General features: G+C 45.1%; 2 protein-coding genes across 3 annotated transcripts; one reads left to right on the forward strand and one right to left on the reverse strand.

Moving 5' to 3' along the window:
* Positions 1 to 7,628: 7,628 nt before the first annotated feature.
* POLR3A (RNA polymerase III subunit A) lies at positions 7,629 to 57,995 on the reverse strand (the record flags this gene model as incomplete). Its single annotated transcript, XM_079717352.1, has 31 exons — positions 7,629 to 7,777; positions 9,652 to 9,784; positions 11,659 to 11,790; positions 11,967 to 12,131; positions 12,635 to 12,799; positions 13,448 to 13,540; positions 13,736 to 13,829; positions 14,942 to 15,112; positions 16,038 to 16,120; positions 16,208 to 16,294; positions 20,944 to 21,057; positions 22,407 to 22,577; positions 24,392 to 24,529; positions 26,076 to 26,194; positions 27,188 to 27,299; positions 35,018 to 35,190; positions 37,898 to 38,062; positions 39,845 to 39,983; positions 40,198 to 40,325; positions 40,725 to 40,794; positions 41,632 to 41,772; positions 44,242 to 44,383; positions 45,206 to 45,309; positions 46,646 to 46,782; positions 46,959 to 47,121; positions 47,216 to 47,455; positions 52,128 to 52,282; positions 52,417 to 52,588; positions 54,525 to 54,662; positions 54,930 to 55,065; positions 57,952 to 57,995. 31 exons carry the CDS (start codon positions 57,993 to 57,995, stop codon positions 7,629 to 7,631), a joined length of 4,173 nt encoding a protein of 1,390 aa, XP_079573478.1.
* A 2,406-nt stretch (positions 57,996 to 60,401) lies between these two features.
* Positions 60,402 to 66,692, forward strand: RPS24 (ribosomal protein S24). 2 transcript variants are annotated; one of them, XM_079717363.1, is made up of 5 exons: positions 60,402 to 60,465; positions 62,007 to 62,072; positions 62,162 to 62,371; positions 63,694 to 63,804; positions 66,606 to 66,692. In XM_079717363.1, the coding sequence occupies exons 1-5, from the start codon at positions 60,463 to 60,465 to the stop codon at positions 66,612 to 66,614; spliced, it is 399 nt and encodes a 132-aa protein (XP_079573489.1). In that variant the 5' UTR covers positions 60,402 to 60,462; the 3' UTR covers positions 66,615 to 66,692. The 2 variants fall into 2 exon arrangements, with proteins under 2 accessions (XP_079573489.1, XP_079573490.1); XM_079717364.1 differs by lacking the exon at positions 66,606 to 66,692 and adding an exon at positions 66,229 to 66,250.
* The last annotated feature ends 77,487 nt before the right edge of the window (positions 66,693 to 144,179 follow it).

A 144,179-nucleotide genomic window follows, 5' to 3' on the forward strand; every position in this document is an offset into this window, starting at 1 on the left:
CAACAGAAGATGATTTCAGGCCAGTTTAAGCCTCAAGAGGTATTGACTGGAAGTTCCTCGGACAGTGAGTAGAGGAGCCGAGTGGGCAGCTTCAGGAGGGACAGGAGGCCGTGGGCACTCTCTGGGGCCTGGCCTCGGCTCAGACCCCAGGTCTGAGCTCCTGGAGATGATGTGGCTGGTCTCCCACTGGCAGCCCTTGGGGGGCCAGGCTCCCTCCTTCCACAGGCCTTCCTGCGCACTGGCCCCTCTGCCTGGAAACGCTCATACCCTTGCTCTGCTCATCCTTCAGGAATCCGCTTTGTCACTGCTCACAGAGGCCTCCTCTTCCTTCTCCATCACTGCAGCTGTCTCCTCGATTCTTAGTGCGGTTTGTAATTGTCCATTTGTTTACTGTCTCGTCCAGACTGCTTTTCAATCTGAATACAGTATCCCTTAACCACATATGGGCTTTGAGAACTTGAAACTTGAGATGTGCTGTTAAGAGTAAAACATACACTGGATTTTGAAAACTCAGTGTGAAGAGTGTAAAATACCTCATTCATAATTTTTTATATCGATTGCATGTTGAAATATTGTGGATATGTTGAATTATGTAGATTATTAAAATTAAGTTCACAATTTAAAAAATGTGGATACTAGAAAATTTTAACTTACATATGTGGCTTCTATTATATTTCTGCTGGATAGTGATGTGACTACATTAATTCCGTAAGGAAAGGAGCCATGGAAGGGTTCACCACTCAATACCCTGCACCTGGTACTGGGGCCAGGACATAGTAGGTGAGCAATAAACAGTGTTAGTTATTGAATGAACACTTGACCGTTACATTTTCCATCAGTCTAGAGACATTTTGAACAGTCTGCTAAGGAATGTGATCTAATTTAAATGTCAGATTTTTTTTTTTTTAATATTTATTTATTTGGTTGCCCCGGTTCTTAGTTGCAGCACACGGGATCTTTGCTGCCGCGTGCAGGATCTTTAGTTGCGGCATGTGAACTCTTAGCTGCGGCATGTGGGATTAGTTCCCTGACCAAGGATCAAACCTAGGCCCCCTGCATTGGAAGTGCAGAGTCTTAGCTACTGGACCACCAGGGAAGTCCCTTAAATGTCAGATTATTAAACAACAAAAACTCAGGCATAAAATTTGCAAGAAAGGGAAAAGAAAGGGGAGAGTGAAGGGCCGGCATGGGGGGGCGGGGGGTGTCTCAGTCCCTTTTGAAGAGGAAGAGTTTCCATGGTTGCACCCCCCAGCAACATTCCAGTTCTGAGGGGTTTAGGGAAATTTCCCAACTTTTGTCAAGCAAAAAAAAAAAAACCCAAAAAGTCCTGATACTCCACAGGCAGACACAATTGTTGCCCACTTCTGCTCCTCTCCATGCTTTTTGCTAACAGAAGCCCCTACATGGCCACCCAGAACCCAAAGACCATCTTCCAGCCTCCTTGGGAACTCAGTTTGGCTAGTTCCAGCTGAGGGGATGTAAACAGAAATGCCAAGTTAACTTCTGGGAACTTTCCTTCAAGGGAAGTGCTACGCTTCTTTCCCCTTTTCTTCTGGCTCTAATGCCTGGTGCTCAAGCAGTCACCTTGGACCATGAGGAATGAGGGCTGGGCCGTATCCTAGGGCTGGTGGAAGGGGAGGTTGGGAGGGGCCTGGGTTCCCCACAGCTTTGTGAAACTGCTATCCTGGAATGCCCTCTCTGGTCTTTTTATGTCAGAAAAGAAAAACCTAGGTATTTAAGGCAGTGTTAACTTTTTTTTTTTTTGGCCGCGCCTCACGGCATGTGGGATCTCAGTTCCCTGACCAGGGATGGAACCCGCACCCCCTGCAGTGGAAATGCAGAGTCTTAACCACCGGACCACCAGAGAAGTCCCAAGGCTGTGTTAACTTAGGTTTTTTGTCAACTTATCCTGATAATGATGTCCTCCTCCCTGAATATCTGGTGCCTACTTGATTTATGTTTATATAACTGGAAGGGATCACTCAGCTATTTTCAGGACAGGACACTCATCACTTTCCAGAACAAAGTCTGCTCCGAGATGACTTGATTCCTTTACCATTAGATATTGATTAAAAAAAAAAAAGGCAATACCTAAGTACTTAAGTACCTAAGTACAACGTTAGAAAGGAGTGGAAAGTAAGTAGCTCATGCCTCTACCCTTCAGTCTTCCAGTTTCTATCCCCAGAGGCGGCCATTATTATAAATTTCTTAATATATTCTTTGCTGATGGTTTTTCAATGGCAACCTCTCTTTTAAAGAGAGGGACACCCTGTTATACAATACACCTATGTAAATAAATATGTTAATATCCACATCTCTGTATAAAAAGTCTGAGTTATTTTGGTCTTGCTACCCACAACCCTTCAAATGAGATCACATTTACTTCATGGCCTAAATGCAAATGTTCAAGCCCTCAGCCACATGACTGCCAAATGTCTGTTCCCTTCCCTAGCCTTCTTTGTCCCTAGTGTGAAATACTTCCCGGGATCTGACTGAGCAGAGAGTGAGGCAGGGGTTATGTCTAGGGAGACCCTATTTCCAAGGCCACAAAAGACAGCTCCATCTGAGTGAATTAAAAAGGGTCAGAGGACTGGGTTTTACTTGTGAATTCGCAAATCATATTTTTCGGTAAACATAGTGATAGTCACCATAATTGCAAACATACTTAATGAGCATGTACTGTGTGCCAGGCACTGTACTAAGACCTTATATGCATAATCATGTTGAAACTCACAATGACCCTATGAGTTAGGTACCAATAAATGGCATTCCTATCTTATAAATGAGTGAGGCAAAGAGGTTAAGTCATTAGCTCAGGGCCACCAGAAAAAAAGGGGAAATTTTGATTTGAATTCCAACAGTCTGAACCCAGGCTCTTAACCACAAGACAACCCTGACAACCTGATCAGATGATAAACCCCATGTATGCAGGGACTTTCTCTGAGGGCTCAGGACACCACTTGGCACAGAACAAAAGCGTAATATCCACTTATTAACTCTACATTGGTGGTGGGATAAGGATAGCTGCATCCTTTCCCAGTAACTACAGTCTCACGTCCTCTGCTCAGGGCACACCCTCCAAAATCCAGGCCCAAGGGAAGGCCAAATGGGGCATGGAGGGCCTATATGAAAGGGTTGGAACCTGAGGGCTGTGCTGGCTCAGAGGGACCATTCTCTGCCCTGGTGAGGCCTGATGTACTGAGCCCGCCCAAAGGAGCCAGGCCCTCAATTCTGCATTATTTAAAAATTATTTTTTAAATTGGAGTATAGTTGCTTTACACTGTTGTGTCAGTTTCTGCTGTATAGCAAAGTGAATCAGCAATATATATATATATATATATATATATATATATATATATATATCCTCTTTTTTGGATTTCCTTCCCATTTAGGTCACCACAGAGCACCGAGTAGAGTTCCCTGTTATACAGTAGATTCTCATTAGTTATCTATTTTATACGTAGTATCAATATGTTATATATGTCAATCCCAATCTCCCAATTCATCCCACACCCCCTTCTCTACATCTGTTTCTGCTTTGCAAATAAGATCTTTACCATTTTTCTAGATTCCGCATATATGCATTAATATACGATATTTTTCTCTTACTTCACTCTGTATGACAGTCTCTAGGTCCATCCACGTCTCTGCAAATTGCACAATTTCGTTCATTTTTATGGCTGAGTAATATTCGATTGTGTATAGGCACCCCATTTTCTTTATCCATTCATCTGTTGATGGACATTTAGGTTGCTTCCATGTCCTGGCTATTGTAAATAGTGCTGCAATGGACATTGGGGAGCATATATCATTTTGAACTATGGTTTTCCCTAGATATATGCCCAGTAGTGGAGTTGCTAGGTCATATGGAATTTTGCAGCTTTAACCCTACCCTGTGCTGGACACATTTTTATCAAGTTTGCTCCACCCCCTTCTGCTGAAGAATTCTTTTTAGATGTGTTAGTATCAGATTTACCTGTTTTGTCTACTGCTGTACCTATGACAAGACTCTGGACATAGCAGGCCTTTACTAGTCAAATGAATGAAAGAACCGTTAAGCTAGACACCTGATCCTGGCCAGGTGGCATCTTCAGGGCACGGGTGTGGGGGACATTTTGCTGCGTCCCACTGGGTTTGAATTAGCTACACTGGGGGCGGGGGGCGCTGGGTGCTCACTGCTTACCTCTAGAGGCTGGCTTGTGGCGGGAACATTAATTATCTTGGGAGTTACAGCTCCCATGTGTCCCAATCACCTTGTTTCACAACCCACAGGGATGAACTGCTACACTTTTTTGTATAACAAGTTTTCTTCTTTTGAGTTTTGGTAGAAAAAGAGAGTTCTGCCAAGAGACAACAAAAATTCAAGGAAAATAATCATTCCATAGTGTCAGATTCAATCAGACATGCATCAATGTGAATACAAATGGATAAACCCTGAAATAGAAACACAGCACTGTAATTTATTTAACTCTGACACAGACTCTGAAAGACTCCGGAATGTCTCTTCTGCCCCCAAAGTCTTGAACAAAGCGGGGAGAATGGGGGGATAGGGGGTGGGGACTGTAACTGAGTCAATCGCTATTTCGATCCCCTGGTACGTAGGATGGAAAAACGGTCAAGAACTGGACAGATCACCAGTCAGAAACATGTCTGTTAATGGATGAGACGGAATTTAAATGTGTTTTTCTTATTTCTTCCAAACAGGCCAGAATAAAATCCTAACCTTCTACTGAGCTCACTCCTGAGAACACATTGCTATCTGGTGTTTGAGTTCGGGCGCTTGCACAAAGCCCGAGGCCAGGGCAGGGCAGATGGTCACATTAGGGACAATTTTAACTCCCACCCCTGGGACGCACGGTGGAGGGCCTGGAGTAGGGTTTACTGGCCAGCGCTCCCTATGGGCCCAGCAGGGCTGGCAGCACCACGAGGATATCTCACTCCTCACTGGGGATGTGCCCCTTCCCGGAACCAGTGCTGGCCTGAACCCGACCCCGGGCCTGCAGCCACTGCAATTACAGGTCTCACGCAGGGAGTCAGGGAGTGCTCGCGGAGCCAGGAGGAGGCTCCTGGCGGTGCTGCCTTTATTTAAAAAAATTTTTTTTGGCCACCAACAATGGGTGGCATGTGGGATCTTAGTTGCCTGACCAGGGATGGAACCCGTGCCCCCTGCAAGGGAAAGCGCAGTCCTAACCACTGGACGGCCAGGGAAGTCCCAGTGCCGCCTTTATTACTCACAGCAGCACATGGATGCCACGGTCCCTCCCCCCACCACTTCTCGTATATGTCAAACAGAGCAAGGTGGGCGTCGGTGTTCCCTCCCGCCACCCAATTCCACCCTCCCTGGCCCTTGCGTGGATTCCAGCAGTCCTGGATCTGATCAGGCCTGCGGCTTACTTCCCAGGTGAGTTTTCAGGAAGCCAGCCGTGTGGCTCTGTGGCTCTTGGCAGGTAGGGTGAGAGAAGCGAGTCCGTGGTGAGGCTTCATGGGGCAACCCTGAGTAAGTGTGTTAATGGACTCAACACTTCGTTTTCAACCAGGCCACCTTAGTTCAGAGGTGTGTGTGTGGGGCTGAAGGTGAAAAATGGCCTTTTTTCACATCACTGGCACCCTAAGAGAAGTCTGTAGGTTAACCTCATGGGCGTGGGAATCAAACTAATTTTAACAGAATTTAAGCCTGAGCATTGCTGAAAAGTCACTCAGGTCAGGAATTCCTAACTCAAAATCACGTCACTATGGGAGGGGAAGCACTCATCCCAAACACAGACCCAAGAACCAAGGGTTACGCTAACTGCCTTAGTGGCATTAACTCAGAACCTGGGGAGTCAACTAGGGAATGACCAAAGAAGGTAGGTACATTATACTGCTTGAATTCTTTGACTCTCCCCTACTTTTTCTTTTACCACATCCATCTCTTTAATCATCCATTTTCTTGCTCAACAGATGCCCACCTCTTTGGTTTGTGCTGTTGTTTCTTTCAGTGGCTTGATACACTGAGATGAACAGGCTGTCATTTCAGAAGTAGACCTTCCTTCTCAAGTGCACGGAGCCAGAAAGCAGGGTCAAAGCCCCACTTTTCACTATCGTCTCACTTCCAACCAAGCAGCCTTGGTTTTCCAAGGCCTCATGGGAGGGAAGGAAGAGCCAGAGTGATAAACTTGGCTCTGGGCAGGGAAGGAAGGAGGACAGGATCCATGGAGCGTTCTCCAGAGGGAGTAGCTCTGCAGCTGCCGCAGTTCCTTCTCCGTGGCCCTGGGCCAATCCCCAGGAGCAAATTCAGCAAACAACCACCGTCTCCAGAAGCAACCCCCTGTGCTCTCTGAAGACAAGCTACACACATTTCTTTCCTATGTTGCACAAAACCCCTTCATAAGCCTTGAAAAACCCACCAGTGATGGTGCAGTCACTGGCAGAAGCCCAAGCAGGCAGTTAAACATAGGTTTTCCCAGGATGCCCTGTTGGTTCTCTCCTCATAGCCCGACGTGTGCTTTCTATTGTCACAGATGTCCTCTTTGAGGAGCCTGATGTGCCACCTGGGGCGCATCCCCAACCCTAGCTGGCACCCACCCCTGTGCAGGCCTTCGCCCTTCCTGTCTGGGTGACCACTTCAGCCCCGAGAGCTGGTGTCTGCTTGCACCCTCTGGGAGGACCCTCTCCCGCCACTCCCCTGGGACACTTTCTAGGCCCCCAGCTCTGCAATTGCCCCGCGTGCTCTTCGGCCGCAGGTAGCAGGGCACACATGCAGATTCCGCAGGAGGGTGTGGATGCCGCCCAGGTGGTGTGTGGGCCTGGACCAGCCTCACTCCTCATCTCTGTGTACACGACAGTCCCCACCTCAGCAGGCCCCACGCTCCAGCGAGGCGTCTCCAGGCCATGAAGGATGGGTTTGCCTCGTCATGAGGTTGAGCCCCAACTATGGGGGTCGGAAGTCGACAAAAAGAGGGTAGCTGGGAGGTCTGCAAAAGATGTTTCAGAGCAGCGTGGCCTCACGACAGTTTCAGCTCAGTTACAAATCCTACACGATCCCATTTGCTTAACCAGTTTTTCCAGTGACGCTTCAAAGCTGGCTTTCTTGGTTTCTATAGCTTCTTGGTTTCAAAAGGAAAACCAAAATAATAATAAAAACTCCAGATTCTTCAAAGTGGACAAATAAATAATAGTAACAATATTTACATTAGTATGTCACACTTGGAGATTGCAGCATGACTGGGGAACGGAAGAACTGAGAATGTGCCCTGGCCCTGGGGCTTAGACCTGGCTCCCGGTCAGGGTGGGACACCTCTCTGAGTGGACAGAGGGACAGGTGAGGTGGGAACGAGCAAAGATTCTGGGCTGGGGGCTCCTCAAGTCCAGGGAGGTGGAGTGGGCAGGAGGTGCTGAGCTGTCCCTAGATTAATTAGGTTTCAAACAAACAGACAAATCCTGGTTCTCCCCAGCAAGCACTATGCTGTGGTCTGGGTCGCTGGCTGAGTTGCTCCTAGGATGCTGGGGGCCTTCTCTGACTGCCAGCATGGTGGGGATGGCAGGGCCTCGGTCCTGGGGAGCACAAAGCTCACGAGTTAGCTGCTGGCCTCCAGCCCCTTTCCAGACAACAAGGAGCCGAGGTCAGGAACGGTCCCCTCTTCCCTGGACTATGTGACAAGGGGGATGTGGAATTCGTTTGTGTCGAAGATCAGGGGCCTCCTGGGAGGGCTTGGGTCCCTGTCAGCCTTGTGGAGCAGCTTGAAGAGCCCGGTTCCAATGTTCATGGGGATCCCCATGATGATGCATTCAGACACCCCTGAAACCAACCAGAAAGGATGTTAGAGGGCTTCTCGACACACGGGTAGGTTTTCATGACAGAGAGACTACTGACTTGGGAGTCAGAAACTGGGCTTGGAGTCCCAGCCCCACTACACATCGATGGATTGAATCCGGGCTGTTCGCTTCACGCCTCATCTATAGATGCCGAAGGCATGGCACGGCGCTCCTGGATGGGTTGGGGGAAGTCCAGCGAAGGGCAGTGCCCGCTCACAGCACCGCTGCTGGCTCAGAGGTCTCTCCATCTGAGCCAAAGGCACCGTGTGGGCCTCACCTTCATGAGCACTATACTCAGACAGCAGGGATATACTGAATGACACTCAGGAAACCCCAAGTTTGCCACCCAGCACTTCCTTAACTTAGGGCCCAGGAGACAAGCAAATGGGATCATAGTAAGCAGATGCCAATCCCCCTGGAGACAGCAGCAGAGACTTGTTCCCTGCGCCCAGGGGTCAGGGCGGCTTAACAGAACCCCAACCTCGGAGTCCACAGACTGAAAAAGAGACACTCAGAAGGCAGGGCCCTCGTAGAGTGACAGGAGTAAGGCGACAGCGCAGATTCTCCAAGCTCCTTTTCAGATTTTTAAGATCTAAATGTTGGGCTCTGCGTCAGGCTTCTGGTTTTACAACAAGCAAGTGTGTACCTGCTATGTTCTGGGCTTTGTGCTATCAGGGCACCAGAGAGGCAAACAACCAAACTAAAAACCAACACGTAGTAAGGGCTGACACTGAGTTACAACATTTAAACGACCAGGAGATTTCAAAGTTGGGGTAGGGTGACCACACTAGGTGCCCAGAGGGGTCAGTGGTGGAGAAGGGGCGGTGGGTGGGGCCGCAGCAGGGCAGCAGCAAAGACCAGGCTCAGCGTCCTGGTGGTAGAGCTGGGGAGCTGGGTCTCAGCCCTGCTGTCAAGCAGACTCGCTCTTATTTTTGCCTTGGCCTTGCCCTTCTCCTGCCCCAATCTCTGCTCCCTTTTCTTTCCTTTTACCTTTCATTATCTTAAAGAATTATGTAATTTCTCTTTCCCTCTATTTGCAACCTGTGACCCTTGGGAAAGAAAGAGTTAATCTCAGGAGCAAAAAATAGGCATATACTGACTGGGGCCCCACCTGACCGTCGTCTTGGGTGGCCAATCCACACAAGGAGGTGAGAGGGGGAAATGGCCACTAGGAAGCAGAGCTCTGGTGGCGGGGATGAAGGCCAGGCCTGGCGTCGCTGCTGGAGCCCCAGGCCCTCACAAACTCCCACCTCAGGACACAGGGTCTTGCTGCGGCACGAGAAAGGCTAGAGCAAAGTGGGCACTCCGGGTGGGTAGGGATGTGCTGTGACAGCCGCCCCTTGGGCTCCCTCTCCCCCAGGCCCGTCAGAGAGGCGCTGTGTGGTGGGAGAGGAGGCTAGCGCAGGGCAAGACACTCACTACAAGCGAGTCAGTTCCCTCGTTCTTCTCACCGAGAAAGGGTTCGATACCTGCGCCTCACTGATGTGCTGAGACACCATACGAGGTGCCCGGCACAGGCGTGCTGGCTGCCTTGCTCAGGAAGTCAGGACAGTGGGTGCCTGGCGCAGGATCGGAGTGGCCGACTGTAATTCTGAGGACTAGAAAATCCCTACATGCCCAGCAGCGATCTTTTCTCTGTACTGACAGAGAAGCCTTCTACAAATGTGTGGGATGCAGGCTGCCACAGTCAGGCTTTGGAGATAAAAGATAGGTCAGTTCCAATTCCATGATCTGTGACTTTATTCTTAAGTAAAAGCTCTGCCTGCTCAGTTTCTCCACCTCCTGAGAAGCCCCGGCCATGGTCTAAGCTGCATCAACAAAGGCCTCTGGGGAGGCTGCTACGAACACCAAACCTACCACACACGGAGTCCTTCTGCCCAAAGTAGGCGGCGTCAAAGAGGTGGTCGGCTGTCTTCTCAAAGGAGGCCAGCATCAGCACGCTCTCCTTCATCTTGGCCAGGCCAAACCTAGTAATGCCCAGGACTTCACCCTGCGCCACGGGAGAGAGAGCCAGAGTGGTACTCATGCCACTTACAAAACGCATGCCCCGCCTTCCCTTAACAGAAGCAGCAAAAATCAGCAGAGCCGCAAGTCAGAATCTCAGGTTTAAACAGAATCCTAACAGCTATCTGTCCCACCTGTGTCCCTCTGAGGCCATCAGCCACTGACAACACAGATCCTTACACTCACAGCTGGGTGCCATTGGAACAAAGAATTAAGAACTGAGAAGTAAAGAGTGGATATATGTATATGTATAACTGACTCACTTTGCTGTACAGCAGAAACTAACAAACATTGTAAATCAACTATACTCCAATAAAAATTAATTTAAAAAAGAACTGAAAAGTAGGGAATTCCCTGGAGGTCCAGTGGTTAGGACTCTGCGCTTTCACTGCTGAGGGTCTGGGTTCAATCCCTGGTTGGGGAACTAAGATCCTGCAAGCTGCACAGCATGGTCAAAAAAAAAAAATCCCTGAAAAGTAGAATTAAGAATCTAACTTTTAAAAGTTAGAGTACTTCTGGGCTTCCCTGGTGGCGCAGTGGTTGAGAGTCCGCCTGCCGATGCAGGGGACACGGGTTCATGCCCCGGTCCAGGAAGATCCCATATGCCGCGGAGCGGCTGGGCCCGTGAGCCATGGCCACTGAGCCTGCGTGTCTGGAGCCTGTGCTCCGCAACGGCAGAGGCCACAACAGTGAGAGGCCCGCGTATAGCCAAAAGAAAAAAAAAAAAAGAAAAGTTAGGTACTTCTGAAGATGTTTCTTATGGTTCAAAGAACTCAAAACTCAAATAATTTAAAAGCCTCAAGGTAGAAAAAGAGTTATGTAAATTTAGGTGCTTTCATCTAAAGGTATGTTGTGCCATCATTAAAAAAGTGTATTTATAAAACTATGTAACAACATGGAAAACATTTATAATGTTAGAAAAAAGTCAGAATAAAAATGACATGCTCGGGACCTCCCTGGTGGTGCAGTGGTTAAGAATCCGCTTGCCAATGCAGGGGACATGGGTTCAAGCCCTGGTCCGGGAAGATCCCATATGCCGCGGAGCAACTACGCCCGTGCGCCACAACTACTGAGCCTGTGCTCTAGAGCCCGTGAGCCACAACTACTGAGCCTGCGTGCCACAACTACTGAAGCCCGCAAGCCTAGAGCCCGTGCTCCCCAACAAGAGAAGCCACCGCAATGAGAAGCTCGCATACCACAATGAAGAGTAGCCCGCCCTCCCTGGTGGCGCAGTGGTTGGGAGTCCGCCTGCCGATGCAGGGGATACGGGTTCGTGCCCCGGTCTGGGAGGATCCCATATGCCGCGGAGCGGCTGGGCCCGTGAGCCATGGCTGCTGAGCCTGCGCATCCGGAGCCTGTGCTCCGCAACGGGAGAGGCCACAACAGTGAGAGGCCCGCGTACCACAAAAAAAAAAAAAAAAAAAAAGAGTAGCCCGCACTTGCCACAACTAGAGAAAGACGCGTGTAGCAACGAAGACCCAGCACGGCCAGAAATACCAACCTCAGTTCCCCCCTCAGGTTATGTTAACTTGTTCTTTAACCTGGAAATGGCTACAGAATAAGTGTGATGAATGGGTTTAACAGGGAATAAAACTCAGTTTGCCATGGAATCCTTGGGCTTTTGGCAATGGCTAGTTTTCTTTTAGGATAAAATTTCTAAAAAGGACAAAAACCATGTTCTGCCTCCTGCCACGAGGTTGAAATTTTCACACTGGAATTTTAACAGTATGCCCAATCCTGACCACTGTACTTCGGTCTTGGGGTAACGGTGGTCATCACAGTTGGGCACGCTACGTGTCCTACAAGCTTTGTGCTCCCGAAACTGGGTTTGCAACGACTGGCTGCCAGGCCCCCACGAACCTTGTAGGTCATGAGGTCAGAGAGCAGCATCACATGCCGCCGGTCGATGCTCATGCCGTGGTTGACCATCGTGTACTGGATTTCGTTGATGATAGTCGTCCGGGCAGCTTCGATGCCCAGGGTTTTCTCCACCTGTGGAGAGCCAGGATGAGCAAAGGCAGCCATGTCCTCCTCTACCCTGCAGCTCCCGGCACCCTGTGCCCTTCCCCAGAGATGGGAGTGCAGACCAAGAGCAAACGGCAGGGTCGGAGGAGCGTGCCAGGAGGGAGACGGGATGACTGCAAGGTGCCCCTGGCCATAAGCAGTACCTCATACGTGTTGTTAGAGGTAGTTCGGGTGCCCTTCACACCGTGGGTGGCCATGACTGCCCGCAGGTTATCACCCTCCACCAGGAGCTTGAACTTCTCCTTTCCGCTCTGCTCGTCGATGTGGATGACAGCTCGGGACACCTCCGGGATGCCCTGCACCACCACCTGGACTCACAGACAGATAAGGCTCCAGACCCCGCAGTGCCTGCGGCCCCCACCCACCCAGGAGCCTGGGAAACCACAGTGGCTGTGAGAACTGGGAACGTCATGGCCTGGGTTTGTGACCTTGATCACCCCATTTTCAGAGGTGATTGTCAGCAACATGCCAAACTTGGGAGTGCCTGTGTGCTGCTCTAGTGGTTGGGGGGAAGCAGAAGCTCAGGGGACCATGCCCCCTTCCACCACCAGTTTTATGAAAGAACAAAGAGAAACCGAACAGGCAGAGTTGGTGAGGCAGTGCTTAGAAGGAAACCGGAACCTGCCTGACTCCTTAGGGGTGTAGCGAAGAAACGAAGAAACAGGGCGCCACCCTCGGTCTCAGCAGTGACAACGCCCTTGTGGCTTCCTGACACCCGACTCTTCAGGTTAGAGGTAAGCGCGGTCCCTCCCTTTATGCATCTCCAGGTATTAGGCCAGACGCGGTCCTGGAGAGGTGACCTGTGTCTCACCTTGGGGAGATCCTCTTTCAGAAACTGCAGCACATAGTACATGGAGCTCTTGCTGTTCTCTCGGGGGGTGACACACACCACAGCCTCACCATGCACGGCCACGTCGCCAGGCTTCACACGGAGCTTGGACATGCAGATGGAATACCTCACCGTCTCAGCGTTCACCTGTGAGGGGCCGCACACCCAGGACATTACTAGCAGAGTTTGGAGGCTGCAGTTCCAGTGTTTCTTGGTCTTTTTGCATCGTTGCCCCTCTAAGAAGCCTTTTCAGTCACTTTTCCCCCGATCTCTCTCCACACCACGATATTTTAATACCGGAGAGATACTGTGTATTTATGTGCCGTAATGTATACCTCTGCCTTATTCATTAAAGAGTAGATCCCCACCCCCCAACCCTTTTTTTGCCATTGCTACCTGCACATAAACACCAATGATAATTAAGCCAGGTCAATCCACTCATCCAAAAACATCTCCTGAGCCAGCCAGGTGCTGTGCTGGGGGCCCACAGGTGAGTAAGACACAGCCGGCACTACGGTCCTTCCAGATGCTGTAATGCTGTTATCACAGCAAATGGGTATTATGGCCTGCACAAAACCTCCACTAATTTCCTGTGTGTCCCTGAGTGGCAATCTCTGTGCTGGGGTCAGGCGTAGAGAGAAAATGTGAAGGTACAACAGACTCACAGAACAGACACTGAGTGAAAGCCTCTGCAGGGTTTCCTGTGCCTTGCATAGCTCTTGACCTAGTTTATCAGCGCTTATCTTGGGGCTAAAAGAGGATGACTTCCTCCACGCATTTAATTACGTGACTCACTTCCAGCCTCAGAAGTCTGATCCGTTCCAGGGAGAGCTTGACGAGAATAAAGCAATCGTCCGGAAGAAACACTTCTTCAATATACTCTGAAATCTGTGGTGTCAAAAGATCAGAATGTTCATCAGTCACTTTCCCTTCCCTCAGAGCATCCAAGGCTCACTCTATTTTTTTTAAGGATACAGAGCAGTGTGGACACACTGACTAGTAAATCCACTACAAGTGGTTCTTACGCTTACTGGCAACGCTGCGGGTTTAGTTTTCTTATTGTTAAGAGGGATTTCTTCTTACCTCTCCCAAGAGGGTTTTCTCAATTCTCCCTTTCACGAGGCGAGCGTAATCTGCATCGTCGTCCTTGTCCAGCTGTGCTGTGATGATTGGAGTGCTATGGGAAGTAAGGGCAAATGATGACAGCACAAGGAATGAGGCTGTTTGAAGAACACCGCTTTGTTAAGCCCGGGTACCACTTGCAGTTGTAATGTTAACAGCAACCGCAATGTACTGAGCGTTTACTGGAGTCGGGCACGCCACTGAGGGCTTCACATACACGTGCTCATGAGGCAGCCCACTCGATCAGTCACTGAGTGACTTTCAGAACATTCTTCCTGGCCAAGCGAACCTACCTTTTCCTCTTTGGGCCTAATGAGTAGTTATTTCGGTTCTGTTCCCTGAGTAAACGGACCCTTCGTGTACTGCAGCTTCCTCCACTTCCACTGCCACCCCTACAATCTCCTCTTCAGGACACCTCCAGCTCCTCCAACCACCAGCTAGGAGCTTCCATCCTCGCTGTCCTGGACAGCATCCCCCGAACGCACATTCCTGGGAGATCTGACCAACCTAGAGGAGGCAGGCAGAACTCCTGCCACCCTGGACGTCTACAGGTGCTGTTCTAGAACCAAGTACAGCTTTCTTTCATTTAATGTTATGCTGTCATTTCGTTAGACTCGGATCAGAGGTGAAACATGATTTTGTCACTGAATGCACTATAAGGTATTTCTATCTTTCCTAGTCTCACATCACCCACAAATCCTATCATGAAATCACCGGGGCGGGGGTGTGGGCGGACAGGGAGTGTGTCACAGAATATGACCATAGCTCAAGTGGTAGACACGTTAGTCAGGCCTAGTGAGGCTGGGAATAATGACATCAAAAGGATGAAATCTACACTGACACATGGTTCCAAGTTTTCCAGGCATTTTTTTTAGGTTTCTCTCTTTCATGTGACTTGTGGCCATAAATTACCATTGCATCAATTTTGACTATCCAGTTTGGACTTATTTTTTTCCAGTTTGGGTTTTGTAAAAGGCAAGATATGATTAACACAAGCATGCGTCACTCCGGAGTTTGAGAAACTGCCTGCTAGCATCTCTCTCTCTCTCTCTCTCTCTCTCTCACACACACACACACACACACACACGCACACACCCAAGAGAAACACTGTTTCTCAAGGATCATGACAGGTGAGTGTGAGAACAAGAGGGACACGGATGCGGGTACCTGATGGCCTTGGAAGCGTTGATGATCTCTTTGATGCGGGGCACACCCAGGGTGATGTTCATGGAGGCCACCCCCGCGAAGTGGAAAGTCTTCAGGGTCATCTGGGTGCCCGGCTCGCCAATGCTCTGGGCACAGAGTGCACCCACGGCAGAACCTGGCTCCATCTGTGCCCTGAAAGGACAAGGTAGGGATGAAAAATCCAGTAAAATTGCTAAGGAGACGGGGATGAAATGTACAGCATGGGAAATACAGACAATAATGATGTAATATCTTTGTATGGTGGCAGATGGTAACGAGGCTTATCGTGGTGATCCTTTTGCAATATACAGAAATATCGAATCGCTATGTTGTGCACCTGGAACTTGCACAGTGTTGTAGATCAACTATACGTCAATTAAAAAGAAAAAACCAGGGAATTCCCTGGCAGTCCAGTGGTTAGGACTCCAAACTTTCACTGCCAGGGCTCGGGTGGGCCCAGGTTCAATCCCTGGTTGGGGAACTGGAAGTAAGATCCTGCAAGCCTCACGATGCAAGGGGGGAAGAAAAGGGGGGCCAAAAAAGACAAAACCAAAAACTGCTGGGGAGGCTTCTGATTATCTCCTTTCAACAGAAAAAATACAGATGCCATCAGGGCCAGGAAGGAATTGGCAAGGACCCAGGCTAGGCTTGTGATAGAGGAAGAACCTGGCACAAATCAGTTACAGGTGCAGATGAGGGGACGTGGTGCTCAGAGGGGTCCGATGATGACAGTGAATACTGAGGGGCTACCGGTGGTCAGCGTGGGATGACTGGAGAAGATCTAAGAGCTCTGCTAACAAATGGTACTGAAGGTGGACAGAGCAGCTGGCAATTGCCAAATATATCGGTAGTTTCTCTGTGGGGAGAGGGCAGTCGGACATTTCTTTGCAATTTTTTCACATCTTGGAGCACCCAGCCTGTCTACCCACTGGAGTCCCTAGGGAAGTGGTGACAGAACCTGCTCAATGCTGGCAGTCAGTAAACGGTGTGGGTGCAGGATTTTGTTTCCTGGGGAAACAGGAAGCATACAAGAGACCCACGTGACTGCCTGGCAGTCTAAGACAGTTAGCATCCTTACCTCATGTACTTGTCCCTACACGTCTCCAGAAACTTTTCTATTTGGGTGGGGGTGATCCGGTCCAACTGGTACAGCACCCGGGGCTGGAAGGAAAAAAGCCAAGTATGAGTCAGGGGCTGGCAGCAACGGAAAATACCTCCATGTCCTGACACATCTGGGAGGGCCGTTACCTCTGTTGTGCCGTTATCGTTGATGCCATATTTATCTCGGGTTTTCTTGATCTTCTCAGACACCTCCTTAACGAATTTTTTTATCTCCTGAAAGATTACACAACAAACATCAGATACATATTTCTCAGCAATTTGGATGACATGATTCGTTTTGTAAACTTCACTAACGTGACGAGTCCGTCCTATTTTAGTGGCAGCTAAATATGACACTGTAAAGGGTACGAAATGGATACAGGTTCTATTACAAAATGTTTTTCCAAGGAACACGACACACCATCCACACCCTGGACACATCGTTCATTGGTTTAGTGTTTCTAAGGCCTTTTTACTCTGATGATGCTTCATATGTATAGAGTGAAGGCAGGATAGCCTTTCCCACTTGCCGCCTTCTCTTCTCTCCCCTGGCACACCCTGCTGCCCACATTCACGCAGTCCAGAGTAAGTACAATTGAACCACTTGTACTTTTAGTCTCTAGATTGATAACTTTTTGAAGTTTCTTCTGCAGTTGTTCTGGTCAATTTAAATACTACAAAGTATGGTTTTGTAGACACTGTACATTTCAAACACTTGCCTTCATTTCCAAGGAAACACTCCCAAGTCCCAGCTTTGTCTCTGACACCCAGCTCTGCATTGGTCCCCCATCATGCTCCCTTCCCCCACATAGTCAGAACTTTGTAAGGTCTCCAGGAAACCACTCTCAAAGCTGGAAATGAAACATTGGCAAATCTGCTGTTCCCATTGTATTTAAGAACAGCACTCTACACCCCCGGACGATGACAAAATGGAGCAAGAAAAAGGTGAAAAGTACATCGCGTGGAGGATCCATAGGGCACGGCTAGAGATGACAGGCCTAAGTTTTCTGGAAACTGCTCTAAGGTGAAGACCCATCTGCTTTAAAATTTATAGTGTGTCTGTGAAATGAACCCAGCCTCAAGGTCACTCCTAGAACCACGATCAGCTAGCATCTCCTCTCGGGGAGTTCTCACAGAGGTTATGGTACGCTTTGATGAACCACACCCATCCGTCCTGCTGCCAGGGGGTCAGCACCGTGGGACTGACTCTTAGGGCACTTCTCAGGTGAGCTAATGGCACACCCCGTGCAGCGGCAGTGTCCTTCAGAGGCTGCTCACCAGCTGCTCTGGTTTGATCCAGGGGAGTTTTTGAGAATATGGGAAAGGGTGGATAGACTGCAATTCCCCTCAGCAGCCCTCAAGGGAATATAATTCCCCTCAGTGGTTTTGGACAAATTGTGAGGGCACTCTGGCCAACTACAGGCATCCAGCTGCTCCGCGCGGTAGGCTGAGGGCAGATCCACACACCCGGACGGACCAGTGGGCGGGCCCGAGGACTGGATGCATGCTGTAGTGGCTGCAAAGCCTCACGAGGTCTTGATTCTTGATTCTTGATTCCGAGGCCGGCTGAGGGGAAGTGCAGTCTATCCACCCTTCCTTGTCTCCCAGGAAGACCAGCATGGCTTCCCAGAGTCTGCTCAATCTATATCACATAGTTGAAAACATCACGGGGCATTTCAGTTTGTCTCCTAGGAGCCCAGGTGATCAGGGGGCTACGTGGGTGGTTTCAAAAAGCAGACTGAACAGAAGCCCACTTTTGCAAAAACAAAATCCTTTAATGCAGGGGTCCCCGACCCTTGGGCCACGGACCGCTACCAGTCCGCGGCCTGTTAGGAACGGGGCTGCACAGCAGGAGGTGAGTGGCAGGCGGGCAGGCGAGCGAGCGAAGCTTCATCTGCCGCTCCCCATCGCTCGCATTACTGCCTGAACCTCCCCACCCCCGTCCACGGAAAAACTGTCTTCCACGAAACTGCTCCCTGGTGCTGAAAAAGTTGGGGACTGCTGCCATAAGGCACCTACAGAGAGCTTAACACTTAACTAGCCAGGTTTTATCCTAACACTGCAAAAATAAATCTCTTTAGCCTCCCCTAGACTAACGAGCAATTTCTAGTTACTATCTTTTCTGAAAGCAAACCACTAAAACTTCTGAGGCCCACATGGTCCATGTCCACAAGCTCTTCTTAGTCGGCTGCCGCCCAGCCTGGCAAGCTCTCCCTGTGGGGCGGCAGGGCACTGGCCCCATTGCTCCAGAGCAGAGGCCACTCGGGCTGAATAAGGTCAGGGGCTTGGCCAAGACAAGAGGCCCCTCTACAAAGTCAAATGCCTTCTCCACAGTCTGCTCTCAGGGCAGGGGTTTTCTGCAATGTCATCTTTGCCCACGGGGCATTTCAGTTTGTCTCCTAGGAGCCCAGGTGATCAGGGGGCTACGTGGGTGGAATCCACCACACCTTGGCCGCCCCCTGCTCATGAACACAGGTTTCCCATGACTGTCCTTGTTGGTCAACTCTCTTCATTGACAAAGCGTGGAAATACGTGGAGGGTTACCATGCCGCTCAGCCATCATTCTAGGCAGAAAAGACTTTTATTTAAGAAAGGACTTTTACTAATTTACAAGAACTTGAAAATTCTCAAGAGACTCTTTAAAGAGAAACTCTCCAGGCTTACTGATTAATTACAGGTTTGAGGCCACGTTTTCAGATACAGTTAGTTATTACAAACCACGGGTGGAAATTAGAACTGGAGAGGGCAGTGGGACAATCTCTCCTGGTGTGGCTCTGCCTAAAACTGTGAATCTTCAGAAGCGATAATACCCACTTCCACTTAATTTTTCCCCTGTATTATTCAGTTTTAAGAGCCTCCTTTACATGGGTGACGTCCTCCCTGAGCCTACTTGTCTAGCTGTGGTTGTGTCCTCTAGGGTGAACTTCCGAAAGCCTTCTTGAACCAGATGTTGCCATTCGATTGCCAGGTGTTCAAGGCACAGGCTAACCAGATGTTGCTGTTCGATTGCCAGACCCCAAGGCCAAGCAGACCAGGGCGTTTTCATCTGAGAAACTCCACACACATGAGCAGTCAAGAGCACACACCTCAAACCATTCCCCAGCTCAGGTGCTGGAAAGGACAGTTTTCAGCTGCCACCCACGTGGACATGCTTCTGGTGGCTTTGCTGAAAGGAATGACTTCCCTTACACAAGAGTTAGGGCAGATATTCTGGAAGTTAGGTTAAAAGGAAAAAAGCTCACTTTTTTTGGAAATGAAAACTGAAATAAGCTACTAAGAATTCAGCTGGACCAACCCATGCATACTAAGGGAACTCAGAACACGGCAGCTGGCAGGCAGTTAATCACACAACTGACCAGCAGCTAACTCTCACACTCAGTCCACAGTGCGTCTGTGAGCACAGCTGTCGGCCTCTGGCAGGGCCAGGGCTCAGCACCACCCAGGAGCTGCCTCTGTCTCCTCGGCTCTGACACGGGCCATGGCTGGACAACATTTCAGCAGCTCAGAAAAATCTGCTCTGGCCAGTGGATTTTGGACCCTCTTGGCAAATCTGAGCCCAGATTGTGAGCCACGGGAGGGCGAGGACATGTTCAGTCACCTCTGTGTCCCTGTGATCTGTGGGGCGTACAGCACGAGGGGATGGCTGAACAAGTGCTCACTGAACCCACAAATGCTGCTGGTCAGGGGGTTACCATCAAACCGCGTCTAAGACAAGAAAAGACCAGTCCAAAGTGATGAACAGGGAAGCCCTGTTTGCCAGAACCGGGACAGAAATCTGTGGTCCCCGGGCCTGGCAGACAGCTGGGGTGCAGCAGAACTACTCCTCCACGCTCGGCAGCCACAGCACGTAAGCACATTACCTCGTTATATTTCTCATAGCCTGTCTCAGTTAAGGTCTTCAAGGAGAAACAGAAACATAAAAAAGTAAATATAATCGCGAAGAAAAATCAAATCACACTTCTCATTTGTTACTTAAGAAAAAAAAAAAAGAAAAAGAAAAGCGGTGAAAAAACAAAACCAAAACAAAGGCACTCAGCCTAGCCAGACTCTTAATTTTAAATATCTTAAGATCTGGAAGAGTCTCTTTTTCACCTTTCACATCTTGTCATGGGGAAGAACGGAGTGAAGCGCTTTTAACTGAAACATTCTTATTTATGTTTTTTACTATTTTTATTTTTGATATACTTCAAGGGATACATTTGTGCTATATTTGAATCACCAATCAGTACACAAAGGGAACCAGGTACTGATTCCTGTATCCTTTTGATTTTTGTTTTGGCCACACTGCTTTTGATCATAACCATGATTATAAACAGGAAGGAGCAGGTCAGTGAAATAAAAATGAACCAAAAAAACCTTATGAGGATATCAAGGTAACAGGTCCCTGGAAGAAAATGGAAGGCTGACTCTGTGCATTTCTAACCCATGTTACAGTAAGAAAAAAAACAATTTAAAATGATAATGGTATTAAGTAAATGCTATGACATCATTTATTGTATAAGACACAATAAATGGCATTAAAACAATGCTACTACTATTACAAATGATTGGGATTCAGAACAACCAAGGAAGGAGATGGCCCACAGGATGAAAAAGTGGGTTGTAGGGGGTTGACAGGGACAGGGTTAAAAAAAAAATCAGTTCTCTAACTAAAGCATTTTCCTTCTACCAGGGAAACACTTGCGCAAAAGACAAACTAAGAAAGACATGAGATAAATTCTTTATGTTGACTGCTGAGACGCTGCCTGGGCCAGTCTTAAATTTTTTAACAAGAAACACTCTTACATAAACACCCCCCCCAGCTTATAAAGTGCACTGCTGGCACATGGTGAACAATTCCTTGGTGACAGCAGAGCCGGGTGCATGGCCCCCACGGAGCTCACCTGCAGGAAGCTGTCCTGGCAGCAGAGAAACTCATTCTTCTTCGTGATGGACTCAGCGGCCAGGAGCAGCTCATTCTTACTGAGAGCAGGCTCGCTCTGGCACGGGAAGACGGCCTTGGGTATCAAAAGGAAACAGAGTGATGTGGGGGGCAGTACTGGAGGAAGGGATTTACAAGAGACAAAACAACCTCACTCAGAGTGAGCTTTTAGCAACCTGTGATGTTTTTTTCTTTCGAAACAAATTGTAGACTCTATCTTTTTTTTTTTTTTGTGGTACGTGGGCCTCTCACTGTTGTGGCCTCTCCCGTTGCGGAGCACAGGCTCGGGACGCGCAGGCTCAGCGGCCATGGCTCACGGACCCAGCCGCTCCGCGGCATGTGGGATCCTCCCGGACCGGGGCACGAACCCGCGTTCTCTGCATCGGCAGGCGGACTCCCAACCACTGCACCACCAGGGAAGCCCTAGACTCTATCTTTAATATGAAGGTGAAAACGGGATAAACTGATACTCCATCTTACACAAAGGCTTGTGGGCTATTCAGTGGGTATCATGCCATTTCTCCCCAACCTTCACCCCACCCCAGATTTGCACTAAAATCACAAATTGTTGTTTTTTAAAAAGAGCCCAGGGCTTCCCTGGTGGCGCAGTGGTTGAGTCCGCCTGCTGATGCAGGGGACACGGGATTGTGCCCCTGTCCGGGAGGATCCCACATGCCGCGGGGCGGCTGGGCCCGTGAGCCATGGCCGCTGAGCCTGCGCGTCCGGAGCCTGTGCTCCGCAACGGGAGAGGCCACAACAGTGAGAGGCCCGCGTACCGCAAAAAAAAAAAAAAAAAAAAAAAAAGAGCCCAAAATTTCAAGGGTGAAAATATTCCCCCACCTCCAAGCTCATGGGGTTTCTCCTAAAGTTTTAATGGTTGCACATCACCCTCATGGACGGACCAGTCTGTATCTGACCTGTCCTCCACTGATAGTCTGTGTCTGCTATAAACAATTCTGGAAGAACATTCTTGGCACATTTAGATCATTTTTGTAGGGCAAATTCCTATAAGTGGAATTTAAATGTTGGTCAAAGGCACCCACATTTAAATTCAGATCAGTGTTGTCCAGCTATCTCTCAAAAAGATTGTTCTAAATTATACCCCCAGTTAAAGTGTGTGAAATGTGCCTGCTTCTCCATACCCATGGCTTTAACACCGTCCCTATTACACTTTACTAGATACAGACAAGAAGACAAAGCCCTCTTCTATTGGCATTTGATTACTACCAATAATTAGACTTTGAAATTGAGAAACTATTTTTCCTTTAATACTTGGGGGAAATTATGCAAAGGAACACAAAAAGAAAAATATTAACTCAGTGGTTGGGTAGATATGACAGCATTAACTGTGTGCTATGCCAAAGGGCACCTCCATTCTAAAGAACTGGCCTTGAAAACACTGACAGATATAATGCTAAATCTTACTTTGATGTTGTCCAGAACTCTTTTAAACTCCAAGGGTTCATCTTTTCCCTCCATGGCTGCAGGATCTAAGCCATCTCCCCCGTAAATGAACTGGATGATATCGCCTGTAGAGCTTCGGACTGTCAAATCATACTGTGAGCAAAGATCTTCAAGGGACTTTACGAGCCTCCTCTAAAGTAAAAGGAGGAGAGGAGACAAAAGCTCAGCTGCTCTGAGAAGACTAGTCACACATACAGAGGTTGAGATTTGCAACTCTGAGTTTCAAGGTTACCAGCGCTTTAATCACATAAAAACATTTTATTAGAAATCCCTTAAAAAGAGTCCCCTGACTGCAAGAACAGGCCCACAAGGGCCTCACTAGCCTGTGCAGTGGGATTTAGAATATGCTCCAGCCTCCAGGACTTCAGTGTTTTAGAATACATGCAATTTAAACCCCATCACCCCCGAAGGACTCTGAAAACACTGTTTTCCTAGGCTGCTTTGCCTTCCCTCTCTGTCTCCCTAAGGTATAAATTAATGCAATTGCTTTGCATTTCTAAACACAACTTAATCCAGGACCCCCGTGGACTTCAATATGAATTACAGAGGATCAGGTGCAGGCCACCTTCTGGGACAGAGGGGGAAGAGAGAACAGGAATGGCACTGCTTTTGAACCAGCAGGCAGCAGCGATTTCTCAAGTCTGCTTAGGGAGAACCTCCCACCAGCAGAACACTCCAGCCAGCAATGTGATGGGGGCTCAGGGAGTTAAAAAGAAAGAAATCTTCCTCCAGGCAACTTCAAAACAAAAATCCCTCATGCCACAACTAATTTGTTCTAGGCTAACACATTGCTCTGGGAAAGCCATACTCTCCACTTCAAAAAAGGTAAAGACAAAAAATAAAGTCAACAGACATTTGGGCAAGAGTGGTAAAAGCATTTCACAGGCTGTTAGGTTTCTGACAAAAGCAGCACACTCCAAAGCTAAAGGGCAATTTCCCATCAAAAGATGATTAAAAGGGAAGCAGTTATCAGTAATGCTACAGGAGGTCCAGACGAGGTTATGGAAATAGGTGTGTACTGACTCAGGTCCATTTCGCCCTCATCAGTCTTGTGTGCTCTAGCTCACTCATTCGCATCTCTGGTTTATCAGTCCTGGTTTCCCAGTATGCAAAGGGCCGTGCTTCTCAGTCCACGGTTGGGGAGAAAAGGGACATAAAGCCACAGCAGTTCATGGCCTAGCAACTTGGATTGTTAACTTCATCATGTGTTGTAAGTAGATAAATACATCAAAAAATTAAAAACAAACAAACATAGATTATGGAGTACAGAGTAGAAATGAGATTAGACACTGGTGAGAAATCCTTTCCTTGTGGTCTTATGGAAGAACAAGGTAGGATGTGTTTTCACTCCTCTGACATCAGGGGTCCTTCTGCGGCAGTCTGAGAAGCACAGGCATAGAGGAGTGTCTAGCTCAGCCCTGTCCCCGGAGACTACTATCTTACACCTGTACATACAATGGAGAAAAAGCCAGCCCTCCAAGTGTGTCCAAGCCCTCCTGTGGGCACTGGAATAGGTTCTTGGAGTTCCTTGGAGTGATAATGATAATGGGTTATATGAATAGTTGCACAGTGAGAAGCAGAGCCCTCTCAATTTGTAATCACGAGGTAGGTACTGTCACCCCACCTCCGTGTATTAGGAATCAGAGGCTCAGTGCGGTTCGATGACGTGCCCTGGGATGCACTTGGGTCCATGCTCTCCTCCAGCAATGCTTTGGTACATGTGGTTCTGGCCTGGTCTTCATCATTTGAAGGACACTTTTGATTTGGAACATACTACCTTTGTATGTTGTTTATTTCTAGGGTACCCTATATCTCTCAATTTTTCCTTTTAAATACCAAGACTGGATAAATTAGAGCTCAGGTACAAAATAAGCAAACACTCAGCAGTCAAGATCTGCAGACCCTATCCTGCTTCATTGCTAATGGCCTACATTTCTTCAGGTTACCTGCATGTATCCTGTTTCAGCTGTCTTCACAGCTGTGTCAACCAGACCTTCCCGGCCAGCCATCGTGTGGAAGAAAAACTCGGTTGGTGTCAAACCTGAATAAAAGCTGTTAGCCACAAAGCCTTTGGCAGCTGGGAGCTAAAGAGAGGTAGGAAAAAAAGAAAAATCTAACAAAAAAGTTCAAGATCCACAATTCCAAAGCCCATTCAAATCAGAAAATGCCTCAACTTTAGACTATAAATACCCACCCAATGCACTCTCATGTTTTATGCCCTTTCCTAAAGGAGAAACAATTTAGCCCAGACCATCCTTACTAGAGACAAGGAGGGTGAGGCCCCAGCCAGGGTTGGTGCTGGTGCCACTGGCAGCCAGGTGGCTCGTGAGAGAGAAACCAAAGCTTGGGCTGCTACCCCTAGACCAGGGAGGCAGCTACCAACCTCGGTTCAGAGGGCACCCTGCTGATTGTGACAGCTTGCCCCTCACCTGGAAAACGACTCCTCCCAGGACACCCTTCCTGTGGGCCAGACCTGTCCACCTCCAAAACATAACCGTGTGCTGCTAATGTTTATGGGGATTCAATTTTGGGCTGTTGAAAATATTCTAAAATTAGACTGTGATGATGATCATACAACTCTGTGAACATAATAAGCTGCTGAACTCTACACTTTAAATGGGTGAATATTGTGATAAATGAAATGTATCTCAAAAAAAAAAAACCTGTAAAAGAAACAAACATATATAAAACACCATATGAAATTCCAAATGGCCTTTGATCTGGATAGGTCTGTGTTCCTTGGAGGACAACTCAGATGAACAGGCTAACCTCCTGCTTCCCTATTTCATTTAAGGGGCAGCTGGCATTTCTAGGCAGGCACCATCTACTCCGAAGTCTAGCACTGGATATCCCTGGTATCTCTTCTAAATTGGTCAGGCTTTGACTCTGAGCCAGATAAGCATAGTCAGGTACCACTCCAGTGACCAGCTGGCTGCCTGACCTCTAGTGATTTCTGGTCTTGGGCAGAGAACCTGAGTTGTTCCTGAGGCCGCCTGATACAGAGAATATCTGTCCATTCTCAGTACAGTAGTCCTATCTCCCCAGGAGGGGCTGGACAGAAATCCTACAGTTCCACTGGGCAGGTACAGCTGGGGCATCTCTGCTTCAGTGCAAATAACAGCTGACTCCATCCAGAATTTACTAAGTGACCAAATCTGCTCTAAGTTGTGCTCTGCTGACACTAGTGTCCAGACCACGAGGGCCAATGGAAACCAGAAGTCATTTACAAGCAGAGTTTAAGAATTCCAGAGAGGAAAACTTGGAATTTCCTGGTCGTTTTACATGTTCACTGTTTAAAAATCCTTACACTTTTATGTAAGTGCCCCCCAAGTAAGCATACAGATTGAATGCACATGTATGATAACTACACATTTTGAACACTTAAGGTAAGTTGGATGGGAATCTGAAATCCACCCTCTTGGTCCAAACTCAAGTTATACAGCTCGAGTTTAACAAGGCTCCTTCTACAGGACTCAAGTTTGGGTTGCAGAGGGAATAACCCCGAGCGGCTGCCACCCTTACACACCAGCTCCAGGAGCCCCTTGGTTGGCAGCCCCAGAGCTTCCGTGACTCTCTTCTGCACTGCTGAAAGTTGTCCTTCAAAGTTCTGCCTCATCTGCTACTGCTTACCTTTGAGTGTTTTTCAAAGTGAGGCAAGGACCTGTTTTCAAAGCCATCTGGCACTCGAGAGCCACTGATGGCTTGCTGTCCCACACAGGCAATCATCTGTGATATGTTAATGAAGGAACCTGGGGAAGCAGGTCAGGAATGTAACATTCATTTACCAAAATGACATTAAATGAAGCGCAAGCAGATCTGTGGGATAAAACAGGAATACGTGGCACAGCCCCCTATCCTCAACAAGTTCATAGTCTAGGGACAGTAAAAGTCAGAACTAGAGCAACACAGGGTAGAGCTGTCAGTAACACAAGAAAAGCTGAGCAGGGCTAGAGCTGCTCAGGGGTGAACGAGCACTTTGGGGTTGTAGGAAAGACTTCCAGGGGAGTCTTCCAGAAGGCAGCGGCAACCAGCTGGACATCTGGAGGACATTATGACTTAGACATAGAAGACGTGGGGGAGGAATTCCAAAGTGGGTGGGAGAGTGGGAACCGAAGACACAGGATAGGAGTGTGGGGTATGTACCAGGAGCAGGGAGTAGGAGAATATGGGGTGAAAGGCAGCAAGATTAAAGAGACTGGACTTTATTCTGTCAAAAATTTACAGAAACAGGAAAAGCAGGAGGTTCTGAATTTGAGTGCAGTATCATGAAACCTAATGCTTTTAGGTTATGGCTAACTATGACATTTAAGTGTTTTTAATTATCATCCAACACATTATTTTAAAAATCCACAGGTTTTCTTTCTTTTCTTTAAAAAAGAACATCAAGTTTACTCAAAGCACCCTCAAACTCAGAAACCCACACACATGACCAATGTTTCTCCAAAGGAGTTAGACTTCTAAAAATGCAAATAATTAAGTCTCTTTCTCTATGTATTATTTAAAAAACTTCAGGCCTTTATGAACAAAAGGCCTGAAGTTTGTTTTTTTTGAAGCGCAGCTTGTGGGATCTTAGTTCCCTGACCAGGGATTGAACCCGGGCCCTGGCAGTGAAAGACTAGAGTTCTAACCACTGGACTGCCAGGGAACTGCCAGGCCTGAAGTTCTGACTCGCATTTCCTAGAACACAACCAGCCAGCCCACATGCAGCGCAGTGACAGCAGCAGCTGGAGGGGGGCACTCACCTTTAGAGCCGCACAGAGCCATGGTGAGGGGGCTGTTGCTCTTATCCAGCTCCCGGAGGCAGGCGCTGCCCGCGTGGTCACGGATCACAGACAGCTCCTTCAGGATCAAAGCCTGACAGGAGAAAGGGAGATGCGTGGTGGCTCTGTGATAACCGAAGTTCAATAAGACGTTTAAGGAAATGTGAAGAATTTCAGCAAGATGTCAGATTCCCAGCAGATAAAAGGTTTCAGAGCCTTAGAAGACCAAGATGCCCTGTCTCTGCAGACTGACATCTTCCACAGGCTGCCATAATTGGTGTGTAAGGAAAAAACGATCAGTAACAAAACCTTGGGAAATTCTTTAAACAGCCAATAAAGTACAATGTGCTTGCTTGGCTTTGTGTACAGTACCCTATATGGCAATGTATCCATATATATGTTACTGTACATACTCATGCATGTGTATACTGTGTCTAACAAGTATAATATCTTATACTTTATAACAAATTATGTAATATGTAGTAAAAGAGAGTTGCTTGTGCTATTTGTAAAATTTGTCTCTCTGCTAAGAACACATTTGAATTACCACCATTTAAGCATGTTGTGGGGTGACTCTATAGGAATATTCTAGTCCATGAGCTCATCCAGATTGTCATCTCTCAACTCACAACTTACAATGCTGAAGCAGTTAGGAGTCATGTTTCCATTAAAAATGAGTGCAGCTGAGGCCTCAAGTAATTTTCTATGTGAGAAACACTCATTTCTCTCTCTCTCTGTTTTTCTTTAAGAGTTAGTGAGATTAAGAATGAGCTAAATGCCATCCACCAGAGGGCAGACAGCAGAAGCAAGAAGAACTACAATCCTGCAGCCTGTGGAACAAAAAGCACATTCACAGAAAGATAGACAAAATGAAAAGGCAGAGGACTATGTACCAGATGAAGGAACAAGATAAAACCCCAGAAAAACAACTAAATGAAGTGGAGATAGGCAACCTATCAGAAAAAGAATTCAGAATAATGATAGTGAAGACGATCCAGGACCTCAGAAAAAGAATGGAGGCAAAGATCGAGAAGATGCAAGAAATGTTTAACAAAGACCTAGAAGAATTAAAGAAGAAACACCTGGAAGAATTAAAGAGCAAACAAACAGAGGTGAATAATACAATAACCAAAATGAGAAATACACTAGAAGAAATCAATAGCAGAATAACTGAGGCAGAAGAATGAATAAATGAACTGAAAGACAAAATGGTGGAAATAATTGCCGAGGAGCAGAATAAAGATTGAAAAGAAATGAAGACAGCCTAGGAGACCTCTGGGACAACATTAAATGCACCAACATTCACATGATAGGGGTCCCAGAAGGAGAAGAGAGAAAGAAAGGACCTGAGAAAATATTTGGAGAGATTACAGTTGAAAAATTCCCTAACATGGGAAAGGAAATAGCCATCCAAGTCCAGGAAGCACAGAGAGTCCCAGGCAGGATAAACCCAAGGAGAAACACGCTGAGACACATAGGAATCAAACTGACAAAAATTAAAGACAAAGAAAAATTATTGAAAGCAACAAGGGAAAAATGACAAATATACAAGGGAACTCCCATAAGGTTAACAGCTGATTTCTCAGCAGAAACTCTACAAGCCAGAAGGGAGTGGCATGATATACTTAAAGTGATGAAAGGAAGAACCTACAACCAAGATTACTCTACCCGGCAAGGATCTCATTCAGATTCAACTGAGAAGTCAAAAGCTTTACAGGGGCTTCCCTGGTGGCGCAGTGGTAGAGAGTCCGCCTGCCGATGCAGAGGACACAGGTTCGTGCCCCGGTCTGGGAAGATCCCACATGCCGCGGAGTGGCTGGGCCCATGAGCCATGGCCGCTGAGCCTGTGTGTCCGGAGCCTGTGCTCCATAGAGGGAGAGGCCACAGCAGTGAGAGGCCCGCGTACCACAAAAAAAAAAAAAAAAAAAAAAAGCTTTACAGACAAGCAAAAGCTAAGAGAATTCAGCACCACCAACCAGTTCTACAACAAATGCTAAAGGAACTTCTCTAAGTGGGAAACACAAGAGAAGAAAAGGACCTACAAAAACAAACCCAAAACAATTAAGAAAACAGTAATAGGAACATACATATTGATAATTACCTTAAATGTGAATGGATTAAATGCTCCAACCAAAAGACACAGGCTCGCTGAATGGACACAAAAACTCGCTGAAAGTGAGGGGATGGAAAAAGATATTCCATGCAAATGGAAATCAAAAGAAAGCTGGAGTAGCAATACTCATATCAGATAAAATAGACTTTAAAATAAAGAATGTTACAAGAGACAAGGAAGGACACTACATAATGATCAAGGGATCAATCCAAAAAGATATAACAATTATAAATATATACACACCCAACAGAGGAGCACCTCAACACATAAGGCAAATGCTAACAGCTATAAAAGAGGAAGTTGACAGTAACACAATAATAGTGGGGGACTTTAACACCTCACTTACACCAATGGACAGAAAATTAATAAGGAAACACAAGCTTTAAATGATACAAGAGACCAGACAGATTTAATTGATATTTATAGGAAATTCCATCTGAAAACAGCAGATTACAATTTCTTCTCAAGTGCACAAAGAACATTCTCCAGGATAGATCACATCTTGGGTCACAAATCAAGCCTCGGCAAGATTAAGAAAATTGAAATCATATCAAGCATCTTTTCCGACCACAACGCTATGAGATTAGAAATAAATTACAGGGGAAAAAAACAGAAAAAACACAAACAGATGGAGGCTAAACAATATGCTACTAAATGACCAAGAGATCACTGAAAAAATCAAAGAGGAATTCAGAAAACATCTAGAGACAAATGACAGGGAAAACACGACAACCCAAAACCTATGGGATGCAGCAAAAGCAGTTCTAAGAGTGAAGTTTATAGCAATACAATCTTACCTCAAGAAACAAGAATCTCAAACAAACAATCTAACTTTACACCTAAAGGAAACAGAGAAAGAAGAACAAACAAAACCCAAAGTTAGCAGAAGGAAAAGAATCATAAAGATCAGAGCAGAAATAAATGAAATAGAAACAAAGAAAACAATAGCAAAGATCAGTAAAACTAAAAGCTTGTTCTTTGAGAAGATAAAATTGATAAACCTTTAGCCAGACTCATCAAGAAAAAGAGGGAGAGGACTCTAATCAATAACATTTGAAATGAAAAAGGAGAAGTTACAACAGACACCGCAGAAATACAAAGCATCCTAAGAGACTACTACAAGCAACTCTACGCCAATAAAATGGACAACCTGGAAGAAATGGACAAATTCTAAGAAAGGTATAACCTTCCAAGACCGAGCCAGGAAGAATAGAAAATATGAACAGACCAATCACAAGTAATGAAATTGAAACTGTGATTAAAAATCTTCCAAGAAACAAAGTCCAGGACCAGATGGCTTCACAGGTGAATTCTATCAAACATTTAGAGAAGAGCTAACACCCATCCTTCTCAAACTCTTCCAAAAAATTGCAGAGGAAGGAACACTCCCAAACTCATTCTATGAGGCCACTATCACCCTGATACCAAAACCAGACAAAGATGGTACAAAAAAAAAAAATTACAGACTAATATCACTGATGAATATAGATGCAAAAATCCTCAACAAAATACTAGCAAACAGAATCCAACAACACATTAAAAGGATCATACACCATGATCGAGTGGGATTTACCCCAGGGATGCAAGGATTCTTCAATATATGCAAATCAATCAATGTGATACACCATATTAACAAATTGAAGGATAAAAACCATATAATCATCTCAATAGATGCAGAAAAAGCTTTTGACAAAATTTAACACCCATTTATGATAAAAACTCTCCAGGGCATAGAGGGAACCTACCTTAACATAATAAAGGCCATGTGTGACAAACCCACAGCAGACATCATTCTCAATGGCGAAAAACTGACAGCATTTCCTCTAAGATCAGGAACAAGACAACGATGTCCACTCTCGCCACTATTAGTCAACATAGTTTTGGAAGTCCTAGCCACAGCAATCAGAGTAGAAAAAGAAATAAAAGGAATACAAATTGGAAAAGAAAAAATAAAACTGTCACTGTTTGCAGATGACATGATACTATACATACAGAATCCTAAAGATGCCAAGCAGAAAACTACTAAGAGCTAATCAATGAATTTGGTAAAGTTGCAGGATACAAAATTAATGCACAGAAATCTCTTGCATTCCTATACACTAACAACAAAAGATCAGAAAGAGAAATTAAGGAAACAATCCCATTCACCATTGCAACAAAAAGAATAAAATACCTAGGAATAAACCTATCTAAGGAGGTAAAAGACCTGTACTCAGAAAACTATAAGACACTGATGAAAGAAATCAAAGATGACACAAACAGATGGAGAGATATACCATGTTCTTGGATTGGAAGAATCAATATTGTGAAAATGACTATACTACCCAAAGCAATCCACAGAGTCAATGCAATCCCTATCAAATTACCAATGGCATTTTTTACAGAACTAGAACAAAAAATCTTAAAATTTGCATGGAGATACAAAAGATCCTGAAGAGCCAAGGCAATCTTGAGGGAAAAAAACAGAGCTGGAGGAATCCGACTCTCTGGCTTCAGACTATACTACAAAGTTACAGTAATCAAGACGATATGGTACTGGCACAAAAACAGAAATATAGATCAATGGAACAGGATAGAAAGCCTAGAGATAAACCCACGCACCTATGGTCAACTAATCTATGGCAAAGGAGGCAAGGATATACAATGGAGAAAAGACAGTCTCTTCAATAAGTGGTGCTGGGAAAACTGGACAGCTACATGTAAAAGAATGAAATTAGAACACTCCCTAGGACTTCTCTGGCGGCACAGTGGTTAAGAATCTGCCTGCCAATGCAGGGGACACGGGGTTAATATCTGATCCGGGAAGATCCCACATGCCGCGGAGCAACTAAGTCCATGTGCCACAACTACCGAGCCTGTGCTCTAGAGCCCGCGAGCCACAACTACTTTGCCACAACTACTGAAGCCTGTGTGCCTAGAGCCCGTGCTCCACAACAAGAGAAGCCACTGCAATGAGAAGCTCATGCACCGCAACGAAGAGTAGCCCCTGCTCGATGCAACTCAAGAAAGCGTGCGTGCAGAAACAAGGACCCAATGCAGACAAAAATACATAAATAAAATATATAAATTAAAAAAAAATAAAGGAACACTCCCTACACCATATACAAAAATAAACTCAGAATGGATTAAAGACCTAAATGTAAGAGTGGACACTATAAAACTCTTAGAGGAACACATAGGAAGAACACTCTATGACATAAATCACAGCAAGATCTTTTGTGACCCACCCCTAGAGTAATGGAAATAAAAACAAAAACAAACAAATGGGACCTAATGAAACTTAAAAGCTTGTGCACAGAGAAGGAAACCATAAACAAGACTAAAAGACAACCCTCAGAATGGGAGAAAATATTTGCAAACAAAGCAGCTGACAAAGAATTAATCTCCAAAATATATAAGCAGCTCATGCAGCTCAATATTAAAAAAACAAACAACCCAATCAAAAAATGGGCAGAAGACCTAAATAGACATTTCTCCAAAGAAGACATACAGATGGCCAAGAGGCACATGAAAAGCTGCTCAACACCACTAATTATTAGAGAAATGCAAATCAAAACTACAATGAGGTATTACCTCATACAGGTTAGAATGGGCATCATCAGAAAATCTACAAACAACAAATGCTGGAGAGGGTGTGGAGAAAAGGGAACCCTCTTGCACTGTTGGTGGGAATGTAAATTGATACAGCCACTATGGAGAACAGTATAGAGGTTCCTCAAAAAACTAAAAATAGAATTACCATATGACCCAGCAATCCCACTACTGGGCATATACCCTGAGAAAACCATAATTCAAAAAGACACACGCACCCCAATGTTCATTGCAGCACTACTTAGCCAGGTCATGGAAGCAACCTAAACGTCCACTGACAGATGAATGGATAAAGAAGATATGGTACGTATATAGAATGGAATATTACTCAGCCATAACAAGGAAAGAAATTTGGTCATTTGTAGAGACGTGGATGGACCTAGAGACTATCATACAGAGTGAAGTAAGTCAGAAAGAGAAAAACAAATATCGTATGCTAATACATATATATGGAATCTAAAAAAAAAAATGGTCATGAAGAACCTAGGGGCAGGACGGGAATAAAGACGCAGACCTACTCGAGAATGGACTTGAGGACATGGGGAGGGGGAAGGGTAAGCTGGGACAAAGTGAGAGAGTGGCATGTATATATATATACACTATGAAATGTAAAACCGATAGCTAGTGGAAAGCAGCCGCATAGCACAGGGAGATCAGCTTGGGGCTTTGTGACCACCTAGAGGGGTGGGACAGGGAGGGTGGGAGAGAGATGCAAGAGGGAAGGGATATGGGGATATATGTATACATATAGCTGATTCACTTTGTTATAAAGCAGAAACTAACACGCCATTGTAAAGCAATTATACTCTAATAAAGACGTTAAAAAAATGTGGTATATATATACAATGGAATATTATTCAGCCATAAAAAGGAAAGAAATTGGGTCATTTGTAGAGACGTGGATGGAGCTAGAGACTGTAATACAGTGTGAAGTAAGTCAGAAAGAGAAAAATATCGTATGTTAATGCATATATGTGGAATCTAGAAAGATGGTACAGATGAACCAGTTTGCAAGACAGAAATAGAGACACAGATGTAGAGAACAAACATATGGACACCAAGGGGGGAAAGCAGTGTGGGGAGCGGTGGAGGTGGGATGAATTGGGAGATTGGGATTGACATGTATACACTAATTTGTATAAAACAGTTAACTAATAAAACAAATTTAAAAGGAAAAAAAAAGAATGAGCTAAATGTATGTATAAAATAGATAACTAATAAGGATCTACTGTATAGCACAGGGAACTACTCAATACTCTGTAGTGGCCTATATGGGAGAATAATCTAAAGAAGAGTGGAGATATATATATACATATATAACTGATTCACTTTGCTGTACACCTGAAACTGATACAACATTGTAAATCAACTATACTCTAATAAAAATTAAAAAAAAAACAAAAAGAATGAGTTAACTGTGAACACCTCACACAACACTGATTTCTGTCTGCTTTAAAAAGTTAATTTCATCAGAAAATTTCTTACTGTTCAAAAAACCTTTCTTCTCTGCTTAGGTGAATTAAAGCTCTGAGCCCCAGGCTACTGGGGAGGCAGAAGAGAGCCAGGCAAAACCCTGGTGCAGGCAGACTGCTGAGCCAGGCTGCTTCAGAGAATATGCAGGACTCTCAGGCAACTCTGACTCTGACATGTGCTGCTCCAGTTCTCAGCTAACCTAGCTCCAAATGTGAGAGGGCAGCAGACTGGTATGTGACTCTCAGACAGGAATTATCCATGTCTCTTTCAAAGACCACCCATTCAAAGAGCTGTGGTGTCAGTCTCTAGCCACAGGATGCTGGAAATAGGAAGGGCAGAGGCACTGAAGTACCAGGTACAGAAGGGGCCCAAGCGCGATGCTGGAACAAGAGCAGCCCCATGTGGCCAAATGAACAGATGCCCGTGTTTTCACCACCTAGAACGTGAAAGCTGGAAGAGATCTAACGGATCTAACGGGAGGCCCTCCCCGCTTTAGAACACACACAAGCTGCACAGCACGGAGATGGGCTAAAGCCACTGCCTTTCCTTCCCATTCACCTCTGCTCCTTCTCTTCAGGACCTACAGCGCCACCCAGTGATGAAGTGGCTAAACTGACCCGAACAGCCAGACTCACCTCCAGGGTCTCCTCAGCAGTGCAGCCAGGCTGCTGCTGCAGCTTGCCTGTGTTCAGGGCTTCAATGTACTCATCACATTTTTTGTAGCCAGCATTCAGCAACTCATACTTGGCCTTCAGCAGTCCTTGGCCAGGTGTGACGTCACCAATCCCAATTGAGAATCCACGGTTAGCTGCAGAATAGTTGCCCGGGAGAGCAGGAAGAGAGAGCCATGGATGTTAGTCAACCTGCTGCACAGAAACAAGTTTATACCTTCAGAGAACTTGTTACAACCCAATTAAACAAAATGTTCCTGTATCAGCCTCTAGGTAGTTATGCAACAACGACTAAGACTCACTAACTCCTCTGAGACCTCACAACCTACAGTGATGTCCCAACTAACTACACTATAAAGCAGACAGCCACTAAATAGTAAAGAGCGCCTGAGAAAGCCAGCTATGGAAAGTGGGCCATCTGACTGCTGGTTCTCAGCATTGCAGAGACCTCTCTGCCCCGACTCCCTTTATCAGAAATTATTATTCCGAAATACAGAGACTAAGAAACAAATGTAAACTCCACCTTTGATGGAACTATACAGTAATCCTAACCCTAATACCTGCCTACGAGAGGCTACTGGCTTAGTAGGGTGGGGAAGGGGATGTGTGAAAGTGGCTGCAGAAAGGAGGGCCACGAGTCTGGAAAGTCTCAGAAAGAAAATCCTCAGGTTCTGTGGGAGGTAATATAGGTGCTGGAAACAGGGAAACCCAGTGGAAAGTTTGTACAGGCATATCTTGTTTTATTGTGCTTCACAGATATTGTGGTTTTTAAAAAATTGAAGGTTTGTGGCAACCTTGTGTTGAACAAGTCTAAAAGCACAATTTTTCCAACAGCATCTGCTTACTTTGTGTCTCTGTGTCAAATTTCGGTAATGCTCATAATATTTCAAACTTTTTCATTATTATATTTTTTATGGTGATCTGTACTGTGACTACTATGACTCATTGAAGGCTCAAATGATTAGCATTTTTTAGCAATAAAGTATCTGTAATTAAGGTATGTACATTGTTTTTTAAGACACAGTACTATTGCACACTTAACAGACTATAGTATAGTGTAAACAACTTTTGTAACTACTGGGAAACCAAACAGTTCATGTGACTTGCTTCATTGTGGTATATGCTTTATCGTGGTGGTCTCGAACTGAACCTGCAATGTCTCTGAGGTCTGCCTACAAGAAATAGGCCCCAGATCCTTACGCCTGTGGGAGACAGAGTGATAGAGAAGGTGTATTTGGGGATCAAGAATAGGAAGCCTTAAAAAAAAAAAATTAAAAGAAGGAAAGAAAAAGAAAAGAACTACCAGCAAGGGACTTCCCTGGTGGCGCAGTGGTTAAGAATCTGTCTGCCAATGCAGGGGACACAGGTCCAAGCCCTGGTCCGGAAGATCCCACATGCTGCAGAGCAACTAAGCCTGTGTGCCAAAACTACTGAGCCTGTGCTCTGGAGCCTGTGAGCCACAACTACTGAGCCCCCGTGCCACAACTACTGAAGCCCATGAGCCTAGAGCCCGTGCTCCACTACAAGAGAAGCCACTGCAATGAGAAGCCCATTCACCGCAATGAAGAGTAGCCCCTGCTTGCCACAACTAGAGAAAGTCCATGTGCAGCAATGAAGACCCAATGCAGCCAAAAAAAAACACCAAAAAAAACCCAAAGAACTACTGGCAAATAAGAACAATGGTTGGGTTGGAAATTAAATATATGATAGTGAAAAAACTTTTAAAAATCAACAGTTGTTACAATAAAATTGAATCCAGAAACAAAGAAATGGACAACAGGGAAAATCAGAGAATCAGTCCAAGAACTCTACTAGACAATGAACAGAAATTCAAAAAGAAAGAACAGAGAAAGTAAAAGGGAGAAAATGATCAGAAAAAGTACAAGAAAATATCCAGAACTGAAGGACACAAGTTGCAGATTAAGAGAGCTTATACAGTGCTCAGTGCAATGAGTGATAACAGACCCATCGCAAGGTTGTGTCATTGTGAACTTTCAGAATGCCAGAAACAAAGAGGAGTCTCAAAGCTTCCAGAATAAAAAGACAATTCAGGATAAACAACAAGGTCCTAATGTGTCTAGCACAGGGAACTATATTTAATATCCTGTGATAAATCATAATGAAAAAGAATGTTAACAAAATAGATGTATGTGTAGAACTGAGTCACTGTGTTGTACAGCAGAGACTGGCACAACGTTGTAAATCCACTATTGCTTCAATTAAAAAAAAAAACACAATTCGAATACAAAAATTTGGGAATAAGAACGGAAATACACTTTACAGCAACCCTTAAAGCTAGAACAGAGTAGAGCAATCCCGTCAAAATTCTCAGGGAAAATAATCTTCAGTCTAGAATTCTAAACCCAGCCAAAGAGTCAAGTATAAGAGTAGACTAAAGATGTTTTTGGGCATACAAAAAATCTCCTGGCCTGTGGTATGTTCAAAGCATCAGCAAGCAAAGGTAATAGAATAGTGCAAGGATGGTAGAGAAATACTGAGTAACCCTGTAGGGCTGAACCGTGGAAGACCCAGAGGGTGATAGTCTTGCACAGGTACCTTGGAAGCAGCCCGTGAAGGGCCATTTAGGTAACAATCCTATCTGTTGGGCATTAGGGAGCTACCATAGCTTTTGAGAAGAGAACTGAAAAGCAAATTCAAATCTGTAGCCAAACTAGTCAGTATCAAGTTAATTTCATTAAGAAAAGCATAAACAGTTTAGCCTGGAGTAAGTATCCTTCTCTTTGTGTGTGTTTATGTGTGTGGGGCAGGGGGATGAAACAATAAAAGAAACCCCTGAAACACCAATAACTTCTAGCAATAAAACGAGGATGCTGAGATACTCACACAGGTAGACAGGGGCCAGCCTGGCGAGCCGTGACATCGCATCGGCAGCTTCGTTCTGCCCCCAGTCTCGCAGCAAAATGTAAAAAATATTGTTCTTGGATCCTGATCCCAGCGTTCCTTTGTCCATGCTGCCAGTCATCAGCTCGCTGTTCTGGATAGTGACGTCTGGAAGGAAACAATGATTATGGACTTATACAGACAATTATTACTTTGCCTCATTCCAAAATGAATTTGAGGCAGTTGAGAAAATTTGTTCTCGTATTAAAAGTTAAAGCAGAACAGATATGCTCTTAAAAAATTTTGTTTTGAGGGGGAAAAAAAGAGAAATCTAGGAACTTCTGAAAAGCATGAAAGGTCTAGTTAGTTACCCTATAGTCCTAACTCTGAAAGGTACTAGTTGACACTCATTGTCTTTATCCGTGAACTGTGGATGACAGTATCAAGCTCTTGCCATCTTGATGTCGTGGGGATGTTCTGAGCATCAATTCAATCATGTACAACGAAGTGTTGTTTATAAAGCACTTTGTTATTTACCTAAGACACTGAAGACTAACAGTGGCACCATCATGAAAAGCCTAAACAACAAAATGAAATTTGTATCTAGAAACAAACAAAACACAATCTAAAACAAGAAGCCAAAATACGTTAAAGACCAGAGAGGATATTTTCAAAAGAACGGTTATAAACCTGGGGAAAAAAAATCAGTGCTCTTCAAAACATTTATTCTTCATCATGAGACAGCAGAAAACCCTTGACCTTCAGAGAGACTCTGCGGTTCAGTTCTTTAGTACAGAGCTCTGCAGATCCACTTCTCATCACTAGGCCTTGCTAGCAAAACCCATTCTAAATCAGTGCTACTCAATGAAGCCTGCTGGGGAACTGCCTGTTAGCAGCCTGGGACCCAGAAAGTAAATGCTGCCTGAACAGCATTGGTGTGTGGACCACACTTTGGGCTGAATCAGTCTAGGGGACTCAGATGGCTCGCATTTAAATCCTCTCACTGTGAGAGTAGCACTGACATATATACACTACCAAATGTGAAATGGATAGCTAGTCGGAAGCAGCCGCATAGCACAGGGAGATCAGCTCGGTGCTTTGTGACCACCTAGAGGGGTGGGGTAGGGAGGGTGGGAGGGAGGCTCAAGAGGGAGGGGATATGGGGATATATGTATACATTCAGCTGATTCACTTTGTTGTACAGTAGAAACTAACACATTGTAAAGCAATTATACTCCAATAAAGATATTAAAAAATAAATAAGTAAATAAATAAATCCTCTCACTGTTACACCTGATCTTCACGTTATCAAAACATCCATTGACCAGGTGAGGCAGGTTAAAAAAATTAGCTTCGGGGGCTTCCCTGGTGGCGCAGTGGTTGACAGTCCGCCTGCCAATGCAGGGGACGCGGGTTCGTGCCCCGGTCTGGGAAGATCCCACATGCCACGGAGCGGCTGGGCCCGTGAGCCATGGCCGCTGGGCCTGCGCGTCCGGAGCCTGTGCTCCGCAACAGGAGAGGCCACAACAGTGAGAGGCCCGCGTACCACAAAAAAAAAAAAAAAAAAAAAAATTAGCCTCTTCAGTTATACTTTTTAGTCACACTTTTAGACAATGAACATGTTTTTGGATATAAAATAGTAAATTAAATGCCTTAAATAACGAGACCTTTGTACAGCAAAAAAAAAAAAAAAGGAAGAAAAAAGAATTTGCATTAATTGGTAGAAAAGAGTCTCAACCGAGACAAAATACAAGAAGAACATTCTAATCATTGGGTTGGTCATGTGTCTACACGATCTCTACCTTTTAGAGAAACACCGCCTGCATTTCCCTGAAGAACAAACTTCCTGCCTAAGGCTATAGAGAAACTTGTGATTTGCTGGCTAAGCGAAGGTAACTGTTGGCCACTTGCTTTCCTGACCCCCAGCCCCACCCCATTGCTTTAACTCACAGGAATCATTGACACAGAGGTCTTCTCCTTTGCCACAGTACTGCTTGCCCTTGGTTCGGAGGTTGGCCCTCACTGGATTGTCATCGCTGGGTCTGAGGATGACACTGAAGATCTGCTTTCCCGTCCACAGGGTGACAGGCTGAAGGAGGAAAGAAGGCCAGAGCATCGGAGGGCTGAGCTTGGTCTCAACCACCCTTCATGCAAATGAGGCAAGATGGTACCGTGGTCACACACCAACCGGGCAGCAGCATGCGTACACTAAGGCCACTGGTGCGTACACACACACACACACACACACACACACACACACACACACACCCCTGTGTGTGTACACACACAGCTCCTGCACAAACCTTTAATATTGTAGGGGGTGGGAGGCGAACTTTAATTTTCTCATCCTTGCCCACCAATATTGAAGCAATGATCTGGCAAGCCTTGGCTCGGTCAAAGAAAGTGTCCTTAAGAGTGAGGAGATAGGCACCTGAGGAAAGAAAAGCAATGAAATTGTGAGAAAAATCATAAGGTTTCAATTTTAAAATAAACGTGGACTATTACTAAAAGAGTGAGGTAAAAGTAAAACCCAGCTGCTTCTTGGCTTTATCCTCCAACTAGAATCCAACCTCCAGAGGGAAAGCGACTTTGTTTTACTCGCCGCCATGGCCCCAGCACTTAGAAGATAAAAATGCCTTGTGTATGGCAGGAGTTCACTGAATAACCAACCAATGCAAAATATCTCAAGTAGGTTCACAATCACACTTAGTAAACAAACAACAGAATTAAACACAGGCAATTAAACAGCTTTTCAAGTGGACACATGAACACGGTGAATGAGAATCCTCATGTTCCAAAGTCTCCTTTCAAGTGAATTCCACAAACCCACCTGTCAGAAAATCCTGAATAGCAGCAATTAGTGGTTCTCCATTCCTTGGGGTTACAAGATTTGCTTTAGTCTGAAGGAAAAAGGAACACAGTAAGTAAGCCATCCTTGGATGCATGATACAGCCCCAAATACCTGCACCACAAAGACTCTGAATTGTTATGAATAAATGAAGAGTAGCAGGAAGATGAGGCTGAGCACTGCAAGCTAGGGTCCTTAACTGCAGCTTTGTCACTAACTTCCATCCCTTAATCTGTCAAGGGGAGAGAAAAATTACCAGCGAGACTGACCTCAGAGGTTCTTGCACTCAAATACTGCATGAAGTAGTTTTAAGTTTCTATAAAGAACATTTTGGGTATAAGATGTTATTGTAATTAACAAATGCTCTCCTCCAAAGAAAATTTACTTCCGTGAATGAACTATGAGTAGCGCTGTGTTATGTCTGAAGTCAGTCAATTCCACACTCTACAATGATGGCAGAATTGTCGAATTTCTCTTGCGTCAGACATTAAGTTTGAACAATAGGATTTTAATTAAAATGTAATGAGTGCCCACAGTGGCAAAAATGGGTGCTACTTGTTCAGTGCATTATTAACCAATTTAAAGAAGGTTCTGTGCATCAAAGTGCATTTGCTCAAATCTTTTAACTGAGGTGTAACTGACCATGATAGCCAACAGTCAAGTTTCTGCTATACCCTTGTCTTACCCTTTCACAACTGGTGCTCATGTATATCTACTCTCCTAGGAACCCACATTACAGGTCAGAAGACACCCACTCCACTCAACTCCCCACCTATCAGAGAAACTAACTCCCTTATATACTGCAGGGTGTTTGCAAACAGGACAGGCTCCCCTTTCCCTCCTTTTAAGGCGCTTTTCCTCAGAAGCTGGGCTGCACCACCCTACATACCCCCATGAGAACAAGGGCTTCTGCTTTAGCTTCTTCTGTTTGAGGAAGATGAAGGTTCATTTCATCACCATCAAAATCCGCGTTGTAGGGTGTACAGACACACTCATTAAATCTGAAGGTGCGGTGTGGTTTGACCCTGGCCTGTGGAATACAAAAAACAAACCAGGAGAAGGACTTAAGTAATTTATCTAAAACCTTCTTGGTGCCCATACGTTTGTTCTCTACAGCGTGTCTCTATTTCTGCCCTGCAAACCGGTTCATCTGTACCATTTTTGTAGGTTCCACATGTATGTGTTAATAAACGATATTTGTTTTTCTTTTTCTGACTTATGGACACTGTATGGACACCAAGGGGAGAAAGCGGTGGTGGTGGGTGGTGGTGGTGTGATGAACTGGGAGATTGGGATTGCCATGTATACACTAATATGTATAAAATGGATAACTAATAAGAACCTGCTGTATAAAAAAATAAATAAAATAAAATTCAAATAAAATAAAAATAATAAAAATAAAAGCTTCTTAGTTTCAACATAAAAAAATGGCTTCCTGGAGAACTGGACACTTTACTTTAAGGAAGTAAATTTCTAGTATGTTCTGGCAAGTAACATGTCACTTGTGGTCTCATTCAAGTAGCTTTATTAGATCAAAACACAATGAATTTGCTTTAATACTATGAGGCAAACATCAACACAGAAGCCATGAGAAAGGGGTTCCCACTGGCCAATGATGTCACACTTTGCTGTTAAAAGGTTAATGGCAGAAATTGAACAAAACACACTGACTAAATAAAAACTCATGATGACAGTGAAAAAAAGGAAAGCCCAAACAAACAAACATCCCAAACCAACCAAGTTGGAAGAAACTAAGCACCGAAGTTTTATGCCCTAAACTGACAAAAAAGGAAAAAGAATTAGACGCTTATTCTGCCTTTCTTTTATGAATTCTATTTTTGGGGTAAGTAAATAGCCCTAATTAACAAGGGAAAATTATTAATTACAAGAGTGGTAGGTATTAAATGTGAAAGGAATGTTAAATTAGAAAATCACCATTTTGTGACCCAATGAAATAATGATCATAAATGGAAGAGGTCATTAGAGAAAAGGCTAATAAGGGACATTTCAAGAGAGGCACCAGGCTGAAGCATCTGAATCCCTAACCTTTTCAGCATAACTAAAGTGGGCCAGCCAGACGTGTGCCTCCTGAAATATGGCAAGAGGAAGTAGCCAGCACCACCTATGAGTTATTTTGGCCAAAAAGTTGAACCTGAATCTGATCATCCTTTGAGAGCTAATTTCCAGTTTTCAGGAATAAAATGAAGCACGAAGGAACCCTTACACCACACACAGGCAGACAAACAGAGAACATGCAACATTCTTCAGGACAAATGACCTGGTTTTTTTCAACAATGACACTGAAATTAAAAGAAGGAGGTGGGACATTACCAGATCAATAGAGGCTTCAGACATGTATCAACTAAACATAATGTGTAGACTTTGCATCTTGATTTGAACAAACTAATTGAAAATTGCAAAATTGCAAAAAGATTTTGAGACACTTGGGGAAATCTGACTATGGACAGGGTACTAGACAACACCAAGGAATGACTTCATTTTGTGAGGTGTGACGCTGGCACTATAATTACGTGTGTCTTGCAGAAGTAAACTGAATACACATGGAAAAAACACATGGCATCTGGGTTCACAAAGAAAAAAGAGAGAGAAAACTAGTGTGGCGAAATCCTGAAAATTACTGACTATAGAGGATGGGACTGTGAGTTCATCATAGTACTCTTTCTATTTTTGTATATATTTGAAAATTTTCAAACAAAAATATTTCTATGTTAAAATGCCCCAAAGTCAAGCAAAAGTTTCCAGAAAAGGAAGGCTTCTGTTTGCCTCCTAGATCTCCATAATCATAATTCCATAATCATAAACTGCATCTTTGGTATTTCCACCACTGAGCAAAAAGATGGATGTAATGTTTTCACAAACTACTGAAAAAAGGAATCTAGAAAAACACTACCTTAGGAGCCTGTTTAAACACTGTTTGCAAATGCTCAGGGATTTAATGGCTTTGCAGACAGGAGAATTTATGAATATTTAACAAATTAAAGTTGCATCTTGTTTCCATTTTAAATCTCCAAAAAAGGAACTGCTGCTGTTGCAAAAAGTAAACCACCCCAAAAAATATGGTTCAAGGTCTTAGTTGGAGTACTGCAAAGAGAAATCCTGTAAGCATTTTAGTTCCTTAGTTAATATGCTATTTTAAATCAAGTCAATTTTCTGCCGTATCTATTTTACATAACTTTGTGCACACACATATATGTATATATGTTGTTTGCAAGTGAAATCATGGTAGTCACTTTCACACTAATTTTCAATTAGTTCCTGTTTTACTGTTGTATGAATAGTACATTACAAATATTAAAAGCATTGAAGGGAAGTTTGAAATTTAAGAGTTTCACTCAAACTAAAAAATGAGAGAAGAGGAAAACCAAAAGTTATGAAAATTTGAGATTACTGGCAATTTAAATTTTAGAAGTCTGGAATTTAGCGTGGCACACACAGCAAAGTTCCACCCAACAGAAATAAAAACCAGTCTCATGCTCACCAGATGTGCCATAATGCTCAATTTGTGCAGCGAAGGCTGCCGATTGAACAGAACCACGTCTCCATCTATGAGGTGTCTCTCCACAATGTCCCCATACTTGAGCTCCTGAGCCATCTTTTCTCTGTTTCCGTATTTCAAAAACCTTAACATACAATAATAGACATAATCTGTGAGAACAAAGTTTCCTCAGCAAGTTTCTCCCTCTTCATATCAGGATTCAGTCTCTAAAATGATCACGTTTCATTGTATTTAAGGTGCCTCCATACGCCATTAATTAATTAAACTACAACAACAACAACAAAATTTTAGTTTATTTGATTTTTTGGCTGAGCCGCATGGCTTGTGGGATCTTAGTTCCCTGACTAGGGATCAAACCCTGGCCCCCAGTAGTGAAAGCACCAAGCCCTAACCACTGGACCCACGGGGAATTCCCTAAACTACAACAAACTGCTTGTGAGATCTATCTTAATTTTAGAAATGTCAAGATACGATAAAAGCATGTCTTGGAATCACAGAAATAGAGTAATAAACCAGCTTCTCCCACACGGCCCTGGTGATATGTTTGAATCTCATGAGATAAAAAGGCACTGGTGATCAGCTCATCTCGCTGTAAAAAGCCAGAACTGGCAAAATGCATGTCTCCTGGGTCAGGAGCACACTGAGGTAACCCCAGAGCGCCCAGGTGACATAGAAAATGATCTGCTTTCATATCCCAATGCATTCTGTCTTTCTAGATCCAATAACATTAAATGCTATGGAATAAATGAACATTGTACATACATTCAACAAGCCAAGCAGAGCAAACGAGCAATGTACCTAGGCTCACTTCAATTTAAATAGATATTTTCCACGTGCTACAATATCACAACAATTGTACTTTGGAGTGCATTCTTTGCTAAGTATGGTGACAGTAAACTTGGTCATGAGAAGACAGTTACATCCAACCAGATCGGGAATGCATTACCTTTTCATCTGCGTGTGTCTCTGCTGAATGAAATTGGCTCCTGGGTGAACTTCAGGGCCATTTCGAACCAGCTTCCTCAAAAAGTTGATGTTTGCCTTGTTCACCTGGAGGATCACAACATAAAGCAGAATGAGACACTGTTAATTCTATAAGCTAGCACACTATACTGAACTGGATCTCAGGCTTTACTTTCCTTACCTTGTCCTAGGAGAAAGAGAGGCACCTGCAGGCACCCTGCTGCCAGGGTCTTGAGTGTAAGGACAACAACGGGATGGCACCAGGTTCAAGTCTGAACTTGGCCACTCACTTGTTGGGTGACAGGGCCAAGGCCTTTACTGGCCTTTGGTTTCCCTAGTGGTTCAACAAGTGGACTGGAATGATCTATAGGGACCTTCCAGCACTCTGTAATCCTAAAAACAGGTGGCAACTTCATCTGCGATGATTTTCCATGGGCTTCTAAGGTTTAAAAGTTGTGACACCAGCACCATAGGCCCTGGTCTGTACCGCCACGTCCTGTAGCCTCTTGGACAACAGTCTCATGGGACACCACTTCAGAGAAGGAAACTCTGGATCATTATTAACTCAACCGAGGACACTTTCTACACAAACTTAACCAGAAGCCTCTGTGGTTTGGGCTAATTATGACTCTCAAGGGCAAAGCCAAGGCCAATCAATATCCTCCTGTTATCAGGCGTTTCGATTAACTACACCTCGGTTAAAAAAAAAAATACTGTAGGGCTTCCCTGGTGGCGCAGTGGTTGAGAGTCCGCCTGTCGATGCAGGGGACGCGGGTTCATGCCCCGGTCTGGGAGGATCCCACATGCCGCGAAGCGGCTGGGCCCGTGAGCCATGGCCGCTGAGCCTGCGCATCCGGAGCCTGTGCTCCGCAATGGGAGAGGCCACAACAGTGAGAGGCCTGCGTACCACAAAAAAAAAAAAAAAAAAAAAAATACTGTAAATACCAGTTTACACTCATGACGAATATGAATTGAGTGTAAAGCAGTACAGCCTTTCTGGTTATGCATGAATAGCCTTAAAATATTCAAAGTCTTTGATTCACTGATTCTAATGTTTTAAAAATAATAACTATCCCAAGAAAATTAACTGGTGTTGTGTTTATCATGTTACTTTAACACGTGAGGTATGAACTAAGACAGATGTCAAAGATGGTATTATTTGGAAAAAAAAAGTTTGCAGACTTGTCTGTTCAATGTATATCTGAGTATATATACATAAAGGCAGACACAACTGTGGCTGTACATGTTGTAGATATTACACATGGTGACATATGTATGAAGCAAACTGGAAAGATAAACACACATGCCAAACTGTGGGTCAGGTGGGTTACTGGGGATTTTCCACTGTCTGTTGTTTGGAATCTCAGAACGTGACACAAAAGACTGGATTCAGACAAAATATTGAGCAACTCAATGTACTTACCTTCTCAGGAAAAGTTAGAATTTTGGCCACGTGAACTGGCACAGCTACCTCATCAATTCGGAGGTTGGGGTCAGGTGAGATGACTGTTCTGCCAGAAAAATCCACTCTTTTTCCTGAGAGATTGCCTCTAAATCGACCTAAATAAATAAAAATATATCACAGGCCTCCAAGGTACAACGCGTGCTGTTGGGGGCAATGTGACCAGAAAGCCCAAGGACAGCCCGTGACCTCCAACTAGATAAGCTGGACATACGTTCCCCAAAATGAAACAAAGGCAGTAGACCGTCTCCTGCACACATCTTTGGACACGTACCCTGTTTTCCCTTCAGGCGCTGGACGAACCCTCTGGTCCATTTCTTGGGCGCCATGTTGAGGGGAATGCCTGAGAGCTCACTGTTAATGTAGAGGGCGCACTGCAGCTGCAGGAAATCCCAGTCTTCCATGATCATCTGGGTCTTAGCTCCTGATATCCGATGCTAAGAATAAGCAGAGGATAAACAGAAATAAGCCTGGTCCATTTGACTTTCTCCATCAGACACTTCTGTTTTCATGCTAATGGGAAGCACCGACCTTTTTAATGACATCATTTAGGAAAATGATTTCTGTCAATTTCATTGTCAGATCATCTTCATTGGTGCCAGACTTCAAATCACTCACGACAGAGGGTCTAATACACAGAGGGGGCACTAAAAGTCGTGTGAGAATCAAATCGGAGGGCTTTCCAGCTTCTGGATTCATCAGAAGTAGAGGGACATCTTCAGCTGGGATTCGTTTAAATAAATTCAGAACTACTAAGGGATTCAAGTTTTCCTATGGAAAGGAGGGAAGGAAGGAGATACATGTTAGTTTTCCACAGGTTAGGCAAAGGTTTACTTCTGCATGTCCTCTAACCTATCTGCCACTTAAATGATAATACACACAAGTGATGACAGAGACTTCTGATAACATGCTACGTTGCAAGGGCCCTAAAAATGTTCATGCCTTTTATTCCAATAATTTAAGCCAACAATTCCACTCCTCGTAATTATTCCAAAGGGTATGATTTTAGAAATTAACACAAAGATTCAGCTACAAGGATGTTCACTAAAGCTGTTCTTAATGGTGAAAAGCTGGAAACAGCCTGACAGGTGACTGAGTCAATAAAATCATGGTACATCCATACATGGAAAACTATGAAGCTATTAAAAACAAACAAAAAAGAAGCTATGGAAATGTGGCTACTGCCATGAAAGGTGTTCACAAAATATTGGTAAATGAGATAAGTATGTTTATGATGTGATCTAATTTGGGGGAAAACGTACATCTATACAGAAAAGAGGAAATGGAAGAGTTTACCAAGGTGTGAACAGGGCTGTCTTTAGATGAGTGGAATTATCATCTTTTTGCTTCTTTTTTTACATTTAAACTTTCTGTAGTGAACTTATATTGTCTTTGTATTAACTTCACTTAATAGAAGTGCTAGGCTCTAACAACTTACTCATAAGAACTATGTAAATTATCATAGATATTCAAACATCACAGCTAAGAATGGTCAGATTGTGTTGTTGCTGGTTATTAAATTTTCTTGGGATCAAAGATTGTGACTGAGACTATATGTTATAAGCAGCATTTGCTATGCAATAACTTAATGAGAAGGGGAACAAAGTTAAGAAAGAAACGTTTGAACAGCCAGCTACTGCTCTTAGAACGCTGCCAATAAAAAGTTTCTGTGGTCCCACCCTGGAGGAGATGGCAGTGCAGCTGGGTTCTTCTAGGAATCCCTCCAGAGGTTTTCTGGTCTGGGTCCCTGTCCAGAGAAGAATGTCCTCCTCAGCATCCCTGTCTCCCAGTGATGGGCACCTCGCTGCCACCAGAAGCAATCAGGGAGGAAGTCTAAAACGAATAGAATTCTAGAACGGCATGAAGGCCAGATGTCACCTGCAGTACCACAGTCAGTCCTAGATGAGAACATCATGGAGCTGGAGGCCGTCCAGGAGGGCAAGGAAGGCAGGAGGACTGGCAGGAGCCTGGAAACCAGTTCTCAGCAAGAGCAGTTACTCAAGAGTGATAGAACAACTGCATCCCAAGAGGCACGTGGAAGAGGCTGCTGACTTATTGTTATGTGCCAGGAAGCAGAAGTCAGGGACTGATGGACAGGAGAGCAGGGCTCAGCTTTGTACATGGCGGAATATCCTAACAGCTTGAGTTTTCTAGCAATGCAGCATGGCTGCCTCGGGTGGTGGTGAGACGACACGGCTAGAAGGACATCAGCCAGGGCAGCCTAACACTCAGTCTGCAGGGATGATGCCATCTATGGAGAGACTCTTATCTGCAGGTCCACCACCCCCTGGATTTGTACTAAAATTGGGAATGGATATATGTTAGTCTTCTGGGGATAGAGTCCGGAGTTTTTGTCAAGTCCAGGTTGGGTCGCATGTCTAAGGTCACAGAATAAATAAGCGGCAGAGCTGGGCTCTAATCTCAGGTCTGTCTGACCCCAAAGCCAAAGCTCTTAACCACCACCCTAAACCACGTCTAGGGTGTCGCCTGGGTCAGGTGGGCTGGGGTGGACAGGGAGATGGTGGCAGTGGGGGACACCCTGAGAGGCAAGCTAGATGTGCAAGACAAGTGACTCATAAGTGGGAGGGGGTCACCTCCTGGGCCCAGCCATTTAGGCCTAGTCACTTGGAGACTTTTCCAAACAACATGCCTCCCAGGCCCCAGAGGAAAATTCTATTGCAGAGTGTGTGGAGCAGAGAAGCAGTCCCCAGCAAGTAAGGACAGTGGCCGCAGGGGCCCAGGCAGAGAGCTGGCAGGGGAAAATGGTAGTGGATGCCAGGCAGGTTGATCTCAGAGCAGCAGGGGAGGCTGCAAGTAAGGCCACACTCCAGAGAGCTGGGGCACCCCTCAGGCTAACTGACAAGGCTGCCAGCCAGGCTTCTGACTGCTTTCTACACCGCCATCAGCCTGGAAGGTAGAATTCTTCTACACTCATGACAGTAGAAGGACAAGATCCACTTTCTCAGCCTGCACGCACCTTCACTTCCTCTGCAGGAGCCTAGTTCTAACTGCCTTGAAGACATCTCCACTGGAATGCACTGCTGATGCCCTCCCCCATTTCCAGGAGAACTACCATGTTTCCAGATGCTTGTGCATGGGCACCCGCTTGCCTCTGACCACCCTCTCACTCCCAGCGCTACAGTGGCTGGTCATCAATTCCTGTCCATTCTGACTGCATACGATGACTCTGCCCCTGGCTCCACTATCACTACCTACCCAGGATCAGGATCTGTTTTCTTTTTGCATCCCCATCCCCCAAATCAAGGCATAATTTAAATACAGAAAATTGCACAAATCTTAAAGAGATTGATAAATTTTTACATGTATACACTGGTACACATATACCACCATTCAAATCAAATAAAGAATATGTCCCTCTCTCCAGAAAATACCGATACCCCTTTTCCCAGTCAGTACTAAGCCCTCACCCCAGATCTGTCTTGCCTGTTCTTGGACTTGGTCTAAATGGAATCATACGCTTTGTACTCTCTTGTATAAAGCTGCCTCCTCTCAGCAGGATCCTGAGATTCAGCCAGGCTGTGTGTGTCAGCTCATTTCTTTCATTTCGGGATACTATCCCACTGTGTAGATCTGTGACAATTTCTACATTCTCCTGTTGACAGGCATCTGGGCTGTTTCTATTTCCAGCTTTTATTAATAAAGCTGTAATGAACATACTTGTACAAATATTTCTGTGGACATATGCACCCATCTCTCTTGGTATTACACCTAAGAGTAAAGCTGCTGGATCACAGGGTGAGTGTGGGTCTTATTTTATAAGGAATTGTCAAACTGTTGTTTGGAGTGGTGGAAACGTTTCACACGGCCACCATCAATGTAGGAGGGCCAGCTGCTTCAGATCCTTGCCAGCACTCGGTTTTTAGTTATTTTACATTTTAATTTTTCTGAGAGGGTATGTGTGTGTGTAGTTTTAATTAGTATTTCCTTGATGATTGATAACATTGAACTTTTCATCTACTGATTGGCCATTTGAATATAACCTCTTGTGAAGTGCCAATTCAAGTCTTGCTTCTGCTTTCAAAAATCGGGGTTTTCTGGGACTTCCCTGGCGGTCCAGTGGTTAAGACTCTGCCCTTCCACTGCAGGAGGAACGGGTTCGATCCCTGGTCAGGGAACTAAGATCCTGTATGCCATGTGGCGCAGCCAAAAATAAATAAAGAAAATTAAAAAAAAAAAAATTCGGGTTCCCCCCCCTTACTGATTTAGAAGAACTGTGTCCTATATTCTGGACATGAGAGTCCTTTATCAGACAAATGAAGTGTGACTATTTGCTCCCACTCTGTGACCTGCTTTTTCATTTTTGTAATGGTGTCTTCTAATGAGCAATCAGGCTCTTCTAAAATTTCGTTATTTATTCATGTCCCTTCCCTGCTCAAAACCTCAGTGGCTCCATATTCCCCAGAGTGGGATGCTCTCTGGAAAGCAGACTCAGCTATTCGTCCTTCCTACAGCACAGGCTATGCTCCGATGGCCTTGGCTAGGACTCTCCCCCCACCGCTTACTGTTATCTTGGGCGACTCTGCTGCATGGCTGCTATGAGGATTAAATACAAGGCAATCCACAGAAAGAACTTCAAACAGTGTTGGAAGGCAAAAGCAGTCACTACATGCAAGGTGCTTTTATTAGCGCCGTCAGGACTTTCAAACAGAACCTCAGCTTCAGAACAAGCCTGAGCGCTGCCACCTGCACGTGCTGAGCTCGTTGCCCTTGACTCTCTAAACCCTACTCAAGTTTAAGGACCAGAACAAACCACACCTTTCTTCACAGTCCTCCCTAACCAAGTCCGAAGTGACGTATTCCTCCAGATTTCCCACTGAACTCAGTCCTTGCCATTCCTGTGACAGTTGGCACTGTGCCCCATGGTATTAGCTATGTTTTCACAGATTAGTGACCTACGACACATCTAAACCGTGGGATCCCTGAGCACAGACCCACTGCCTTGCAGTTCCTGATGCTCCCCCGCAGGTCTGACAGTTTGGTACTCAGCAGCCACTCAACTAATTTCTTAGTTTGGTATACTATCAATTCTAGAAGGTACCAAGTGACTTAAGTGCTAATCAAATTCAGAACAAGACACTTCATAAAATTCTACTAATTAAATTTGTGCCAGGTAAAGTACCTACAAATTCTTCTATGTCATTATGCATGTGAGAAACAGGATCGCTCAGTGTATGCCCTACACAGCTATAATTTTACAGTCTTCTACAATGAAAATGTAACGCGTGTTACCTGTACAATTAAAAACGTGTTAGTTACGAGGCTGGTGCACATTGAACTTAGTGCCAGATGAATGCCTGTCATGTGGAGTACTCCCGGAGATCTAGCTCCAGGGGACCTCTCATTCTGGAGGAAGCTGTGTACCCAGAGGGGGAGAGAGAGGACATTCAATGCAGAGGGAGGCAGGCTTGCATTCCAGGCTCACCTGTGCCCTCCCCAGTAGAGGCTCTACTTCTTTGTTATGCTCGATGGCGGTTTCGAAGGACTGAAGGAAATTTGACACGATAGGATCCACCACTTTCTTGTTGGTCTTGTATTTCTCATGGATTATCTTCAGTAACCCGCATTTCTTTACAGTACCTGTAAGAGTTAATTTATTTTACCATGGTTGGAAAAATCAGGTTCTTGGTTAGGCTGGCCTGAGGTTGCGGTCTAGGAAATGCAGTTACAGAAACTGCCACCACAATGAAAGATGAGAGGTGCATTCCACTCACCATTAAAGGCGCCACAATGATGGCACGTGTTCTTCTTCCGGCATTTATCAGAGATTTTCTTCTTCAGCCCTCGCTTCTGGAGGTAAGTCAGGCCGGGCCTCTTGAGATAATCCAGAAACTGCTTCTTCTCCTCCTGGGACAGCATGATGTGGCAGCAGGTTTTACAGATCATCTTTTAAAAATTAAACAAAACAGGTAAAAGGATAAGAGAGGATGACAAAGTCTTTTCTTTTTATTATTATTATTATTCTTTTTTTTTTTTTTTCAGTATTGCGGGCCTCTCACCGCTGTGGCCTCTCCTGCTGCCGCTGAGCACAGGCTCCAGATGTGCAGGCTCAGCGGCCATGGCTCACGGGCCCAGCTGCTCCGCGGCATGTGGGATCTTCCCGGACCAGGGCACGAACCTGTGTCCCCTGCATCAGCAGGCGGACTCTCAACCACTGCGCCACCAGGGAAGCCCCTATTATTTTTTTTATAATTAAGCATTTATCTTAGAAAATTTTAACACTTTCAGAAATGGATTCTCTCACAGTAAGGATTTTATAAGGTCTCCTCTCCCCATCCAAAAACAATCCCCACAATGACTCCAAATCTTATAAGGAACTTATCCTAGACTAAGCTGCTCAGAATAGTATTCTTATTTCCTTTCCACCATACTCCACAGTTCAATGCAAAATGGAGAATGTGCTTTCAAACCGAAATAATATGGCATTCAAGCAGCTCAAGCTTTAAAAATCAGGCCAGAACGTTCAAAGCCTGATGAAAAAAGACACAAGATGGAGGCATAACTACTAGAGCAAACACAAAATTTTGGGCATTAATGGATCAAAAGTAATGGCTGATGCTCCTACCTTAAGCTCATGAATGTCATACTAAAAAAAAAGAGATATTTGGCAAAAATCTTCTAAATTATTTATCCCAAATTCTGAAATGGAAAGTTATTTTTAATGCATCCCTCTTAAATTTTACACTTCAATCACTCATGTTTTCCTTTTAAGACTATTCAGAAGAAATAGTTTTATTTAAACTTAACCTAGTAAGTTTTTCCTCTCACACATTTTTACATAAAAGGTTACTAAAATCACAATTCTGAGGAATTTCTTTTTAATCATACAAACAGTATATGCTTAAAATTCAGTAAAGAAATTAAATCCTTTCTTATTCTATCTAGAATGATCTGTTACCAAATTTGTAAGAACTCTTTTCCCATAGCATTTATTTATAACAATCACAACTTATGAAAATTGTATCTCAACTCCATGCTGAACTAGCATCCATGCTTATTCCACATAGGTACTGCCAGTGGTCCCTGCAGTGTCCTTTCAACAATGACAAACTCATCAGGGTTGCCAAATGCTTCACAGAAAGCTAATAAATCTTGTACTGCACGCTCCTCTATCTGAATCAAAGCCAAGGTTTTTTTCGACTTCTGATAAGAGCTGCTTCCTGCTGTAGCTCTTCTTCTACAATAGATGCAAAAGTGACTGGGGCTACCACGGAAGGAGCAGGCAATGAAGAACATGGCCAGGGACTGGGACTATCTAGAAGTGGTACATCTGAAATATGGTTGCCTTCTGGTCCTGGGGGACCATGAGTAGAACATCTTACAACTTTTGGAGCCTGGGAACTTTCAATTCCTTTAAAACAAACTTTTTTGATATGATCTCCTGAGCTTTGGCCAGTAACAGATTTTTTTCTAAGTCTCTTCTTTTTTAAAAAAGTCACCACCACCCCTTGCCCAGGACACTTAACTACAATGTACAGATCTACATGAAGACACGCAAAGGCAGCCCATGTTCACCAGAATGCTGGCCATAGTCATAGCCAGCTGGTGGCGTTTTTGTTAACTATTTTTTCTTTTTCATGCTGTTCTGTACTGCTTGAATTACTAATATTTTTTACAATGCATATCTACCACCTACTCAAGGAAAACAAAGGAAAAAGAATCTTTAAGCAATTTAACTTATTGTAAGATGAAATATTGTGTTTAGTATAAAAATGTTCTCTGCATGTATCTCCCACCACTCATCATTCCCAAGCTCACTCTAATGTCCCTAGATCAATAACTCCCAGGTTTATACTTTGGAGATGAACACATACATGCTTACCTGTAAGATGCCTATGACTGCTCGGAAGTACCCCACATGAAAACATGGCAATTCTAAGTCAATGTACCCGTAGTGGCCCAGACAGTCAGCCAAGTTCTTTCCACAGGTTTCACAAGGACGGTCCTTCTCACTCGTACCCTGTGGATAAAAGCACACCATAATCAATGGAGACCAGTGGACAGGAAAGTGGGACCAGTCCTCACAGGTGACCAGGGGACTCAGAGTCAGAATCACCTGGGAAACTGCAGGGTATTCACATCCGCCTGACCAAAGGAGGCTGGAGTCCCTGAGAGGCGCAGGGGAATGGGGGAGGTGGAAGGAAGCCCTTGCTTCTTCCTCTTTGGTAAGTCACCAGTTTCATCAGCAAGTCAAAACACATGGAACCAGGAAGGGCAGGGGTCTTACCATCCTGTGGTCAAGCACCCCATATAGCAGTGGGGCATGGTTGTTGTCCTGGCTATACAGGTTCTTACTCACAACCTGGATGTGAGCCTGCTGGCGCATCTCCTCAGCTGACTTCATTCCAAAACAGATGTGGCTTCTGGAATGGAAAGAGATAGGGGAACAGTTACATCAAAACCACTTACCAAAAATAGCATTTATGCATATGACCCACCATACGCAACCTTATCCTTCCAACTCCCTATAGGCTCTGCTCTCTCATTATTAAATATCACTTCATCCTGCTGACTCGTTCCCTCTTAAGTTTCTTCTGTGGTCTCTTCTACCGCCTTCTCTTAAATATTGGCATCTCTCCCTATCTAGGGTTACAACCCTCAAACTTTTTTCATTCTACACATTCTTTCTGAGTGGTGTCTGTCTAATCTCTATCTGCAGGCCAGCTACCTCTGCTCAGCTGGAGACCATACAGATACTCCTTCTGGACAGTTAACAGGCACCTCAAACTCAGCACATCTAAAACAAAACCCAGAACTTTCTCTCCCAAATCTGTTCCTTGTTCATTTTCCAAAAAAAACTGGGGGTTTACGTATGATGTGCCAGGCACCATCCTGAGGGGCTGAGGATACAGATTAGATAAGACAGGGAATTCCCTGCCAACATGGGGCTCAATTTCAGGGAGGGTAAGACAGAGAATAAACAAATAGATACACAAAAGTGAATAGATGCAGGGAAGGAAAATGACGTGACGCGGTACAGGAGAGTCTGAGGATACTATGTCGTGTGGTCAGAAAGTCTGGAAAATTGACATTTCCACTGAATTCTGAATAAGAGGGAGCCAGCTGTAAGACTGCCCAAGCAAGAAATTCTGTGTGTCAATCTCATTTCTCCCTTACCCATCCCTAGCAATCCTGTCAATTTCACACCCCTCAAACTGAGAGAATGGCCATCATCAAAAAGTCTACAAATAATAAATGCCGGAGAGGGTGTGGAGAAAAAGGAACCCTCCTACACTGTTGGTGGGAATGTAAATTGGTACAGCCACTATAGAGAACAGTACGGAGGTTCCTTAAAAAACTAAAAATAGAGCTACATATGTTCCTGCCATCCCACTCCTGGGCATATATCTGGAGAAATCCATAATTCAAAAGGATACATGCACCCCAATGTTCATTGCAGCACTATTTACAATAGCCAAGACATAGAAGCAACCTAAATGTCCATCAACAGATGAATGGATGAAGATGTGCTGTAGATATATATAAATATATGCATACATATATATATATATATATATATACAAACACACCCACACAGTGAAATATTAGCCATAAAAAAGAAAGAAATATTGCCATTTGCAGCAACATGGATGGATCTAGAGATTATCCTAAGTGAAGTAAGCCAGAGAAAGACAAGTATCACATGATATTGCTCATATGTGGGGGAAAAAAAAGATACAAATAAACTTATTTACCAAATAGAAATAGGACTCCCCTGGTGGGGCATTGGTTAAGAATCCGCCTGCCAATTCAGGGGACACAGGTTCGAGCCCTGGTCTGGGAAGATCCCACATGCCGTGGAGCAACTAAGCCCGTGCGCCACAACTACTGACCCTGTGCTCCAGAGCCCGTGAGACACAACTACAGAAGCCCTCACGCCTAGAGTCCGTGAGCCACAACAACTGAGCCTGTGCTCTAGAGCTCATGAGCCACAACTACTGAGCCCGCGTGCTGCAACTACTGAAGCTTGTGCGCCTCGAGCCCATGCTCCGCAACAAGAGAAGCCACAGCAATGAGAAGCCTGCGCACCGCAACAAAGAGTAGCCCCTGCTGGATGCAACTAGAGAAAGCCCGCGTGCAGCAACAAAGACCCAATGCAGCCAAAAATAAATTAAAAAAAAAAAGAAACAAAAAAACCAAAAAAACAAAACAGAAATAGACCCACAGACATGGAAAACAAACTTATGGTTCCCAAAGGGAAAGCAGGGGAGGGATAAATTAGGAGTTTGAGATTAAAGTATACACAAACTATATATAAAATAGATAACCAACAAGAACCTACTGTATAGCACAGGGAACTATACTCAACATTTTGTAATAGCCAATAAGGGAAAAGAATCTAAAACAGAATATATATATAAAATTGAATCACTGTGCTGTACACCCGAAACTAACACAACATTGTAAATCAACTATACTTCAATTAAAGAAAAAAAAAAGATTCCTCACTGCCTGCAAGATGGCTCTGAAACAAAGCTTCAAACCTGCTTCCTTCTCATCACTATACTTTCTCCCTCCTGTAAGCTCCTGGAAGAAGGCTGTTCTGCCTGAACCCCTTGCCCACCTGTGCTGTCAGAACCCCCTATGCCTACCCTTGTCCTCGCACTTGTCCTATCCAACGTTGACTTGTCTACCTTCTCCAGCTAGACTAGGCAGTAAGGTCTTACTCATGTCGTATCTTCAGGTCTATCATCGGGGCCAGATTTGTTTCTCTACTGGAAGGTCTAAGGAGAGGCTGTGGCCTACTAAATTAGCTCTAAAGAAGGTCCAGAATAACAGCCTCATTTCTGAGATTGCTATCCATCTGCCTGTGGTACAGCTCTCCAGCCGGCAACTCCATTCTTTTGGTCAGCAAATACTACCTCCGTGTCATGTGCTCTGCAGCAAAATGAGTCCCCGCCCCAGGTTGCTCCCATTCATTGCAATGACCAAAGATTCGCTGAAAGTGGTCACCGTCTCACCTCAGGAGAATTCGAGCTTCGGCCCATGGTGCACGGATCGCCAAAGTTCCCACCACATCCCCCCTTCTCCGCCCAAGGAACCACCCCTGGCCTGGGTTCCCCAGGTCCTGAAAGCCCTCTGCCCGATCAATATCCATTAATCTAACCTGATACTCCTGAGCTGTACCCACACCTCCCACTGATTCCTGGCCCTTCCCTTCCAACCGACCTCACCTCTGACCCTTCCCTGACCTCGGACCCCTCTGCTCCTAATTTCTCTGCCCTTTGGGGAGTTTTGCTCCATCTTACATTTTCTTGGCCACATCCGTCTCCCGGAACTGCTCCTTCACCATGGTGACGGCTGCCGGGGCTCCCTCCTCGAGACTCGCTGAGCTAGATTAGAAATACGATGCTCACCGCACGCCCCCGGGACTAATTCTTGACTGGTTGCTAACACATCCCCGGCACTTTTTCGGCCACCGTAGCTCGCCCCACGTGCCCGCCTCCACTTCCGCTACTCGCCGGCGCTTCTGTCTGTTAAGAGAGGCTTCGAACACGCCGCTTTTCGCCTTCTCTCTACACTGCCATCTGGCGGCACCTCCTTGAAACTGTACCGAAACCTGCATGGTATTTTCAAAGTCCAGTTTCCGGTCCATTTCTTCTTGTCACCTAACACCTGCAAAGAAACTACAACCCCCTGCCTCAAAACTTTTAGAAAACCAGAGAGCCAAAAATTGCATACAATGGAAAATCGTCTTACCAACATCAATACCATCTTAATTAAGAGCCTCTAATTATTTAAGGAAAGGTAGAGGCTAAAATGAACCTGCCCAAGGAACAGAGGACTTCATCTAGATTATCAACAAAGGAAGTAAACAGGGCAGAAAACACGGCCATGCATGCAACTCCAGTTCACAAAGTTATTTTGAAAAAGAAGAAGAATTAAACTTATTGATTACAAAAACAGAAGATGAAAATCTGTGAGTTTAGTGTGAAAAGTGAGCCATGCTGAGCTAGGGAAACAAGATGAAGGGAGAATAGGAAGTGATTATTCATGTACTGAGGAAATAATTTTTTTTTTTTTTTTTTTTTTTTTTTTGTGGTACGCGGGCCTCTCACTGTTGTGGCCTCTCCCGTTGCGGAGCACAGGCTCCGGACGCGCAGGATCAGCGGCCATGGCTCACGGGCCCAGCCGCTCCGTGGCATGTGGGATCTTCCCGGACCGGGGCATGAACCCGTGTCCCCTGCATCGGCAGGCGGACTCTCAACCACTGCGCCACCAGGGAAGCCCTAAATTTCTTATCTCACACCTCACACCCTGTGGGAGGTGATCCTAGTGTGACATCTTAGCGCATGATACTAGAGAGAAAACCATTCCACCATAGGACTCGGTGCTAGAGAACCTGAAACTTACTTCTTTACTATTTGTGAGGAACTCTAAACAGAATCCAATAAAGTGGTTCAACACTTTTGAATTTTAAGGGATGCTGACTTCAGACTTTATGAATCCCCACTAGTAAAACACATATGTCACAGACAGAAAGCAAAGCAAACCAGATTTTCCTATTTCAGCAGTTAATCAATATGTCTTTGAAGATTTGGTGAGTGATTTTCATTATCTGGAAGTTAAAAACAAAGGTTCTGGAACCACAGTATGCGTGGGTGTTTAGGCACTACTGCTTAAAAGTTGAGCGACCTTGGGAAAGTTCCTTAACCTCGTGCTGTCATAGTTTCCCCATCTATAAAAGGGATAAGTAATATGTACCCTAATTCTTAGAGTTGGTGGGAAGGTTAAATGGCAAAATAAAGGTAAAAGTAATCAGAAAGTAACAGACACATAACAGTCATTCAATGAATATTAACTATTCTTATTATTCTGAAGAATATAGCAAAGCTGCTCTCAAAAGCCTGCAACCTGATTTGTCGGTCTCTGAACCTGCATGCTTATGTTCTTTATTGTTACACGTATGTCTCACTGTAAACTAACAAATTTCTGTATCAAGCAGATACTTATTAAAAGATCACTTTTGGGGCTTCCCTGGTGGCGCGGTGGTTGAGACTCTGCCTGCCGATGCAGGGGACGTGGGTTCGTACCCCAGTCCGGGAGGATCCCACATGCCGCGGAGCAGCTGGGCCCGTGAGCCACGGCCGCTGGGCCTGCGCGTCCGGAGCCTGTGCTCCGCAACGGGAGAGGCCACAACAGTGAGAGACCCGCGTACAGGAAAAAAAAAGCGCTCACTTTTGTAGGGATTAAGATTTTTCAGAAAAAGACAAATTAAAGAATTTTTAATTTTTAATTAGAAAATCAGATTCTCTAAGCTCAGAAAAAATAAATAAATTAAATAGCAATAAATTAAAACGGTCAGTTTTGCGTACTTGAAATAAAAGTTTGAGTCCGGGTTTCTGCAGTTTCCCTGTCAGTAAAATGAGGAGGCTGGTCGAGAGGACCTCCAAGGATGCCTTCGAGCTTTACCAACCTCTAACGCGGGTGGAGGGGATTTAACTTTAATCCGGTTTACCGGAATTTTAAGTAGTGACAGTTCAAGATAATGAATTGAAGTGGAACACGTGCTTGCGTAAACCTGGTCGGCCCAAACTGTTCCCCCTCCGGATTGGCCGTTCACGTTCCGGGGGTGTGGCGAAAGAGCGAAGAGACCAGGTCTTAGACACTTTCAATCAGGCATTAGCGCGGTCGGCCTCGCGGTCTGGCCACGCCCCCACGCCGGCGTCTCCCGGGGTCCTTCCGTGAGCGTTGATATGATTGGCCGGCGGAAGATAGTTCTCTTTTCCTTCCTGGCTGCTTGAAGATTAGTCGCCATTATGGTGAGTCTCCGCGGATCCAGCGATCATCCGATGTATATCTGAGCCATCCTCCGTCCCCTGGTCCTGCCGTTAGCACTACGGCCGCCCGAAGCCCGATTGCTCTTCCCTGGCCGTGTCTGACGGAGACCAGTTGCCGAGGGCCGGGGAGCCGCCGGCGGGGAGTCCGGGCTGCGCTGTCGACCCAGACATGCCGGGCTTCGGAGTCCACGGAATGGGGACTGCGGGAGCGGCTGCTGTGTTTGTCGGCTTCGTGGAGTCTAGTGGGTGGGGTGGGGTGGGGTGGGGTAGGGTGAGGAGAGACACATCGCACTTGAACGCTTAATTTGGGGTAGGCGGTTCGCCGGTGAAGGCAGCCCAGGAGGAGAAGAGGGTGTCGGCAGCGCCCGGGCGTGTTGCGACGACTGAAACCGTTCCCACGTGTAAGCTAGAATATTGTCAGCCGAATGGATCCTCTTGTTTCACAGGGGGGAAACAGGCCCCGGGAAGAGGAGCCACTTTGAGGCTTGCCCTGTCATGATTAGTTCATTAGAAGGTTCACCTGTTTTTAACCCCGCTTTATCTGCGAGCTGTTTTTCCCTTCCCTTACTTTCAAAAATTGAATATTGTTGAAGTGAACTTAGTGTGGTGTGGTTTTTCAGACTGCAGTCGAAAATTAGCAATCAGTCTACTATGAGAGCTCTTTTCCTTTTTGGTGAAATTTTTAGTCAGTGTAAGCACGCTGAATGCCTACATTCCATGGTAGTCACTCAGTGTAAAAGAGCAACGGGGCCATTCAGAAGGGGGTACAGTTTTTTTTGTGGGGTGTAGCGTTGGTCATTCAAAAAGGATAGTTTACCAGGAGGTGGTGTAATGCTTGTCACATCTGTGCAGGATGCAATAAACAGGGTGCCGTGACAATAACATTTATAGAATCACAGCTTTACTCCAGAGAGGTAGGCTTTAACTGGGGGTGATTTTTGCCTCTGAGGGGACAGTTGACAAAATCTGGATACATTCTTGGTTACAACTGGGAAGCGCGGGTGCTACCGGCATCAAGTGGTTAGAGGTCAAATATGCTGCTAGACAGTCTAAAATGCACTGGACAGCCCCCACAGCACAGAAGTAGCTGGACCAAAATATCAGAGGTTTGAGAAACCTTGCTGCAGAGTGATTTCTGTAATGAAGTAAGGCGTTTCCAGATTTAAAATCTTGACAAATTCAGAATGTGGCTGTTGAGCGTGTTTTCTTGATGCTGTTTTTGTGATGGGGTGACCTGTGAGTTAGGCACTGTGCTAAGTGGGTTAGGAGATGGGAATTTGTGCATTTTTTTCCTTTTATTGAAGCTTTCTTGCCACTAACCCATGTGACTCCTGAATATTTGAAATGTGGTTCCTGCAGCTGAGGAATTGCGTTTTAAATGTTGTTTATTTTTAATTAATTATCCACAGATGGAGAGCCCCAGGGTCTACTGATTTGGACATTGCAATTCTAGCTCTTGGAAAATCACAGCGGGTCAAGAAAAGGTTGAATAGTTTTACTAATGAGTGTTGTTATGTTTTCAGAATGACACGGTAACTATCCGGACAAGGAAGTTCATGACCAACCGACTGCTTCAGCGGAAACAAATGGTAAGGAAGGGTACGTCAAAGGTTGGTAGTTATTCAGTTTTGAAGATGTATTTCATTATAATAAACACTAAACTTGGTAATCTTTTTAGGTCATCGATGTCCTTCATCCTGGGAAGGCAACAGTACCTAAGACAGAAATTCGGGAAAAACTAGCCAAAATGTACAAGACCACACCAGATGTCATCTTTGTGTTCGGATTCCGAACCCATTTTGGTGGTGGCAAGACAACTGGCTTTGGCATGATTTACGATTCCTTGGATTACGCAAAGAAGAATGAGCCCAAACACAGGCTTGCAAGAGTAGGTGGTCCTCTCTGTTCAACAGCTGCTAAAGACATTTTTTCAGTAACATTGTGTTGTGGGTGCAGTGGAATGAGCAAAAGCAAGCAGTCTGCAGGGGGACAACATACTAAAGACTCTTAAGGGGTTGAGAGAAAAGATTCTTTGATAAATGCACAGAGTACAGTTCAGAATGGGGTCTGCAGGATTTGAGGAGGTGACATTTGATCTGGGTCTAGAAGAGCAGATAAAGCAATGCTCCTGGAGGTAGGAACTGGAAGTAGGTAGGGGGATGAGTTTAGAAAGGTAGGTTGGCACCAAATTAAGTGAAATCTTTATTCCCAAACATCTGAGTTTGGGCTTAATTAACTTTATAGGTTGCCAGGAACCATGAAAGCTTTTGAATCACTGCCTGAGTACCAAGCACTACACAGTGACCTACAGTTGACCGTTGAACAGCACGGGTTAGAATTATGAAGGTCCACTTAGGCGCAGATTTTTTTCAGTAGTAAAATCTGTATTACAGCGATCCGAGGTTGGTTGACTACACAGATGAGAAGGGAAGTGTGGATGTGGAGGGCCAGCTATAAGGTATACTCAGATATTCAACTGTGTTGAGGGTTGGCACCCATATTTGTGCAGTTGTTCAGGACTCAACTGTACAGCAGTAGACCGGGCAAACTCCCTAGCTTACATACTAAATTGTGAATGAGCAAATGGTTTGTTACTTTAAAATAGTTCTTGTGTCTGCCCCCTTTTAACTTTTTTTCCTCCTTGCTGTTAGGTAAAATCTTTCCGTTGAATAGGTATGTGGTAGATAGATGCTGCACTCTTTTAATTGGGTGGTCTGGGAGACCTGGCTGAGGTGAAGTGAAGCCGAGAGATCCTTGTAAAGATTGGGGAGCATTCCTGTAGGCAGCAGGAAGAGCAAATGCAGAAGTGGGCAGAGTGAATATGGGTAGCTGGATGCGGTCTCCGTAGGGGGTGTAGAGTTCTTGGAAAAGATTCCTCTGTCAGCTATGAGTAGTAAACGGAGTTGAAATGGGAGAGACCCTGAAAATGTGGAGACCTAGCGAACTGTAGGCTCAGAACCATAACAGCATGCACGGAGCATTGAGTGCACACTTTTCCTGTGCTGTTTTCTATTCGTGCTATCTCTCAATTTAATGACTGTTTCTGTTCTAGCACAAACAAGTATTGTTAAATGTACTTGAAGAGTTTTGACTTCTGAAGCTGTATTTCTTGAGCTCCAGCCTGGTCACTTTACCTCCCAGATTGTAACGATAAGTTGATGTTTGCAAGTCACTTACATTTATATGTATATATATTTATTTCTTTTTCAGCATGGCCTATACGAGAAGAAAAAGACCTCTAGAAAACAACGAAAGGAACGCAAGAACAGAATGAAGAAAGTCAGGGGGACTGCAAAGGCCAATGTTGGTGCTGGCAAAAAGGTATAGTTTATCAAGGGAAATACAGAAATGTCAATTCCAGGTTTTTAGTTTGTAGAAAGGTGGGGTTTTGTTTTCTTAATAACCTTTCTTAATGTTTCTTCTTTTCCCACTTCTTCTGGATTACAGAAGGTAACCTGTTTTGAGAAGCCACGTAACGTAGTATCTTAACAGCTCAGTAGAGTAGCTTTGCCCACCCCTTGTCAGCTCACAGATTAGCACAGCATGGGGCCACATCGGTTCAGTGGTCGGTAGAGTGATCCTGGTGGGTGCCTTGCAAGTCCTATCAGGAAAGTTTTCATTTTACTGCTAATTACAAAGATTGTTAAAGGGGGAGCAGATCTAGTTTCCCAAGACTTGTTTTCGTAAAATTGACAACTGATTGAAGAAGCAGCTGAATCAATGTGGCCCGTGTTTTCCTGGCATTCTGGAGAGGTAGCACAGTTCTCCATTGCTTTCCTCTCCAGTTAGTCAGGACTTAAGTGATTTTAATGATGAGCTTTTTACCAGCTTTGCTAGCTAATTGTAAATAGTTGAATGGAATTAAGGTGTTGGGTTGTTAAATTAACAAATAATCAAGTGTTCTGTGAATTTTTTTTTTTTTTTTTTTTTTGCCTTTTCCCTCTACTTTCTTGGAATTCTTGTTCATCAGAAATGAAGTGTCTAGCAGGTACTGAGATTGTGAGCACGGTGTGGGGATGCATCACCTTCACTAAGATTGCTTTGATGCTTTGCATGTTGGCTTTCGGAAGAGAGTTTTGTAGTATAGTCTATTATAACACCACTGCTATGGTTTAAAATAGTATATTATGGGCAAAGGAGAAAAACTTTAAATGACGTTTATTTTGGAAACTCAAAAATGCATGTTAAGTTGTGAAGTGCCCCAGTGGAGGAAGGTAGCCGCTTTTAACTGGCACTTGGGAAATGCTGTGTTCCAGGGCGCCACATACCCAGGAAATGGTTTTACTTAACACAGGGCTTGGGAAGGGTTCTCTCATCCAGTCATGAGCAGTCTTTCCCTTGGGGACTCTGGAGATTGGTTGATTCTCTAGCAGCTTTGTTGATAAACTGGTCCAGAAAATCTGGCAAAGCCTCTGTCCGGGGAGCACACACCGAAAGCTGCCTTTTACTGTCTCCTTTACTGTCCCATTGCTTTTTATTAGTTGATCTCCAGCTTTCCACTTGATGCCCTTTTTTTTTAATTGGAAAATTTCCAAGATAATTGAATATTCACATCAAAGCCTTTGATAAATACGCTTTTCCCACAGGTACTTAAATACTTTCGTACATCTGAGCAGCCTAAACCAGTAACATGTAAAGTGGGCTGAGAGTGGGTTGGGACTAGTAAGGTTTTGAAACAGTGGTGGTCACTGCTGGACATGCTTCCTCTCACCGTGACTCCCCGCCAGACCAGGCAGTAACGTGGTGTGCCTGCTCCGGGCTGTAATCACATTGACTTCCGGGTGCCACGGAGTTGTAATGGACTGCCAGAGGAACTGCTTGCTGCTTAGTTAGAAGAACCGCTCCCTGTTTGTGAGGCTTAGTGTACTTGTTGACAGAAGTTCCAGAAGTTGAAAAACAGTCAGTATTTGTGTTCTGATCTAGGTCTGAAGAACTTTTTTACACATTGTTTTCTTCATTCAGCCTTTGAGTCCCGTGTGTTAGTGCTCAGCGGTGACGTGCAGAGTTTAGCCCTGTGGGGACCTGAGCTATATCACTATTCCTGCTTCAGGTTGCACTAGTGCATTTCACTAGCACTGCTCTGAAAAGCGGCTGGAAAAGGAATGCATAAATGAGCATGTGTATTCTTTGGCTCAAATAAAAAAAGGCATAGTAATGTCCTTTGAACTTAGATGTTGGAATTCAGACATTGGAGTTGCACCTTTCGGGTATAATAGAGTTGTTTTAAATTAAGGAATAGTCTCATGTTTGAAGAGCAATTGAATTTTTTTTTTTTTTACATCAGCTGAGTTCTACCTTTTTAAATACTAATTCACACTACTTGTGTTGATTGTGGATGGTGGCTTTTAAAGTACTGAACTGAGACAGGTTTTAAAAGACTTGCTTGATCATTTAGAGCTCTCCCCTTGTGGTTAAATTAGACTTCAGTCTGTGATGATTCTCAGGTCTGTTGATGGTGCTAGTGTGCCCAGCACGGTGTTGCTGAGCAAAGCAGAGGCGCCTTCATTTGTAAGTAGGCAGTGGCAGCCTACGAACCATAGTAATCAGGCAGGCTGTTCTCAAAATTGGGTGGAATAAAATCAGTGAGTGTGTCTAGGGAGTGCTCTTTATACAGTTGCAAAGAACAAAATAGTCATTTAAGGTATCTGATTGCATGCAGATTATTTAGGAGTTTGAAAAGGGACTATTAATGAAATGTTTCTTTTCCCTCTTCCCTCCTTTCCCCCTTCCCTGCCACTGATTCAGTGAGCTGGAGATTGGACAACAGGTATAATTCAAGCTTTTCGTTTAGATCGCTAGACTCGTTGGTCATTAAAAATAGAGCATGTGAAATGATTTAGAAGTATATTTACAAATGCTCTCAAGAGTTGTGCCTCTTAAAAACTAGCAGTGACATGGTTTTGTTGTCAAAACTTGTTTTTTGTCTCATCCCTAACTTGAATGTTTGTGAGTTTTATATCTTGATGCTTACATTGTTTTAAGATCACACAAACTTAATATGGTCTAGGTTACTAATGTTCATTCTGCATGAGTGTCATTAATTTTGGGGTTTGTTGAAGACTTTGAACTTTAATTTTTAAAGGCAGTTGCTAACTAAATTTTTCTTTTTCTTTAATTCACAGAAGGAATAAAGACTCTGCAGTGACTGTATCTGTGGTGATTGTGCAGATTTTTCATGAGAGAGTTAATAAACTAAGACTTTTTACATATCTGGTTGTTTGGAATATATTTGAAGTTTACTGGGAGTGCTGTAAAATTGGTTTGCTGTTTAACAGATTTAGAGTGCTGCCCAAGTTCACATGTTCCATTAAGCATTCAGTGAAAACTTGCTATGTTGGGGTGGTGTTTGTCCTTCCCTTTAATGGCACAAAGATGTCAGGGTGTAGAGTATTGGCAACGTGAGAGCATGTAGGGCCAGTCTGGTGTGCTCATGTTAATACTTGGTATTATAGTTGGTCAGTCTCTGAAAGAGACTCTTGAAATCTGAATTCCTTTTTGGTCTTACTAGAACCCCACTTAGTCTTTGTTATGGAAAAAAATTTGCTGGCCTTGATAGAAATTAAGTTACTAGATTGCATTCTCATCATTTATCCTGAAGTAAACAGGATCTGTCAAAATTGTTATTTGTCTATTGCGGGGTGAATATTTGTGTGTAATGTGTAATTGCTTGGTAAATCTGATTGTGCATGGGTTTTATGAAGCATTGAGGGTTATCTAGTGCTACTTTTTCTTTGCCAGATGCTTATTCTCACACTGGCTTTTTTAGGCGTCAAGGTTGAGAACCTGAAATGTGGGTTATTGGTCAGTTGTGTGGGGTTGGGGGATTTGAGGAGGGGGTTGTTTAAGGTTGCTGGGGGGTTGGGGTGCCATTTAAGAGGATAGGAGACATGAGTAGGAGACCTTGGGTGTTTGGGAGGGGACAGAAGAGGCATTAATGGTTCATGGGTTTTGGATGTCATTCTTCCCTGAGGTTGGTGTGTGATTGGTTTCTACCTTAAGTGGGTCCATGTAGGAGTCAAGCTTATAAATGCTATTAAGAACTATGTCAGTGGATGAAAAGCTTCAGAGAAAACCCAGGAAGCAGTAGAGGACTGCTTGGCTGGTTGGGTTGAAAGGGGAACCAGGAAAAAGCAAGAATCATGATAGCAGAAGGTATGTGAGGGTTGCAGGAAGGAGTGGTTGAATATTTTGGAGAGAGCATGGTGAGAGGCCTTGACTTGAAGAAGGAGCTATAGCCTGGGAGGGTAGGGATGTGACCAGGTAAGTGAGGGGCCAGAACCTGCTGGCCCAGGGTGCAGAGGGCAGCGGGGTGGGTGTAGTTCCATTTGTGGCTCTGCTGAGGCTGCATACTTGGGTTTGTGGAAACCATGGCCTTGTGGGTTCCCTTGCTAGGGAATCTGCTTTGTGCTCCCTTAATAGGACCAGGAAATAAGATCAGATGGTCTCCTTGTATAGGAAGAGTTTGGAGGAGTGGGGGATTTAGGTCTGCACACTTCCGTTTTCACCAAAATGGCTAATGGGTGGTGTGGAATCCCTGAGGGATTTGAGGTGAGTGGCATTTTTAAATGCGCAGTGCGTGGAGGCCAGAGATCATCCATGCCTGGTGGAGATGCAGTTCCCCAGGACTGATCTAGGGTGTAGGCGCAGAGATGGGCTGGTGAGCAGCATGTAGGGGCAAGAAGCAGAAGATGCTGGGAGAGGTTATATTTGGGATGGCTCACGACAGGGCAGGAGATGAAGCCGAGCAATGGTGGGTGGGGGTGGGGGGTGACCCCAGGGGCCTGTGGTCACAGAGTTCAGGAGCAGGGCTAGAAGAAGCAATGGAGTAAGAACTGAAGGGTAAGAGGTGGTTTTCAGAGTGAGGTACTAGGGGTTGGTGTGAAGACAGGGCATAGCTGCAGGGAGCCTGATGAGGTGAAGTTTGGCAACCTAGTCACAGGGTGCGTAGGCCTTTCCATTGGGATATGCTCGGGGAGGGCAAAGTTTGCAGTCATTCAGCCAGTAGTCTCTTTGAATGGAATCGGGATTAACTCTGGTTGAGCCTGTTTTTCTAGGGGAACTGCCTGGGCTAGGATATTACAAACGTCACGAACTGGCAGTCTTGTCAGTAAGCTTTGTTGGACAGGCAAAGCATTTCAAAATAGGACAAACCGTACATGGAGATCCAGATTCCTAGCCTCTTGAGTTATCAGAAGAATCAACAGCAGGCCCACCTTCCTGCATGGTAACAGTTGGCAAGGTTAGAGGGTGGGCTGTGTGCCTCAGGGTAGGTGTTCTGTCATCCCCCGCGGCCTCTGCTCCTGCAAGCTAGCCTGCACCCTTGTCCACCTGCTCTCTGGTCTTGTGTCCCCTTGCATGCTGCTCAACTTCCATCTAGTCCAGCTGGGTGTCTGGGCAAGTTGCTTGGTACCCTGATTGGGTTAACTTCTCTTTAAATTGGGGCCCCCAAGGGTACCTTCTCTGCTGACCTGACTCACAAGGCTATTTTGAGCCTCAGATGATAAAGCATCTGTGAGAATAGTTTGGAACCTGAAGTGCTGAGCAACTGTGTGACGGGAAGCAAGGACTAGCGTTCAGTTGTGCACAGTTGTGCTGTGGAACTCTAGGATTGGAGATTCAGCACTTTGTCGGCCCTGACATTAACCAGACCATACTGCTGTCAACAGGCTTTGAAAGAGCCTCCGTGAAAATGCAAAGTTGACTTTACTCATCAACAGTCAGGGAGGGCACATCCCTTCCCTCAGCTTGGCACTTGTGAGAGGCTGTTGCTTCATGAGGATAGCAAGGAAGAGTGGCGAGAAGTTTAGAACTGCACCCCTTTGTTCCACGTGGAGCTGCATGTGCCCAGGTAGTCAGCCAGCGTTTAACTGCTCTGCTCTCTTCCCTCCAAAGAAGAGGTTGAATGGCAAGTTGATTATTCTGGGCTCTCCTTAAAGGTAGTCTTGTAGCCGAGGCAGTTACTATATAAACAATTACTTCCTTTAATCTGTACAATAATCCTGAGAGGCAGGTCTCATTGGACCCATGTTGGAGAGGGTTTAGAGCAGTTAAGCAACTAAGTGGGGTGGGATTAGAATGCAGTTGTCTGACTGCAGTCTTTGTGCATTTACCCATTGTTAAACAAATGGTAATTGAGCAGCTTTCTTCCACGGGGTGTATAATGGCGTGCAAGACTATACCTACTACGTACTGTATTTGTCTAACTGTAGTTAGGGTGCCTGTTGCCAGTAGTGTTACTGAACAAGTCATAGATGACCATCTGAATTCCCCATTTACTGAACCTGCTGTGCGCGCTAGTCCCTGTTCTGGTAGCTGGGGAGATGGGTGAAGAAGCTGTCCCTGCCTCCAATGCTCAGAGGGGCTTAAGCACCTTGTCCGGGGTCTCATGGCCTGGTTTCTGCTCCTTACCATGAAGCAGCAGACTGTAATTATGTTAAGTTAGGTGGTGGAAATCCAGAGGTGAGAAAGTCTTCCAAGAGTAACACGGGTAAAATGTGATCTGATCTGGGCACACGGGAGCAGGTGTCTCACTGGGGCTATGAAAGTAGAGAAAGATCTCACGGAGATGCACCAGTTATCCTGCAGGGGAAGAGTGGGGATGAGGTGGGAGAGTGCGGGAGCAGAGTGCAGGTAGGCTTTGTCATCCTCAGTGAGGTGCAAGGCGCTGTGGTGACTGGTGGCTTCCAGCAGAGTGTTGCCCAAAGCATTTCTGGTAAGAGGAATTCTATTTCAAAAATAGGTTTCAGGTTGGCTGCAAGAGCACAGAGGTGTGACGATTGATTTTTTCACATCTTTATTGGAGTATAATTGCTTTGCAATGGTGTGTTAGTTTCTGCTGTATAACAAAGTGAATCAGCTATATGTATACATACATCCCCATATCCCCTCCCTTTCGCGTCTCCCTCCCACCCTCCCTATCCCACCCCTCTAGGTGGTCACAAAGCACCGAGCTGATCTCCCTGTGCGATACAGCTGCGTCTCACTAGCTATCGATTTTACATTTGGTAGTGTATATATGTCCATGCCACTCTCTCACTTTGTCCCAGCTTACCCTTCCCCCTCCCCGTGTCCTAAAGTCCATTCTCTATGTCTGTGTCTTTATTCCTTTCCTGCCCCTAGGTTCTTCAGAACCTTTATTTCTTTTCTTTAAGATTCCATATACATGTGTTATAGCATATGGTATTTGTTTTTCTCTTTCTGACTGACTGCACTCTGTATGACAGACTCTAGGTCCATCCACCTCACTACAAATAACTCAATTTTGTTTCTTTTTATGGCTGAGTAATATTGTATATATGTGCCACATCTTTATCCATTCATCTGTCGATGGACACTTAGGTTGCTTCCATGTCCTGGCTATTGTAAATAGAGCTGCAGTGAACATTGTGGTACATGACTTTTTTTTTTTTGGCGGTATGCGGGCCTCTCACTGTTGTGGCCTCTCCCGTTGCGGAGTACAGGCTCCGGACGTGCAGGCTCAGCGGCAGTGGCTCACGGGCCTAGCCGCTCTGCAGGATGTAGGATCTTCCCGGACCGGGGTACGAACCCGTGTCCCCTGCATCCGCAGGTGGACCCTCAACCACCGCACCACCAGGGAAGCCCCTATGACTCTTTTTGAATTACGGTTTTCTCAGGGTGTATACCCAGTAGTGGGATTGCTGGGTCATATGGTAGTTCTATTTTCAGTTTTATAACAAATCTCCGTACTGTTCTCCATAGTGGCTGTATCAATTTACATTCCCACCAACAGGGCAAGAGGGTTCCCTTTTCTCCACACCCTCTCCAGCACTTATTGTTTGTAGATTTTTTTTTTGAAATAATATTATTTGGGATCTCAGAATTCTTACTGAAATATAGAACTGTACTTCTTTGTAACAGGACACAGAAAGAATGAGGGATAATCTGTAACTCTGAGGACTAAATTGTTTCAAATTTTCCTAAAGATTATAAGAAAAAGTATTAATCATATCATTGGTTCCAACCGGTGTGAGGTGATCCTCATTGTAGTTTTTTTTTTTTAATAAACTTATTATTTTTGGCTGCATTGGTTTTTCATTGCTGCATGCGGGCTTTCTCTAGTTGCAGTGAGTGGGGGCTACTCTGTTGCGGTGCACGGTCTTCCCATTGCGTGGCTTCTCGTTATGGAGCACAGGCTCTAGGTGCGTGGGCTTCGGTAGTTGTGGCACATGGGCTCAGTAGTTGTGGCTTGCGGGCTCTAGAGCACAGGCTCAGTAGTTGTAGCGCTCAGGCTTAGCTGCTCTGCGGCATGTGGGTTCTTCCTGGACCAGGGCTTGAACCCGTGTCGCCTGCATTGGCAGGTGGATTCTTAACCACTGAGCCACCAGGGAAGCCCCTCATTGTTGGTTTGATTTGCATTTCTCTAATGATTAGTGATGTTGAGCATCCTTTTCATGTGTTTGTTGGCAATCTGTATATCTTCTTTGGAGAAATGTATGTTTAGGTCTTCTGCCCATTTTTGGATTTGGTTGGTTGGTTTGATACTGAGCTGCATGAGCTGTTTATATATTTTGGAGATTAATCCTTTGTTTGTTGCTTTGTTTGGAAATATTTTCTCCCATTCTGAGGGTTGTCTTTTCGTCTTGTTTATGGTTTCCTTTGCTGTACAAAAGCTTTTAAGTTTCATTAGTTCCATTTGTTTATTTTTATTTCTATTTCTGTAGGAGGTGGGTCAAAAAGGATCTTGCTGTGATTTATGTCATAGAGTGTTCTGCCTGTGTTTTCCTCTAAGAGTTTTATAGTGTCTGGCCTTATATTTAGGCCTTTAATCCATTTTGAGTTTATTTTTGTGTATGGTGTTAGGGAGTGTTCTAATTTCATTCTTTTACATGTAGCTGTCCAGTTTTCCCAGCACCACTTATTGAAGAGGCTGCCTTTTCTCCATTGTATATTCTTGCCTCCTTTATCAAAGATAAGCTGACCATATGTGCGTGGGTTTATCTCTGGGCTTTCTATCCTGTTCCATTGATCTGTATTTCTGTTTTTGTGCCTGTACCATACTGCCTTGATTACTGTAGCTTTGTAGTATAGTCTGAAGTCAGGGAGTTTGATCCTCCAGGTCTGTTTTTCTTTCTCAAGATTGCTTTGGCTGTTCAGGGTCTTTTGTGTTTCTATATAAATTGTGAAGTTTTTTGTTCTAGTTCTGTGAAAAATGCCATTGGTAGTTTGATAGGAATTGCTTTGGGTAGTATAGTCATTTTCACAATGTTGATTCTTCCAATCCAAGAACATGGTATCTCTCTCCATCTGTTTGTATCATCTTTAATTTCTTTTATCAGTGTCACTTGATTTATTTATGCTGGCAAAGCAGAGGCTTTACTGAGTTCTGGGGCCCTGTAGTGTGAACCTAGGGAGTAAAGACACCTCAGTTTCATTTGTCCTTCCCCTTCCACTCACCCTTGAACTTCCTTTCCTGTATGCTAGACACTGTGGAAGTGAGACCCCCCAGAACAGCAGTGTCCACGGTCTGGTTGGGAGTTAGGGACAAGTGAGGTTCTGGTGGGAAATGAGGCTGGAGGGGTCAGCAGGAAGGAACGTTGTATACTGGGCTAAGGATGTATCTTGTTCAGTATTTTGGTTGAATAAAAGAAAACTCTAGAGATAAGATGTTCAGCAGTGGATTGACTGTCTTTGTCATGGTGAATTTCTTTGCATGGAGGGTACTTAAGCTCTTGGACCGCTCATGTATGTTGGAGAGGGGATTTGTGCAGGAGGTTAGGGGTTGTTGAGATGGCATCCAAGCAGTCTAGCTTAGTGGAAAAAGGACTAGACTGGGAATCGGGAGACCTGGTTTCTGATCCCTAGTCAGCTGACAGCTGGCTGGGGCCCTGGATGGGCAAGGGGCTTCCCTTTCTTGGGCCTCCATTTCCCTGTGTTTAGGTGAGATACAAGGGCCGGATGCGTGGGTCCCAAGCGTGGTACCTGGGGACTTGTTAAAAATGCAAATGCCCATGTCTCTTGTCCCAGTTTCCAGAGTTACTAGTTCTGGGTGGCACCGAAGCATCTGACATTTTAACAGCTTCCAGGTGATGCTACTGACGAGCTAGGTTAGGGAAACTGGACTAAAAAGTCTCTAATGTCCCTTCTGCCTCTGAGAATTCTGTGTCTCTGAGGGAGACTGTCCTTAAGAAGCTGGCAAGTAAACAGTAATACTACTGTTACTACTGCTAATAAAAGTAATACAGAATAGCTAACATTTATTGAGTGCTTTCTATGTGCCAGGTATTGAACTCAATTTCTCTCATTTACCTTTTATAACCACTATGAGGGAGGTATTCTTATCCCTGTTTTACAGATGAAGAGATTGAGGCTCAAAAGAGATTAGTGCATTTGGTCAAAGTTATGCAGGTTTGACTGCCTGTGGTACACCTGGGGACATTTGTGGAACTTCCCAGTAAGGAGCTAGAATTTGCACTGAGTCTTGATGAGTGCAGAGAGATTAGCTAAGGCAGTAGTTCTCCAAATGTGGTCTGACACTGGCAGCATCCGCATCCCCCTGGAACTTGTTAGAAATGCAAATTCTCAGACCCTACACCAGACCCACCGAATCGGAAACTGTGGGGCCAGCAACCTGTGTTTTAACATGTCCTCTGGGAGGTACTGATGCAGGTTGAAGTTTGAGAACCACTGAGTTGGGGGTAGAGAATGACATTACAGGGGACACAGTCGTGGAGACCAGGAAGGGCAGTGTTGCAGACTGGCCCATCACTGGCCTTCCCTTTGGTGGAATCAAGAGGTCACATGAGCCATGCAGACTCCCACGAGGGGGCACTGTGGGCACAGGCTTGGATGCTGCCTGTTAGGCTGTCATGGCTGCTACCCTGGTGGAAGCGTGAAAAAAGCCTGGTGCCACATCAACTGGAGAGGTCATTTTTTCTTCTCAGAAAAGGTCTAATGGGGGTGGTAATCTTGTTTATAGGATTCATTCCTTGTAGGGAAGCTGAACCTACAGGGCTTTCTGCTGTTCACACGTGCATGGCAATGTCTACCCATCCGTGCTGCAGTGTCTCTGCAGATCCTGTGCAAATAGCATTCCTCTTGTAGCTCCCCAGCCAAGGGGCTTGCAGTTTCTTTGGAAGAAAGAACGCTTGAACCCCAGCGGCCCGATTCTAGTTCATTGTGCTCCCTCTAGGTGACACCTCTGTCTGGTTCTTTGACAGTTTGGGAGTAGAGTGGAGTGCTGGGTCACAGGACATGTCTTCAAGCCTTAGCTCTGCCCCAGCCATGCTTTGTGATCTCAGGCAAGTCCCCTTTCTTTGGGCCTCATTTTTCTTCTGTGTTAGATAAGGGAGTGGTACGGAGAAGGTGGCTTTCAGCATCTTTCTCTCCACATATAAAATGCTTCCCTGGGGGGTTGAGGAGGAGATAGGCTTGTCCTACTCAAGGAGCTGGGATTGCAGGGCAGCTGTAAGCCCTGCTGCATGACATCCATCTCCTGTATCCATTTAAGTAAGCCTTGTCAGGTACTTGGTACAAGGCAGAAGGTGGAACCTATCAAAGTTGGATAGTTTTTTAAAAGTCCAGATCTTTAGGCAAGGATTTGCCTCTATAGATTTCTTTTCTGCATATGCTTGGAAGAATGGGAGATTTACACCTTATTCTCCTCTCAGCTGTAGCGCGTATTTCTTCTGAAAATACATTGCCTCTGAAGGAGGGGCTGTGACAGTGTTGGGGGCTCTGGCATTCACCTCATTAATCAAGGGATTGGCGTCCAGCACCTCATGGTGACTGCTCACCCAGCTGAGCTACTCTGCCTGGGCACTTAGTTTCTGGAATTGTGTTTTCAGAGAGCTGTAGATGTGCTCATCTCAGAGCCAGAGGGGATTAAAGAGAGCGTCTGGTTCAGCTCTCTTGCTGGCTCACCCTTTATACGACGATGTTCAGAGAGCTTGGTTAGAAATTGCCCAGCCCAATAGGCAAACACTGTCAAGCTTCAGCTCTCCTTGGTGGAGGATGATCGTTAAACAAGATGCCTCTTTCCATCAGGCCCCCTTGGAGAAGGAAAGAAAGCTCCTCAGTTGATCTGGCACCTCTGTTTTGTATGCACATAACGCTCCATTTTCTTGTTTTTGGATGAGGCCACTGAGGCATAGGTCAGGTGGCTTTTCCCAAGTCCCGCAGCTCATCAGTGTGGGGGAGGACTGAGCTTCAGGCCTCTTCACCTTGAGCTGGTTCCCCTCCTGACTGCAGGTGAGCCATTTGCTACTCAGGTGCCATATTCTCCGCCTCTTTTTTAAGAAAATATTCCACCCTTAGGTGTTTGGGGTTTTTTCCATTTTATTGAGATGTAATTGACATATAGCATAGTATTAGTGTCAGGTATACAGCATAATGGTTTGATATGTCTATATATTGTGAAATAACCACAGTAAGTCTATTTAACATCCATCACCTCACATAGTTAACAAATTTTTTTTCTTGTGATGAGAACTTTTAAGATTTACTCTCTTAGCAACTTTCAAATATATAATACAGTATCGTTAGCTATAGTCACCATGCTGTACATTCCATCCCCAGAACTTACAGCTGGAAGTTTGTACCTTTTGACCACCTTCACCCATTTTCACCCACCCCCTGCTTCTGGCAACCACCAACCTGTTCTGTTTCTGTGAGTTCGGTTTGTTTTAGATGCCACATATAAGTGAGATCATACAGTGTTTGTCTTTCTCTCTGACCTATTTCACTTAGCATATTACCCCCAAGTCCATCTGTATTGTCACAAATGGCAGGATTTCCGTTTTTATGGCTGAATAATATTCCGTGTGTGTGTGTCACATTTTTAATCATTCATCCAGTCATGGACACTTACGTTGTTTCTATGTCTTGACTATCGTAAATAATGCTGCAGTGAACATGGGAGGGCAGATACCTCTTTGAGATAGTGATTTCATTTTCTTTGGATGTATACCCATGTTTGGAATTGCTGAATCATATGGTAGTTATATTTTTAATTTTTTGAGGAAAACTCCATACTATTTTCTGTAGCGGTTGCACCAGTTTACATTCCCACCAACAGTGCACAAGGGTTCCCGTTTCTCCACGTTTTTGCCAACACTTGTTATCTCCTGTCATTTTGATGGCAACCATTCTAACAGGTGTGAGGTGATACCTCATTGTGGTTTTTGATTGCATTTCCCTGATGAGTAGTGGTGTTGAGCACCTTTTCATGTACCTTTTGGTTATTTGTGTGTCTTCTTTCAGAAAAATGTTCAGTTCCTCTGCCCATTTTTTTTTTTGGCTATTATATGAGTTTTTTATATATTTTGGATATTAACCCCTTATCTGATATTTGGTTTGCAAATATTTTCTCCTTTTTGGTAGGTTGCCTTTTCATTTTGTTGATGGTTTCCTTTGCTGTGGAGAAGCTTTTTAATTTGATACAGTCCCACTTGTTCATTTTTGCTTTTGTTGCCTTTGCTTTTGGTGTCAAATCCAAAAAAATCATTGCCAAGACTGATGTCAGGGAGCTTACAGCCTGTATTTTCTTCTAGGAGCTTTATGGTTTTAGGTCTTCTGTTCAAGTGTTTAATCCATTTTGAGTTGATTTTTGGGTAGGGTGTAAGAGGTCCATATTCTTTTGCATGTGGTTGTCCAGTTTTCCCAGTACCATTTTCCTTCTGTTTTTAAGGTTACAGAGCATTGTAGTATTGTCTGGGATGCTTCTCCACGCTGTCCAGCTCATTACCCTTTGCTGTCTCACAGAGTGTCGCTGGTATAGAAGTGTTCCCTCAGAGGCCGAGAATTTAAGTTTTTAAATTTATTTATTTTTGGCTGCATTGGGTCTTCATTGCAGTGCGCGGGCTTCCCGTGTTGCGGAGCACGGGCTCTGGGCGGGCAGGCTTCAGGAGTTGTGGCTCACGTGCTCTAGAGCGCAGGCTCAGTAATTGTGGCACACGGGCTTAGTTGCTTCGCAGCATGTGGGATCTTCCTGGACCAGGGCTCAAACCCGTGTCCTCTGCATTGGCAGGCGGATTCTTAACCACTGTGCTACCAGGGAAGTCCTGAGGCCGAGAATTTGGATGTCTCCTACTGGTGCTCCCCGAGCCAGCTTTGTCTTTGGTTTAGATGGTATATTAAGTAGGTGGCCTTCAGCTGCAGGTAACTGAGAATTCAAACTGCCTTGAACAGTTAAGACATTTATTTGCTTACATAAGAAACCATCTAGATGCAACGGGGCCTTCAAGGTTGCAGGCCCCTTTGCATCTAGATGGCTTCTTATGTAGATGCAGCAGTTCAACAGTGTCATCAGGACCTAAAACATTTCTCGCTTTGCTTTGCTACTCACTGTGTTGGCTCCATTCTGCAAGATGGTTGCCAAGTACCACTGGGGCTAACAGGGCTAGGACTCGGGTGGCGTGGTGAGACATTTGGGACGTGAAACTTAAGGAGGTGTTCACTCGGGGTGGGCGCAGTGCAGGGTTAATGCTTTTATGACTCCAGGAGTACTTCACCCTGGTTCTGGCCCTTGGGGCTAACCCTGCCCTCCTTCATGTTTGTAGGGGAGAGACTGCCACCGCCCCCCGCTAACCCCCGCCGCCTCATTTCACTTAGAGTAGGCTAAACTGCTGCAACAAATAGGCCTGCAAAATGTGATTGGCATAAACACAATACAGATGTATTCCTAATTCTCCTAGAAGTCCAAGGCAGGGTATTCCTGGTCAGCAGGAAGCTTTCTTTTGCATGTGGTAATTCAAGAACACAGCTTCCTTCTGTCCTGTGCCTTTGCCATCTTTAGGGCCTCACAGTCACCTGCATCTGCCTGGCAGAGTGGGAAAAAGAGGTAGAGGAGAGGCACCCATTCTCCACAAAGGCCTGACTAGAAGTCACCCACATCATTCTATTCCTACTCTATTGGCTGTGACTTAGTCTCCCGGCACACCAAACTGCAAGGGGGCTGGGGAATGTAGCCTAGCTCTAGCCCAGGCAGAGGCGAGGAGGGTGGTTTGGGGGGACATCTACTAGTCTTTGCCGTGGCGGGAAGAAGAAAATGGATGCTTTATGGGGACCCTTTGAACAGAAGCCTCTCAAGGAAATGGGGGAATTCATTGGAAAGCTGGAGGTGTCTAACAACCAGAATGTAGGCGGTGCTGGTGGCCCCCTTGAGAGTGGGACTGGAAAGTGTTCCAGTCCACATCAGCTCTTCCCCCCTTCCCCCTCTGTGAGTCTACTCCACTCCTTTGCAGGCCTGCTTCTTTTGCTCTCCTTTCTTTCCCATGGCTACCATTCCAGCTTCCCATTCCCTCCCGTTCCAAGCATACAACAACATTAATTTGACCCTGCATCCCACTTGTCACTTCCCAAGAATGAGACGCTGACTGGCCTGGCTTGGGAGAAGGGTCCCTTCCTGGTCCTGCTAGCTCATGGAGCCCACTTTCCACTTAACCAGGGCCGAGGGAGCGCTTGCTGAGAAGGAATGAAGACAGAGGGCGCTGCTGATGTGTCCACAGCAGCCGCCCCTCGTGTGCTAAGACTTGCTTTCCTTGTCACTCCCAGACCACCATGTTACCATTTAAAAAAAAAAACAACACCTTTATTTTTAAAAACTTTATTTAAAAAATAGCTTTATTGAGATATAATTCACATACCAAAATATTTATCCTTTTTTTTAAATTTTATTTTATTTTTGGCTGCATCGGGTCTTTGTTGCTTCACGTGGGCTTTCTCTAGTTGCGGCGAGAAACTGCTCTTCGTTCTGGTGCGCGGGCTTCTCATTGTGGTGGCTTCTCTTATTGTGGAGCACGGGCTCTAGGTGCGCAGGCTTCAGTAGTTGTGGCTCCGCGGGCTCTAGAGCGCAGGCTCAGTAGTTGTAGTGCACGGGCTTAGTTGCTCCGCAGCATGTGGGATCTTCCCGGACCAGGGCTCAAACCCTTGTCCCCTGCGTTGGCAGGCGGATTCTTAACCACTGTGCCATCAGGAAAGCCCTATTTATCCTTTTAAAGTGTACAGTTCAGCGGGCTTCAGGATTTTTGCAGAGGTGTGCAACTATCATCACCACCTAACTTTTAAACATTCTCATCATGCTAGAGAGAAACCCTGTGCCTATTAGCAGTCACTCCCCATTTACTCCAGCCTCTACCCCTAACCCTGGGCAACCACTAAGCTATTTCCTGTCTCTATAGATTTGCTGGTTTGGGACATACTCATTTCATGTAAATGGAATTATACAGAATGTGGTCTTTTTGTGATTGTATTCTTTCACTTAAAGTTTTTAAGCTTCATCCATATTTTAGCATGTATCATTACTTCATTCCTTTAAAAAATAGAGCTTTATTGAGTTATAATTCACAGACCATGAAATTCACCGTTTAAAGTATGCAACTCATTGTTTTTTGTATATTCACAGAGTTGTGCAACACTCACCACTATCTAATTTTAGAACATTTTCATCACTTCAGAAAAGAAACCTCTTAACCATTAGCAGTCTCTCCTATTCCTCCCCTCCCGGCCCCTGAAAACCACTAATCTGCTTTAAAGTCTCTGTGGATTAGCCTATTCTGGACATTTTATGTAAATGAAATCATACCATTTATATGATTTGTGTCTGGCTTCTTTCACTTAGTATAATGTTTTTAAGGTTAATCCATGTAGTGACACACAGCAGTACAGTTAATACCTTTTAATTGTCAAATAATATTCAGTTGTATGGATATACCATATATTGTTTATCCATTCATCAGTTGATGGACATTTGGATTGTTTCTTTTTTTCTGCTTTATGAATAATTCTGCTATGACCATTCATGTGCAAGTTTCTATGTGGACATATTCTTTTCTTTCTCTTGGATTATATGTAATACCTAGGAGTAGAATCCTAGGTCGTATGGCAACTCTGTGTTTTAACATTTCGAGGTGCTGCCAAACCATCTTCCACAGAGGCAGCACCATTTTATGTTCCCACCAGCAGTGTATGAGGGTCCTCATCTCTTCACATCCTTGTCAGCACTTGTTATTATCTGTATTTTTGACTTTAGCCATCAATTGGGTATGAAGTAGTTTCTCATTATGGTTTTGATTTGCATCTGATAATAATCAGTGGTGGGACTTCCTTGGCGGTCCATTGGTTGAGACTTGACCTTGCAATGCAGGGGGTGAGGGTTCGATCCCTGGTCAGGGAGCTGAGGTCCAATGTGCATCTGGCCAGAAAGCCAAGACATAGAACAGAAGCAGTATTGTAACAAATTCAGTAAACACTTTAAAAGTGGTCTGCATTAAAAAAAAAAAAAAATCAGTGGCACTGAGCATCTTTTCATGTGCTTGTTGGCTGTATGTCTTATTTAGAAGTGTTTAGTGTTGCTCATTTTAGAATTGGGTTATTTGTCCTTTTTTTTTAAAATTGAAATATCGATTTACAGTACTGTGTTAGGTGTACAGCAGAGTGATTCGGTTATATATATATATCTTTCAGACTTTTCTATTATAGGTTATTATAAAACATTGAATATAGTTTCCTGTGCTGTACAGTAAATCCTTGTTACTTACCTGTTTTATGCGTAGTTTTTTTTTTTTTAATTTTATTTATTTAGGCTGCATTGGGTCTTCGTTGCTGCACACGGGCTTTCTCTAGTTGCGGCGAGCGGGGGCTACTCTTTGTTGTAGTGCGCGGGCTTTTCATTGTCGTGGCTTCTCGTTGCGGAGCATGGGTTCTAGGCACATGGGCTTCAGTAGTTGTGGCTTGCGGGCTGTAGAGCGCAGGCTCAGTAGTTGTGGCGCACGGGCTTAGTTGCTCCGCGGCATGTGGGATCTTCCCGGACCAGGGCTCGAACCCGTGTCCCCTGCGTTGGCAGGCGGATTCTTAACCACTGCGCCACCAGGGAAGTCCTGTGTAGTTTATTATATCTGTTAATCCCATAGTCCTATTTGTCACTGCACCCCCCACCCACCCAGCTTTGGTAACCATAAGTTTTTTTTCTGTCTCTTTGAGTCTGTTTTGTATATGGATTAATATGAATTATGTTTTAGATTACATATATAAGTCATACTGTATAATATTTGTCTTTCTCTGTCTAACTTCATGTAGTATGAGATTCTCTAAATCCATCCATTTTGCTGCAATTTGTTGAGTTATAAGTATTCTTCATATATTCTAGATATAAGTCTCTTATTATATATATGGTTTGTGTGTATTCCATTCTTTAGGTTGTCTTTTCACTTTCTTGATTGTGTTCTTTAAAAGGCAAAAGTTGTACATCTGATGAATTCCAAACTTTTTTTTCTTCTTTTACTTGTGTTTTTGATGTTATAGCTAAGAAACCATTGCCTAACCCAAAGTCACAAAGATGGATATGTTTTCTTTTATAAGTTTTATAGTTTTAGCTCTAACATGTAGGTTTATGATCCATTTTCAGTTAATTTTTATAGCTGGTGTTAGGATGGATCTGACTTCATTCTTTTGGCATGTGGCTTCTCAGTTGTCCTAGCACCACTTGTTGAAAAGACTGTGCTTTCCCACTGAACTGTATTGGCACCTTTGTGGAAAATCAGTGTTCTGTGTAGCCACTTCCTGGATTTTCTGTCCTTTGAAATTGCTGTCAGGGCTCCCATGAGACTTTGAATATAAACAATAATGCCTTTCTCGTATTTAACACCTACTATTTACAGTGCTAGGCACATTATATATATTCTCTCTTGTCTTCACGATAATTCTTCAAGGTGAGTAGTAGTATCCTCATCTCAGAGATAAGCAAATTGGAATTTAGGATTTCAGCCATTTGCTGAGGGTCCTTTAGTAATGTGGTGGATCTGGGCCTTGAACTTAGATCACTGTGGCTCCAAGGGCTGAGCCCAGCCGTGTGCTGTGGTTCTCTGTTCCCAGGAGGTCCCACCCAGCTTGGGTGTCATTTCTGGAGTTCTTTGGGGCCATGACTAGCCAGATATATGTATGGCAAGGATGATGTCCTGAAACCTGAATAAGATTATATGATTTCACAGTGTGCTTTGGATGTTAAAAAAAAAAAGCAAATTGTTGCCTCCAGCTGCCTCTGTAAGAAGTGGGCACCTAGACTGAAGGAATGGTGGGTGGGTCCTGTTCTGCCCTGTCCTGTTGGACCACTCCTGGGAGTCACGTTATTTTTGGAAGCCATGAAGTAGAACCCATTGAGAAAAGAGTCAGGATGGTGGCCTGCCTTCAGATAATGGACTGTGAGGCCTAATTGAAAGGTCTGGAGGTATTTAAGTTGGAAATGAGCCAAGAGAGGTGCTGTCGGTGAAGGGCTATCACGCAGAGAAAGGGTGAGATTTGTGCCAGAGTGTGGAAAATGTGGCAGAATGGTTTGGCTGGTCAAGAGGAAGTTTTTAAAACTCAGAGCTAATGGGAGGTGGCAGGGGCTGCCTTGGGGAGTCGTGAGCTTCCTGTCACTAGTTTTTTTTTTTTTTTTTTTTTTGTGGTACACGGGCCTCTCACTGTTGTGGCCTCTCTCGTTGCGGAGCACAGGCTCCGGACGCACAGGCCCAGCGGCCATGGCTCACGGGCCCAGCCGCTCCGCGGCATGTGGGATCTTCCCGGACCAGGGGCACAAACCCGTGTCCCCTGCATGGGCAGGCGGACTCTCAACCACTGCGCCACCAGGGAAGCTCCATGTCACTGGTTTTATACAAGCAGAGTCTAGCTGCTTACTTTGTGGGTTGTCCTAGAGGCTCTTTGGGTGAAGGCCTGGGGATTTTTTTTTAAGGTTTCCTTTGACCCCCAAAGCTTATATGTCATGGCTTCTGGTTTTACAGGACTTTCTGTCTGTGCAGCTGGGATTGCTCCCAGCTCAGATCTGTCATGCCTCACTCATCCCGAGGGCTAAATTTGGAATTTAATAACAACACTTTGGCCTGTTTCCTTGGAGGCACTTCATCTTTTATCCCATTAATCCTCATAACATTCCTGGGCAGAAAGTGAGGGAGGGCCAGAGAGGAGAAGGAGTCTGTCTCTGACTTCTTCACATCCTGAAGGTGAGAGGAGATGGCTGGTTTAGGAGCTAGCCCGGGGCTGGGGGCGTGTCCTGGATCACAGACCCTCAGGCTCCCCCCCCCCCACATACAACCAGGTTGCACACTGGGTAAAGGGTGTGTCTCCCCAGCAGGAAGCTCAGGTCTTGGGAATAGTATATTGGTGATCTGATTACATAGAAAGTTTAAGACACACTCATGATGCATATGGCTCTAGGTCAACTCAGTCAGGAGTGGGAATGGGTGGGCATGGAGGTGAGCGGATGAAGTTTGAGCCCCAAGGTGAGGGAGGAAGACCAGTGTGTCCACCACTAACTTCTAGCAGAGGGGTGGGGCCAGAGGCAGCAGGAGGGCTTCCTCAGGGAGGGGATTTGAGCAAAGTTTGGAGATTCTTGGTGAGGACCCTGGATTTACATTTTGGAGCTCAGAGTTTGAGTGGTTTTCCTACCAACTAGCCATGCGACGTGGGTCAAGTTCTTGCCCTCCCCCCCCCCCCCCCCCCGCTCACTGTCCCCAGGAGAGGGCTTGCCCAGGGTGCTCTTTGAGGTTCTGAGCCTGTGAGCTGAGTGCTGTTGCATGGATGGCTAAAGAGCCTGGGCATGCAGAGGAGGGACTGTGGATTAGCTCAGGGAAGAGGTTTGCTGGAACCGCAGTGAAGGATGAGCAGGGATGAAGGGAAGAGGACCCCAGGTGAAGGGCTCTGCTTGGGCAAAGGCATATTGGCTTTGGGGTTCTTGTCTACTCCAGACCATGCTGTTTGTCACTCCTACCTCTGTTCAGAGTCTCACAGGCATCTGGCTTCTCCATCCCTCCCAAGCTCTTTCCCTTTAAGCCTTGGCATTTTGTTTCAGGCTGGCCCTCGGCGAGTGACCCAGTCTGCAGTGGGGGCACTCTTGTCTGGACTCTGAGTGCTGCTAGTCTTCCCTGGCACCAGGCAAGGAGGGCACAGGAACCCAAGGCCACAGACTGGAGACCACTGCAGCTGGAAGGTCCCTTGAAAATCATCTGATACTATACTCCTTATCACCTTTTTTCAGATGAGGGAATTGGGGCTTGGAGTTGCAAGCCTGGTGAGACAAGAGCAGGTGCCAAGACCTGGAGGCAAGAGAAAGCAGATGGGTTTGTGAAAGGTAGAAGAGCCAGGACTGGGGAGTGTGTGGAAATGAGGCTGGAGGGGTGGGCAGGACCCGGTAGTGCCGGAGCTCTAGTAAGCCACGGGAAGATGTTAAGCAGAGGAATGGTTCCATTTAGAAACCGAGCCCCTGGTTTTCCCAGCTTTCCCTGTGCCTTGCTGGCCTTCCCCACCTGTGGATGGCACCTTCGTCCTCTGCTTGCTATGGCTGAAAACCTGGTAAAAGACCTCGACTCGTTCTCTCACCCTCCACATCTCCAGTCCCTCCACAAGTGTTTTGGCTCTTCCTTCAGAATATATTCAGGATCTGACTGCTTTTCACCACCTCCACGGCTCCTCTGGTTCAAGCGCCCACATTTCTTACCTTTTTACTGCCTTGATCCCCTTATTGCACTCCGATTACACCTTGGTCCCTTCAATTTATTCTCCATGCAGCAGCTGGAGTACAGGGTGAAAGTCAGAGTCAGATGAGGTCACCCTTCTGTTCAGAACCCTCTAGGGGCTGCACATGTCACTCAGGGAGACGCCAAAAGGCTCTCCATGATCCACATGGCCCAAAACCTGGTCTCCCATTCCCCTCTCAGCTGCTGGTTCTGCTCTTCCAGCTTGCCAGCCTTGCTCCTGCCCCGGTGCCTTTGCATGTGTTCCCTCTGCCTGGCCCACTCTTCCCCCAGCAAACCTCATAGGTCACGCTCTCGCTTCCTTTTGGTCTTCGCTCAAGACTACTCTGGCTTCCTTATCAAAAATTGTAACCTTCCTCAAATTTCCTTCCTTGCTTTAATATTTTCTTCTCAGCATTTACTTCTTTTTTTTTAATATAGATTTATTTTTGGCTGCATTGGGTCTTTGTTGCTGCGTGCGGGCTTTAGTTATGGCGAGTGGAGGATATTCTTTGTTGCATTGTGTAGGCTTCTCATTGTGGGGGCTTCTCTTGTTGTGGAGTAAGGGCTCTAGGCATGCGGGCTTCAGTAGTTGTGGCTAACGGGCTCTAGAGTGCAGGCTCAGTAGTTGTGGTGCATGGGCTTAGTTGCTCCATGGTATGTGGGATCTTCCCGGACCAGGGCTCAAACCCGTGTCCCCTGCATTGACAGGCAGATTCTTTTTTTTAATTAATTAATTAATTTATGGCTGCGTGGGGTCTTCTCATTGCAGTGGACTCTCTTGTTGTGGAGCACGGGTTCTAGGCGCGTGGGCTTCAGTAGCTGTGGCTTGAAGACTCCAGAGCGCAGGCTTAGTAGTTGTGGCGCACGAGCTTAGTTGCTCGGCAGCATGTGGGATCTTCCCGGACCAGGGCTTGAACCCGTGTCCCACGCATTGGCGGGCGGATTCTTAACCACTGCGCCACCAGGGAAGCCCTCAGAATTTACTTCTAATTTTTTTTTGTTTGTTTATTCATTGCCTACTAGAAAGGAAGCTTCATGAAGGCAGGGACCTTTTTTTAAATATGTGTGTCTAATTTGTTCATTGCTGTTTTATCCTGGCACCTAGAGCAGTACCTGGAGCTCAGCAGGATAAATAAATACTTTCAGAATGATTGACCGACCTCATGGTGGCTGTGTGGGAGTGCATTGGGCTGGGGAGCAGGAATGGGGTGGAGTGGGGAGACCAGCTGGGAGGCTGTGACAGAATCTCAGACAGGAGATGGTCAGGGTTCTTGGGTCTACCAAATGGCAAGGTTTAGCAGCTCTCCCCTTGCTGTGATTCATGAACTGTCAACTGAGAAGAACTTATAGGTTTAGTTTGTCTAATCCCCTCTTTGATCATTTGGGGAAATTGAGGCCCACGGAAGAATTCTCTGCTAAGTTAGGGACAGAATGCAGCCTTCTTGTTCCCCAACGGCATCCTATTAAAGAACTTTGGTCTCTGGGAGGGAGAGGAGAAGCCTCAGGGGCTGTGTGGCAGTGACTTGAGAGCAGCTGCTGTTGTACTTCATTGCAGGTTGAGGGCCTGCCATGGTGACTGAGTTCATGTACGAAACGCTTTTCTTAGTGGTCACCTTGGGTTTGATGAATAGAAGGGCATAAGGTGGCTCCTGCCCCAGGCACTGCCAGGTTGAAAGTTAAGATGCGTGCTTAGCAGTTCATGAAAAGACAGATCTTGGAGGGTCTTCCAGTTGCCTCTCCAGGCATCCATTCTATCCCCCTACCACTCTCCCCACTTGTTTTACTTGGTTGGGGTGGGGACGGGGTCTTGACTGGCTTAAGCCAATAAAAGTATGGCATCCACTTCTGCCATAGTGATAGCTTGGTGATGGGCAGTGAACCAGACCTAAGCCAATCAGTGTATGGAATCACCCCTGGCCAAAGTGACTGATTGAGGTTGGGCCACTCGGAGTTGGCTGGAAAGTTTCTGTTTGATGGCTGGAAGGAGGTCTCTCTTGCTTCACGTGGCGTGATATGCAAATATGAGGCTTGGAACTGCTGCAGACATTCTGCTGTCATGAGGGAAGACAGCCTGAGGACAGAGTTGAGATTTATAGCAGGGCGAGCCAGGAGCCTAGCAGCGAAACAGCCAGAGCCCTGCTCAAACCTACCTGGAGCACCTGTTGTCCCAGTTATGGGGGCTTAGCACATGCTGTCTACAGTTTAGGGTAGTTTGAGTTGACTTTTCTGTCCTGGTCATTGAAGAAAGCCTAACTGTTAATTGGGTGCTAGACAGTGATGAGGAGGCATGAGTGAACATAATGAGAGCCAGGTGTGGCTTTTGCTGGAAGCATGCTCCACAGCCCTGCCTGAGTTTCTCTGAGAAGCCTTCTATCCCACCAGGCCTTGAGGATAAGTGCACAGGAGACACTCTGAGCTCTTTCTTCCTGAAAGTAGGCCAGCTGGGGCTATCTGTATGGTTTCTAGCAGTATTGGGACCATGGAGAGATATCTGTCTTTTTAGAGTCACTGGCTTTTTAACCCGCTTCCCCTGTGGATGCATGCCCTCTTGGCGGGGGTGTGTTGCTCAGAGGGGAAGGCCCCAGTCCCGCCTCTGCTAGTGAGCCATGCACACGTCCATGTGGGTTGCTGGGAGTGCTTGCTTGCTGGACCACAGGTGACTCCATGCCATCCCTGCATTTGGGGCCTTTACCTTTTCTTTGCTCCTGGGTAGGCTGGTGACCAACGGCTCCTTCTGGAATATTTATAAATGCATAAAAAACATGAACTTACAAAGAAAACCAATTCTGTTCAAATACACATAGCAAAATATTAAAAAATTGTGATGAAGTGCCATATATGCTTCTTTTTTTTTTTTTTTTTAATTTATTTGGCTGCGCCATGCAGTACGTGGAATCTTAGTTCCCTGACCAGGGATCGAATCCACACCCCCTGCAGTGGAAGTGCGGAGTCTTAACCACTGGACCACCAGGGAAGTCCCATATATGCTTCTTTGTTAATGCAATAATAAGAGTATCTTGTGGCAGGTCCAATAACTACTATATAATTCAGAGTTGTCATGGTTAGCATAAAGGACATAACAAGATACCTGTAATAGCTGTGATGTTCTATGAAAATATTTGTGCTTTCTGTTGGTAGCAAAGTCACTGGATCTGATCAGACTACTGGGGGGCGTTGACTACACTCATAATTTAAAAAAGAGATAGTGAAATAAAGATGTAATTTTTTCTCATCCAAGTTTACAGTCCCCTGCATTCTATCCATGGACCCCATGGGGGATGTCTGTGGGCCCCAAATTAAGAACCCTTGAGTAAAACAAAACAAAATCAAAACCCTTACACACACACACACACACACACACACACGTATACATTATGAGGATGTGTGCATGTAGGTGCATGCGAAGATGTAGACACCTGGGATCCTCATACCTGCACAAAGAGCTATGGAGGACACCTCCTACCTCCCAGGTGAACCTGTTGTTCATGCACACACATACCCAGCTGCCGACACACCCACATAGACATTGTATATATGTGCTCATGGACACATGCAGCTCAGACACTTGGGGCCATGTGTACACATCCCCCCACAGAAGTGCACACACATGCTCACAATTAGACATGCTCACATGCACAAGCGTGTGGACACACACATCTAGCTTTGTACCCAGAGCCTTCTGTATAAACATGTGCACAATCCTAAGCCTCAGGGCCTAGCATGGCCGCTGCAAGGGCAGAAGGGGCCAGGTTCATGCCATCCGGATACTGCCACCCAGCCCCCAGGAGGCCCAGTCCAGGAGGACCAGAATTCTGTCTAACCCACTTTCCCAAGGCATAAACCAAGGGGCCAGGAGGCCTCCAGAACCTCCCTTTGCTTGATGAAATTCTGATCTGTCCCCTAATGGGTTGGGTGATGGGTATTTGGTTGATGTTACTGTACCACCACGAGTGGGCTGCCAGGGAGCCCTCAGCTTTGGCTCTCTGAGCCGGCGGGGGCAGCGGGGCGCAGGGCCAGCACAGTGCAGGGACATCCCCAAAGGAAAGAATTCTTCACTGGTGATGAACATTGTGTCTGCAGAAGCTAATGGCCCAACCTCCTATTCAGTTGATGTAAAATAAAACAGGCCATATGCTGCTGCTTTCAGAGTTTGGGTGTTTAAATTAAATGTTGTTTAATGAATATTCAAACCCATTTGTTCTAAAGTTGTGCTCAGTGTGGTGGCGGCTTTCATCCCCCCTCCTTCCTTGCAGCCCCCTCCGTGCTCCCGTACCCAGGGTATTAAACCATTAGAACGGGGTGTGAACATCTAGGCAGCTGTCTTCCAATGGAAATTTGGATATTAAAATGCTGGAGCAGATGACAGTGTAAATAAAGACATACAGTGAGAGGCTTGTCTAGTTATTTTTTTGTTTGGTAATTAAGATGGAGGAGGTTTTGACTTAAGTTCTGTCTTTCTGAGAAACAGAGGTGGCGGCCGAGAACTCTCCACCTCTTCCCTCTTTCCTTTGCCCGTCAGCCCAGAGAGGGGCTTTCACACTGGCCTCCGTGTAACTGGTTTATTGACAAGTGTCAACTTGGTGGCATAGAGAAGTGAAATGAGTTTATTTTTTTCCAGGCACTGCTTTCTGCTGAACTATGTCAAATTACCCTTAACATCAGCTCGAGTGGAGTCCATAGCTTTATGGTCATTTATGGTGCAGGCTGGCTCAAAACTACTGGCTCATCTCTGAATTGAACCCCTCCCCTTGGCCTGCAGTAGGCCAGACACTTCTCAGATGATTGAAGTGGGGAGGGGGTGGTGTTGGCTCTCTCATTCCCCCTCCAGCTCCAGAGCCTTGGGTCTCACTCCTTCAAATTCACAGGCAGGGACCATGGGCTGCGGAGGCAGGGTGTCCTAGGGAAGCAGTCCCCAGGGTTGTGGGAGGCATCTCTATTTTGGCTTGCTGCCATGGCTGACCTGGTGGTCTGTGTATAGATGGGGGGCTGGCGTCCTTGGGGCAGAGTCCATCTCATGCCAGCACCATCCATCACTGAAGATGCCCCCAGAGAGAGGCAGCAGGCCTCCCTTCAGCCCCATGAATGGTGCATGCCCCATCTCCTTTCTGGGTGGGACACTGCTTCTTGGGATGTCCTTGGGCCCCAGCTCATCTCTCCTTTGCATCTCCACGTGGCTTCACAGGAACAGCTGAGGCCCTGACATCCTGTTGCACACATTTAGAGTGAGGGTTTATGTATGACTGGAACCATTTTAGGAACATCATGAGGGTTCCCATCCTTCTCTCCTACCCTGCAAGACACCTCCCAACCCAAAGAGCTCAAATGCTTCAATGCCTCTGATTATCACTTCCATGTGGGAGACCTCCAAGCTTCTGTCAGCAGCCCTGAGCTCTCTGTGACTCTGTCTCCACTTGGACATCCCACCCGATTTCATTATGCTCGTATCTAACTTCCTCATCTCTTCTTCCCTTCTCGCCTCCACAATCCAAACCAGTGTTTTCTCTGTCATGAGGACTTGTTCAACAAGCACTTAATCAAGCAGCTACTATACACCAAGTCCTGTGATAGGTACTGAGGATCCAAGGGTGACTAAAAATGGTGCCTGCCCTCAAGGAGCTCTTGGTCCAGTGGGGGCCGTAGACCTAAGGGAGAGAATCTCGGTATGAAAAGGTAAGATCTAAGGGATGTGGGTGGAGAGGTCTTAGAGGTTAGTTCACTAACCTCTAAGCACTTGGGCACTCAGGAAAGGCTTCCTGGAGGGAATGATCTTTGAGCTCAGTCTTGAATTGTAATAATTAGCAGGGTAAGAAATGTAAGATGGGCATCCTGGGGAAAGGGAATAGCAAGAACAAAGGCATGGAGGCATGGAATAGCATGGGATATGCTGAGAACTTGGAACAGTTCTGTGTTCCTGGAGTCTAATATGCAGGGTAGGGAGTGGTAAGAGACGGGCTAATTCCTGTCTCTGTCCTGGCCTCTTCCTCCTCCCGGTCCTCCTGCAAAGTTGTGGCTGACACCTCTTCAACAAGCCTTCACCCCCTGCCATCCATCCCACCATAGGATGAATGATGGAGTGGGGTGGCTGATCACATGGCATCTTCCTACTTCGACATTATGCCACCAATAGGTAAGTATGGTTATGTCTTCTTCTGGGGGAGGTGGCCTGGAGGAGCCATTTGAGGATGGGAAGCTATTTGGGATAAGGCAGCTATCCCAAGGCCCTCACCCTGACCTTCCTTTCAACTCAGTTCTTGGTCTGAATTCCGAATCTTGATTCATGACTTGCCTTTGCTTTCTTTTTGGCCTCTGAGTTTGTTTCAGAATCTGGTTTCCAGATTCCATCTGATCCCTTGAGTAGGCAGCCTAGGTAGATCCATCTCTGCTGGCATTGACATTTTGCACATGGCCAGACACACCCTCAGAGAAAAGGACCCACCTATGGGCCCCAAGTTATCCTTATAGATCCGTGCCTGACCCAACTCCCACAACTCCTGGCCTCTACCCAACTGTACAGGAGGATTGGGGTCTTCTAGGTGAGGTCAGCTTGGAGACTTTCTTCCCTGGCCTGATTGTGTATGCGTGTGCATATGAATGCGTGTTTGTCTGTGTCTGTAGAGATTGGCAGGAAGCCAGTGTCCCAGCTGAGAATCTGTTCCTGGGGCTCAGAGGCAGCTGGGCGTCACTGCCCACTTGCCCTGGCTCCAGTCTTCTACATGTGCGTTATCTACGATGGGAGTGTTATATTTTGGTTGGATAGAAGTCCTGGTCCCAAGGCCATGCGTAGGCCCCTGACTTTCCCAGGTGACAGGTGTGGACTCACAGAATGCATTTTCATGATAACCAGAGACAAACAATTTGAGAGCTGAAGGTGCCATAAGGAACCCATTCATTTGTTTCTTCTTTCTTACAATTTGTGTCAGAGCTTGTGCAGGGAATTGGGGGAGAGCAGGACAAATAAGATACAGCTCCTGCTCCCAAGGGGTTCATAGTCTGGGAGAGTGGGTTATGTGATGCGCATGTTTAATGGCACTTGGCGTCACAGATAGCCACCTCTATAGGATGAGGGGGGCCGATGTTTGTCAGGCCTTTACCATGCATCTGCCTCGGGGCTGAACTCTCATGAATAATTATTTCACTTCATCCTCACAACTGCCTCATCAGATCAGTACTATTCCAGCAGAGGAAATATGCTTAGGGAGGGTAAGCAAAGTGTCTTAAGGTCACACAGGGGTAGGCTTTAAATTTGGACAGCCAATTTCTAGAGATCCCACTCTTTAAAAAAAATTTTTTTTTAATTTCTACTTTTTTTTAACAGCTTTATTGGAGTATAATTGCTTTACAATGGTGTGTTAGTTTCTGTTTTATAACAGAGTGAATCAGCTATACATATACATACATCTCCATATCTCCTCCCTCTTGTATCTCCCTCCCACCCTCCCTGTCCCACCCCTCTAGGTGGTCACAAAGCACCAAGCTGATCTCCCTGTGCTATGTGGCTGCTTCCCACTAGCTATCTCTTTTACATTTGGTAGTGTATATATGTCCATGCCACTCACTCACTTCGTCCCAGCTTATACTTCCCCCTCCCCGTGTCCTCAAGTCCATTCTCTACGTCTGTGTCTTTATTCCTTTCCTGCCCCTAGGTTCTTCAGAACCTTTTTTTTTTTTTTTAGATTCCTTATGTATGTGTTAGCATACAGTATTTGTCTTTCTCTTTCTGACTTACTTCACTCTGTATGACAGACTCTAGGTCCATCCACCTCACTACAAGTAACTCAATTTTGTTTCTTTTTATGGCTGAGTAATATATATGTGCCACATCTTTATCCATTCATCTGTCGATGGACACTTAGGTTGCTTCCATGTCCTGGCTATTGTAAATAGAGCTGCAATGAACATTGTGGTACATGTCTGTTTTTGAATTATGGTTTTCTCAGGGTGTATGCCCAGTAGTGGGATTGCTGGGTGTATGGTAGTTCTATTTTTAGTTTTTTAAGGAACCTTCATACTGTTCTCCATAGTGGCTGTATCAATTTACATTCCCACCAACAGTGCAAGAGGGGTTCCCTTTTCTCCACACCCTCTCCAGCATTTATTGTTTGTAGATTTTTTGTAGACATCCCACTCTTAATTCCTGGTGGCTTCTAATCTACTTGTGGGGAAGGGTGCTGAGCTGCGTCCACCTAAACGTGGTTCTGTAGTTGGCAGAAGTGATCTGTTGTTCCATTGGGCAGAGGCTCCCCAGCCTGGTTTTCGGAGATCCACAGAGCCAGGGGTCCCTCTGAATGCCCAGGGACAAAAGGAAGCAGCTTCACGGAATTCCCTGGCGGTACAGTGGTTAGAATTCCGCACTTCTACTGCAGGGGGCACGGGTTCTATCCCTGGTCAGGGAACTAAGATCCCACAAGGCGTGGCATGGCCAAAAAAAAAAAAAAAGCAGCCCCCCAGTCCTCTCAGACACCCCTGTAGTCTTGAATCTGGAAAAGAGACAGTGCTCAAGACAGGGACAGCTGGTCTACCTGAGTCTACTCACAGTTCCCTCTGGGCACAAAGCAGAATTGGGTCACCCTGGTGAGGGATGGAAGAGGCAGTGCGGAAGTCAGATGCTTTCTGTGAGTTGATGATAGTAGTTCTGCCTCCCTTTGTATCCCAGAGTGGTTGTGAGACGATATTTTAAAAGATAAACTCCTACAAAAATGTAAAACATTATTCACACTTCTACCTGAGTTTCTCCCGTTTCAGTGGAGTTTTCTCTGTCATTAATGGGTTTCTTAAAACCAGTCAACCAAGCACCTGCCCCTGTCCAGACAATAACTCCTTGTTGTCAGCCACTTACAAAGAAAGGCAGACAGATAGACAACCTCTTACAATATTTTTAATTAGATACCTTATTTTGCTGAATCCTCTCCAAACCATACCAGTCGGATACTATCTCCCAGGAGATGAGAAATTTGAGCGACAGAGAGGTTAAGTTATTTGCTCCAAGTGACAGAGTTAGTAAGTAGCAGAGTCAGAATTTGAATCCAAGTTTTTTGACTCCAAGTGGCTTGCTCGGCTAATGATGCAGTGGCCTTGAAGGGTTATATTTTTATTTGGTGGAGGAGACTCTTTCAGTTCCAGGAGACCAAAACAAACAATCCATCATGTTGTGGCTGCACTGAAGCTTTCTCAGTGAAGGGCAGTAACTCCAGGAGTATTTTTGCAGATATCTCCTCTTATCTCTAAAGACAGCTGAGCTGTAACTCCCTGAATTCTGTGGCTGCCTAATCTGCATACTGCCCAGGAACTCGGGGATGTCTTTACAGGCATGTGAGAGTTGGGCCCACGGGAAGGGTGGAGCGAAGGACGTTCAGACAGCCATGGAGTCTGGTCCCTTACACCAGGGCCAAGAGGCTCCTGAAAGATGCACCTCTGCTCCTTGGCGGATGCCCTTTGGCATCATTATTGTAGGTGGGGATCATGGGGTTGCATGGAACGCAGCCCGTGTGAGCCAGCCCACACACTGGGAGTAGTAGGGCAGGGCATGAGTACTGGAGCAGCACAGAGTTCTCAGGTGGAAAGTGAGCCCAGCCAGCTCATGGGGATCAGATCTGGGAGGCCCCCCAAGAGTGAGGCAGCTTGTCTCTGTCTCAAGTTTTCCATCTCTCCTGGGCTTTGCTCTTTGCCTCTCTCCTGTTTTCCTCTCTGCAGGCAGGATTCCTCTGCTTACTCATGGTTTCTCTGCTTGGCACGCCCCTCTCCTCCGGCCTTCTTGCTTGGTTTTGCTATAGGGCCAACATGACTACACAGCCCCAAATGCCCATCACTGTCTAACGTGGTCCAAATTCTTGAGAGAGAAAAATCTGATTGGTCACTGATTAGCCAGTGAACTTAGATGTCCTTAGGTATCTATCTCTCGTCCATTCAGAACAGAACATGTGGTGCAAACATGGCCACTTGGGGCTGCCTCTTCAGCTGGGGATGTGGGCAGGGCAGGTATGCCTGAACACATCTGCTGTGGAGGGCCAAGCTGAAACCATTTGTCTCCCTCAGACCATGGGCAGCAGAGCAGAACCAGGTTCAGTTTTTTTGGGGTCTTGTTTTCTCCAAGTGGGCAGTTGCCTTCTGTAGACTCTGAGCAGGGGAGGCCCACAAGACTACAGTTCACCGGTGGGTTTCTCTCTGAGTTCACATCATTTTGAGCCCATGAGGGAGGAGGGAGGGCACGGTGAGAGACACGTATACACATTAGTCAAGAATCTCATAAATACTATTTCCCGAGCAGCTCCCATATACCTGGCACTGTGCTCAACACTTTACCCATGGAATCTCATTTAATTCCCATAACTCGGCTGGAAAAATGGGCCTGATTACTACCATCCCACAAGTGAAGAAGAAACACGCATTTGTTCATCAAGTATTTATTGAGTGCTTAACAGTGCTAGGGCTGTGCTGGGTACCATTCCTGAAAGCTAACTGTAGACCAGAGACCATGTGAGGGGGGTGGTATATATTTTATCCCTTTCAATCCTGAGAATAACCCAGTGAGAGAATTTCTGTTTCTAATCCATTTTACAGATAAGGAAATTGAAGTCCAGAGAGGTTAAGTTCTTGTAGAAGGTCATACAGCCAGTAAGTGGCACAATCTGAATTTGAACCCAGGCCTAATGCCCTCTTATGTAATTTGGAAATTCTGAAAAACAGATTTCGGTGGTCAAGGGGTGCCTGGGAAATAATGTTCTTGTGGCCTTTGCTTCAGCTGCTTACTTCAATTCCTGAAGGAGGGGTGGGGAGTGGGGTTCCTGGATATGCCCCTCCCACCTTCCTCTTTCATACCCAGGGCTTCATTTCTGCTTCCTGGCCCCCTTCCTGCTCCTCCCTGCGTGGTGTTCCCCATTCTAGGTCACAAAGACTCTTGACCTATTTGTAGGCTGCGTTGTACTGTGTGCTACAGTCTGAAGGTGTGTGTCTGCCAACAACCCCCTCCCCTCCCTCACCCACCCATTCATATGTTAAAATCCCCAAGGTGATGCTTTTAGAAGGTGCTCGGCCTTTGGGTAGTGTCCAGGTCATGAGGGCGGAGCCCTTATGGATGGGATTAACATCCTTATAAAAGAGAGGGAGAGAGCTCCCTCACCCCTTCTGTCATGTGAGGACAGAATGAGAAGCCTGCAGCCCGGAAGACGGCCCTCATTCAACTGCCGGTGCCATGATCTTGGACTTCCAGCCTCTAGGACTTCGAGGAAAAATTTCTGTGGTTTATAAGCCACCCAGTCTGTAGTATTTTGTCATAGTAGCTCGAATGGACTAGGACCCTGTGTTCATGTCTGGGAGCTCTGATGGCCCAGCTGGCTGTGCAGGGCCGTGTTTGTCTGTGGCTGCCCCTGCCAACCTTTTCTCCCATGCTCCTGTGGACCTCTCCTGTGTCAGGGTTGTGTCTTCGCTGGAGAGACAAGCTCTGTGTGTGTGTGTGTGTGTGTGTGTGTGAGAGAGAGAGAGAGAGAGAGAGAGAGGGAGAGTTAGACATCAAAGAAGGCCTTAGTATCAGGGCTTTTAATGGGCACAGTGACAAGGTGACTGTTCTTAATTGGCTATCACAACAGCCAACCAGGTCCTACTGCATCTATGCAGGACTCCTGCTTCCTTGAAGGAGGTGAGCCGGAATTGGGCGCGGCTGGGGAGCAAGGGACAGCTTTCCCTCTGGCTCTGGGAATCCAGGAGACTTAAACACAACAGGGACTAACAGGCTCGGCCAGCTTTCTGGAAAGGGTTGAGGGCCTTCTCCCTCTGCCTGATTGCCTTCATCACTACATAGAGAAGGAGCTTCTGGTTGGGAGTTTTTAACTCCTGGGCTGTTACAACTAACTCCTTTATGTTATAACGAGCCCAGAAACCATCAGGGAGAGCACTGATGAAAGAATGGTCCTATTTTGGATGAGTTGGGAGAATGAAAGCAGACCTTGTGGTCTCTGTTGGCTGAGGAGAGAAGACGTGGCGGTGTCAGAGAGCTGACCTGACAGAAGGACGTGCTTTGATGTCATGGAAAGAGCATGAATATAGGAGTTGGGAGGCTTGGAGCCAAGTTTTTAAAAGAGACAGTAGCTCATAATAACATAGTGCTTATTGTGGGCTGGGTACTTTTCTAAGCACCTTATGGGTTTTAAATTCATTTGAGGTTCACAACAACCCTATGGAATAGGTACATCCTTGTCTCTGTTTTATAGTTGATAAAATTGAGGCACAGAGAGGGTAAGTGACTTGCCCAAGGTCCCATTGCCTGTTAGTGGCTTATCAGACAGTCATGAGATGTGCAAGTCTGCTGCTTGACCTGGGGCAGGGCTTTGGCCTCTTTCTATGTTGCATGTGTGGCAGTGCTCTGCCTGTTGTTGGCTGCTGTGTTTGGCCTTGGGACTCTTTGCAAGGGTGTGAGATATGGTGAGGGGTGGAGCTTCTCTTTCTAGGGATAGAGGAGCTGTCCAGATGACATCATCAACAAGCTGTGAGAGCCAGCTTGCACAGCTTTCCTGGTTGATCACACTAGTCATTAATCCCCATGTAAAACACAGCTTGGGACCAGGCTCCAGACCCCATAGTCACAGCCATGTTTTCACATGCCTGATAAATGATTCTGCTGGAAGAGGCTTGAGTATCTGTGGAGAGTGGTTCTCAGCAAGATTCTTTTAAGACTTTTTTACACATTCCCATCCATTCTGAGGCTGCCCTGGGACTGAGAAATGAGAATGCAGCGTTGGGAAGCTGCACTCCAAAGGCCTTTGGTCTGGAGTCAGAGGATGTCTCTATACAGTCTTCTCCCAGGAAATCAGGGAAGAAGGGCCTTGGAGAGCAGCTTAGTCTATCTTTTTCACTGCACTTGGGGGAGACTTGGGTCCAGACAGGAGAATGCAGTGGCTCAAGGTTGACCAGCATTAGTCCTTGTGCTGAGACTCTTAGGACAACGCTTGGCCTTTCTCCTTGCCCAGCTAACATATATGGAGCACTAGTGCTTTGCATGCATTATCTCTGTTTAATCACACCAACCCCAGGAGAGGAGTGCTATTAAGCCAATTTTACAGATGAGGAAATTGAGGTCAAAGTGGCAGAGCCAGGATTCGGCCTCAAATGCTTCCTTAGTATTCCTTGTCCTTCCTTTCAGTATATTAGGCTCTCTTTATATTTTCCAGAGCACGTTCTCTTCCATGCACAAGCTATCTGGTGACCATAATTTCTGAACCAACAATCTCGATGGCCAGTCCGACTTCAGACAGCCCAGGCTCAAATCCCAGCTCCACCATTTACTGACTGTGGCCTTGACCAAGTCAAACAGTTGTTGAAGCCTCAGTTTCTATTGTAAATTGAGGATAGTAATGTCTAAACCGGGCTTCCCTGGTGGCGCAGTGGTTAAGAATCCAATGCCTGCCAATGCAGCCCTTGTCCGGGAAGATCCCACATGCCGCAGAGCAACTAAGCCCGTGCACCACAACTACTGAGCTTGTGCTCTAGAGCCTGTGAGCCACAACTACTGAGCCCACATGCCACAGGTACTGAAGCCTGTGCACCTAGAGCCTGTGCTCTGCAACAAGAGAAGCCACTGCAGTGAGAAGCCTGTGCACCACAGCAAAGAGTAGCCCCCGCTCACTGCAACTAGAGAAAGCCGCGTGCAGCAACGAAGACCCAATGCAGCCATAAATAAATAAAGTAAATAATGTCTAAATTACGGCTTTTTTTAGGGGTGAAATGAGACAATTCTTGGAAGTCACTTATAATACCAAGTATGTAAGTGGTAGCCACTAAATTATTATTGATTAGGAATGCCAATATTTGATATTGAGTCTCGTCCTGGAAATCTGGAATTAAGTTTGTTGGAACCATATGCTAAAGCTTTTGGCTAATTTCTAAAGAAGGAATGGCTATTACGATTTCTTTTATTAAAGTCTATGGTAGGCTGAATAAAGAACCTCCCAAAATGTCCACATCCTAAATCTAGACTCTGTGAATATATTACCTTATGTGGCAAGAGAGACTTTGTAGAAGTGGTTAAATTAAGGCTCTTGAGGTGGGGAGGTTATCAAATAGATTATTTGGGTGGGCCCAGTGTCAGCACAGGGTCTTTATAAGAAGGAAGCAAGAGGGACAGAGTTAGAGAAGCAGGTATGATGATGGAAGCAAAGTCCAGAGAGACAGAGATTTGAAGATGATTTGCTGCTAGCTCTGAAGATGGGGAAAGGGGCCATGAGCCAAGGAATGTGGGCAGCCTGTAGAAGCTGGAGAAGGCCAGGAAACAGATTCTCCTCTAGGGCCTCCACAAGATGTCATGCAGCCCTGCCAGCACATTGTGGACTTGTGACCCATAGAACTGTAAGGTAATAAATTGGTATTGTTTTAAGCCACTAGGTTTGTGGTGATTTGTTACAGCAGCAGTAGGAAATCAGTAAAAGATCCTTATTTAATAATTTCTACTCAAATTTCGGGCAGTGATAAGCACCTCCTCCAGGCCAGGCAGTGTGCTAGGTACTTCCCCCTAAATGCATTTCTATAAGCAGTGTGATGAGTGCGTGCAGAGAGTGTGGGCTTTGATGTAGAAGATGCGAGCAGGGATACAGTTTTACTGCTCATTAGCAATGTGATCTTGGGCCAGTCACCTGACCTCTCTGAGCCTCAGTTTCCATATCTATAGAGTAGGGTTCAGCACATGAGAAATACTTGACATGGGCCCAGCACTCAGTAGATTCTAACCCAGTTAATGTTGCTGCCTACTTCTGCCTGACTTGGATGCACCATATCCTTCCCCAGGAGAACCCTCTTGTCTGGTGGGGGTCGTGTTCAGTGCCTCATGTTTTTTTTGTTCTCCTGAGGAGAGGTGGCCTGTCCCACGGACAGAGTTAGGGCCAGGCAGTGGGGAAGAATTCACTTTTAGCCAGGACTTTCCAGAGGTAGAACCAGCTCCTTGCTACCTTCCTTGTTTGTGGGGGGACCCAGGTGTTTTGACTGCCTTCCCCCAGGCCCTGTCCCACAGGGGCCTGGGAGAGACATTGGCTCAGGCCAAATTGTGAAGGGCTTAAGATGTGGACTTTGGATGTCATCACCCCATAGGGTCATGTATACAGTCGCAGAGCCCACTGGTGGGACTGAAGAAAAAAAACAAAAAGATGTGCATCTTGTAGTCTTGAACTTGTGTCTCTGTTCTGGCGTTCACTACCTGTCGTTCTCCATACTTCTCAAGTATACTGGCTTCGTCGTGGTATTGGCACAAAAACATGTATAGATCAGTGGAACAAAATAGAGAGCCCAGAAATAAACACACACACTTATGGTCAGTCTATGACAAAGGAAGCAAGAGTGTATTGGGTTGGCCAAAAAGTCGTTCGGGTTTTTCTGTAACATCTTATGTATAATGGAGAAAAGGCAGTTTCTTCAGCAAGTGGTGTTGGGAAAGCTGGACAGCTCCATGTAAGTCAGTGAAAGCAGAACACTCTTTCACACCATATACAAAAATAAACTCAAGATGGCTCAAAGACCTAAAAAGAAGACATGATACCGTGAAACTCGAAAACATAGGCAACACGTTCTCAGACATAAATCATAGTAGTATTTTCTTAGATCAGTTTCCCAAGGCAAAAGAAATAAAAGCAAAAATAAATGCGACCGAATCAGACTTAAAAGCTTTTGCACAGCAAAGGAAACCATTAACAAAACAAAAAGACAACCTATGGGAAAAAATATTTGCTTATGATGTGACTGACAAGGGGTTAATAGCCAAAATACACAAACAGCTCAGACAACTCAATATTAAAAAACTGAACAGGGCTTCCCTGGTGGCGCAGTGGTTGGGAGTCCGCCTGCCGATGCAGGGGATACGGGTTCGTGCCCCGGTCTGGGAAGATCCCACATGCCGTGGAGCGGCTGGGCCCGTGAGCCATGGCCGCTGAGCCTGCGCGTCCGGAGCCTGTGCTCTGCAGCGGGAGTGGCCACAACAGTGAGAGGCCCGCATACCGCAAAAAAAAAAAAAAAAAAAACTGAACAACCCAATCAAAAAATGGGCAGAAGACCTAAATAGATATTTCAACAAAGAAGACATACAGATGGCCAAACAGGCAAATGAAAAGATGCTCAGCATCACTAATTATTAGAGAAATGCAAACCCAAACCACAATGAGGCTTTGCCTCACACTGGTCAGAATGCTCATCATCAAAAAGTCCACAAATAATAAATGCTGGAAAGGGTATGGAGAAAACGGAACCCTCCTACACTGTTGATGGGAATGTGTACGTATGTACACACACACACACACACACACACACACACACAATGTTGTACTACTCAACCATAAAAAAGAATGAAATATTGCCATTTGTAGCAACATGGATGGACCTAGAGAATATCATACTAAGTGAAGTAAGTCAGGTGAAGACAAATATATATCATTTATATGTGGAATCTAAAAAATAATGCAGATGAATTTATATACAAAACAGAAACAGACTCACAGACAGAAAACAAGCTTATGGTTACCAAAGGGGTTGGGGGGGAGGGATAAACGAAGTATGGGATTAACAAACTCCTATATATAAAATAGATAAGCAACAAGGATTTATTGTACAGCGCAGGGATCTATATTCAATATCTTGTAGTAACCTATAATGGAAAATAATCTGAAAAACATATGTATAACGGAATCACTTTGCTGTACACCTGAAACTAGAAGAATATTGTAAATCAGCTATACTTCAACAAAAAAATTCATTTTATGACTTCAAAAAGGCTTCATTTTATGACTAGCAAAATCACATTGCATTGCATTTTGTTTTGGATTGGTGGGTGAAAACAATATTTTGGTAAATGTACACGCTAAAAATTCCCTATTTTTTTTTTTAATTCTGGCTTTGGCAATTCTTCATTTTTTGCTCAGAGCTTCAAAAAATGGAAGTAGCCTAAGTTGATCTTCTCGAAGGCTTTGCCTCGGGCCAGTGTCTGAAAAAGAAGGAAAAAATATAAAAGTATTCAAATCTCCAGTATTTGAATAGAGTCTTCCTCCTTTGAAGCCCTGTCCCATTCATTCTCCTGTAATGCTTTCAACAGCCTTCTGAGAGAGGTATTCTTATTCTGCTCCAATGTTCAACCAGGGTGAACAGGTGAGGGTACGGGGCATGCAGACCATACCACTGTGCCCACAGTCCTGATCCTTTACTGCCGGCATCCATTCTGATCGGTAATGTCTCGTGCTGCACTGATGTTTACCTGTTTGAATAGTACCCCTCGTTATCCCCACTTTACAGAGGAAAACTCAGGTGAAGGATGTATGCCAGGCTGCACAGCTGAACCCAGGGCCCCTGATTCTGAGAACCCGTGAGCTTTTCCTGCTTCCCAAGCTGCCGCTCTTTATGGCAGGTTAAATCATGCTGGCTTTAAAGACCCCATTGTAATACCCTGGTTTCTTTCCTTTTTACCACCTTGGAAGCAGCAGTAAAAATATTAAAACCAATTGCTGTCAAACTTTCAGACCGCTGCGTTTATGAGACATAGATTTCAAGTGAATGAAAATAATCAGAAACTCCCTCCCCGTTCCATTCTATGGGGACATTTCAGATTTATACAATATTTCTGAAAGCTCTTATAATAGGGCATATGCACTTTAGGGCATTAATGAAGTCAGCTCAGTGCTGGCTGGTCTCATTTCATGGAGCTAATTGTTAAGTGTTTTGCATACTTACAATTGAACTAAATTATTCCAAGCTAGCTGGTTTCAGGAAGTGTTAATTATATTTCAGTAAAGGAAAATCAAGGCTAAAAAATCATCCACTTAGAGCTTATCTATTTATGAACATCTCATTCTGGAGATCTCAAACATATATTTTAACACCATGTGAATATTGAGATTAATATTTCTTCACCAAAGAAACCTTTATTCCTTTTTCGAATAGGCCCCCTCTTCCCCCATCCCACCCTTCCAGATTTATTCAGCAGCCTAGTCTGGAAGTTGAAAGAGGCCTTCCTTTGTATTTCTGGCCTTGAATCTTTAAGTTCGATGCCAAGAATAGCATTAGCTCCGTTCATCTTGAGACCAACTGGTCTTCTGTAAATGATATTAAGTAAGTAATTTATGGGTCCTGCACAGGTCATTTAGGACCAAGTGCTCCCTTGCTTCTGGGGTTCTTTTTTGAGGAAGTTGTTTGGACAGGAGTTTTCACCTGGGACATGGGTTGGAGAGGCTGAGTGGTGAAGCGTTGCCACTCAGATGTCAGTATAACAGGGATGGGGATGAAGAGATAGAAGGTCTGAGGGGGAGTCTGCAATGCCTGCATTGTACTTTCACACTTATCTTTCTACTCACTGGATCAGAAAGTCTGAATGGATACCTAGCAAGAAGTTCTCTTAGTTTCTTTTGCATTTGTTGCTCAATTTCTTTTCTATTTGTTTTTAACTTTCTGTTCATTCTCTTATACATGCATTCATTTGTTCATTCAGTGCACACATATTGAGCTATGGAAGGCCCATCACTCTAGAGCACTGGACCAAGGGCTGGGCTTGGAGAGCTGAGGATGGCAGAGCTCCCACCTTGAGGAGCTCTCCTAATACATAAATAGACCAGAACCACCTGGAAGGCTTGTTAAAACACAAGGTGCTGGGCCCCACCCCAGAATTTCTGATTGAGCAGGTCTAAGGAGGGCTGATAATTTGCATATCTAACAAGTTCCCAGGTGTTGCTGATGCTCTGGTCCAGGGATTACCCTCTGAGAACCACTGCAGGAGACTCATGGGATTTAGGAGGTTAAATCCTGAGACCATCTTGATTTGTATCTAAATATATATATACACCACTATTATAGAGCTTTTTTTGGCTGGCAGATGAGAGGGGCATTTTTTTTTCATGAATAAAGGGTTTTTTCATTAAAAAAGTCACTTTACCTTATAAATAATAGAGTATAACCAGTATGTGTTGAGAAATGAATGTCAACTGGCTAGTTGGGCTCATGAAATTCCCCCTGCACACTAGCCTTCCAGAATGAGATTCAAACGCACTTGTGCAAAATGATAAACACTCCTTTGCAGAGGCCTCCAGGGGTGCTCGCATGTATATGGGACCTTGAGAGAAATTGATATTTAAATAGCAGTGGTATGGATATCATCTCAGTGTTAAATCTACACAGGTCCAGGTCTACCCAAAGCTTATGTAGGCCTGGGCTTGGGATCTGGGCACTGAAGAGGGCATGGTTAGGCTGGAGAGAGGAGAAGAGGGTCAGGGCACGTCACAGGGGAGCTGCTGAGGGGACAGGGCACCTGGGGCTTGAAGGGTTAGTAGGAGTTTGCTGGCACTGGAGTGAGTGCAGGGTAGAGAATCGCTTTGGGCAGAGGGAACAGTCTTTGCAAGGCTCAGAGGTGAGAAAGGCAAGGATTGTTGAAGAGCATAGTGCAGACATTGCTGTGTGACTGTGTGCAATGAGTAGGAAGGAAGAGGGAGAGATGAAGGAGGATTACAAAAATTGTTAGGCTGAAAAGCTAGACTTTGTTCTGAAATACAGATGATAGAGGTCACCTGATATTTTATAGTCGAGACTGCTGTTGAGTGGAGAGTGATTAGAAAAGAAGCCAGGCAGGGCTGGGAGACTAGTTGGGAGGTAAAATTAATTAAAATAAAACAAAAGCTTCAGTTCCTTAGCTGTAGTAGCCATGTTTCCAGGGCTTCTTTGCCACATGTAGCTAGTGGCTACCATTGGACAGTGCCTATATAACATTCCTGTGGAATGTTCTGTTGGACAGTGCTAGTCTGGAAGGGAACCCCAATGTCTGGGTAGGCACATCTCCTTGGATCCATGGACTCGCCACAGGGAGAGAGGGGTGTGGCAGAGGAGGGCCAGAGTGGAGCCCTCTCAAAGTGCTAGATGCCAGTTTCAAGGATAGTACATAAGTGGAGTGGAATCCATGCCCAGAGGCCACTAGCAGAGTGTAGAAAAACAATGGGAGTGGCTGGAGAGGGGTAGTCAGGAGTCAGAGGAAAGATGGCTCAAGCTCAGTCCTAGATGCCCAGAAGGACAGTTTCAAGAAGTAGAAGCCATTGGTGAGCCTAGCAAGAACAGAGGTGGTCAGGAGACTTAACCTGGGCCAGTTGGTTCCTTTCTCCTGGATATTTGAGTTGAGACACAGTGACTGAGCCCATTAACTGCAGGAGCTGAGTTGGAAGGTCATTAGCTTAGGGGATGGAGCTGAGGCTGCCATGTTTGGGAGGCTACAAGGAAGACTGCGTGCTGGAAGATGAGAAGCCAGTCTATGGCGAGAGAGGAGCATAGCAGGTATGTAGAGAGGAAGGGAGAGGTCCACTCCCCTGAAAATAACAGAGCCTGAGAGAGTATGGGTCTGATCCCCCATCACTTCCCACGAGGCCCTCTCCCCGCCCTGTGACACCTGGGCGTCTTCACAACCAAGGGAGTTTCAGTGGGTTTCCCTTTCTTACAACCCAGTGATCTCTAAGCACATAGACTCCCCACCACCCAGCCCAGGAAGTGGCACATACCAGGTGCTCAGTCAAAGCTTGTTGAAGTGTTGAATGAGCATGGGATTTGAACCATGGACAAGATGAGGGAAGCAGAGGCAAAGAGGAGGCCACGGGTTTCCTCTTCATCTTTCCTCCCGCCCCCTTGAATGCAGATGGAAATGTTGCGGGCAGCTGAAAGACATTCCCTCCTTCCCTCACCCCTTTGGCACCTGGAATGTGCCAAAAGCTACACGTGTAGTTGGCACTGTTCCTGATTTTTTTTTGAAACTAACTTTATTATTTATTTATTTATTTTTGGCTGCATTGGTTCTTCGTTGCTGTGCGCGGGCTTTCTCTAGTTGCAGCGAGCGGGGACTACTCTTCGTTGCAGTGAGCAGGCTTCTCATTGTGATGGCTTCTCTTGTTGCGGAGCACGGGCTCTAGGCGTGTGGGCTTCAGTAGTTGCGGCACACGGGCTCAGTAGTTGTGGCTTGTGGGTTCTAGAGCACAGACTCAGTAGTTGTGGTGCACAGGCTTAGTTGCTCCGCGGCATGTGGGATCTTCCTGGACCAGAGCTTGAACCCGTGTCCTCTGCCTTGGCAGGTGGATTCTTAACCACTGATCCACCAGAGAAGCCCCTGTTGTCTTTTCTTGCATCGCCACACTCTAGCATCAATTCAGGTGGCGGTTTAGAGCCAATTAAAATTTGTAAGCCATAGGTAGGGAGGGAAATCCCAAGGATTAATTTGCTCAGTGGAGTATTAATCTGTGTAATGACATAGGTGCTCCTTCAGCAAACTCTGGCAAGATGGAGACGAGGTACATCCCCTCCCTTGTTTTACTGTAAATGCTCTAATTGGCTTCACTGGGCTGAAGGTGGGGTGTGGCTCCACTTCCTCTGAGCACCATGAAAGGCCGAGTCAGCTATTTGGGCCCCCAACTGAGCTGCCTGGAACCCAGGCCCCCTCCTCTGTATCAAGCAGTGCCTGCCACCCCGTCCCTCAGCTGGCGGAGATGTGCCCTCTTCGGCCAGCATTCCCGTGCTCTGTGCCACCTTTCCACACTGCCCCCGGGGCAAGGCGAGGCAAGGGAAGGAGCTTAATGGGTCGATCCCACCAGCCATCAGGACTTGCCACTTTCCAAGCTTTGTAATTAGAATCCTTCTCAATTAGGAGGCCGAGTGAATCAGCATCCAAGTTAATATGGCCGCACCCATCTGTCCAGCTAGCTACCTTGCCTTTAAGACAGCCCAAAAAGCAGGAGAGAGGATTTACTAATGCTGAGGCTGCAAAATCAGGGCTGTATGGTTGGCTGGATATGAACCTGTCCAGTAAGCTTAGGTGCTGGGTTTCAGGACATCTGGCTTCTAATTAAATTCCAGAGCTTGGTTCATGAGAACCTTGTCTCAAGGACCCTCAGTTTCCTTCTGGAGAATCTAAACTTCATTGTTGCAGTTACCATAGCTGGTGACCCTGGAGTCCAGAGGGCCTTAGACGGCTTGTCCAGAGACAGTGGCAGGACAGTGGGAAGCCATTCAATATAATGGCTGAGAATTCTGGCTTTGGAGCTAGACAGATCTGGATTCAAGTCCAAGTTCTGTAGTTAGCAGCTGGATGCCCTTAGGCAGATTACCTAACCTTGCTGAGCTTATTTTCTTATTCCCAGAATGTGTATCACAATTTCTACCTTACAGGGTTGCATGATGTATATGAAGTGTTTAGCACAGTGCCTGCACATAGCCAGCTCTTCAGAACGGCAGTTTTTATTATTATCGTTAATAGTAGTGCTAATAGAATAAAATGTCCTCATGTGCCCCGAGTCCCAGTCTCTGCTTTCCTATCCTTTGTCCTCCTTCAACCTCACCCGCCAATAACAAAGACCTGCCATATCTACCTCAACCCGTGCATCGTGATAGTGAGGCAGGATAGTGGATGGCACAGCTTTGAAGAGTATATAATTGGTGCTTAAGCATAGGGATTATTGTTGCCAGTAAGCTAAGTAGAAGCCCCAGAATCCTCCAGGGATGGCTAGCTTGTTCTGATGACATGGAAGTTCAGGACAAATGTTCCTCTTGGCTTCAGAGGATTCTGACGTTGGGGTGAGCATTAGTCCAAGTTCCCTGTTGCCAGCAACAGAAATGGACTCTGGATGGCTTAAGTAGGAAAGGAATTTCTTGAAAGAGAATATGGTATCTCAGAGAAAGCTGGGGAGCCAGGGTAGGTGGCTGACACCAGGACCACGGTCGGAACTGTGCTGCAGGGAAGGAAGGCTTGGTGTGGAGCTGTGCGACCTCTGACCTCACTGGGTATGTGCCTGGGGCCACACACTGACACCTTGGGGACACAGGAGCTGCCTCTACTTCTGGCAGGTGTTCTCTCCTGACCCTGCCTCTCTGTGCCTCTCCACATCCTGGGTATCAGATCCACTCTTCCTTGGTGATATACTGGACTTCAGCAGCACAAACGAGTAGGGAAATATTAAACGACTGTCGGGCCTTCATTGCTTTCTGAAGTGGAAGGAGGGCTCTGCCGCCTGAAGACTCACACAGGTGGATATTATATAGTAAGAAGACTTGGTTGTGGGGCAGCCATAAAGTGGTGTATGTCAACGGCAAATGCTAGAGGTCTTCAAAATCTCCATGCAGTGGACCATGGTGATGTTGAAACCTTACCTGGCACATTTCTGGTGTATTTCTGCATTGATTGTTGCTTCTGTCCTCCTGTTGTGTTGAGAAAGGGGCTTGGACTCCTGGAAGTCCAGGCCTGGATCTTCAGATGACAGGCTGCTTGGGAGCTTGGGGTGGGTGAGGGAGCAGGGAATCGGTGATGGCTGGATCTATCCCCGCCTTTAAGGCAGCTGGTCAACAAGTTCAGGCCATGGGCAGAGTCCAGCTGTCTAGGGAGACAGTGAGTCAGAGCCAAGGTTGCAGGGCAGCGGGAGAGCCGGCAGTGCAGCCATGGTGGGGAGCTGCCATGCTGCCTTTGTGGGGAGACACTTGGGTGTGACACCCGTCCTTACCGGGCCCCACTCTGTATGATGTAGGGTGTCCACTAGGGAGGAGACTGGCTGAAAATGTCCTTTTCCTGCTCTGACAGCATCGCTCATGTCCTGGGGCTTCACCCCTGACCCCCAACCCCATCCCACGCAGTGGGTGACCACCATGCTCCAGGGAAATGACAGGTAACTTCCCGTCACCAAATGATAAGGCCTCTCTATGATACATTCTGGTTGTTTCCACAGAACAGCGTTTAAGCAGTCGAACACCAATTAAAAAAAGAAAGCGAATCTTATCCACACCACAAAAAAGTAGCATTCGGAAACTCCCTGGCGGTCCAGTGGTTAGGACTCTGCGTTTTTACTGCTGAGGGCACAGGTTCAGTGCCTGGTTGGGGAACTAAGATCCCACAAGCCACGTGGCACAGCCAAAAAAAAAAAAAAATAGTGTTGCTCTGTTCAAATCTGGGGTGGGTGGATGCTTGGGTGGGGGCCCGGAACATAGCCTTCCCTGCATTACCTGAAACAACACCATGAACCCTTAGGAAAGTGGTCCTTAAAGTGTTGCTTCTGTGTTAGCAGCTTCAGCATCACCTGGAAACATGTTAAAAACACAGATTCTCAAACCCCACGCCAGAGTCGCTGAATCAGAAACTCTGGGGGTGGGGCCCAGCGCCATTGTAGCAAGCCCTCCAGGGATTGCTGATGCTTGAGCTTGAGAACCACTGCCTTAGGATTTTGAGGAGATGTTCTCCTTCCCGAAGGGCCTCAGTTTCCCCATCAGTAAAGTGGAGAATTTGGATGATTTTTTAAACTGCAAAATCAAATAATTCCTGGAGTGGAAAAACCTGGGTTCCTCACTCTGTTATCAGTTAGCTGAGCGTCATTGGGTAATTCACAAAATCTCTCTGGGCACAGTTTACTTATCCATCAAAGGAAAGGTATTCGATGGCTTCATGGAGGAGGCGGTACCTGGGTCAAGGACAGGATAGATGACTTATGTGGGCCGACTGTGGACCTGGTGTGTGCCATGATGTGTTTGCAGGGGGTCTTCCTGCAGCTCTGATTTTTTTTTTTTTTTTTTTTTTTTTTTGCGGTACGCGGGCCTCTCACTGTTGTGGCCTCTCCCGTTGCGGAGCACAGGCTCCGGATGCGCAGGCTCAGTGGCCATGGCTCACGGGCCTAGCCGCTCTGCGGCATGTGGGATCTTCCCAGACCGGGGCACGAACCCATGTCCCCTGCATCGGCAGGTGGATTCTCAACCACTGCGCCACCAGGGAAGCCCTGCAGCTCTGATTTTTAAAGCACCAGACTGGAAACAGCTATGGATCCACAAATAGGACACTGGTTAAATACATTATGGTGCATCCATGCAATCCAATATTCTGCACTGTCAAAAAGAATGAGGAAAATGTGTGTGTATTGATTTGGGCCAATCTCTCAGATACAGTAAGTGAAAAAAGGTAGAGAACTGTATATATAATATGCTAAAATTTGTGTGAAGAAGATATAAATATGTTTGAATATATGTAAGATATCTCTGGCTATAGGAGATGCCTCTTGGAAAGGGCATTTTAGGGACTGGTGTTGAAGGTGGATGGGAGTGGGACTTACTGGTCACTATATCCCCTTTGGTACCATTTGAGCTTTTAAAGCATATATATGTACTACTCAAAAAATGAAAACACAACAAAAAGTAGCAACAACAGAGGACCACAGGCCTGTCTGGCCCTCTGGTGTCTTGGTCCTTGGAGAAGTGGCAGCCAAGCCTGCAAGTCAAAGATGAGCAAGGCTCGTGTGGTGCCCAGAGAGAGAGGAGGAGGGGGAATGTGGCATCACGTGTTGGCGGAGTTCACCGTTACATGCTCGCAAATGGCCCAGCTCTCCAGGCCTCTGTCTGCACCTTGCAAAGGAGAGGGAGCTGTGGAGGCCCAGAGGGCCCCTGCTCATAGGCTGTGGAGTGAGCTGAGCAGGGAAGCTCTGGAGGACAGAGCTGTGCTTGCCAGGCAGTCAGGGCACTGGCCTCACCATGGACTCCAGCCAGGCCCTTCCATGCCAGAGCCCAGGACCCCAGAGGTGCCGGGGGCATGAGGCTATGCTGGAGCACAGGGCTCTGGCTTCACTGTGCCCTACTTGCTGCATGATCTGCATGCCTGTGACGGGGGAGTATTGCTAACCCCTATCTGCACATGAAGAATTGGAGGCTTGTTTGTTCCAAGGCCGTGCCCAAGATCGCATCACAGGTAAATGGCTGAGCTGGGATTGGAACTCAGTTTACTGGCTCCATATCCCATGTAGTGAAAGGTGGAAAGAGGTTGCTGATTACTTGGACAGGGAATGGGTGTCACCCTCTTCTGGCCCAGGCTGAAAGACCTCAGGGTCCCAGATTCAAGAAGCAGATTTGGTAAAGCAGACAAGTCACAAGCAGCTTCTGACCTTGAGGAACTTCCTCATGCTGGGACCATCGCTGCTGCTCCATAGAGAGGAGGAAGATACCTTTGGGACCCTGCGAGAGGTTCTGCCACGGCCTGGTCCCATTTCCCTCTTCTCGTTGCCAAGTGCCAATCAGGACAGATAAATGAATAAAATGAAAATTCTCTGCCTATTGAAATCCTATTATTTCTCCAAGGTCCAACGCAAATGCTGATCCTCCACGAAGATTCTCTGATCACCCCCAGTACTCTAGATCTCCTTATTCTTACAGAGCAGGAACCCCAGGCAGAGTGAGACAGTCAATTCCCTCCTCAGAGCAGGAGGGCAGGATTGGGTTCCTTGAGATCACCCACCCTATGGCAAACTAGGTGCACAGTAAGGTTTTGTGAAGGTGGAAAGGTCTCCTGACCTCATTTCTTCTCTCTGCAGACAGAAGTCATTTATGATGACGAACCTCATATGGCTAGAACAGAGGGTGTATGGCAGTGAGTGACTCAGAGTTGGGCCTGGTTTTGAAGGCTGTGGGAGACTTTATCCTGGAGCCAGTAGAGATGAAATAACCTGAATTAACCTGTGGTCTCAGGCAGCGGTAAGGTGGGAAGCCCGGGGGTACAGGGAGAGCCTGGACGTGGACAACCAGGCCACTAAGCACGTCTGGGTTGCTGGCTAGGTCTGAATTAGGCAGTGGGGGAGGTATCGTGGGAGAGGGGCAGCCAGAGCTGGAATCAGTGGTTAGGGCAGAGGAAGAGGAGGAGGAGGAAGGGCAGGAGAGGACCTGTGTTGTCTGGTAGCTTCTGATGGGCCAGGCAGTGGGTAATACATAATTTCAAATGAAATGAGGGGTCAAAGGAAGTCTCAAAAACGGAGGGGCACACCCTTTTAAAACGAAGGGGTGATGGCCAACTTCACAGGCTTCAGAGGAGGTCCGTCTGTGCAGGGCTGGGGGGAGGTGGCTGGAGTGGGCAGTTAGGAGGCCACTGCAGCCTGGTGTTCTGGGCATGATGGTGGCAAAGCTGGACAGCAGTGGAAGGCAGGCAGCCGAGGCATCGCTTGTGGGCTGGGAGTGGGCGCCCAGCACAGGCTCGCTGCTTGATTGATTCTGTTGCTTGAACAACACAAATAGCTGGAAATGTAAACACTGCCCGATCCTGGCACAGCTCTTGGCATTGCTAATTAGCCCTGAGATTATTCCTTGTAAGGGAGCAACTACATCACACCTCAGTTAACGGCTGAACTACCTGAGAGGGAGGCAGGTCTGGTCAGTGGCTGCCCATTGACACCTTTCCCCCAGTTCTCCTTAAGAAATGCCCAAAACAATCATCCAGCCCCTGCCTCCTGGTCCTACCTTTCCAAGGTGCCATTGGTTAGGTATTATTAGTTAGGAGAGGGACTTTGTGTAATAATTGGTTAGGAGAGAGAGAATATGGTGTAAATGTTCATTGTTTTTTTAACTTCACATTATGTGATCCGTTTACACTAATATTTATTTATTTATTTTTTTTGCGGTGCGCGGGCCTCTCACTGTTGTGGCCTCTCCCGTTGCGGAGCACAGGCTCCGGACGCGCAGGCTCAGCGGCCATGGCTCACGGGCTCAGCCGCTCCGCGGCCTGTGGGATCTTCCCGGACCGGGGCACGAACCCGTGTCCCCTGCATCAGCAGGCGGACTCTCAGCCACTGTGCCACCAGGGAAGCCCAACACTAATATTTAATTTAATGCAGTCAAAAGATTAATGCTTGTGTTTATTTCTAAAAAAGGCAAGGATGCTTCAGGCTGCTTTTCAGCTTGGTTGAGCTTTGGGGAAAAAAAAAAAACCCACCCAGAACAGAAGAAATGTATTCATGCTGTAATAATACAAATACCCTCTCCCAACCCCCCTCCCTCCTCAGCTCCTAAAAATAAGCCGCGGGGTTCTAATGGGGACACTGATTAAATATTCAGCTCTGTAATTTATGCCCAAGTGAATCCCAACAGGAACCAGGGGCTCTGGAAATCTGTTGTGAAATAATTATCCTGAATGACATTGTGGAGATGGTCTGCAAGGGTGCTGTCAATAATGCATTAGCCCAAATCTGTTTGAAATACAGCAAGGAAATTACATGATATTCATGGGAACCTGAAAGAATTATCAGTAAACAAATTTAATCAACTTGATGTTATGCATACCACTCAACCTCTTATTATCTGATCATCTAGGTTTAGAACACGCAGGGGAATTGAATGACGTGGGATGCGAGGCTGAGTGTGTGTGCGCGCGCGCGCGCGTGCTTGGTGGAACCAGCCTCAGGTTTCTACATTTCTCCTCCTTGGCTGCATTTCATTTGCATTTTTCTCTAGGCCTGATTGTTGGCTGCCAGCTCTCATCCCAGCCTGGCCGTTGAACTTTCTTTTTTTTTTCCCCAGTGTCAGAGCCCTGCTTAGAAAAGTCAGCTGACTGCCCACCTGTCCTCCAGATGCCACTTACGCCCCTTCTGCCTTCCAAAGAAGGGATGCTTGCCCCTGCTTTTGAGCTCAGAAGTAAAGAGGAAGTGAGTGCTGTAATCTGGGGGATACTTCCTGGCATATCAGAAAGAGCCCTAAGTGAGGATCTGCCACTAATTTGCTGGGTAATCTTACACCAGTCCCTTCCCATCTCTGGGCCTTAGTTTTCCCATTTGAAAAGTGGGTCTTGGGCTGAGCTTGGTAGAAGCTCAGCAGCATCTCATTTGCTTGGATTCTTCTCCTTGTCCTCTTGAACCTGATGGGGACCCCAGAGGGAAGGGGCTTTCTCAAGATTACATGCGGAGTTGGAGGCAGAGTCAAGATGAGAACTTTGCGACCCACTTCTCATGACCCCTCTGCCTCCTAAGCCAGAATTTTTATTTTTGTCTGCACTAAAATTCATGGGGAGCGTTTCTTTCTTCCTCCCTCCCTCCCTCCCTCCCTCCCTCCCTTCCTCCCTCCCTCCCTTCCTCCCTTCCTCCCTTCCTCCCTTCCTCCCTCCATCTCTCTCTCTCTCTCTCTCTCTCTCTCTCTCGGCCACACTGCATGACATGTGGAACTTCCCTGAGCAGGGCTCGAACCCTCGCCCCCTGCAGTGGAAGCATGGAGTCTTAACCACTGGACCAGCAGGGAAGTCCCATGGGGAGCATTTCTGGGTCTTTATTTCCTATCTGAGCCCTAGGTTCCGGGTCAGGGGACTTGGGTTGCCTCCCTGGACGTGCAAGTCCCTTTCCATTTCCAAGTCTCACCTTTCCAACCTATACAACAGAGCAGTTGGGTGAGGTGGCCTTTCAGATGCCACTTATTTTAGCTTTGACAGTCCTCATTGTCATCTACTTTCTAAGTTCCTCACTTGGCTATGGCTTCATACTTTGAGGAAGACAGTCTAACTTCCATATCCAGATTGTAACGCTCCCTTCTAACTTCTCTGTGAAGTGAAAGTGCATTATTGTTGAGCACCCTCTGTGGTCAGTGCCCTGTGTACACGTGAGGGGGTTAATGCTCAGTGAGTCCTACTTTGTGATTGGCCCTGAGCCTAGTATTGGTATAACTTGGTGGATGTTGGCAAGTTCTACTTGGGGACTATGTAAAAGCCAATTCATTAATCAACTTCTTTTTTGGGCACCTACTGTGTGTCTGTCCCTACACTTGGCATTACATAGGATAATAGTAACATATATGAATATAGACTATGTACTAAGCACTGAACTAAACACTTCACATGTTTAAGAGCATGGTGAATTGCGTGGGAATGGGCCATGATGAAGTAGAGGTAGGGGTAAGAGGCAGAAAACACGTGTATTATAAAGAACACCAAAAGCAGAGAGGTACAACCGCCCCCCCCAGAAGCTACTAAGTGGACTCTTCTATCTCCATCCATCACTGTAGCCTGGCCCCTGGCCCCACATTGTCCCAAACTATACAAAAAAAAGTCTAGATCTGGCGCTGTTCAATATGGTAGCCTCTAGCCCCAGGTGGCAATTATTCAGCATTTGAAATGTGGCCAGTCCAGATTGAGAAGTGCTGTAAGTGTATACTACACACTGGATTGCAAAGATTTAATACAATAAGAGGATGTAAAATATCTCATTAATAATTTTTATATGAATTGATGTTGAAATAATATTTTGGATATATTGAGTTAAATGAAATATTATATTACAATTAATTTCACCTGTTTCTTTTTTCTTATTTCAATGTGACTAGTAGGAAATCTAAAAATATATATGTCTCACATTTTATTTCTATTGGAAATAGAAACATTTAAATATGCAAATAATTTATCTCATGGGAGTAGGGAGTACTGGAGGGTGGTGATGTGGCTCTCCCCTCCCATTTCTTATGGGGGAGGCTAGAAGGGAGTTTGTAAGAGGTTCTAAGAGCATCGCTAATAGAGATGGAGGGGTGCTGGATGAAGGAAGATTGGAATCTTATTTCTTGGCTTAACTTCTCCTTAGCAAGAGAATTGCTAACCTGCTCCCTCTGCTGATTTGAACAGGGGGAAAAGATAATTGGAGAGTGTGGTAGACAGAAAAATCCGCCCCCCCCCCACCAAAGATGTCATGTCCTAATTCCAGCACCTGTGAAAATGTTACCTTACATGGCAAAAGGGACTTTGCAGATTTGATTAAGGTTAAAGACCTTGAGATAGCAAGATTATCCTGGATTATCCATCTGGGCCTAATCTAATCACAAGAATCCTTGAAAGTGGAGAACCTTTCCTGGCTGTCCTCAGAGAGAGAGAGGATGACTGGGATGATGGAAAAAGAGGCAAGAAAATTAGAGGTATGAAAGGGACTTGACTTGCCATTGCTGGCTTTAAAGTTGGAGAAAGAGGACCATGATCCAAGCAATGAAGATGGCTTTTAGAAGCTGGGAACGAAAGGAAACATTCTCCCCTAGAGCCTCCAGAAAGGAACACAGCCCTGCTGACACCTGCATTTTAGCACAGTGAAATCTGTGCTGGACCTCTGACCTACAGAACTGTGAGGTTTCTGTGTTGTTTTAAGTCACTGTTTGTGGTAATTTGTTATGACAGCAATAGGAAATGAATACAGAGAGAGACATGGGGTTGGAGAGAGGGTACAGCACTTTGGCACAGTAAAATTGCATGAGTTGTTCGAGAGTTGAGTGGACATCTTGGAATACAGCCAGGCTTGAGCCATTCTGCCAAGACACATCCAAGAGACTAGATGCAGGGGAAAGGAGCTTAGCAGCAAGAGGCTTTGGGGTAGACCACCAAGGGTGACAGTTGAGAAAGATCAGATGAGATCAGGTTGGAGCAGCTCTTGGGGATGTGTAGTGGAGAGCCCTCCTTCCTGTAGGGTTTCCTGAAGAGCTCATGCATGCATTCCAAGATCAGTTTAGGACCTGCCACATATTGATTATTACCGGAACAGTGAAGATTGGACCGTGAAAGAGCCACTAGCCACTTGTATCATTTAGATAGGCTAGGTTACACTAAGTAACGAACAGCCCCAAATCTTAGCACTTTATGACAATGTAGCATATTCCCTGTCCATTCTCCATGTCCATCTCTACTCATCCTAGGGGGATCCATGCTCACATGTCATTTGCTAAAGGGAGCCACATGGGGACAGGAAAGTGTAATCCTACCATGTGCCTGGGGTTAGAACTGGGGATACTTATCCACCAGCACAAATGTCCATCAATCCCCCTTTTCCTTTCTATCCTTTCGTGGCCCAGAAGCTCCGGAGAAGAAAGGGCACCAGGACAGGAAGGGGAGATGGGTGAAAGAGCATGTGCCCTCCCTCATGGCATGACTCTCAGGTTGATGCCTGGCAGTATGGGAGGAAGGGGAGGACGTGAGAGCTAAATTAGATTTGCAACTGAGAATTTAAATCACACTGGACTTTCCATTTAGATTTTGAAAATGAAAGGAGATGGGGAGGGATTCTTCCTGAGATGTCATTACAGAATAGGAAATTTAGATTCATCAGGGCATGGATGAAGGCAGTACTTAGAAAATAAAGTGATTTTTTAATGTGACCCACTAATTCAGACTACTAAACCAGCTACACATGCATTTAATCCTCAAAATGATCCTTTGAAGTAGTAACTCTTATTACCTTCATTTTACATATCACCAAACTGAGGCTCAGAGAGGTTAAGTAACATGTCTAGTAGCACACAGCTCAAGTGGCTAGCCAAAACTCAAACTCAGATTTGTCTGATTCCAAGTATACTTTTAAAAGCCACACTTGCTTCCCTGTGCCATAGTATTCTGATGTAAGTGACCCTTCTAAAGTAGGCAAGGAGAGATGCTCTTACACTGTGAGTTATCCCTTTGTGGCTAGGAGCTTCAGGATGTAGCAAAAGGGACCTGCCGTTTCTGGGACACCTGCCGTGTGCCACATACTTGGCAAGCATTATCTTATTTAACTCACTGGGCAACTCTATAAGGTAAGCAATTCCATTCCAGTTTTGCAGGTGAGCCAAATGGAGGTATCAAGACATAATGTGACTTGCCTAACGTCAAGCAACTAACAGGCAAGATTTGAATCCAGTTCTGTCAGTTTTGCAGAACTCTCTCCACCCAGCAGCAGTTCCCCATGAATGGGTTTTGGAGGAGTGAGAGGAGGGTTGGGGGCAGTCTCAGGTGGAACAGTTGAGGAGGGCCTGCAGTAAGAGAGGGTGTAGTGGAGCAAGGAGCATGGCAAGTGAAGGTGCAGAGATGTGAGAGTTTGGGGACCAAGAGTAGGCAGGTCTGGTTGTCACCCAGAGTGTGTAAGAACAGTGGGGGCGAGAGGAAAGGCAGCGCGGAGCCAGAAGGGGGCTAGTTTGGGATGTCGGGCTGAGGAGTTTGGCTTTGTTCCTGCAGACGCTGGGAGACCCTTTGCAGTGATGTCTGGCGTGCTGCTGGGGAGGACTAGGAAGCCTGGAGGCTGCAGTTTCTGGGGCTGCCCACGAGCCTTAGTGCAGGGGCTTTCTGCCCATAGAGCCATGGTCCTCTAGACAGGTGGGAAACAGGAAGGGGCTACTTTAGGCAGGAACATCCCCTAGGACAAAGGCATGGCTGGGGTTGGGGGAGCCGATGGGGGGGAAGATTCCAGATGCAGCAGGATGGACAACGGAAGGCACCAAAGCAGGGAGGGTGCATAAAGCAGCAGAAAGAATGTGTCTTTGGCACATGACAGACCTCTTTCAGGTCTCAGCTGTGTCTTTTACTATCTATGTGACACTGGGCACATAATTTTGCTTTTATGACGCTGAAATTAAATGAGATCTGTGTGGTAGAACCTTCAGCTTTTCTCACTTTACTTTGGCATGCTCCAAAAGGTAGCCGCTTTCATTTACCTGACCTTCTTGCCGAACCCCTTTCCTGCAAAACCCAGCATGCAGGTGACAGTCTCTCCCAGTCTATTCAGTCTCCTCTCAGTGCAGATGTCCCCACTCTTCATTTTATTTTGCTCTCAGAGCAGATTTAATAGTCCCTGTGGGTTTCTGAATAGCTCTTCAAGTCAATGCTTGGTTTTTCTGTTTCATTCCTTCCCTTGCTTCTCTCCAGGATGACTCCCGGGTATTTGAGGGCTTTAGTGCACTCCCATGGCAGTGGGGAGAGGTGTCCCCCATATCCAGGAGCTAGTCTCCTCTTCCCCTGCACTGCTAGTCACTAGGATATGACTGGTCACTTCTAGCCTTCTGGGTGATGTACTGGTGGAGTCTATGGTTTTGGCCATTTGTCCTCCGGTCACAAAGTTCCTGTCCATGGTGCCCTCTTTTTCTTGATCCTGTGCCTCTGCCCTCTCAGTACTTTTGTGTGCCCTCTTTGGCTCCCCTCCTGGATGGAGAGTCAGGGGTGCCGCCTCAGTCTCATTCCTCTGGCCATTTCCTGCAGACCCTGCTGTGCCACCACCCTCTGCCATGCTGAAATGCTCTTATGAGGGGCTTTTCCTGGAGGTTTACAGACTCCTGCCAGTAGACATGGGAAGTGGGTCTTTAATTCTGTGGATGGTCTTGGCTTTCCCTTCAACCTATCTAATTTATCTGTTCAAGGTGAGACTGCAGTTTGAAGGGAAGGGTAGAACACAATGGCCTGAATGCCAGCTTCCCCTCAATTCCTCTCTCCCTTCCTCCATCCGTCTTTTATTTCTCACCACCTCTTGAATGTGAAGGGATGAACACCCTGACTTTTACTTGGGAAATACAGCACCCCAGGCCATGTGGTTCGGGGTGCTGACTCCATGCCTAATCTCCAGGGTTGGACAGATTACTCAGGCCTGGATGACCAGGTTAGTCCCTTCCCCTGGCTGGGGACTAGTTCAGGGTTGGACATGTGACCACATTTGTGCACTGAGACACAGCTCTGGGAACTTATTAGAACTTAGAATAGAGAAGCTCTCTTTTAAATTTTTTAACATTGAGATATAATTTATATAGAGTGAACTGCACAGATCTTCAGTGTTTGGTTTGGAGAGTTTTGACAAATGTACAGTTGACCCTTGAACAACATGGGTTTGAACTACACAGGTCCACTTATACAAGGATTTTTTTCAGTAAATACGTACCACAGTACTACACCATCTCCGGTTTGTTGAATCTGTGGATGTGGAACTGTGGATACAGAGGGCTCTAAAGTTACCAAGGATTTTTTACTGTGTGGGGTGTCCCAACCCCTGCGTTGTTCAAGGGTCAACTGTTTACACATTTGTGTAACTAACACCCAAATAAAGGTATAGATCATTTCCATCATCCTAAGAGGGTCCCTCAGGCTCTTTTCCAGTCAGTCCCAGAAAGTGTCCTCTTGTTCCTTTCTAGTCAATACCACTCGCTCCCCAGTGCTCACAGCAGAGGTGATCACTAGTCTGACTTTTATCACAATAGGTTACTTTTCCTGTTCTAGAACTTTTCATTTTGGACTTTTCATTCTGTTCCACTTATCTGTCTATTCTTTATTTGATATCACACTGCCTTGACATACTGCCTCGAAGTTAGGCAGTATGAATTTTCTAATTTTGTTCTTTTGCTATATATATATATATATATTGCTATTTAGGTCCTTTGAATTTTCATGTGAATTTTAGAATAACACTTCTAATTCTTCAAAAAACAACACGCTGGGATTTTGATTGGGACCTCATTAAATCTATAGATCTATTTGGAAAAAGTTGACATCTTATCCATATTGAATCTTCCAATCCAAGAATATGATATCTCTCTCCATGTTTTTAGTTCTTCTTTCATATCTGTCAGCAATGTTGTATTATTCTCAGTGTAGAGCTCTTTCATTATGTTCATCCCCAAGTATTTTATATTTTGTGATGCTACTGTAAAAGGTTTTTAAAATTTTCATTTTCCACTTGTTTGTTGCTCCTATAAGATTTCTCTTTTGGGCTTGCCTGGTGGCGCAGTGGTTGAGAGTCCGCCTGCCGATGCCGGGGATGCGGGTTCATGCCCCGGTCTGGGAAGATCCCACATGCCGCGGAGCGGCTGGGCCCGTTGAGCCATGGCCGCTGAGCCTGCGCGTCCGGAGCCTGTGCTCCGCAATGGGAGAGGCCACAACAGTGAGAGGCCCGCGTACCACCAAAAAAAAAAAAAAAAAAATTCTCTTTTTAATGTTTGCTAAGCTGGTGGGAGGTAAAGCGTGCAAAGGTTACCATGGGGAGACGGTCTCCCTGAGGGTAAATTCAAAAGAGAGGAGCAGAGATGAGAGCTAAAGAGAGATGGGGAAAGGGAGAGGGGAAGAGACAGAGAGAGTGAGTGAGAGAGAGGAGACATCCTGGACTTCACTGAAGACAGTAAATTTATTTGTTTTTGATGAAGCCATTTTGAGCTGGATTCCTGTCGCTTGCAATTGAAAGAGTCCTGACTAGTCCAATGTCTGACTTGGCCCAAACTTGCAGACTAGTGTGTATGCCTATGAAGACTAGTTCCATGCCTATGAAGAAAAGAAAAAACATGGGTCACCACTTCTTATTCCATCTTCCCGTGAGTGAGAGCTGTGAGACTGCTGGTTTCCTCACTAGATGACCTATTAAGTGAGCCTGTTCCTAAACTCTTTTCTCCCCCTCCCTCTCTTCCCCTACTATTAAGTTAGTAGAATAGAACTACAGCCTATAATGGCTTCACAGGAAAATGCCAGTGAATATTATTGGGTAGTGTTTGAATAATGTAACATTGGGATGTCCTAGCAAGGCTGACAGCACTAAGGAAGTACTTGTCTTCCAAAACTTGTTATTTCTTGGAACACCCCTCATAGAATTTATGTAAAGTATACTATGCATAAAAACTTAATTTATTTTATTTGCAAGAATAACTCACCATCATTAGCAAAACGGGCCTCAAACAAACACTGATAACATGACAACAGCCATGAGCAAGACTGACTCATGTGAACCCTGACCTTCAGCTCTATATATCAGCATTTCCTGCTCTTGGTTCTGACTTGACATTGGTGGATTCCTTTGAACAAGTAAAGTCTCTATATTGATACACTTTAATTTTCACAGGAGAATTATGCTATTTTTTTCTTGTTTTCTTGCTTGATTTTTCTTGGAGTTGAAATTTGAAAATCATTTAAATTTCCTGAGAAGTAACAGGAAGGAATTTCTGAATGGATATGCTGGTCTCGAGGGAGGTGCAGATATAAGCTAGAGGATTTGGGGATGGGCAGCCATAGAACTCACAGTAGACTACCTATAGGAGCTGCCGTGTGAGCTGAGCTGTGAAGGGTGCCCAGGATTTAGAGATTGGAGGTGGGGGTAGGAGTAGGAAGGAAGGCATTCCAGGTGGAAGGCACAGCTTTTGCAAAGAAAAACTGAGAAGTTGAAATTTGGGGGTGTACCAGGAAGCTAGATTCACCTTGAGCAGAGAGTTTATGAAGGGCATGGTTGACAGTAAGGTTAGAAGGGTAGAGAGGGACTAACTCCTCCTGGAGCAAAGTGGGGCTTGTATACCATTTGCATCTCCAGTGTTTCCATGTTATGATGAGGAAACTGAGGCACATGAATTAAGGGATTTGCTTACAGTCACACAGGTAATAAATGGTAGAAGTTGGGGAACATGAGCCCCCCCAGAGCCCAAAGTCTAATGTCTTTCCTGTCACAGAAAAACTTTGGAAGTTTGTGGAGTGAAAGAGTCACTGGGGCTTTCTTAAATGTCTGTTGAGTTGAACTGATATGTAGAAATTAGAGAGAAATCAGATTTTGGTTCAGGATGAGCAAACACTTTGAGGAAAAACAGGCTTCTATAACAAGTTGTTTTAACAACCAATTTTTGGGATCTCTCTCTCACTGATGTAAATTTGTAACTGATAATGGTTCCCTCTTCCTTTTGGCCACAAAGAAGCTTAATGTCAAATTTGTGGCTCTATAGAATGGCTGGTCTGCCTTCTGTAGAATGACTGGTCTGCCTTTCTGCATGTTAATCTTACCCCTTGCTTTATTTTTTTCCTGCCCTTTGCTGTTTACTTTAACCCTTTGCATTGGACATATTCATTCAAGCTGCCTCAAATTTGCATGTAATTATCTAATTAATGGGGGCACAGGTTGAGAAATTCTAAAAGATGTGCTGCCTTGTGAGGTCATGAACTCACCACCATCAGAGGTATGTAAGAAGAGACTGGAGGACCTTTTGGCTTTAAGATCCGTTCAGTTCCAAGATACTTTGATTATAAGAGTTGGAAGTAGGTCATTGTTTCACAGCACACACAGCCATCCCTGCAACAAGCTGCACCCCAGCACCCATAATAAAGTCCTCTTCCTCTCACAGGCCTGAGGTCCTCTGGCTACAAAGGCTAATGAGACTCTGGGGGTTGGGGATGCAGGCTGCCTGGTACTGGGGCAACAGTGCAGATGACATTAATAGCATGTGACTTGCCATGGATTGATTGAATAAGCAGATTTTAAGGTTTGGGCTGATAATGATTCATTACTATTTGGGAAAAACCTGATAGGGATGCTCTCACTCTAAGAATTAATTAGATTATGCTTCGTCAGTTGTATTGAGCAGAGTGTAAATGGCCCTCTGGGTACAGAACTCTCCAGTTAGAGGAATTAGCATTCCTTCCACCCAGCAAGACATGGGAACAGGGAGCTTCCTTCTATTGAAGAGCAGGCAAGACGGGGAGGGGAGGAACAGGGAGACAGAGGCATGCAAACTTGATGTTTGCCTTCCCAGCATCCATCTCCCTTCCTCCTCTGCTTTATCATTTGGAGATGCTCCCCCTTGTCATTCTCAATCCAAACAAGGGTGGGGCTCCTCTCCAGCTCAAGTTGGGAGGGAGAGCAGGTAGCCAAAGCTGGGCCAATCTGTGTACTGCATTGCCTGGGCCACAGTGATAGGTTCAGGGATGTTCATTTGTGACCCAGTCAGATTCCATGAGACTTGATGAGACATTTGCTGGGAATCTAGGGAAAGCCATTCTCTTACTTTTCCCAAAGGATGTGAGGTAGGAGCTGCAGCAGCCATTTTGTGATTCCAGCCCCCAAGCCACCAGGTCACTTCCAGCATTTGAGTCTCCCCAGCTGATGCCACATGGAGCACAGACTACTGTCCCCACTGAGACCTGTCCAAATTACAGATTTGCCAGCAAATATTGTTATTGTTTTAAGCCACTGAGTTTGGGGCTATTTGTTACACAGCCATTGATATCTAGAATAGTTCATCTCCCATGTTTTGGACTCTAGGCTAATCTTTCCTTACTGCAAACCTGATCATCTTGCCTCTCTGCTTAAAAAGTCCTCAAAAGCCTGCAGGTGAAAGACCACACTTCCCTGTGTGGTATTCAAGGCCTTTCAGGTTCTACTTCTGAGATCTCATCTCCCTGTCTTTCCTCTTGGATATTCTATCCTCTGTCACACAGAACTGCTTGCAGCTCCAGAAACAGCTCATACTCTCAGGCCTCCGTGTCTTGTGTGTGCTGTTCCCTGTGCCTGGAATGCCTGTTGGGTCCCTATCAGAAGACTCCTCTGTGGAAAAGTCCTTCTCTTCTCGTTTTTCTTTCTCGAACTCCTGTTGGCCAAATGTTGGACCTCTTAGATTAATCACTGTATTCTCTCCTCCTGTATTTTTAAAAATTAATTATTTATTTATTTTTGGCTGCATTGGGTCTTTGTTGCTGCCCTCAGGTTTTCTCTAGTTGCAGTGAGCCGGGGCTACTCTTTGTTGTGGTGTGTAGGCTTCTCATTGTGGTGGCTTCTCTTGTTGCAGAGCACAGGCTCTAGGCACGCGGGCTTTAGTAGTTGTGGCAGGCGGGCTTCAGTAGTTGTGGCACGTGGGCTCAGTAGTTGTGGCCTGTAGGCTCTAGAGTGCAGGCTCAGTAGTTGTGGCACACGGGCTTAATTGCTCCGTGGCATGTGGGATCTTCCCGGACCAGGGCTTGAACCTGTGTCCCCTGCATTGGCAGACGAATTCTTAACCACTGCGCCACCAGGGAAGTCCCTCTCCTTCTGTTTTTGTACATAATCTCTGTTTTTCTATATGGAGAATTTCCTTGACTTTACCTTTCAACCCTTCCTATAGAAAATTCTATTTTGATAATCTCATTTAAAATTTCCAACAGCCCTTTCTTATTCTGTTTTTCACTGTATCTTGTACTTGTTTCATGTTTGTTTCTTGCTTCATGAATGAAGTAGCTTCTTGAATCTCTCTGCTCTTCTCTATGCTGAATTATCATAGCTTCCTTGTGGGTCTGTTTTTCTGTATTTCTTAGTTTCTTGCTTTCATGTTGGCAGTTTGCCTCAAATGTCTGGCAATTCTGAGTTGTCCATTCATGTTTAAGAAGGAGCGGCTCGGGAGCTCTGAGAACGTAGGGCTTGCAGGGTTCCCCTGTGGTAGGTGAACAGGAAGCTATTACCCTGAAAGAGCCCGAGTGCCATAGGTGTAGGCTGCAGCACCCCCATGAGCTGTCTTTGGTCGTCCTAGATAGTTCATTCCAGCCCCCGAGAGTGCGTTCTTCCTTGTCACTGGGTGATGCACGCTTTGATGTAGGGCCCCACTGAACATGGAGTGGTATAGGAGGGGTAATCAGCCTTATAAAGACTTCGGATTAACCCCCTCTATTCATTCCCTGATCTACCTTCTCACCCTCCTTCTTACTTGGTAACTTTGAATCTTGAACCTCTCTGTGGTTGGACATGGCAAGACAGCCTCCTAATTGTCTGTAACCACATTCTCATGTGTTCTGGACTGCTGCTGCTTCCGTCGGACTCCATCCATTTCCAGCCAGTTTCTGTATTTTAGAAATACATGAAGTTCCTTTTCCATTGATGTCCCACCTCTGTTCTCTTTGTCATATTGGGTTTATGCCTTTTAAGTTCTCTCACTGTCATTTCACAGGGATCTCATCAGGCAGGGGAGATGAAGGCTGGTCTACCATTAAGAACAGCAAGTTCAGACTATGTGCTTCTGCCTTCCTGCCCTGAGAAGGACTTTAGAGAACACTGACTCAGTTTGAAATGAGGAAACCAAAATTAGAATGGGAATAGCAGCTGGCCAAGGATGAATGGCCTAGTAGGGAAGTGGTAGAGTATATTAGTTCAGAGCATAGATTCTGAGACCAGTTGGCCTGAGTTTGAATCCTGGCTCCATCACTTACTAGCCATGGGACCTTGAGAAAGATATTTAACTTCACTGTGTCTCTGTTTTCTCATCTATAATATGGAGATAAAAATACTGACCTTATAGAGTTTTGAGAATTAAGTAAGTTACTATATATGAGGTGCTTAGAATAGGGCCCATCACGAAGAGTTGTCTATTAGTGGAGAAACTTAAACAGTAAGTTTCAGATCTTAGCCAAACTCAGGCCCTGCACCAGTATGTCTTATGAGCTTCTATCACATGAAGTTTCTAAACAAATAGAAACGCAGCCATTGCTAAATTAAGTGCAAAGTCATCATCCTGGTAGCTCAAACCCTCCACAGTGTCTTTCACTATAGCCTTTTCTCCTGTTACCTCAGACTCCTCCCCCTCTTGCCCTATCCAAGCTATGCCTTCTAGGCTGATCCCCTTGGTCCTGCTCCTTCATGGCTGATTGGAATAGCTTTTAAATGCCGTCCCTAGGGCCCAACATTGATAACTGTATTATAGCTAATGGCACCGTCAACTGCCTGGAGAATCCCTCTCGTCTCTTTTGCTGCTGCCTTTGCTGAGCTTTAAATCTGTTTAACAAAATAGACTTTTGTCCTATTTGCCTCTTGGCTCCCATCAAAATTTCCTGGAAGGTAAGGACTGTGGCATAGTCATCTTGGTTTCCTCCAGAAGGCTGGTGAATTACTTCACATCTGCTAATAAGCAGAATGGAACAACTCGAAGATGGGTAGACCTGATTGGGGTCTCAACTACACCAACTGTGCATCCTTGGGTAACTAAATTAACTTCTGTTGTCCACCACTACCTCATGTACATTTAAAGACTCAAATAAGATGTCAAACCTTGTACAAACCTAAGGAACTGTGAGAGGAGGATTTTGAGAACATGCTGATAATGAGACAAGTGGTGACAAGGATTCCCTGCAGGTAGGGGGCGTTAAGAGCAGTGGTGACAAGGATTCCCTGCAGGTAGGGGGCGTTAAGAGAGTTGAAACCCCAAGGATCTGTTGGAGAGGACTTGGCAGAGGCAGGTAGTGTTGGCCAAGGGGAACTGTCACCTATGGGAGGTAGTAGGCAGGTGACCAAGAGGACAGGAGTCTTGGATGTCTCCTGTGTTGAGCTGATTGTTGGTACCCTAGGAAAGGATGAGATACCTGAGAGAATGTGGAGACAGATCAGAGTGCGGAGGACAGGATTTTAGGGAAGAGCAACAACTTTTGAAGTTTTAGGCTAGAACTGTGGCCCATGGAAAGAGGAGAGCACTCTGATATAGCAGGAGACCAGGAGAGCACTGTCTAGGAGCCTGTGAGGTGAGAATTCCAAGAATGAATGCTGATTACTGATTGGGTATTTGTTGATATTAAGAAATTAGGTGACTTTTTTTTTAGATGTGATGATATTGTGTCTGTTTTTTTTTTTTTTAAAGTCCTATTTCTTTAGAGATACATACTGAAGGATTTACAGATGAAATGATAGGGTGTTTGGTATTTGCTTTAAGATTTTTTTTTTGATGTGGACCATTTTTAAAGTCTTTATTGAATTTGTTACAATATTGCTTGTGTTTTATGTTTTGGTTTTTTGGCCGCGAGGCATGTGGGATCTTAGCTCACTGACCAGGGATTGAACCCGCACTCCCTGCATTGGAAGGCAAAGTCTTAACCACTGGACCACCAGAGAAGTCCTGGTATTTACTTTAAAATAAACTTGTGGGATATCTAAAAGGGACACACTTAAGATTCAAAGATACAAATAGGTTGAAAGTTAAGGATGGAAAATATATACCATGCAAACAATAACCAAAAGAGAGCTGGTGTGGCTATACTGTTATCAGACAAAATAGACTTTAAGACAGAACTTGTTATTAGAGACAAAGAAGGACATTTTATAATGATAAAAAGGTCAATCCATCAGGAAGACATAACAATTATAAAAATATGTGCACCTAACAACAGAACTTTGAAAACATGAAGGGAAAAAAAACCCCTGGCAGAATTAGAGTGAGAAATAGATAATTCAACAATAATAGTTGGGGGTCTTCAGTACTCCACTTTCAATAATGGATAATATGAGGCAGAAGATCAACAAAATTAAGTTTGAACAATACTCTAAACCAACTTGGCCTAACAGATATCTATAGAACACTCCATCCAACAAAAACAAGATACATGTTCTTTTTAAGTACACATGGAATATCTTCCAGTTCAGACTATATGCTGGACCATGAAACAAGTCTTAGTAAACTTAATATAGAGAATAGAAAAACAATAAAGTCAATGAAACTGCAAGTTGGTTCTTTGAAAAGATCAACAAAATTGATAAACCTTTGACTAGACTGACCAAGAAAGAAAGAGAGAAGAATCAGGTGACTAAAATCAGGAGTGGAAAAGAGAACATCAATACTGATCTTACAGAAATAAACTGGATCATGTCAGGGAATACTAGAACAACTGTATGCCAACAAGTTAGATAATCTAGATGAAATGGACAAATTCCTAGAAAGACACAAACTACCAAAACTGACTCGAGAAATAGAAAATCTGAATAGACCTATAACAAGTAGAAATTGAATTGGTGATTAAATTTCTGACAAAGAAAATACCAGCACCAGATGGTATCACTGGTGAATTCTACCAAATATTTAAAGAGAAACTAATACCAATCACAAACTCCTCCAAAGAGCAGAAAGGAGGGAACACTTCTCAACACAGTCTATGACGCCAGATACCTTATTACCTAGATACCAAAACCAGAAAAAGACAACACAAGAAAATAAAACTACAGATCAGTATCCTTTGTGAGTATAGATGCAAACAAGATGCTGGTAAACCAAATCCAGCAGCATATAAAAAGGATTATACACCATGATCAAGTGGGATTTATCCCAGATTGCAAGATTGGTTGACATCTGAAAATCAATCATTGTAATATATCAATACGTAGAATAAAAGACAAAAACCATGTGATCATATCTGTAGACACAGAAAAAGCACTTGACAAAATCCAGCACTTTTTCATACTAGGAATTTGAAACATAATTTCAGATTAGAAATAGGAGATGTAGTGGTTGGCTGGTCCTCCCACCCCACAAATGTCCAGATCCTAGAATTTGTGAATGTCACCTTATTTGGAAAAAGTATCTTTGCAGATGTAATTAAGTTGAGGATCTAGAGATGAGATGATTCTGGATTACCGAAGTGGGCCCTAAATCCAATGATGAGTATCTTTCTAAGAGACAGAAAAGACAGAGACACAGGGAAGAAGTCCACGTGAAGTTGGAGGCAGAAATTGGAGTGATGCAGCCACAAGCCAAGGAATGCCCGCAGTCATCAAATGCTTGAAGAGGCAACAAAGGATTCTCCTCTAGAGCCTTTGGCAGAAGCATGGCCCTGTGACACTTTCATTTCAGACTTCTGGCCTCCAGAACTGTGAGAGAATACATTTTTTTCTTTTTAAAAATTTATTTATTTATTTATTTATTTGGTTCCGCCGGGTCTTAGTTGTGGCAGGCAGCCTCCTTAGTTGCGGCACGCGAACTCTTAGTTGTGGCCTGCATGTGGGATCTAGTTCCCTGACCAGGGATCAAACCCAGACCCCCTGCATTGGGAGCATGGAGTCTTAACCACTGGACCACCAGGGAAGTCCCCCATTTCTTTTGTTTTAAGCCACCAAGTTTGTGGGGATTTGTTTTGGCAGCTATATTCAGAAGGGGACTCTCTCAACCTAATAAACTGCACTCATGAAAAACCCACCGCTAGCATCATACCTAATGGTGAAAGACTGAACACTTTCCCTCTAAGATCAGGAACAACATAAGGATGTCTGCTCTCATCACTTGTATTTTAGCCAGGACAGTTAGGCAAGAAAAAGAAATAACAGAAAATGTAGCTTGTAAAGGAAGAAGTAAAACTATGTCTATTTGCAGATCACATGATTTTTTTTTTTTTTTTTTTTTTTTTTTTTTTTTTTTTTTTTGCGGCACGCGGGCCTCTCACTGCTGCGGCCTCTCCCGTTGCAGAGCACAGGCTCCAGACGCGCAGGCTCAGCGGCCATGGCCCACGGGCCCAGCCGCTCCGTGGCACGTGGGATCCTCCCGGACCGGAGCATGAACCCGTGTCCCCTGCATTGGCAGGCAGACTCTCAACCACCGTGCCACCAAGGAAGCCCCCACATGAGTTTATATATAGAAAAATTTAAAGAATTTAAAAAAACTATTAGAACTAATAAACCAGTTTATCAAGATTACAGGATACGAGATCAAGATTACAGGATACGAGATCAAGATTACAGGATACGAGATCAAAATACAAAATAGTATCAGTGAACAATCTGAAAATGAAATTAAGAAAACAATTCTATTTATAATAACATCAAAACGAACAAAATATTTATATGGTTACCATATTGTACAGTATGGGTGATTGCAGGAAGTTCTATTGGCAGCACTGCTGCTGTAGAATGGCAGCTCTAGAGAGCCAGGGCAGGCATTACAAACATGCTCTCCTGGACATCCACTTGCAATGACTGTGAGTAACATATTCATGCAGTGGTTACTTCTTGTGATGAAGATGTTGAAAATATCCAGTTCTTTATTGCACCTTGTAGGATGCAGTACTTGACTGGTTCAGAATTTGCATGTAAGCAGGATAAAATGTACATGGAAAAGAGATAAAGCAAATATACTAAAACAGCAAGTATGATTATTTTGAGTAATGGGAATATGAGCCATCATTTTGCTTCTGGCTCTATGTAGTGGACTGTGCAGCCAGAGTTCTTGTTTTTCCCCACTTTTCCCACCCCAAACCCTGAAACATATGACTCAGGTGACATTATTTGAATTCCTAGAAACAGCCATACCTGAAACTATTGCACTCTGGATTTCCTCATTCCATAAACTAGTTAAGTTGATTTGAGCTGGGTTTTTATTATTTACAACCAAAAGAATACTTACTGGGATAGTGAAGCAGGCACTGAGAGGCCAAGCTCTGTGCCCAGGGGTCACCCAGCAGGAGATCCCGCAGGGAATCCTGCTATTGACTGTCATGCTACTCAGGGCCCTCCACTGGGCACAGCGGTTGCAGGTATCCTGGGCTAAAAAAATAAATAAATAAGGAATTCTTATCTAATTGTGCTACTTTTCTGAATTTCTATGTTTTTCACAATGTGCATCTATTCCTCATCAAATTGGAAAAAAAGTTTTTTAGAAAACTTGAAAATGTGATGTATGTAATATAACATGTAAAAAAAAAAACAGGTGGGAGAAGTGAGTGGGATATAGATGAAACAAGATTGGCCGAGAGTTGATAGTGGTCAACGCTGGGGGATGGATTCATGGGAGTTCATTATACTATCATCACCACTTAAAAATTTTCCATTAAAACAGTGAATGGTGATCAACAGTATTATCTGATGCAGAGAATCAGGAATGTGCCAGTTGACTTGGCAATGTTCCAGAGGGGCTCTTTAGGAGAATGTTGTGGAGAAAAGTCAGAAAGCAAAAGGGGAGGAGTGATGGGGTTATGGGTGAGGAAAGTGGAGGTGGTAAGTATAGAGGTCTTTAAAAAAATATTTGGAGGTTAGACAACAGAAAGGATGGTTATTAAAAATAGTTTTAATTAAGTAGTCAATTTTCTATAGTCTCGTGATTTTCAATATTTTTAAAAAATATTTTTTCACTTAAAAGTCATACTTAGAAGTTGAAAACTAGAAAAATAATAAGGAGTAGAAAAACATAAACAAACGATCACCCATTATCCCACTGGGAAAGGACACGTGCCAGTCTTTTCATGGATTTCTTGCCAGTCGTTATCATTTACCTGTTGATCTCTCTGTATTCGCATATCAGATTCTGCTTCACACACAATTTTGTATTCCACTTTTTACACTGAATACTAGTATTTCCTTTTGCTGTTATAACACCTTGATAGCATCATGTAAATTAGTTACAGAGTATCTCATCATACTGTGGTACTCTAATATACCAAGTCATTTTTCCATTTTGGGACAATTAAACTGAAGGAGTCAGCTCCCAGGGAAGGGGGCAATAGAGGGTCAAGGACACCTGACCATGGTTAGCCCTGGAAGGGAGGAGTGCCTGGCCTTACTCTAAGAGTTGTGTTGCAGGAGTGAATACCTGAAAAGAAATTTTGAGTTGAGAAGGATGCTGTTGAAGAAAATCACATCAGAGGGAATCTAAAGTAAGAGAGAAACTTCAGAAGAGCTGAGGTGTGGCATTTGATTGGGAGTTGACAAGAGTTGGGACTTGAAAGCGTTTTCTGATCCTGGGATTACTTGAGGCCAACTTTTCCTTAATTAATCAGCCACTGAAATTCCTCCTGATTAAGGGTAGGATAGGGCATAGTGTTTGGGCTGAGAGACTGCTGCATTGTTTGGAGTTCTTAATTATACTTATAGAAGTGGATAGCTTTGTGCTTAAGAAGATGGGCTTGGGGCAGTGGTCTGGATCCAAATCTTGGGTCTGCCATTTACTGGTTCTGTGGACTGTAGCAAATTACTTAACCTCTTTGCGCCTTGATTTTTTCAACTATAGAATAAACAATGATATTAATATTGATATCTTAATATTTATTAGGATTAAATTTAAAAATCTATGTTAAGCATATACAACAGTGCATGGAACCTAATAAACATTAAACAAATATTTGCTATTATTATGACTGACTTGGTTACAGGTAACAGAAATTCAACACAACTAGATTAAGGAATAGGGAGGGATTTAGTGACTCTTGTAACTGAAAAGTATAAGAAACCAAGCATTTCTAGATCTATTTTATTATCAGGAATATCTTGAGGCTTTGCTTTCTTCTGTGTTAGTTTACTTCTCAGGCAGGTTTTCCAAAAGATGGCCAACATCTTCTCTGTGTTTACATCCTACTTTCTGAGCAATGCCAGCAGAAGTCAGAGCTCCTTTTTCTTGAAGCTTCAGCAAAGACTTTGGAGTTGGGTCTTACTGACCTGGCTGGTATTCCCAGCCCATGAATTATCTGATTACTTTGGCCAGGGGAATTCAGTGCTGTTGGCTAGGCCCGAGTCACACTTAACCTTTAGAGCTGAACCACATGGTCTGAAGGTGGGGGAGGAGGGATAGTCCCAGAAAAAAATGAGTTATTTTTTTGGCTGTGTTGGGTCTTTGTTGCTGCGCACGGGCTTCCTCTAGATACTGCGAGGGTGGGCTACTATTCGTTGCAGTGTGCAGGCTCCTCATTGTGGTGGCTTCTCTTGTTGTGGAGCATGGGCTCTGGGCGCACGGGCATAGTTGCTCTGCGGCATGTGGGATCTTCCTGGACCAGAGATTGGACCCACGTTCCCTGCAATGGCAGGCGGATTCTCAACTACTGCGCCACCAGGGAAGTCCAAGGTATTTTTATCAGAAGAAGAATAAAGGATACTGAGCAAGCAGAAAGTCGTTTCTACTATACCTGAAGAAGCGGCAAAATGGAGAAGGGCTGTGGAGGAAGGGAGGCAAGCAGAAGGAGAATCTGTGCCAGGTGATGAGGCTACTAGGAGAGTGAGAGTGTCACATAGGCTGGTAGAATATTTCCCAAAGTGTGTTCCACTGAGTTCCAATTCAAGCAAATGTTAATAGGAGTTCTTGTGGCAAAGGTTCTGTGGAGGAGGAAGTTTGGGAAATGCCAGGTATCTTTACTACGAAATTCTCCTAGTTGGTTTTTTTTTTTTTGCCGTACGCGGGCCTCTCACTGTTGTGGCCTCTCCCGTTGGCGGAGCACACGCTCCGGACGTGCAGGCTCAGTGGCCATGGCTCACGGGCCCAGCCGCTCCGCGGCACGTGGGATCTTCCCGGACCGGGGCACGAACCCGTGTCCCCTGCATCGGCAGGCGGACTCTCAACCATTGCGCCACCAGGGAAGCCCTCTCCTAGTTTTTAACACACCTCTGTATCTGGTGAATCTGCAGGTTGGAGGTATAGGATTTGTGATTCCCAAACATGGGACCATGGAACCTCTAGCCAGTGAAGCATTTTGTAGGATTAGTATCTGTGGAACACAGTTTGGGAAACATGGTAGATGGTGATGAGGTTGGGGAATGCCAGTAGCAAGAGACATTCCTGAAAGTTTGTAGGGGGACAGCGGTCTGCAGGTGGCTGTGGGCACTGAGGGGTAGACGCCTCCTTCTCAAGCATGGAGTCAGAGAATTCTCTGTTAGTCCAAAGGAGAAACCAAGATCAGATCCTTTTTCCTCTAACCAAGTTGGCCCTCACCCAGAGAACATACCCTCCCCAGATGTCAGTAAAGCAAACACAGAGGACTGCTGCAGACTCTAGCCCCTTTAGATGTAGCCGAGGAAGATGGGGAGAGCAAAGAATTACTAGACCTACTCCTCCAGGCAGGGTGTAGCACACAGTGATGGTGGGGCCTGATCTTGGAAGGTCTCTGCAGAGAAAGTTCTGTGTCCACCGTGTGTGCTCAGGGGCAGGAGGGAAGTTCTATGATTGGGTGTAATAGCAGGGTCTCAGACAGCACTGTGTGCCCTGGAGAGGAGTCGCTTTTATGGGGCCACCTGGGAGTAGCCATGCTCTTATGGAGATAACCAAGTCTTCACAAGCTTGAGTACCTAGGAGTCAACCCCCTAGAATCCTTTTGAATTAGAGTCACCCCCCTAGAATTCTTTTGAATTATGTCACTGCAATCCTAATGTGCTCTTACAATCCCATGGTAGCTTTTGCATGGGAATTAATCCCACTGTACTCTAACAGAGTTGTGTGTTCTTCTGTATGATTTGAGACCAGAGGCTTCACCCTATACAGGGGATAGGCTGGTGACCAAAAGGGAAACATCTCATTGAATGTGGCATTTGTCTGGAGGGCCAGTCCCCACAGAAAGGGACCCTACCACTACACTACCCTGAAGTGCAGTGCTGTTGTGAGGTCAATAGCTACTATTAATCAGTATGGTTTTAGGGACATCTATGTACTAGGCACCAAGTTTTCAATGTGCTTTTGTCGTTTCTGTTGATTCATGACAATTTATTTACAATTGAGGAAATGGAGGTTCAGAGGTTAGAAAACTTTCCTGAGGTCATACAGATGGTAAGTAGCAGAGCTAGGGTTTAAATGCAGATCTGTCTGATGCCAGAGACTATGCGCTTACATTAGGCAGGTAACAGAAGTGCTCAGAAAGCATGAAATGATGATACTCTTATGATTTACACAACAGGCTGGACTGGGTTTGATACTCATCCTGGGAAGGGGCCATCACTGCTGCTCTTCTAAAAGAGGCGGGGTATGTTCTGGGGGTTGGGTCCTGGGAGTCTCTTCATATTCTCTCTGTAGATGTCCTCTGGGAACCAGGGACCATGGGTTTGAAGCTGCTTCTGCCAGTTCAGCTATTCCTCGCAAATGGACATCAGCTGTAAAATGGCAGAATGTCCTGTCGTTGGCTCTGAGCAGCAAATGAGATAATTGTGTCTTGCAAAGCTGGCCACCCTGTCATCTCGTTTCCATGTTTGATGGGGTTCCTAAAAATTGGTACCATTTGTTGAATACTCCCTTGTGCTCCTTTTCAAGGAGTTTTGCTCTAAATGGAAGGAGAGAAATGAGGTGGTACCTGGAGGGAAAAGTGAGGTTAGGAGAGGCTGTTTTTTTTTTTTTAAATAAATAAACCAGTGAATGAATGAATAAACAAATAAATAATAAGAGCATGTTTGTATGCTGAAAGGAATGATCAGTAGTGAGGAGGCATATAATGAAATGGGAGAGAGGGGAAGGATGGCTAAAGCTATGTCCTCAGGTAGGTGAGAGGGGAATAGATTTAAAGCACAGATTGAAGGAATGGCTGTAATCAGACATTTGGCTGAAATCTGGATATCCCATACTTACAGAACCCTCCAGGCCCTACCCCATAGGAGGGAGACTGTGGGTCTTGAGGAAGAGCCTTGAACTTAGCCAGGGGGACTGGATCTCCAATGGCCCTGTGCTTCCTCTGGAGGGGCCTGGAACAGGCTGGATAACTTCTATGAGCTTTGGTTTTGGTCTTCTTGTAAAATGAAGATGATTTTGCCTATTCCACAGAGTTGCCGCAGGTATTAAACAAGATAATGTAAGCAGAACACTTGGCATGGAAAATAAAAGTGATTTCAATTCCATCATCGAGAGGTAACCATGTTTACCATTTTGATATATTTTTGAACCAGTCTTTTTCCAACTTAATGTAAATACATACTTAAAAATACTATTGTTCTTTATGTGCTGTTCTGTAACATGCTTCTAGCACTTAAATATAATGAGGACAATTTTCCATGCCGTTAAATATTTTTCTATAACATCATTTTTTAAATGTATGCAGATCATTACAGTAGGTGGACTTAACCATACTCTATTTTAACCAATTCCTGTTGTAGACATCATAGAAGTTGTTTCTTACTATTTTCTATTATAAATAGCACTGTTACAAACTTCCTTTTGGCTGTATTTTCTCATACATCCATGGTTATTACCCTACGGAAGTTTTTGGGAAATGGAATTGCAGCTGAACTGTGGACAAGCTCTTTTACCTTGCTACAGATAGAGGAAGAAGAGGATTTAGGGGATAGCACAGACGGTAGAGTGAAGTGTGGTACCCAAAGGGTGTTGATGAATGGGTTGCTGTCGTTCTGGAAGCAGGGCTCTTGGGGTCTGAGATAAATCTCTAGATGTGGCCTTTCTCCTTTAACAATTTAATTGCTGCTCTGGTTTAAGGCATGAAGGCAAGCTTACCAAATATGAGGGAGCTGTGAAGCTGACAAGGAAATACTGAATAATGGAATCAAGATGCAAGGGAGACCCTTAGTGGCAGGAAGAATGGGCTGAAGCAAACAGGAGAGACTGAATAGGGAAAACTGTACTGTCTTAACAATGATAAATCTAGACTATAGATGTTGGGGTAGAGGAGAGCTGGATGAATGTCAGGTCATGCCAAAAAGACACAGGGGTTGATGTGATGTGGTTGCGCCCCAAACTCACACAAAACAACCCAATAGACCTCAGGTGGTATCAGTTTGAGTACAGTGTCTAGACCACATATCAGTGGAATGTTGGTAAGATGGAGCTCAGCCAAAAAAAAAGTGGTCAGGCTGGCGAATGATTTAGACCATGGCTGTGCAACAGAAATATAATGCAAGTCATGTCTATCTGTCTATCTAAAATTAAAAAATTTCTAGTAGCCAGTATTATATTTTAGATAACCCAACCTATCCAAAACATTATCATTGCAGCATGTAATCAATATAAACAAATTATTAATGAGATATTATTCTTTTTTTCCCCTTAAGTGCTAAGTCTTTGAAATCCAGTGTGTATGTTACACTTCCAGCACATCTCAGTTCAGACTCTAAATGTTCAATGGTCAAAGTGAAACCGAAACAAAAGTGTGTATTTAGTGGGAAAATATTTCATACTGCTTTTGTTTTTAAATTTAAAATTTAAATAATTAAAATTAAGTGTAATAAAAATTGAGATCCTCAGTTGCACTAGCAACCCTTCAAGTGCTCAATAGCCCCATGTGGCCAGTGGCTGTCAACATTGGACAGCGCAGGTCTATGCCCTGTGGATGCTATTCAAAGTGTGGTCCATGGACCAACAGCATCTGCATCCCCTGGGAGGTGATTAGAGATGCGGATGTTCAGGCCCCACCCAGAACTCCTGAGTCAAAATTTGCATTTCAGCAAATTCTCTAGAGGCTTCCTGTGCTCACTACCGTTTGGGAAGTAGTGATCTAGATGTCAGGTGATGATTTGGGGAATTTCTGAAGAAACTGAATGTGTTTTGCATGGGAAAAGGAAGCCTCAGGAGACTGTGATAACAATCTTCAAATATTTAAAGGCCTGTATGTGGGAGGTGGGAAAGATGTGGTCTCAGGTGGAAGAACTAAGACCACAGGTGGAGGTAGGGCTGGGGTGGGAGAAAGGGAACTGAACTTTTTAGAGCTTCCGTCGTTAGTCTCACTTAATCCTTGTCACAAAATAACTGGACTTGGAGTTAAGTCAGACAATCTGAGTTTGAATCTCACCACTGCTAATCACTGTTCATCTTGAAGTAAGAATTACTTAGCCACTCTGATCCTCAGTTTACTGTCTGTAAAATGGGAAAAATAATAATCCACCTGCCAGGGCTAATGTAAAGACTGTGTAGGCAAGGACCATATTCACTGTATTTACCACACCCTTTCTGAGCTCGGCACAGACCTGGCATAGAGTCAGCCCGCAATAACGATTTCTTTGTAAACCAGGCAAAGCTCTAATGTGTGAAGGGTGGCTATTACTGCTATTAGCAGCAGGCTTGTGGTTTGGGTGACAGGTTGTGTTTTTCAGTAGACACAAATGAACCCTGCCCCTGCGCGCCTTCATCCCACTGAAAGCCCATTTTTTATTTACAGCCCCAATTGATCTGGATCGATCTATCCTCAAACCTTTTCATCAAGAGGGTGAAAATAGAAAAGCAGGGAGGGGAGATCGGGGCTCCTCCACCTTCCCTTGCTCAGCAGGTGGTGCTGGGTCTCTGGCCACTTTCCCACAGTTGGGGTAAAATATCTCCAAAGCATGGTACTGAGTCATTCCAAAAGGGGGAGGAACCTGGCCCATCAGAGCATTTCTCTGCTAAAGATCTCATTGCAGACTCGCCAAGCCACATCTGTGCTCTGTCAAGTAAACAAAGAATATCTACAGCTCTCAGGCAGGCACTAACATTAGCCAAGTGAGGGCTCTTTGGGGACCAGGGAATGGAGGCTCGCATTTGAAAATGAACTACTGTACGTGGATTTATTGCACTGCTTTTCTGATGGAGAGGGGGAAATATTTTTCTCTGGGAGATTAGAATTTACTAGTGGATTCAAGTGTAACTTTGGAGAGTGGTGGAGGCATTAGATGTGGCAGTATCACAGTATTATTTTATTGGCAATTAGATTTCAAACTGGCATGTATGTATGAAAATAAGTCTCAATTATGGGCCTGCGAATTTTCTCCACCATCTGTCAGCAGTTTGCTCCTTATGCCACAACATGTGTACCTTTGGAGGGAAAATGATTTAATAGCCCAAGTCAAGAGGTACAGCTCACCAAATTATATTGGAGTTTATAGCCAAGGACTGCATTTGTGATTTATGATGCAGAGAAAGCAAATAGAAACTTCCGTGCAAAGGAAAGAAATCATAAAAATCAGATCAGAAATAAATGAAAAAGAAATGAAGGAAACAATAGCAAAGATCAATAAAACTAAAAGCTGGTTCTTTGAGAAGATAAACAAAATTGATAAACCATTAGCCAGACTCATCAAGAAAAAAAGGGAGAAGACTCAAATCAATAGAATTAGAAATGAAAAAGGAGAAGTAACAACTGACACTGCAGAAATACAAAAGATCGTGAGAGATTACTATAAGCAACTCTATGCCAATAAAATGGACAACCTGGAAGAAATGGACAAATTCTTAGAAATGCACAACCTGCCAAGACTGAATCAGGAAGAAATAGAACATATGAACAGACCAATCACAAGCACTGAAATTGAAACTGTGATAAAAAATCTTCCAACAAACAAAAGCCCAGGACCAGATGGCTTCACAGGCGAATTCTATCAAGCATTTAGAGAAGAGCTAACGCCTATCCTTCTCAAACTCTTCCAAAATATAGCAGAGGGAGGAACACTCCCAAACTCATTCTACGAGGCCACCATCACCTTGATACCAAAACCAGACAAGGATGTCACAAAGAAAGAAAACTACAGGCCAATATCACTGATGAACATAGATGCAAAAATCCTCAACAAAATACTAGCAAACAGAATCCAACAGCACATTAAAAGGATCATACACCATGATCAAGTGGGGTTTATCCCAGGAATGCAAGGATTCTTCAATATACGCAAATCAATCAACGTGATACACCATATTAACAAATTGAAGGAGAAAAACCATATGATCATCTCAATAGATGCAGAGAAAGCTTTTGACAAAATTCAACACCCATTCATGATAAAAACCCTGCAGAAAGTAGGCATAGATGGAACTTTCCTCAACATAATAAAGGCCATATATGACAAACCCACAGCCAGCATCGTCCTCAATGGTGAAAAACTGAAACCATTTCCACTAAGATCAGGAACAAGACAAGGTTGCCCACTCTCACCACTCTTATTCAACATAGTTTTGGAAGTTTTAGCCACAGCAATCAGAGAAGAAAAGCAAATAAAAGGAATCCAAATTGGAAAAGAAGAAGTAAAGCTGTCACTGTTTGCAGATGACATGATACTATACATAGAGAATCCTAAAGATGCTACCAGAAAACTACTAGAGCTAATCAATGAATTTGGTAAAGTTGCAGGATACAAAATTAATGCACAGAAATCTCTGGCATTCCTATATACTAATGATGAAAAATCTGAAAGTGAAATCAAGGAAACACTCCCATTTACCATTGCAACAAAAAGAATAAAATATCTAGGAATAAACCTACCTAAGGAGACAAAAGACCTGTATGCAGAAAATTATAAGACACTGATGAAAGAAATTAAAGATGATACAAATAGATGGAGAGATGTACCATGTTCTTGGATTGGAAGAATCAACATTGTGAAAATGACTCTACTACCCAAAGCAATCTACAGATTCAATGCAATCCCTATCAAAATACCACTGGCATTTTTCACAGAACTAGAACAAAAAATTTCACAATTTGTATGGAAACACAAAAGACCCCGAATAGCCAAAGCAATCTTGAGAACGAAAAATGGAGCTGGAGGAATCAGGCTCCCTGACTTCAGACTATACTACAAAGCTGCAGTAATCAAGACAGTATGGTACTGGCACAGAAACAGAAAGATAGATCAATGGAACAGGATAGAAAGCCCAGAGATAAACCCACGGACATATGGTCACCTTATCTTTGATAAAGGAGGCAGGAATGTACAGTGGAGAAAGGACAGTCTCTTCAATAAGTGGTGCTGGGAAAACTGGAGAGGGACATGTAAAAGTATGAGATTCGATCACTCCCTAACACCATACACAAAAATAAGCTCAAAATGGATTAAAGACCTAAATGTAAGGCCAGACACTATCAAACTCTTAGAGGACAACATAGGCAGAACACTCTATGACATAAATCACAGCAAGATCCTTTTTGACCCACCTCCTAGAGAAATGGAAATAAAGACAAAAATAAACACATGGGACCTAATGAAACTTAAAAGCTTTTGCACAGCAAAGGAAACCATAAACAAGACCAAAAGACAACCCTCAGAATGGGAAAAAATATTTGCAAATGAAGCAACTGACAAAGGATTAATCTCCAAAATTTATAAGCAGCTCATGCAGCTCAATAACAAAAAAACAAACAACCCAATCCAAAAATGGGCAGAAGACCTAAACAGACATTTCTCCACAGAAGATATACAGACTGCCAACAAACACATGAAAGGATGCTCAACATCTTTACTAATTAGAGAAATGCAAATCAAAACTACAATGAGATATCATCTCACACCAGTCAGAATGGCCATCATCAAAAAATCTAGAAACAATAAATGCTGGAGAGGGTGTGGAAAAAAGGGAACACTCTTGCACTGCTGGTGGGAATGTGAATTGGTACAGCCACTATGGAGAACGGTATGGAGGTTCCTTAAAAAACTACAAATAGAACTACCATATGACCCTGCAATCCCACTACTGGGCATATACCCTGAGAAAACCATAATTCAAAAAGAGACATGTACCAAAATGTTCATAGCAGCCCTATTTACAATAGCCCGGAGATGGAAACAACCTAAGTGTCCATCATCGGATGAATGGGTAAAGAAGATGTGGCACATACATACAATGGAATATTACTCAGCCATAAAAAGAAATGAAATTGAACTATTTGTAATGAGGTGGATGGACCTAGAGTCTGTCATACAGAGTGAAGTAAGTCAGAAAGAGAAAGACAAATACTGTATGCTGACACATATATATGGAATTTAAGAAAAAAAAAGGTCATGAAGAACATAGGGGTAAGACAGGAATAAAGACACAGACCTACTAGAGAATGGACTTGAGGATATGGGGAGGGGGAAGGGTAAGCTGTGACAAAGTGAAAGAGCGGCATGGACATATATACACTACCAAACGTAAGGTAGATAGCTAGTGGGAAGCAGCCACATAGCACAGGGAGATCAGCTCGGTGCTTTGTGACCGCCTGGAGGGGTGGGATAGGGAGGGTGGGAGGGAGACGCAAAAGGGAGGGGATATGGGAACATATGTATACATATAACTGATTAAATTTGTGATAAAGCAAAAAATAAAAAAAAAATTTAAAAAAAAAAAAAAAAAGAAACTTCCGTGCATGTGTGCATGCACGCACGCGCGTGCACACCCACACACCCACACACACTTCAGGGTCTCACAGATGTCAGAGATAGAGGATACCTTCAAAAGGAGTGAGCTTAACTTCTTCACTTTACAGTTGGGAAAAATCAAGTCCCTCTCTGGGCCAGGGACTTGTCCAAATGACACTGTGACAGGGGACAGAGCTGGAACTATAACCAGTAGGAAACTTAGGGTTGGGGCAGTGGTGTGTTAGTAAATGTGTAACAACCTCTGGGAAAATGAAAACCCTGATGTGTAGTGTTTGTCTATTCTTATGATGTAAATACTTTCATGGTGGTGATTTCAAACCAATGTGATGCCACTGAATATGGAGTTTGCAAGGGATGTACAATTGTCTCTCATAAGCCAATTTCTGTGGTTCCAGTGTACCATTGTTAAGGGGAATGAAATTGCTTAGGGAAATTTGTGGTTTGCCTGTCCAGCATCTGTTTCCCCTTCTAGTAAGAGTGCCCTAATTTTTCCTGAGGGCATCCACCCCTACCATGTTCTTGACCTATATAATTTGGGTAGGGTGATCCCATCCAGGTCCAGGAGTGGCACATGACCCAGGCCTGGGCCAATAAATGTATTTTAATCTCCCTGGACATTGATTGGTTCAGGGATGGGCTTGTGGCCCAATTTTGCTCTGGGAGTCAGGCCCAGGACCTTTGTGTGAATTGGTGGTCTTAGAGCTATGAAAGAATGCCCTGGATCTAGTGGTGGCCAGCTTGCCACCACGAGAGAAGAGGCTGTCTGAGAATGAAGACAAACACAGAGGAAAACAGAGCTGAGAGACAGAGAGAATAGAAAGAATGGGCCCTGAGTAAATTCTTTGCTTCTGGATCTGTCCCAGCTTCCAGTGTAATTTCTGGACTTTCTGAGAATCAGTGAACATGTTTCTTTATCAAGCATGTCGCTTCTGGTAGAAAGAGTCCTAACTAATGAGTTTGTCCCTGAGAGTTATACTAGGAAATCTCTAGAGCCTTTGGGACCTGATGCTTATTGGTAGAGTTTGAACTCCATGAGGCCACGAACGTTGTCTCTCTTGGGCATCATTGCTTTCACAGAACCCAGAACATGCCTGACATACGGGAAATGCTCAATAAATATTAGTGGAACATCTTGTATCAGTCAGGTTTTGCTGTATTATGATGCAGTAACAAACAGCCCCCAAACTCAATGGCTTATAACAACAAAGTTTTATTTCTCACTCGAAATCTTTTGTCATTTATGTTGGTTGCAGCTCTGCCCCATGTATCTTCATCTTAGGATCCAGACTGATGGAAGAGCTTGCATCTGGGACATGAGAATCTCATGGCAGAGGGAAAAAGAGCAAAGGCAGAACCTTGTGATGGCTCTTAGAGTTCCTGCTTAGATAAGGTACTTGGCACTTCTTCTCATGTTCCATTAGTCAATGCAAATCACTTGGCAGGGAGGTGTCTTCTATAGCAAGACACTGCGTGCCACAGATATCAGGAGAGATTTATAATCAATCCGCTTATGGGTTGGGGAGTGAGTAACGGGGAATAATAATACAGGCAACCACACACTTAAAGGGAGAATGTGGGAATGCAATTAGACCTTATCTTGTGAAACTGAACATTTGAATATACATTGACCCAGCAATGCCCAGAGAGCTTCTTGCATGAGATGCATGCGGGAATGTTTCTAGGAGCATGTTTGGTACAGCACAAAGCCCCCAACAACTCAAACATCTTAAATGTCTGTAGACTGGTGAATGGATATATAAATTAGAAGACATTTACACAAAGGAATATAAGGCAGCAATGAAAACGAGCAAACCTCAGCTATTTGGAACAACATGAATACATCTTAGAAACATATTAAGTGAAGTAAGCAAGTCTACAGAAGACTACACAGAGTTTGATTCCAATTTTATAAATCATTCTCATGTGAAAAAAATTACACGAAACTTAAATGAATGATAAACACAAAAATCAAGATTTGGCTGCTTTGGGTCGGGGAGAGTATGGGGATGGGATAGGCGGTTACACCTTACTGGTGATGGTCTAGCTTCTAAGTTGGGTCGTGAGGTGGGGGGGTCATTTTCATACTATACATTTTAACACATTTGTTGGATTCTTTCGTCTCTATCAAATATTATGTTCAAAATGGAATTAGAAAGAGTGCAAAAATAACAACTAGGAAAATAAATAATTATAAAAAAGGTTAAGAGTGATTATGGAAAAGAACTGTCTTAAAAAGTGGGCTTTCTAGAAGCAAATTTGGTAAATACACTTTGGGGCAGAGTTCAGGGGCCTGGAACAGAAGGTGGGGCGTTGAGGGTTCTGGCCTCTCAGCACAGACCCTGTGCAGGGGGCAGTTCACACCATCAAGCCTCCCCACGCCTGGGGGAGGATCAGCGTCCTCACTGGCCCCAGCATCATGCTCATTAGCCCACTTCGGGGACTGAGATGCCCGGAGGCACCCTGCATATGGGCCTGGACATTCCAGGTCTAAAAAGGA

This window comes from Hyperoodon ampullatus, assembly GCF_949752795.1.
Source record: "Hyperoodon ampullatus genome assembly, chromosome: 1".
Taxonomy (NCBI): Eukaryota; Metazoa; Chordata; class Mammalia; order Artiodactyla; family Ziphiidae; genus Hyperoodon; species Hyperoodon ampullatus.

Bases quoted from the DNA above. Each gene is read 5' to 3' on its own strand.
- RPS24 (XM_079717363.1), top strand. The intron at 62,073-62,161 runs GTAAGGAAGGGT...TAATCTTTTTAG, and splicing joins TGCTTCAGCGGAAACAAATG to GTCATCGATGTCCTTCATCC. The intron at 62,372-63,693 runs GTAGGTGGTCCT...TTTCTTTTTCAG, and splicing joins CCAAACACAGGCTTGCAAGA to CATGGCCTATACGAGAAGAA.